Source organism: Brassica napus, chromosome A3 (genome assembly GCF_020379485.1).
Source record: "Brassica napus cultivar Da-Ae chromosome A3, Da-Ae, whole genome shotgun sequence".
In the NCBI taxonomy this organism is placed as follows: domain Eukaryota; kingdom Viridiplantae; phylum Streptophyta; class Magnoliopsida; order Brassicales; family Brassicaceae; genus Brassica; species Brassica napus.
Genome location: NC_063436.1, coordinates 34,898,947 through 35,043,125, shown reverse-complemented (window position 1 = coordinate 35,043,125; position 144,179 = coordinate 34,898,947). Strand labels below are relative to the sequence as shown.

At 40.5% G+C, this 144,179-nt stretch overlaps 6 protein-coding genes and 1 non-coding gene across 12 annotated transcripts; 4 read left to right on the top strand and 3 right to left on the bottom strand.

The window, feature by feature from the left end:
* Positions 1-2,203: 2,203 nt before the first annotated feature.
* On the top strand, positions 2,204-6,538 carry LOC106383639 (zinc finger BED domain-containing protein RICESLEEPER 2). Its single transcript, XM_048776897.1, has 4 exons — positions 2,204-3,923; positions 4,063-5,658; positions 5,732-6,050; positions 6,280-6,538. Exons 2-4 carry the CDS (start codon positions 4,063-4,065, stop codon positions 6,369-6,371), a joined length of 2,007 nt encoding a protein of 668 aa, XP_048632854.1. The 5' UTR covers positions 2,204-3,923; the 3' UTR covers positions 6,372-6,538.
* Positions 6,539-8,391: 1,853 nt separating this feature from the next.
* Positions 8,392-12,179, top strand: LOC125607262. The gene is made up of 2 exons (XM_048777161.1): positions 8,392-10,614; positions 11,971-12,179. Exons 1-2 carry the CDS (start codon positions 8,427-8,429, stop codon positions 12,177-12,179), a joined length of 2,397 nt encoding a protein of 798 aa, XP_048633118.1. The 5' UTR covers positions 8,392-8,426.
* A 5,820-nt stretch (positions 12,180-17,999) lies between these two features.
* On the bottom strand, positions 18,000-19,300 carry LOC106377672 (serine/threonine-protein kinase CBK1-like). The gene is made up of 5 exons (XM_048776896.1): positions 18,863-19,300; positions 18,653-18,766; positions 18,453-18,500; positions 18,226-18,304; positions 18,000-18,095 (listed from the first exon to the last, which is right to left on the bottom strand). Exons 1-5 carry the CDS (start codon positions 19,028-19,030, stop codon positions 18,031-18,033), a joined length of 474 nt encoding a protein of 157 aa, XP_048632853.1. The 5' UTR covers positions 19,031-19,300; the 3' UTR covers positions 18,000-18,030.
* A 4,534-nt stretch (positions 19,301-23,834) lies between these two features.
* LOC125607745 lies at positions 23,835-23,940 on the bottom strand. Its single transcript, XR_007338815.1, has one exon. It is a non-coding gene; the product is annotated as a small nucleolar RNA R71 (small nucleolar RNA).
* Positions 23,941-55,184: 31,244 nt separating this feature from the next.
* On the bottom strand, positions 55,185-82,707 carry LOC106380498 (alpha-humulene/(-)-(E)-beta-caryophyllene synthase). 6 transcript variants are annotated; one of them, XM_048776895.1, is made up of 9 exons: positions 82,396-82,707; positions 81,988-82,267; positions 81,447-81,819; positions 79,299-79,471; positions 75,624-75,669; positions 75,415-75,553; positions 75,024-75,314; positions 74,672-74,883; positions 55,185-58,955 (listed from the first exon to the last, which is right to left on the bottom strand). In XM_048776895.1, the coding sequence occupies exons 1-9, from the start codon at positions 82,480-82,482 to the stop codon at positions 58,925-58,927; spliced, it is 1,632 nt and encodes a 543-aa protein (XP_048632852.1). In that variant the 5' UTR covers positions 82,483-82,707; the 3' UTR covers positions 55,185-58,924. The 6 variants fall into 6 exon arrangements, 5 of the variants coding, with proteins under 5 accessions (XP_048632852.1, XP_048632849.1, XP_048632850.1 ...); XR_007338437.1 differs by lacking the exon at positions 55,185-58,955 and adding an exon at positions 74,294-74,390 and having other exon boundaries at positions 74,423-74,883; XM_048776892.1 differs by lacking the exon at positions 55,185-58,955 and having other exon boundaries at positions 74,373-74,883.
* Positions 75,676-79,304, top strand: LOC106380497. The gene has a single exon (XM_013820261.3). It carries the CDS (start codon positions 75,983-75,985, stop codon positions 79,154-79,156), a length of 3,174 nt encoding a protein of 1,057 aa, XP_013675715.1. The 5' UTR covers positions 75,676-75,982; the 3' UTR covers positions 79,157-79,304.
* Positions 82,708-102,877: 20,170 nt separating the features above from the next.
* Positions 102,878-110,489, top strand: LOC106380496. Its single transcript, XM_048777227.1, has 3 exons — positions 102,878-105,991; positions 106,438-106,716; positions 107,119-110,489. The coding sequence occupies exon 3, from the start codon at positions 109,016-109,018 to the stop codon at positions 110,252-110,254; it is 1,239 nt and encodes a 412-aa protein (XP_048633184.1). The 5' UTR covers positions 102,878-105,991; positions 106,438-106,716; positions 107,119-109,015; the 3' UTR covers positions 110,255-110,489.
* The last annotated feature ends 33,690 nt before the right edge of the window (positions 110,490-144,179 follow it).

Genomic DNA, 144,179 nt, shown 5'->3' with positions numbered 1-144,179 from the left:
TATTTTAAGATTAAGCAAATATAATTATCATTTCCATCAATATAAATCATAGATATGAACCACTGGATGGACAAACCAACATATGCTAAAATGTATGGAAAAAGAAACTCTCTAATACGTTACCAAAATATAAGCAATTCACATTTCCATGAATGCAAAGAAAAATCCACAAAGACTCGTTCTTTTTCTCTCTTAATTAAGAGCATTAATTTGATTGCTACTAATTGTTTTTTTCTCTTCTTGTGGTCAACTAATTCTAGCATGATTATTATTTAAACTAATAATAAATTTCTACTACTGATTCTTCGATTTTTAGTCCACTTTTAAAACTACATGATGAATCAAACATCCAGCTTACATCACCCAGATTACTATTAATTGCTTTTCTCTTCTTGTGGTGAACCAATTCTAGCATAATTATTATATTAAATAATAGTAGATCCGTACTACATGATGAATCAAAAATATATGCAGTTATAGATGTAATTTACTATTTCTATAATTTAAATTATTAGAATATTTTAAAATTAAATAATAGTGAATAATTATTTGTTTTTTCTATCACCACCACCCACCTATCCACGTTACTTCTTCTTTTCTTTTTTTTTTCATCTTACATCTGTGTGTAAATTTTTTTTTTTATTATTATATATCATCATATCCATTCTAATAACAAATCTAACTAAATCAATGCAGACGAAAAAAGAAGAAACTATACTTAATGTACAACCACTAAAGGAAAAATATCAAAATATAGGCTATGAATGTTATCCGTGAGATGACATAAAGAGATAAAAAGATACTAAAGAGGAAAGTCTCAAAGCATAATTTTAAAGCAACAAATAAGGTATGGCAAATCACTTGTTTTTTTCAATTTACTTTTCCATTTCATTTCATTAATTTTTTTTGTCATTGAATTTTGAAAAAGTACGGCAAGGAATCTTTTTATGCATTTCAATTTTTCTATTTCATTTCTTGTTTATTAAATATAAATAATTAAGTTTAAAATATATCTAATCTTATTTTCATTTATAAAACAGAAACTGTTCGTTTAGAAATATTATATATATGTAATATTAAATATATGAGTTAATATATATCAATACTTAAATATTAATTTAAATTCTTTTGGAATTCTTTTTAATTGTGTAGGATATATTATGTTAATTAATTTTATTTTTCTCGTTGCTAATTGGATATTTCAAATTCTTAAAAACTAGGAGATTTTGATGTTGTAAGGGAACTATGTATTTTAATGAAATTGATATACAAAATGAAATAATGTAAAAACATAATAGTATTTATAAATAATATTCCTTATACTAAATAATGCTACATACATAAAAAATATTGAAATATTTAATTTTAAAAGAGAAGTAAGATATACATTTTTAATAGAAAAAAATAATTAGGAGTATAAATTAATGTGTGATTATGATTTTTTTAAATAAAATTAGTATTATAGTATTGTAATAATAATGTGAATTTCATCTAACGTCGAGGGAGTGGAAGTTCTTTCGGACAAAGAGACCGAAATATTTCTAATGAAACAAGAACAAAAGTAAGTTTTTCAAGTTAATTGTTTTATTAATTATATATATGCCAAAATAATAATTGATATATAAATATTATAATTTATAGAATACAAAAAGATTCAAATGGATTTACTAACAAGAGAAAACATTAATTAAGTTGTTTGATTTATGTAATTTCCATGAATGATATGCTCTGAAAGATCCTACATCTTTTGGCATAGAGTATATGGTTGAAAAATTCAACCTTGCATTTAACATGAATGTAATTTACAGGTTCTTAAAGAATAAACTTGATTCGTTCAAAAAAGCATACATGATGTAGAAGTTTCTGATCAAAATCTACTGGTATTTCGGTTGATCTTGACACATCAATGATTTAGGCATCCTTTAAGTGGTGGGCTAACTATGAGGCGATAATAACTAATAAAGATTATAATTATTATTAACTACTATGACACATATTACAAAATTAACATAATTATAAATATATTTTTATAAGGATGTAAAATAACAAAATTGTTCAACCTATAGACACCAAAATTTTGAGATGTAATGGTACGATATTTTGCATTACATGATGTATATTCGTACCCACAACATTCTGCGCAAAAAAGAAGAGAAGAGATAATGAATGACGAGCTGATAATTCAACACATGAATACTCAGATTTCGATGGTGGTGACATACTAGGTACTGAAGTTCCAAAGACCCAAGAAAATGAAGTAATGTACTGCATCAACCTAAACGATGATCCACGTCCTTCGAATGAGTTTTCTCATAATACGATTGGAGTCAATATTGGAAGATATCAACAAAGTTGGAGACATGGGAGTAGTTCACATTCTAGTGGCAGACGAGAGAGTAGTTTGCATAGATCCGGTGGAAGCTCATGAACTAACGTTGGAAGTGGTTCACGAGGAAGTCCTCGAAAATAATCATTTGAGACAACCATACAAGACACTATTACTAGTTTTAGAGAATTTCAAAGACAAAGTGATAGAACCCAGGACCTGGACCAGGACGTGGAGCAGACTCAGCATGGTGACCAAGACGATCAAATCAGTCCAACTGAGGTTCAGCCATTCAGCCGTACCAGATCAACGGACAGAGCCGTGTACCGGATCGACCCGCGTGCACCCGGACGTGACCTAAGGATGGATCCACGACCTGATGACCGAATCAGCCAAACCACAGGCGTTCTTCCCCGACCCATTCGCCATTCTAGAGCAAACAGTCAAGCCAGAACCCATGATCATCGAGAAGAATCAGATTCCGGACTTAGCCTATCTTTCTTGGCCCGTTTGGGACGTACCGCACGCCCGGATCAGGCTGATCACGACCTTTCCAACCACTTTGATGATTTCATGATGATCGATGCTTCCAACTACTCCAAAGGAAGGATACTTAAGCTCTCTGAAGATTTGGGTCGAGCTATCTCTTCATCCGTTCATGGATCATCGACGATCAACCATGCGGGCAGCCTTACGTCCGTCCTGCTCCTTACCGCGGACGACCTGATCACCACAGAATGAACCTGGACATCTAGGGATGTCAAATGGGCTAGCTGTCCATGGATAGCCCATGTCCAAATTAATATGGACTAATATGGATAGTCCATATTTGTCCGGAAAAATGTATGGCCAAATAGATGAGGCCCAAATAAACCCATAGCCCAAATGGGCAAAACCAAATGGACATGGGCGGCCCAAATCTTTAAAATGTTTAGGGTTAATCGATTTGGGGAAAAATCAAAAAAAAATTTTCGTTAATCACGAGAGAGATCTCGATCTTCTTTCACTTCATCTTCTTCACTTCATCGTCTTCACTCTCGTAACCCAAATCTCTCTCTCTCGTAACCCGATTTGTTTCAGGTTTGTTACAATCTCTCTCTCTCTCTCATTTGCTTTTGCGATTCTCGTAACCCAAATCTCTCTCTCTCTCTCATTTGCTTTTGCGATTCTCGTAACCCAAAAATGGGTTTGCGATTCTGGAGTTGATGTTTGCGATTCTAGATTTGATGGGTTAGATATTCTAGATTTGATGGGTTTGCGATTCTAGATTTGATGGGTTTGCGATTCTGGATTCAATGTTTGCGATTCTAGATTTGATGGGTTTGCGAGCTCTTTAAGAGTTGTAGAGTTTGATTCTAGACTTGTAGAGTCTTGCTTTCATCGATAGCTCTTAGTATTCTGAGATGATGGATTGATGGATTGTATTTGTTAGCTGAAAGAGATCACTATTGCATGATGGGTTTGCGATTCTAGATATGGGTTTGTCTTTGAAATAAACGCTAAGCTTTGTTATCATCTTGTTTATGCAGGCTTGTCACTCAGGCTTTGGAACCAAACGCTAAACTCACTGCTCCCACTCTATCCTCTCTAAATCAAGGTAGTCACTCATCACTCTCTCTCTCACTGTTTAGCTTCTCTTTGCTCATTTGTATATAGTGACACGAGTTTAGGTATGAGTTTGTGTAAATGTGTTGTCTCATTGTCTCTAATGGTTTTCTTTAATCTCTTTTGTTCAGATGGATGATGAAACTTTGAACCTATATGATGATGATGATGATGACTATTTGAGTGGTAATGACATGATGGATCCCAGTGAAGATGGTCATGATTCTGTACAAGATGATTCTACAAATGCGGCTGGGAATAGAGTAAGGCGGAGACGTAAGCGGAGGCATTCAAAGTGTTGGAAGCATTTTGAAATTGTAGGAGATAAATTGCCTGATGGGACTACTAAAGTTATCTGCAAGCATTGTGAGTATTCCTATTTCATAGATCTAAGCAATGGGACTAATACTTTACTGCGTCATAGTAGAGTTTGTTCAAAGAATCCTGGAAGCACGCCTAGAAGTAGGAAGTTTGATATGATGGTCTTCCGTGAGATGATTGCTGGTGCTATTGTTGAGCACGATCTTGCATACTCATTTGTTGAGTTTAGAAGAATTCGAGAAGCTTTTGAGTATGCGAATCCTGGTATTGAGTTTTGGTGCAGAAACACTGCTGTGTCTGATGTTCGTAAGATATATGAGAATGAGAAAGCTGCTCTTAGGAAGGTTTTGAGTGAAGTTCCTGGGAGGATCTGTTTTACTACGGATTTGTGGAGGGCAATCACTGTGGAGGGGTATTTATGTCTGACAGCTCATTACGTTGATAATTGGAAGCTAAAGGCGAAGATATTGTCATTCTGCGCTTTTCCCCCACCTCATACTGGTTATAGTATTGCTATGAAGGTGATGGAGTTAGTGAAAGAATGGGGATTAGAGAAGAAAGTGTTTACAGTGACTGTCGACAATGCTTCTTCAAACGACAATATGCAAGGGGTTCTAAAGACACAACTTCGCAGAGCTTTGGTGTGTAATGGCGAGTTTCTACATGTAAGATGCGCAGCACACATTCTGAACCTGATTGTTCAAGACGGGTTGGCGGTGATTAGTGATGCCTTAGAGAAAATCAGGGAAAGCGTGAAGTTTGTAAAGTCTTCAGAGTCAAGGGAGCAAATGTTTCAGACCTGTGTTGAAACTGTTGGGAGCAAGAAAGAAGCTGGTCTTGTTCTGGATGTGGCAACGAGGTGGAATTCAACCTTTAAGATGTTGTCTAGAGCTCTTCCATTGAGAGAAGCGTTGCGTAATCTCTCTGAAGTAGATCCGAGCTACAAGTGCTTTCCATCAGAATTGGAGTGGTCCAGAGGAGCACTCATCTGTAAGTTTTTGGCTCCATTTGCTGAGATGACAAACTTGGTATCTGGCTCATCATATCCGACTGCGAACCTATACTTCATGCAAGTCTGGAAAATAGAGTGTTGGCTGAGAGCGAATGAGACTTCAGATGATGAGACAATTTGTCAAATGGTGGAAACAATGAAGCTGAAGTTTGACAAGTACTGGGAAGACTACAGTGATATACTTTCTATTGCTGCGGTGTTGGATCCAAGGTTGAAGTTCGCTTGCTTGGAGTATTGTTATGACACCTTAGATCCATTAACAAGCAAGGCGAAAGTCGATCATATCCGAAAGAAGATTAAAAAGTTGTATGGAGTATACAAGAAGGATCCTAACAGCACTACTGCGAGCCCTTCAGAAGCTACATTGGTTAACAGTATACCAGCTGGATATGGGGTAAGCTCCACCTACTCTTTCTTCTCTCAGTCATTCTTACCAATTGGTTAATGTTTTTATGTTCATGATGCAGGACTTTTATGCATTCTTTTCTCAGAATGCGGGAACAGGAAAATCAGCTTTAGATGTGTACTTGGCTGAACCGGTTTTAGATATGGCTGCCTTTAAGACTCTTGATGTCTTGAGATATTGGAAAAACAATGCAACACGGTTTAAAGAGCTGTCCCGCATGGCGTGTGATGTTCTTTCAATTCCCATTACAACCGTGTCTTCTGAGTCATCATTCAGTGCCGGAAGTCGTGTTCTTAGCAAGTATAGGAGCCGACTTCTTCCATCAAATGTACAAGCTCTTATTTGTGGAAGAAATTGGCTGCGTGGATTTGAAGTGACAAGTAAGTTTTCTGATTTTATACTTAGCTTGTGTACTTTAGATGTCTAGATGCTTGTGTACTTTTTGATATTCAGCTTAAGACTCTAGATGTCTTTTACTTGGTTGTTGTTTGATTGCATTTTTACTTGCGGATTGACTTTTTAATATTCAGCTTGCATTTTTACTTGCGGATTGACTTTTTGATATTCAGCTTGCATTTTTACTTGCGGATTGACTTGTTCACTTGTTAGGTGATTCTGACGAAGAAGAAGAAGAAGAAGAGAAGGAAGGTGAAGAGAAGGAAGGTGAAGAAGAAAGTGGAAGAAAGAAGAGAAGTAAGTGAAGACATGGAGTTTAAGTTTAAGACTTTATCTTTTGGCTTTTGTAAGATATGGAGTTTAAGTTTAAGACTTTAAGTATCTTTTGTAAGATATGGAGTTTAAGTTTAAAACTTGAAGTATCTTTTGTTAAAACATGAAGTTTAAGTAAGTTCAAAATGTTATTTTGACATTTAGAATCTGTACATCTTTTAAATTGAAAATTAGATTTTTTACATTAAGTGGACATCTGGACTTCATGGACAGTCCAATTGGACATGATCCTATTTGGTAATGGTCCTATTTGGTAATGGAATTATTTGGGCTTCGGCCAAAAATGCCCAAAAAAAATATGTTCATCTGGACATATCCAAATCCGTCCGGACGGCCCATTTGACACCCCTATGGACATCTTTGTGAATCTGGACCAGTCAACACAAGAATCCGCACCTTGACCAGTCTTTAGTCAAAGTCTTCATTTCTAGTTTCTATGTCTTGTTTTCATTCATTTCTATTTTCTATGTTGTCTTTTCCCACAAATGTTTTTATGTTTCTTTGACTCACAAACCTTATAAGTATGTGATGATCCCCTTAATAAAATCTACATCGATTTTCCTTTGCTTATTTTTGAGTCTTCTCTCATTGTTCTTTGCTTAGAACATTCATACTTCTCTTGGTGAGGTCATCTCCAAGCGAACCACTTCGTTGTGTTGGACCGGTGTGTCACATCCGACAACCTTCGAATCTCTGGTAGTATCTTCGGGCTATTCCGCAACCCTTAGTGTCACCCCTCGATCCATCAGTTCTCAATCCTCTCGGATCTGAGTTCATATCAACCTTACCGAAAGAGTGATCCTTATTTTGGTTCTATCAAGTGGTATCAGAGACACTCTCTCGGTAACTATTTTTCAATCCATTTCATCTCATCTTCCATATTCTTCATCTAAATTTCTTATCTATCTATCTTGAACTTGGGCCCCTCATTACCCCCATAAAAAAAAAAGAAAGAACTATAAAAAAAAATAGTATATAAAAAAAAAGAACAAAGTTTGATTTGTTTGTGGTGTGGTGGTGGAAAAGAAAGCCTGCTGGCTGAAGAGAAATCCTGCCTTTGAGGTGGTTAAGGCAGGTTCCCCTCTAAATCTCTTATCTTTCTCTCTTGATCTTTTGTGGTTCACTTGGATTTGCTCATTGGGTGATCTAGTTTGCTCTCTTAGAACTTTGGGAGGAACTCTCTTGTGTGATTACCAACAACAAAAAATTTGAGTGAAACACGTTTGTGGGTAAGGATAAACACCTGAGTGTGTGAGGTTTTTAATCTAACTTTACCTTGTTTAAGTTTTCAGGTAACCATGGATAGTGAAGAAGAAAGAAACCGACCCGGAAATTCATATGTCGGATTATCTAACTTGCAAATGCGTGCTCTCAATGATTCTATGTCTAACTTGTTGAATACAGGTTTGGAGGCGATCCATCAGACGCTTGATGAACTTCAGGGCCGTCCAACTCAGTCACGAACCAGAACCAGACGTGACCATCCAAGGAGGAACAGCCGGTCCGACCTAGAAATCCGAGAAGAGTCTTATGATGATGATCGATCCATCAACCATCCAAGGAGAGTTCCTAGGCATCAAAACCGAGGTGATGTCAATCCTTTTTGTAGAAATGAAAGAACCAATGATGGCTTGAGTGGTTTGAAATTGAAAATTCCAAGTTTTGATGGCAAAAATGATCCGGATGCTTTTCTTGAATGGGAAAGAAAAATTGAACTTATGTTTGATTGTCAAAATTTTTCTGATATTAAAAAGGTTAGACTTGCTGCTGCTGAGTTTACTGGCTATGCTATTAAGTGGTATGATCGAGTTGTGACTAGCAGGAGGAGAGCAGGTGAGGCGCCAGTTGATACATGGGATGAGCTTTCCATGCTGATGCGAAGACGCTTTGTTCCCGACCATTACCACCGAGATCTACACCATAAACTCAGGCGTTTGCTTCAAGGTTCTAAGTCAGTTGAGGAATATCACCAGGAGATGGAGACCTCGATGATCAAATCTGATGTAGAAGAGCCCTTAGACGCCACCATGGCCAGATTTCTTACCGGGCTCAACCGGGACATACAAGACCGCATGGAGCTGGAAGACTATGACAGCATGGAGCAGATGCTACACAAGGCTGTGCTGATCGAGCAACAAGTCAAGAGAAAGGGTCTCACTAAATCGACCTTTGCTTCTAAACCGACCTTTGCTTCCAAGCCAAACTATCAAGACAAGGGTAAGTCTTCTTCCACAACAAATACAGCTTTTAAGACTAATGTCCCTGCTCGTGTTGATAGAGAAAAGAAAGAAGAGGCTACCAAACGAACCAGAGACATCCAATTCTTTAGGTGTCATGGCCTTGGCCACTATGCCAACCGATGTCCAAACCAAAAGGTGATGGTGCTCTTGGAAAATGGAGAAGTCGAATCTGAAGAAGACAAGGAGGATCTCGGACCAGTGTATGATGATGATGATGAGGAAGAAGCACTTGACTTCCCAGTTCATGGTCCCCTTATTGTTACTAGGAGGGTCTTGGACGACGCCACTGATCCCATCTTTGATGAGGAGGTCGATGGAGTGATCGATGAGTTTTGCTCGACCTTTGTGGAGAGTTCTGATCCGATCTATGATGAGGATGTTCTTGATGAGCCGAGCCATGGTTCACTACTGGTTACTAGGCGTGCCTTGAGTGTCCAACCAAAATCCAATGACAAAGAACAAAGGGAGAATCTCTTTCACTCTAGATGTCTAATTTCTTATAAAGTTTGTTCTTTAATCATTGATGGAAGTAGTTGCACTAATGTGGCTAGTGACCCCCTTGTAAAGAAACTTGGGCTTGTTACTCGGCCTCTTTCTCGTCCTTTCAGGTTGGAGTGGCTCAATGAGGCCGGAGAAAAGTATGTGAAGCAGCAAGTCACGGTTCCACTCTCCATTGGCCGATATGAGGATGAGGTTGTGTGCAATGTACTTCCCATGGATGCTTGCCATGTTCTCTTGGGCCGGCCTTGGCAATTTGACAAGAAGGCAGTGCATGATGGTTTCACAAACCGGCACTCATTTGATCATAAGGGAAAGAAGATCACCTTGGTGCCTTTGCCGCCTTCGGAAGTCCATCAAGACCAGGTCCAACTTAAGAAGAACCGAGACCAAGACTCTAAAGCTGATAAACCTGAGACCAGTACCAGAAACTCCAACTTCTTTGTCAAAGAAAGTCAGGTAAGGAAGTCTCTTTGCTCTCAAAACCCATTTCTCTTACTGATTTATAAAGAGTGTCTCTTGGCCTCATCTTCTTCTGACCTTGCACCGGAGATTCCGAGTGAGTTTTTAGGTATCTTGCAGGATTATTCTGATGTGTTTCCAGAAGAAAATCCCAAAGGATTGCCACCGGTGAGAGGCATTGAGCATCAGATCGATCTCGTCCCGGGCGCCTCTCTACCGAACCGACCAGCGTACCGCACCAATCCGGTCGAGACCAAGGAGCTGGAGAAACAGATCAACGACTTGCTTGAGAAGGGATACATCAGAGAGAGTCTCAGTCCCTGTGCCGTGCCTGTTCTACTTGTACCAAAGAAGGATGGCTCCTGGAGGATGTGTGTTGACTGCCGGGCAATAAACAACATCACGGTAAAGTATCGACATCCTATCCCTCGTCTTGATGCTATGCTTGATGAACTACATGGTTCTAAGTACTTTTCTAAGATAGATTTGAGAAGTGGCTATCATCAGATTAGGATGAAAGAAGGTGATGAATGGAAAACGGCCTTTAAAACAAAACTAGGATTGTATGAGTGGCTTGTCATGCCCTTTGGTCTCACTAATGTACCTAGTACTTTCATGCGCCTAATGAATCATGTCTTGAGGTCTTTTATTGGTCATTTTGTTGTGGTTTACTTTGATGACATTCTTATTTACAGCAAAAGCCTTGATGAGCACAAACAGCACTTGAAATCTGTTCTTGAAGTCCTTAGAAATGAACGTTTATTTGCTAACCTTGGAAAGTGTTCTTTTGGCACAGATCATGTGGTCTTTCTAGGTTTTGTTGTAGGTGCAGATGGCTTGAGAGTGGACGAGCAGAAGGTCCAAGCAATCCGGGACTGGCCGATTCCGACCACCATTGGTGAAGTAAGAAGCTTCCATGGCCTTGCCGGCTTCTATAGGCGATTTGTTCAAAACTTCAGTACCTTGGCCGCTCCTCTTACTGAAGTAATCAAGAAGAACGTGGGGTTCAAATGGGGACCAGCTCCGGAAGAAGCATTCGAAATCCTTAAAGGGAAGTTGACTCACGCCCCTTTACTTGTACTTCCAGATTTTTCTAAAGCTTTTGAAATCGAATGTGATGCTTCTGGTGTTGGTATTGGTGCTGTGTTGATGCAGGATGGAAAACCAGTGGCTTATTTCAGCGAGAAGCTTGGAGGAGCCATGCTCAACTACCCCACATACGACCAAGAACTCTATGCCTTGGTGAGGGCCCTTCAAACGTGGCAGCACTATCTTTGGCCTAAGGAGTTCATCATCCACACTGATCATCAGTCTCTAAGACACCTTAAGGTTCAGCAGAAGCTCAACAAGAGGCATGCCCGTTGGATGGAGTTCATTGAGACATTCCCTTATGTGATCAAGTACAAACAAGGTAAGGAGAATGTTGTGGCCGATGCATTGTCTCGAAGGTATACTCTTCTCTCAGCCCTTGAAACTAAATTGCTTGGCTTTGAATTTATCAAGGATCTTTATGCTTCTGATCAGGATTTTAAAGAGATTTTTCGAAAATGCTCAAGGGTTGCTTATGGCAAATACTTTCAAAATTCTGGTTTCTTATTCTTTGATAACCGTTTGTGTGTGCCCCAATGTTCTTTGAGGGAGTTGTTTCTCAGGGAAGCTCATGGAGGTGGGCTTATGGGACACTTTGGTGTCAAGAAGACTTACAAGGCGGTTCATGACCATTTCTACTGGCCAAGGCTGATGAAAGATGTTGAGAGGATCTGTAGCCGATGTGTGGTGTGCAAGAAGTCTAAACCTAAAGCATCACACCACGGTTTGTATTCAGCTCTACCCATTCCCTCTCATCCTTGGGTAGACATTTCTATGGATTTTGTGCTTGGATTGCCTAGGTATAAAGCTGGACGAGATTCTATCTTTGTGGTTGTTGATAGGTTCTCGAAAATGGCTCATTTCATTCCTTGTCACAAAACTGATGATGCTGTGCAAGTTGCAGATTTATTCTTTAAGGAAGTTGTTAGATTGCATGGAATGCCTAAGACCATTGTCTCTGATCGTGATGCTAAGTTCCTTAGCTATTTTTGGAAGACCTTGTGGTCTAAGCTAGGTACTAGATTGATGTTCTCTACAACTTGTCATCCGCAAACTGATGGGGAAACTGAAGTAGTTAACCGAACCTTGTCTGCTTTGCTTAGATCTTTGGTTAAAAAGAATCTTAGGACTTGGGACGAATGTTTGCCTCATGTTGAATTTGCTTATAACCATCCTTTGCATTCAGCTACTAAGTTTTCTCCTTTTGAGGTTGTTTATGGATTTAATCCCTTGTCTCCACTTGATCTTTTACCTTTGCCTTTGAGTGAACGAGTTAGTACAGATGGCAAGAGGAAGGTGGACACGATCAAGAAGCTGCATGAACAGGTCCGTGCCAACATTGAAGCCAAGACCGAGGGCTACAAACGACTTGCAGACAAAAAAAGGAAAGAAGTGATCTTCCAGGAAGGTGATCTTGTTTGGGTCCACATGAGGAAGGAACGATTCCCGGAACAAAGGAAGTCCAAACTCATGCCCATTCCAGATTCTTAGGAAACTCCATGACAATGCTTACCAGCTTGATCTTCAGGGTACGTATGATATCTCTTCAAGTTTTAATGTTTCTGATTTATCTCCTTTTTGCGCAGATGATCCGGATTTGTGGTCAAATCCTTTTGAAGAGGGAGGGAATGATAGAACCCAGGACCTGGACCAGGACGTGGAGCAGACTCAGCATGGTGACCAGGACGATCAGATCAGTCCAACTGAGGTTCAGCCATTCAGCCGTACCAGATCAACGGACAGAGCCGTGTACCGGATCGACCAGCGTGCACCCGGACGTGACCTAAGGATGGATCCACGACCTGATGACCGAATCAACCAAACCACAGGCGTTCTTCCCCGACCCATTCGCCATTCTAGAGCCAACAGTCAAGCCAGAACCCATGATCATCGAGAAGAATCAGATTCCGGACTTAGCCTATCTTTCCTGGCCCGTTTGGGACGTACCGCACGCCCGGATCAGGCTGATCACGACCTTTCCAACCACTTTGATGATTTCATGATGATCGATGCTTCCAACTACTCCAAAGGAAGGATACTTAAGCTCTCTGAAGATTTGGGTCGAGCTATCTCTTCATCCGTTCATGGATCATCGACGATCAACCATGCGGGCAGCCTTACGTTCGTCCTGCTCCTTACCGCGGACGACCTGATCACCACAGAATGAACCTGGACATCTTTGTGAATCTGGACCAGTCAACACAAGAATCCGCACCTTGACCAGTCTTTAGTCAAAGTCTTCATTTCTAGTTTCTATGTCTTGTTTTCATTCATTTCTATTTTCTATGTTGTCTTTTCCCACAAATGTCTTTATGTTTCTTTGACTCACAAACCTTATAAGTATGTCATGATCCCCTTAATAAAATCTACATTGATTTTCCTTTGCTTATTTTTGAGTCTTCTCTCATTGTTCTTTGCTTAGAACATTCATACTTCTCTTGGTGAGGTCATCTCCAAGCGAACCACTTCGTTGTGTTGGACCGGTGTGTCACATCAGGCAACCTTCGAATCTCTGGTAGTATCTTCGGGCTATTCCGCAACCCTTAGTGTCACCCCTCGATCCATCAGTTCTCAATCCTCTCGGATCTGAGTTCATATCAACCTTTCCGAAAGAGTGATCCTTATTTTGGTTCTATCACAAAGCTTACAACAACTTCTTCCTGGTGCTTTTGACGAAGATGATTATGATGAATGGAAAAACGCAGAAACGTTATTCCTTGGTTTTTTTTTTTGGACAACACATTTTTCTTGGTCTACAGTTTCCAAAACATACTAAATTTTATTAGAAATGTCTTAATACATTCAAAGAGTTAATTTTTTGGCGTAACTATTTAATTGATATAGCTGCAAGCTTTAACTAGGATAAGCTAAAATTTCTTGAAGCTATGATTAGTGTTTCACGAAACAACGAAGATATTCCAAAAGAGCTGGGTTTGGGCCAATCATATCAGAATCAACATTTTGGAGGAGTATCATTTGGGAATCCATCTTTTGTTGGCAACAATTATGGCGGTCAAAGTTAACCTGGTTTATGGAGTAATGGTTTTAAACAGTGTGGAACACCACCAAATGCGCACAGTGGAGTACATCGCTAAGTGCAAAACAGTGAGACACACCACCAAATCCACGAGACTGGAGTGTACTATCTGGTTTTAAACAGTGGGAAACACCGCCAAATGCTCAATAGTGGAGCACACCACCAAATACACAACAGTGGGGCACATCACCGATTTCTCAACAGTGGTGCACACCGTCAAATGCACAATAATAGGAGGCACCGCTAACTACACAAAAATGGGGAATACCTTCGAATGCTTAACAATGGGGCACACCACCAAACGCTTAGCAGTGGGGTACACAATCAAATATTCAACAATGGGACATACAACTAAGTGATCAACAATGGGGACATCAAAGACCAAAGCCTGGAAATGACAAATCAGCGGGAACGAATCCAACTAATATTCAGTATGAATTTTCCTTGGGCAATAATCATGAAGTTTCAGATAGCGCAAAAAATAAGCTTCGCCTGATAACCAACAACCACAATCACCCGGGATTGGTTTAACAAATCGTTTTGAATCTGGACAAAATTCACTACAACCTAGACCAGGAGGTCTGTTCAACATAGAGGGAAACACCCAAGAAAATCAAAGTGATGAAGTAGATGAAGATTAGTTTGTTATGAAATTTTTTTATCGTTATTGCTATAAAATGTGTTTTATCTTTTTAGTGTTATTGTAAAACTAAATTAAAATACTATTTATGATTTTATTCTTTTGCTTTTAAAATGACAGGTGTTTCGTATATGTCAACTACAATCACAAGATGTTCATAATCTAAGCTACGAAGAGAGAGTTGAGTTGTGGAATTTGTAAAACGAACAGTTTGAAAAGCTAGTAACTCAACCAAGTTTGAATTATTATGATCAAATTTTTTAAAGAGCACCGCAACGAACTGGAAGAGGTTTGGAAATGAGAAATGTTTGTCCACGACGACATGAATATGATGCAGTTTGTCATCAATTACTAAGAATGTCACTTCCTGTTTCACAACATTGTGTAACATTCTACAAACAAATTACGGGCTACAACTGACATCCAACATAAGCATTGAAGAAAATGTGACTATATTTCTGCTGATATGTGGACACAATGAAGTTCAGAGAGATGTCAGTTTAATCTTTGGACGGAATCAGGAGACTGTGATGAGAAAATTTAGTGAAGTTCTGAGAGCAACTGACCTCCTTGCATGTGATTATATTAGAAATCCAACGACACAAGAACTACAACGAATTCCTGAAAAACTTATAGTTGACAAAGTAAATTATCCATATTTTAGAAGATGTGTTGGAGCGATGGATGAAATGCATCTTTGTATCAAAGTAACGCTTGAGTTAAAAGGAATGTATTGGAATTGACATGATAATGAACCACTGAACATCATGGAGATATGTGACATCAATATGTTATTCACTTATATGTGGAATGCCAGGATCATGTCACGACACAGCTGTTACCATGACAAAAGAAAGTAATTATGAGTTTTATATGCCTCCATTTGACAAGTATTATCTCGTTGATTATGGCTATCCCAATAAACAAGGATTCTAGCCAATGGCTGACCCAGCAGGGAAATTATATGGGGTCATAAGTTGTAAAATTTTTTAAAAAGTAGTAGAAAGGGTCGTTGGGAGGGATCGAACCCGGTATTTGTGGGGTAAATACTGAACTTTTCCACCACTGCGCTACAATTACTTAATAAACGATGACCTACAAACGGAAATGCATAGGATTTTTGTGGTGTCAGTTGACCCCACATCCTCTCAAGTGGGTCTGCTTCTGGTTCTAGCTCCTTATTGGTCATCACGTAATATAATTGTAAGGTACCATATGTCTCAATTTAACTCCGGTCTCCCTCCAAGAAATAAAGAAGAACTCTTTGATTGATGTCATGATTCTTTATGTTCCTGAGAGGACTTTTGGGGTGTGGAAGAAGAAGTGGAAGATTCTCTCTGATTTTCCAAGATACGACATTGATATACAAAAAGAGTGATAATGGCTACGATGAGACTACATAATTTTATCAATATTTCAAATTTTGCAGATGCAGGTTTTGCTGAAATAATGAGTTTTGCTGCAATAATGATAGAGACATGAATAATCAACACAGACTTGGAAAACGATTTAAATGACACATAAACATCATATGCTACAAATGCAGTAGATGTCATAAGTGGTGCGGAATACAAATCAATATAAATATATTTTTCATATGATATTATAAGTGGTGCTGAATACAAATCAATTTAAATATATTTTTCCATAACATATTTGCAATATTATACCTTATTCGAGACATATATTCTACGTCTACTGCATTTGTAGCATATGATGTTTCTGTGTCATCTGAATCGTTCTCCAAGTCTGTGTTGATTATTCATGTCTCTATCATTATTCCAGCAAAACTCATTATTTCAGCAAAACCTGCATCTGCAAAATTTGAAATATTGATAAAATTATGTAGTTTCATCGTAGCCATTATCACTCTTTTTGTATATCAATGAATGATATGCTCTGAAAGATCCTACATCTTTTGGCATTAGAGTATATGGTTGAAAAATTCAACCTTGCATTTAACATGAATGTAATTTACAGGTTCTTAAAGAATAAACTTGATTCGTTCAAAAAAGCATACATGATGTAAAAGTTTCTGATCAAAATCTACTGGTATTTCGGTTGATCTTGACACATCAATGATTTACGCATCCTTTAAGTGGTGGGCTAACTATGAGGCGATAATAACTAATAAAGATTATAATTATTATTAACTACTATGACACATATTACAAAATTAACATAATTATAAATATATTTTTTATAAGGATGTAAAATAACAAAATTGTTCAACCTATAGACACCAAAATTTTGAGATGTAATGGTACGATATTTTGCATTACAAGATGTATATTCGCACCCACAACATTCTGCGCAAAAAAGAAGAGAAGAGATAATGAATGACGAGCTGATAATTCAACACATGAATAATTCAACAGATGACGAGCTGATATCAAGAATTGTAGCATATGATGTTTATAAGTGGTGCGGAATACAAATGCACCACTTATAAACATCATATGTTACAATTCTTGATATTAGCTTTGTCTATGTTATGTCATAAGAAGAATTTTATTTTATTATATTAAAATATATTTAAATTGATTTGTATTCCGCACCACTAATAATATTTTTACCATTCTACTATTATTTCGTTTTTGTTACCGTTCATATTTTACTATGTACCAGGTTTTACTTTTTGTAACCGCTAATATTCTGCAGTTAATAAAACTACACTTTAACCAAACTCAATATATAATATGCTCATCCCGCACTGCTCAATCAATTGTTATCATTCGGAGCCATAAGTATTGAATGTTTAAGGCTGACCACATGTTTTATTGGGCGGTACTGGAAAGATGTTTTTAATCACTTCACTTTTATGTATGTAATTTTAGATCAAAAGAAAATAAAATAAAAATATAATAATGTGTAGTACATAAAAGTACGTTGGACAGACCCACATGAAAAATGTGTGTTTTGTGTTTACTATTCAAGGTAAAATGTTCTTTTAAAATTTGGTTTTTTCTTTTGGTCAACTTTTACAAAAAAAATTGAATGTTAACTATATAAACATTAATAAGGCCGATTGAGTTTCATGTCATATTCACTACTAATTATTTTTCTTTTTTGTAGTCAACTAATTCTAGTATTTGATTACTACTAGCATGGTTATTATATTAATTAATAGTACTACTGATTATTCAATTTTTAGTCCACTTTTGAAACTAAAATCAAACATCCAGCTTACGACACCATGTCCCTGTTTTCTCTAAACCGGATCTTGCATCAAGTTAAAGAACCCATAAAACGAAAACGATTAAAACCGAGTAAATTTGGACAAGTACTGGCAGAAAAGCAAAGCTTCATTTCTATGCTTTCAATTGGATAACTTCTATCAGTCCCCCAGAAAATGGGTCTTCCATCCTTTACAGTTTCTCATATAGAATAAGAAAACAAATATGTTACAAGAAAAAAGGAAATGAAAATAAAAGCAAATAGTAGTTTAATGAACCATATGGTTCGAAAACTACCGTCACCTCCATTTGCCTCTGCCAAAATGATTAAAAGAAAAAAACTTGCAAACAGAGATTAAAAGAATCAACATTTCTTGTTTTTTGTATTTGTCTATGTCTTTTGGTTTAACACACCACCTTCAGTTTCTTCCATATTAATCCGACCTGAAGATAGATACATATGGAGACTATGGTGGTTTGACAATTCCGTTACATACCTAACAATGATATCAACGATGGGGCATCTCCTGATCCATTTGGTTTCATGTCCGTACCTACATTTCAATGTCATGGCTTAAACTTAGATGTATATCAACTATTCGACCTTCTCTCAATAGGAAACTCTCAGCTTAAGACCAAGTTATAAGGAATCACATGCTCAATATAGGAATAAAGAAGAGTCACCTGTATTTTCCATTGATCTTGTGATGTCCGACTTCTTAAATGTAAATCCAATGAAGATATCGTCCTTGGACGTCAACTTCTGCTCAACCAATCAACAAGTTAGCACCAAAAAGCTACTATGTAAACTCATTGACAGTTTTTTCTTCTTCTACGCTATGGTGTTACTATTTAACCATCATCAATTTGTAACATAGATTATACAACATGAATTAAGTGGAGTTCGTCACCTTTCTCCAAGGACCAACTTGTGGTGTTTCAGATACCGATCCTTCAACCTACAAGATTTATATATATAAAAAAAAAACTTAATGAGGACACCAGACGTATCTTTACGTTTGTTTTTGGAGCTTTAAACAAGTTTATGGTTCACCAACTAATCCATGCCAGCAAATGTCATAACAAGCATTTAAGATTCAATCTAACTTACTTCAGGGAACTTCTCAAAATTTTGTGTGTCTAGTTCTCCATCAACAGTTGGTCTGTAAGCTGCCTCCATTTCATACAGTTTGTCCCATTGGGTGCCATTGAACCACGGATGAGTCTTAAACAAGAACAAAATCGAATTTCAATGATCCCAAGGCTGAAAAGCAAGGAAAACAAAATGCATAATTTATATATCGTTTGTCAGAAGTCTCACCTTTATCTCCTCAGCACCTCTGGTTCCCAACCTTGAGTCAACATCACATAGCAAGCGACAAATCAAGTCCCTCGCTTCATCTGATATTTTCGGTTCCTCAGGGAATTTCAAGCAAACCCTCCAATTAATTACCTGAGGAAGTAAGTACAGATCTTTATAAGTAAGCATAAATATGTTTACTAAAGACAATAAAAATGCATGACTAACCTGGTATATATACACCTACCTTGTGGCATGATATACAGGGGTCATCAGAACAGAATGTGGGATACCCAACTAACATTTCATAGAGAATTGCTCCGAGAGACCACCAGTCACATTCCATTCCATATCCTTTCTTTAGTAGTACTTCTGGAGCCATGTAATCAAGAGTTCCAACGGTTGACTAAGCCTATAAAAGTGAAATATTAATGTTGATTTCATAGGTTAGTAAAAATGAGTAAAACTATGTGATTCAATTAGGGAACAAGCATAGATACCAATGCGCGGCGATTGCGCTTCCACTGCATCGACTGCACTTTAGGCATTTGCCAGGGGGCTATATGAACCGCCCCCTGGATATCAGCATTGCATTCAGTGTTATCATGCATGCAATGAAACTAAAAACAGTGTGAGCGATCGTCAATAAGTTGAGCATGAAACTATGTAGCGTCAATAAGTATTGCAGGTTAACCAAGAGAGTTTAAACTGGTATAGCAGTTTAAACTAAAAATATGTTATAATACTTAATGAGTTGCATGCATGATAATGAAAAACTCAACTAATTGATCAACAAATCTTTCGGCCTTTGCGAGCATTGACCTGTTGACTATTAACTATATCTATGATATATAAAAAGTGTCGATCGATATTCCAATGGGCGTATCAATCGATACACCTTTTGCAACGTCGATCGATTATTCAAGTATGATATCGATCGACGCGTTCTAGTCAAGCTTTATGCGCAGGTTGAATGAGTACTTACTAAGCTCACTAGATCAGCTCTCGCCTTGCTCATAGCAAGAAACAAAGTTCAATTAGAATGTTTTCAGGATGAGAATTATCTATGGCTTTTATCAATCAATCCTAGGGCAAGTTCTAGGTAGCTTATCTAGACACATGCATTAATGAAAAATTCTAAAGATGATTATCACAACTCAGCATTCTATAGTTGGGGCTAATCCCTCCTAACCTAATTAAACCCTAAAATCTAACAAGAGAACTACTCATACATGGCTAAGCAATTCATAACAATAGTTAAGTATAAAAACTTCATAGAATAAATAAGATAAATATCAATGGAGTTCCAATCACAAATTATATCTTTGGATCTTCTCTCCTATCTATCAATAAAACAATGAAACACAAAGAAAGCACTCTCTGTCTCTAACATGACGGCAAAGCTTATATAATTAGGGTAAAACACGTCATGGGAAATCTTGTAAAATAGTGAAATCTTGGGCTTTAAGTCGGCTGTGACCAAACGGGCTTTCTGCACGTTTTGCTATCGATCGACACCATGACTTGTGTATCGATCGATTCTATCCCTCCAATATCAACCGATTGTCGATCTCGATGGTCATTTCGGGTGCTTGCTCCAAAATCATCACTTATCTCCAAAACATTCCTGATCTTATAAATATAATAAATAGACTCTATAATAATATATATATTAGTAACAACACCTATAAACTATGGATGAAAATGGGTCAAATCAATAGTCTATCATTTGCCAGTCGACCGGAGACCTCTAGCTTGGGCAAAACCAATTTTATGGGAAATGAGGTGACCACAAACACCGGATGAGCTTGAAAATAAGGTCGGAGTTTGCGGGCTGCCACCATCAGAGCTACAGCCAGCTTCTTCAGGTCGGTTGGGAACCTGGAGGTTCCTCTAGACCCTGAGGTCGTATTTAGGACCCTGAGGTTGTTTAGGGACCCGGAGGTCGGTTGGGAACCCGGAGGTTCCTTCAGACCCTGAGGTTGTTGTTGGGCCCGGGGGTTGTAAAGAACCTGGAGGTTTACCTTTTCCAGGTCCTGAAGAAATTTGTTCAGGACCCGGAGACTGCATGGGGACCCGAAAGTTCTTAATAACCCAGGGGTATTTGATTTGTATTTTAAGGGACCGTATTCTGCCATCCTAGGTGAGGCCACTACCGGTACCTGTTGGAATTTCTCATTCTACCGCTCGGAAGCTGGTCACTATCGAGTTCCCGTGCTGCATGCTGCTTTCTGCAGAAAGCCACTATCAGACTTAAGGGTGCTGGTTATGGATTTGGAAACCCAAGTGCCAGGCTTTTTCTGCTTTCCACGTATGGAGAAGCAGGAATTTATGTATTGCTCGCTGCACGTGGCAGTACTTATGCAATATGCAAACTCCCTGAATTAACCCGGAGGTATCACAGTACTCTTGCTTATGTGGCCCTGATATGGCTCCAGGCCTATACCGGGGTTATAGGTAGTTTTGACAAGCATACTCAGGTTGATCAGACCTAATCCTACCTTAAGTCTCATACCCATTGTTATTGTCGCTCCCTGTACAAACTCTGAGTTTGAATACAGTACATTGCGTTTGCGTAAGAGTTTGGAAAGTTTTTACCTTTCATTTTTACCTGGTGTTAAGGATAGAAGCAGATGTCGGAGCCGGAGCTTCGTAGTCGGAGACGGAGTCGGAACTTCTTCATGCGGGTGTATGGAGACCAGGGTCCTACCCGGAAACAAGAGTAGTATTTTCAAAAATTATTTACTCCCAATAGTTTGCCCCTTATCTTTCGATTTCATGGGTGAAGTCGGAAGATAACATATTGATATACCTTGGATTTGACCCGTTTTTATCCATGGTATATAGGTGTTTTACTATATATATATCTATGTTTTCTACTCTTCTAGGTATGTTTTAAGGTTCAGGTACATTTCGGAGTAAAGCTATGACTTTGGAGCATTTTAGAGCTTAAAGGACATTTCACCCGAGCTGACCACGTAGAGGTCGACGAGAGTAAGAACAATCGATCGATGCGCATCAGTGCTGACGATCGATACCAGGAGATGCCTCGACAAATGAAGATTAATATCGATCGATGTACACAAGTACCATCGATCGATGTCGAGACATCAGACACGCGACATTTTGGATTCAGCAGACTTAAAACCCAAGGCCAAGCCAAATTACGAAAATGCCCTGACGAGTTTTTAACCTAGTTGATTATATACTGCCTAAGTGTTTTGACGGCATGAGAGCTTTTTGGGTAGAGACTTTTTTGTTACAAGTTTTGGAGAGAAGATCACTTTGTATTGGAACTCCTTGTTATCATTTCTTTTCATCTATACTATGAGTTTCTATTTCTTCATTGTTATGAATTGCTTTGCTATGTCTGAGTAGTTCAATTATTAGATCCAGGGTTAAGATAGGTTTGTGGGATTAGCCCCAAACTATAGATCTGCCTTGTTGTGATATTCATGGTAGATTTGTATTCATTGCTTGTTTTAGCCTTGCTAACTAGAACTTGATCATAGGATTGCATATTCAAGCACCCTTGTCATCCCATCCGGACATCTATCTATCATATTAGGACTGCTAGAGAGTTCATATTAGGACTGCTAGAGAGGGCTAACCGCCAATTTAGTATCTTAGTAGGGCATATCATACTCGCGCATAGGCCTGGCTAGAACCCGTCGATCGATGTCCTCAACTGACTATCGATCGACGTTGGCAAAGGTGTATCGGTCGACGTCCCAATAGGACCATCGATCGATACTCTCTCGTTGTCGACATACTAACCGTTGAGAAACGAGATCTAGCCTGTTAACCAGTGAAACATGCGACAGCTGATCACTGAGTTAAGCGATTGAGCTCTAATATATCATGCATGCAACAAATAGGCATCTATAGGTATTATAATCTCCAACACCTGAATAGTGGCCCTGCATCTAATATCATTTCCAACCAAGTTACGTTTACTAGTTACTTCGCTTGTTACTATTGCTATTTCATTTAAACATTTACAACTCTTAGAATTAATAAACACTAGATTTAATTGTTCCCTAGCTCCTTGTGGATTCGATCCCTAAGTACTACATCTGAACCTCTTTTGATGAGAGTAACACTCCTTAGGGTAATTTGAGTGGTATCAGATTTGATCGCCATTAGATTTAGTTTTATTGATTCTTATTCTTTTCTCTACCCCCTTTCTAATAATCTTTTTCTTGTCTTTTCAGGTGCATGCCCAGCGGTACCAGAAGCAACAAGGAGAAAGACTTGCTGTTCTCAGACAATCCTGCTCACTTGGAACGCACCATCCGTAGAGGTCAACGTTCCACATCGCTCGACGCAACAACATTGTCGTCGATCAATACGCACAATCAACCGTCGACCGACACCAGACCTTCATCGTCGATCAATCCCAATCGTTCGACAACGATCGACACTACACCGCGTACGTCGATCGATACCGTGTCGTCAAAAATGGTAAACATTATTATTCTAACACAGGACAAGAACGGAAACCTGTATGACCAGGACGGTCATCTGCGTAATGCAACAGGTCAGAAAATAGACGCTCAGGGGATTGTAATCCCTAATGCTAATGCTACAAGAGCTGCTCAACCTGTAGATTAGGACGCTCGATCGAAACCACTGGCCGACTACAATCGCCCAGATGAGTACTATTCCAACAGATCAGCTATTCGACTTCCGGAGATCCAGAAGAAAAATTTCGAGCTGAAGCCTCAATATTACACTCTCGTGTCGCAGATACCCTACTCTGGGTTACCGCACGAGCATCCTATGGACCATCTGGAACGGTTCGAGGATATAATCGCTGCTATTCGGATGGAAGGAGTCCCCGAAGATTACCTGCTGTGCAAGCTCTTCAGATACACGCTGAATGGAGAAGCGATGCACTGGCTTAGGCAGCCACCCACATTATTTTTAACATCTTGGGCCGACATCAAGAATGCTTTCTTACAAAACTTTTTTGATGAGGCGCGCGCTGAAGAACTTCGGAACAAAATTTCCACATTCTCGCAGGAGGCTGGAGAGTCCTTCAAAGATGCGTGGAATAGATTTAGGTTCTTCCAGCGAGACTGTCCACACCACGGATTTAACTAAGTGTAGTTGTTAAGCACTTTCTTCCGAGGTCTCGCCTTACAGTATCAAATGGCTCTTGATAAGGCGAGTGAAAGAAACTTCACTACTCGGAATCCGTTGGAAGCTGTGAGACTTATCGAAAACCTTTGTAACAGCATCAGCACCAAAAACACTGACTCTAAACGGAAGAAGTCTGTAGCCTCTATCAAGAAGGAACAGATGGACGAAGTAAGAGCTAAGTTAGATGTGGTGCACGAGCTTCTTAGGAAGCAAGTGTGTTCAGCTGAAGGAGAAGTTGCAGATACGGAAGGAGAAGAAAATGTGAACTACATCGGAGGTACCGGATTCCATAAATTTGGAAACCAGGGCGGAAACAGAAACTTCTTTGGAAATGGTCAAAGAAGTAACCAAAGTTCACAATTTCAAAAACCCTTCAACAACAGCAAAAGCTACTAGAACTCCTACTACCAGAATCCACCACCCGAGACTCAGGAAAGTGATATCACTCAAATTACCCTAAAGAGTGTTACTCTCATCAAAAGAGGTCGAGTTATAGTACTTAGGGATCGAATCCACAAGGAGCTAGGGAACCGATTAGATCTAATAGTTATATGATTAAGCTAGGCTAATAGGTTTTAAAGCAGTAAAATAAATATAGTAAGCTAGAAAGCAGTAAACAAGATGAACAGGATAATTGTTCAGCTTGGCAAGGGTTGTTTGATGGAAGGATGGTTGCTAGATCTAGGGTTTCTATTCAGGTGTTGAAGATTATAATATCTATAGATGCCTAATTGTTGCATGCATGATATGTTAGAGCTCAACCGCTTAACTCAGTGATCAGCTGTCGCATGTTTCACTGGTTAACAAGCTAGATCTCGTGTCCCAACAGTTAGTATGCCGACAATGAGAGAGTGTCGATCGATGGTCTATTAAGACGTCGACCGATACACCTTTGCCTACGTCGACCGATAGTCAGTTGAGGACATCGATCGACGGGTTCTAGCCAGGCCTATGCGCGAGTATGAAATGCCCTATTAAAATACTAAATTGGCGGTTTGCCCTCTCTAGCAATCCTAATATGATAGATAGATGTCAGGATGGGATAACAAGGGTGCTTGAGTATGCAATCCTATGATCAAGTTCTAGTTAATTACTCTAAAACAAGCAATGAATACAAATCTATCATGAATATCACAACAAGGCAGATCTATAGTTTGGGGCTAATCCCTCAAACCTATCTGAACCCTAAACCTAACAGGTGGATCTATTCAGACATGAAAACAGAAATCATAGATGAATAGATATAAAACTGAAAATGAAATAGATAAGAAAATCAATGGAGTTCCAGGAGGACTCTGATAAGAGTTCCTCCTTTCTCTCCTAAGAGAAACAATGAAACAGAAAGCGTGTAGAAAGCGTAGCCGTCAACAATGGCTTAGAAATAACATAAATAGGGTTTCTGGACGTCCAAGGGCATTCTGGTAATTTATGGCTTCTAGGGCTTCACGCAGTCATAAAATATACAAGGCCCACGATCTGGGATCTTCATCGATCGATGTGCAGAGTGCTGCATCGATCGACGCGGCTTCCTCTTCTCGGCAGCTTCCTCTCGCGAGGCAGACTGACCACTCTTCAGTAAAATGGGCATAACGTCAGCTACAAGATGCTGATTGACCTGAGACTGGTGGCATTGGAAAGCTAACTCAAATCTCTATTTTGTGTCAAAATATGGGCTCAATCTAACGGTCGGAAAGTCTCCATCCATAGCTAAACATATGACGCATCTGTGCAACTCTGCACCTCCAAAGGCTCCAAAAAACTCCAAAATCACCATATTTCTCCTAAACGTCCTTGAACCTGTAAATACTCTAAATAGACTCCAAAACATAATAATTGTATCCTAAAACACTTTAAAACACTTATAGACCATGATTAAAAATGGGTAAAATATATGGTCTATCAACTCCCCCAGACTTACCCTTTTGCTTGTCCTCAAGCAAAACAAACGGGCAGTCTCTCTGAAAGAGGTTTTGAAAACAGCAGGGACTCACATGATTTAAAACTTAGAATCATCACCTCTACAATATTGCAATCCACATCTAAGAAGTCCTAATCACAGAAGCACATTATACAATATCCTAGCTTAGCAACCAAATTCACCTAACCAACATCTTAGCAAATCATGTCTGACATTCCCCTCTACCAACCTCATTTCTTAACATAAATAAATGTGTATGCTTTACCTTGGGAGTATCGATCACAAGACACATGGACTCTTACCCCAACAGGTATCTGAGTAAACAGATAGTCTTGTTCTGGTTTCTTTTACTATATATTTCCCTTCTCTGAATCCTTTTTATCTCAATTCCAATGAACAAAGATGCTGATGCAGTCCATCTTATTCACCTTCTTTTCGATTTTTTTTTATTTTCTTTTATTTTATTTTCTTTTTTCTTTTTCTTTTCTTGACAAAGTGTAGGCGAATAGTGGGGTCATCGGTAATGTTCCTACCACTCGCTTCTAACAATGTGTGATCATTCTATTAGAGTAGAATAATGAGGTCATCGGTAATGTACCTACCCCTCTAAACCGCAAGAAATCATCTCAATCTTTTATTTTATTTTATTAGGATGCCAAAGGGAGGAGATAAGGAAACCAAAATCACTCAGACTTTTACCTTTCAGACCTGAAGGAGGAATCCGATCCAGTGTATACCAAACCCCAAGACTAGCAGTTAAGTCAAATTAGGTTGGAGGTCAGCTTCGGTTCCTTCAAACAATCTCAGCAAGTGTGAACATAGTTGACAGGTTGATCCACTTTAGTATCTTTAGTACTATCTGCAATCAGTAAGTCTAGAATGGTGCTAAAGAGTGGTTAGATAACAAGCATGAATCTAATAAGTTAATTATCCCCTTCTTGACTCAATAAAAACAGTTTTTGAAAATATTTTAAATAAGACTCATAAAGGTAGATAAAGTTAGTAATCCCCCCAGACTTAAATTACACTGTCCCCAGTGTAACACAGTCGGTGGTAAGGTGAAAATCATAAAGCATAAGTTCAAAATTTAACAAGTAAGAACGATAACCTGCTCAGTATCGATCGATACAATGAAGTGACAATCGATCATCTACAATCAGTATTGATCAACCATCTATCTAGACTCATCTTCTAGTCCTTGAGATTGGCTAAGGTAGACTAGACACGAGCTCAAGCTGATCACACTCCACTTCCGATACACTTGAGATTCAGAACGATCACAAGTATCTGACTGATCCGACCACTCTCCTTGATATCTGAATTCAAACCAAGTGACTGAGCGGCTACAAGGAGTGACTGGACCGATCTAGCAAAACTCCACAACCAACTAGACAGAAAACAGTTCTACTTGATGAACCAGTCTTATCCTTCAACTTTACTCGACCACTGACAACAACAACTGGTGGCCAGATGAACTCAGATGATTCTCTTCTTCAAGCTTAGCTCACAGCTGGACTTTTTATCTTCTTCACATCATCAGACTGAACTAAGGTGATGAAGAAAAATCATCCAAGGAGTTTTCTTAAATTTCTCTGATTTTTCTTTCAATCTTTCTCACTGATTTTCTCTGAATATTTACTCTGCTTTCTTCATGTTATGGACGACCAAGCAGGTGGGGAAAGGGTTAAAATAGGTTCTGACCTTACTTCACCTGAGGGTTTCACTCAGGACAAAGCTAAGTTGTGCAAGGACAGGTGGTGACCAGCTTCATCACTCTAAGCAGCCAAGCAGCTCTCCTTTCCTTCACATTAAGAAAGCTGCAAGCAGCTGGTGACAATCATGTGACTGAATTAATTAGCAAGCACAACAAGCAGCTTGTCACTTGTATGTGCCCATTACTACATAATCAAGCAAGCGGGAAGGTGCATGACATGCGACTTGATAAGTAAACAAGCATGCTGGGTTAGGAGGTTATGGGATTAGACGGGTCAAGATTATTAAGGAAGCTGGTTGATAATTCTGAATAATATTTCGACCAAATATTCCTTGTCCTTTGGCTCTTGGAAAATCTCGTTCAGCTTAATAAAAATTCGACCAAAATATATATAAGACTCGACCAAACTATCAAGGGAAGGTCTTTCGACCACAAGACAGTCCCGTCGAGGCATTAATTTATCGGGTCGATTTTTATTTAAATTCTGATCGATCAATCTTCAAACTGATATTAAAGAATTTTCTCAACCAAAATTATATCTGCTCGTGAGGGTTATTACATTCTTCCCCCCTCAAAAGAATTCGTCCCCGAATTCTGAAAACGTATATGTACACTCTTTACTGAACATTCTTTGAAAGGAGTTCTGGATATTAGCTCTGACCTTATCTTAATCTGCCCATATCAAAACAACTCATGGTCGATCCCTTGATTCCCCCAACCGATCCTTTCTTTTCTGAGCAACAACTTTCAAGATAACCAAATTCTTTACTCTGCACAATTCTTGTCAACTGCGGTCTGCATACTTTTTCTAACAATCTTGTATCTGTAGACTATCACTTCTCAACCTTTTCTATCTGGCTTTCACCCTTAACAACAACATGAAATTTGGAACGTGAGGTGATGTGCCATACGTGAATGTAACATCTCCAGTCTGGTCAATGTTAACTTGATTAAATGTGCAACAATCAAACAAGAACATGCACAATCAATGACGCCAACATGATTCGGACTAGGGGTGCTACTCTCAAATAAACACACTCACCCATTCCAAGAATGATTTCACTTACAATATTCTTTACACTTCTGATCTATCTGAAACCCTCTTCATAATCTTCTAACTACTACTAGAACTCGACAAGAACCACTTGGTGAAATCCCTAGGCTATTGCAGTGAATCCAGGTTCAACAAGAATACTGAACATGTTACTTTTAGATGTCGACCATCCTTTCAATGCCTTAAACACATCTTCATCTTCCCTGATTATCAGACTGTCTTCTACTCTGCTCCTTTTCATCTTCTACTTTTTAAACGATCAAGTTACTAAAGTACATTTCTTCACCTTTTCCCAAAAGTTCTTCAACACGCCAGACTGATTTGAGTGATACTCAAACACTTGGTAGAATACCATTGTAGGCCAACAATAACTGGTCCTCTTCAAAAGACTTATTTCCTTCATATCCTAATTGAGCTCGGTAACTAGATAGCCAATCTCATTCTAGATTGAAACATACCGCTTTAACGGAAGTACTAAAGAATGGGGAAGGCATACCATAACTTTAACTGGCAGTCCGTACTTCCAAATAAGAACTGTAGACTTGTACCCTAGGTATAGGTAAAGGAACCGGGTAACTTTATGGGCAAGGGTAAAATAATCATCCTTACTCTTCACAAGGGAATCACTGAAGCGCATTGATGCAAATAATCAAGAATTTCTCGCACTTGGACGATCCCGACTATGCTGTCCTGGCATGTCACCACCATAACAACTCAGCCTCCTCGATCTTGATCTGATGAAACGTACACCCAAAATCATCCCAGCGACTTAATCCACTGATTGAAAATAATCTTCGATCTTCACTGGTTAGGAATTCAACGGTCTGCAGAATTTGGTGAACTTCTTCAGCAATAACTTCTTTAGTATTCGCGTCATACTCTAACATCTTCTCGAAGCTCTAAGACTCCATGGTCTTTTATCTACTACAGAATTCTTGGCTAAGTTCCCAAAATTTTCCATCTGATCTTTGGTTTATTCTCCAAACCATAATCGATGAATGAAGTTCACTCGACCACATATCTCGATGCTGAAATTGTTGTATATGATTAACTTGACCTGAACCTCCTGGCGGAAACATCCAACTCCATAAACTAAATCTTCAATCGGTCCCATATCTTGTGTAAAAAATTCTACTTCTTGAACTCTTGAGATCTGTCCAACTCGATCTCACCTCTCTTAAGTAATTCTTGTCTCTCGACCAACAACTCATCGCGTTCATCTCCAAATAGCTTGCTACCAAATCCTTCATGTAATTCTCTGAACATTGGCCACGTCAAGGTTTTGCTTTGGGTGTTTCATCCCAGATCTGCCTCAAGCCAAAGTATCCCTCAAACAGTTTAGTCTTTCTTCAGTATCTTATGGTCCCAACTTCTTCTTCTTTGCATCATAAGCTTCATGATATTCCGTTGCAAACAGAATGCTTCTGGTGCTTCCATCATCTTGTAGTACAGTCAAACCATCTCTTCCTCCAACGCTAAGTTTGAAACAAATGCTTAAGAAATCATGCTTGTATGGCTCTGGTGCTTGTACGTCTTAGCATGAGCTGGTTACACTTGACATCGATAACACACGAGTCCGGAGATGTATTCGATGTATCAATTCTATCCCATAAATATCTCTGAAGTATTAGCATCCCCCACTAAAACTCAGAAGAATGGCAGGAAGGCATGAGGTTACTGACTTCTAGCAGAACGGTAGTGAACCCCACCATGAGGGTAGCAAACTCGAGCCTGATGATAGTAACATCGGTAAGTAAGGTCAATCCGTTCAAGCTTGTCTCGGTGCTTCTTCTATGAAAGATCACTGTTAGGTAACTACCCATGACTATCTATTCTAAAATGAAGGAACCAGCCAGCATATCTTAGTTATCCTTGCGACACATTTTGACTCGAAAAATATTTGAAACAAGTCCCATTCTAGCATCGTATAACCATGCTCTGATACCACCCTTGTGACACCCCCGATCGTAGATAACCAGAAATGACACGGTCGATGTTCCTCGATGGTCGATCCGAGGTTTTCAGAATACTTCCGATCACCTTAGACTAACAACCAAAGAACACCAACGCTCCTATCAGATATCACTATAGGCTTTTCAACCCAAAAAAGCAATACCCGATAGTTAGTTCGTCTGGACAAGGACTAATATCATATGGAACCTGTACTTTAAAAACATTCTTTATATATCATTTAAAAAGCATCTTTCAAAATTTGTTATCAATTAACCTCGAGGTTTTTGGTCTACAAATCTTATACATAAGATATATCAAAATGACTTTCCAAGGATAATAAAACTACCGCTGGCTAATGGTGTTCCTTCCCATCCTAGAGTAAGGTCTCTCGTCTACTGGTTGCCTGCATCACAAATGAGTCATGAGTAACTAGTTTACTCAGTGAGCCTAGTCCCGCACCCCAACGTATATTAGTAATATCTTGAGCAATTAACTCCATTTGTATGCAGTGGAAATATATTCCATAACTAATAAGAATGCATATATAAGGCTATCATTCCATCGATGTGAATCTTATCTTAAACATCATCTCCACGACACCCGCCATACACTCATACTTATAATATATATATATAGACTAAACCCGGAAAACCACCAAGGCTAACCGAGCCTAGCGGAGAAATAAATATAACCATCATCTCCATTAGATATTCCAAGATCGAACATCTAATGCTGCATGCAGTTACACGGCCTCCAGGGTGCGACCCCATCATCGTGTCTTCGTGATCTTGTTCCGTATCGCAGGAACAATTCACGGTAATGCGGGAACTTTCGGGAGAGTGAGTATACAATAAGACTTCACATGATTTGTACTTATATATTTAATACTATACATATGTATTAGTACTTGAGAACAAGTACTTAGGTTTAGAATAAACCTCTATGATCATTCATACATATTTATTAACTGTTTACACTAACTAAACACCTCACTAATTCAATATTGATCAAGAGATAAAGCATATCAATCATCTACAATCAGTATTGATCAACCATCTATCTAGACTCATCTTCTAATCCTTGAGATTGGCTAAGGTAGACTAGACACGAGCTCAAGCTAATCACACTCCACTTCCGATACACTTGAGATTCAGAATGATCACAATTATCTGACTGATCCGACCACTCTCCTTGATATCTGAATTCAAACCAAGTGACTGAGCGGCTACAAGGAGTGACTGGACCGATCTAGCAAAACTCCACAACCAACTAGACAGAAAACGGTTCTACTTGATGAACCAGTCTTATCCTTCAACTTTACTCGATCACTGACAACAACAACTGGTGGCCAGATGAACTCATATGATTCTCTTCTTCAAGCTTAGCTCACAGCTGGACTTTTTATCTTCCACACATCATCAGACTGAACTAAGGTGATGAAGAAAAATCATCCTAGGAGTTTTCTGAAATTTCTCTGATTTTTCACAGATTGTTTTTTTCAATCTTTCTTACTGATTTTCTCTGAATATTTACTCTGCTTTCTTCTTGTTATGGACGACCAAGCAGGTGGGGAAAGGGTTAAAATAGGTTCGAACCTTACTTCACCTGAGGGTTTCACTCAGGACAAAGCTAAGTTGTGCAAGGACAGGTGGTGACCAGCTTCATCACTCTAAGCAGCCAAGCAGCTCTCCTTTCCTTCACATTAAGAAAGCTGCAAGCAGCTGGTGACAATCATGTGACTGAATTAATTAGCAAGCACAACAAGCAGCTTGTGACTTGCATGTGCCCATTACTACATAATCAAGCAAGCGGGAAGGTGCATGACATGCGACTTGATAAGTAAACAAGCATGCTGGCTTAGGAGGTTATGGGATTAGACGGGTCAAGATTATTAAGGAAGCTGGTTGATAATTCTGAATAATATTTCGACCAAATATTCCTTGTCCTTTGGCTCTCTATAAATCTCGTTCAGCTTAATAGAAATTCGACCCAAATATATATAAGACTCGACCAAACTATCAAGGGAAGGTCTTTCGACCACAAGACTGTCCCGTCGAGGCGTTAATTTATCGGGTCGATTTTTATTTAAATTCTGATCGATCAATTTTCAAACTGATATTAAAGAATTTTCTCGACCAAAATTATATCTGCTCGTGAGGGTTATTACAGGGATCCTTTCGCGGAACAACTCCAATGGAAGTTGACGAGCACTAAAAGGCGTTCTATCCACCCAGCTATTAGGCTTATCTAGGATTCCATTACCACTTAGATTCTAAAGCCTAAAGAGACAGGTGGTTCTCCGGTTACCTCTTAGTGGTTGCCTGGTACGCCTGCAGTGTTCGTAGGAACTCTTCTTTTGACTCCCCTGCTTATGTAACTTATCAAAGCTGTGAGGCCGGCCGAAAGATGTTGTGCCCTACATGAAGACGTCTTGTCTTTCTCCTATGAGGCGGAGTTATGAGCCTGGACACTTTGGTGGATTCTAGAGCTTGCTATCCACTAATCCTGATGTTGGTGGTGACTGCCCCTGGTTGGGAATATTGAATCCAACAGTTGTAGAGGCATGCTTTGCAGTTGAGACCCGAGACCAACAGTGGCCAAAGAATGTAGAGGCTGGCTTTGAGGTTGAGACTTGGAGCCGACAGATCCGAAGACTGCGGGGATCTGATCTGAGGATAGGACCCAGAACCAAGGACTGCAGAAAGTCTGATCTGAGGATAGGAACCGAACCAGCAGGAACCAGGGACTGCAGAAAGTCTGATCTGAGGATAGGACCCAGAACCAGCAGGAACCAGTAGGAACCAGTTGGTAATCCCAGTGTTGGATCTGGTTACTTCTGTTTGGCGTTGTGTTATCCTCCCTGGAAGAGGTGTTTCCAGCTGTGTGAGGTTTAGATCTGGTGAGAATACGTCGTTTCTTGCCCCTAGATGGCTGGGGTTGAAATATTCTGAAGGAATGGATGTAATGTCTCTTCTGCCTATCACCATCATCACGTAGTATATGACTGCCCCTCCTTCTAGCGCCAAACTGTTAGGGAATTTTTGTGTACAAGTGATTCGTGCTCAGCACTACGGAATGATAGGAAGAAGGATATTGGTCGTCGTGATACATTCTCCTGCTTCGGTCGTGGATAAGCCAGGAGATCCTGCTCTGAGGGTAGTGCCATACGTGTATGTGCTGGTATATGTCGTCAGTGCCTTAGTAGCAGTAAGAAAGGTCGGCTGTTAGGCAGGAACCGCATGTATGTAGTGAAGATCGCAGGGTCTTCTGGGTCTGCAATTGATGGTCCCTACTCCAGGGTCGGTCCTTGGATGCCTCCTGATCTGTAGTTGATGGTTCCGACCACCAGGGGCGGTCCCTGGGCGTCCAGGGGTGGAACCATGGATGGTGTTTGGGTTTATAGCTGCATCCTTCAATGGCGATTGCCTACGTACCCTTCAGTGAGGGATCAAACCGTTCGTAGCTCATGTATGTGGAGGCACGGAGCCTAGATGGGCGCGTAGCCTGATGGAGGCACATAGCCTGATGGAGGCGCGTAGCCTTAATGGAGGCACGTGGCCTAGGGAGCACGTAGCTCTGTAGGTTGTTGGAATCATCCGTTCTAGGGGGCACATAGCCCGAACATATGGTAAACTTGTTGATATGCTGCAGTGAGCATGGAGCGTCGATGTGCTTCAGTGAGCATGGATGGACCTTGCTGATGAGCTGGAGATCGTGGCCTCAACCAGTCAGTAGAGTTGTAGACATGCTGCAGGGAGCATATATCTTCCCCTGGTCGATAGTAACCGTCGGGATCAGCCTCTCCTAGGCTTGTCCGAGAAGAAGGTCTTCTATGTGTAGAATCTTGCCTTGGCGGCTGTAGAATTGGTGAGCTCTGGTTATCGACGTCCTGGCCCCCCTCTCTTTAGGTTTAGAAACCTATATTTATAGAAGAGGTCGTGCCTCCCTTCTTAGGATTTGGAAATATTCATTATATCCTTAGATGATAGAATATTTCCATTTTCTTAAGGGAGGTCGTATGTATCGGAATACTTCCTCTTTCTCTTAGATTTAGGGATAATCCTTCTTGCCCAAGCTGGTTACCTGATAAATGGAAGATTTCCATTTATCTTAAGGCAGGAGAAATCACTTGGCCTGGAAGACGGAGGAAGGTCCCAGACTCGGGGACAGGGACCCAGGACCCAGAGGCATGAACCCGGACATTGGGGGCAGGGACCTGGAAGACGAAAGCTGGAGTAATCTCTTCATGGAATATTTTTTTTCCAACACACACCAACCAGTTGTGTCTAACACTCATAGATTCTGACACCCAGCATGACTCTATTCCAATCAAGAAGTCACAGACGCTCTCCAGACGAATCAATGATCCAGGAATTATTGCAGCTTGCCACTGTGAAGTGAAATACGAGACACATTACTCGGCATCGATTGAAACTCACACCGCAACATCGATCGACAGTTTCCATCAGATATCGATCGACAGACGACATGGAGAATCGGTCGACAGTCGTCCAGACGATTGGGAGAACGACTACTACAATCCCGCTATTGCCGCTTACACCAGACAAAACTTGCCTACAGAGGAGTATGATGAGGACTATGAGGAGGAAAGAGCTACTGACTTTTTTTTTTTTTTTTTTTTTTTTTGAACACAAGAGCTACTGACTACAGAGCAATCATTAACGAAGAAAATAAACTCCTACATCATTCCTCTTGGAAAAGAATGTACCATCGATCGACGAAACAAGCTCACCATCGATCTATACTCAACCTAATCGAAGAAACAGGAAACGAGCATCGACCGACACTGCCTACTACAAATCGGTCGACACTGACGTCAACCGTGCTCAAGAAGGAAACTACTCGATTGGCAGTTAGGCATACAAATACCACCACGAAAGCTTTGCAGTAGAAACATCAATCTATGCCCAGAAGCAGATAAACTACACAACAGTTTCGCAGACGAGGAGCTGCTCAACATGCAAAGACGCAATGCTACATATCAGATTCAAGCAGAAGCTGCTTGGGAAAGAACTTGTTTCAGCCAATCGATCGATACTCGTCATCAACAATCGATAGACACTCGTGGTCCACAATCGATCGACATCAACAATACTACGTCGACCGACAACCACCCAATACCAAAAACCACTGTAAGTGAAAAAGATAAATCAGATAAACAGTATCTAACTCTGGAGGAATTTGGTATTTTCAGGGACCCAGATGGCCACGCAAAAGCAATAAACGGCCGCACACTACATGTATCTCGAGAAAACATCGCAGATATACTTCAGACAGCCAATGGAGCAGACAATTTGTTCATGCATCACCACAACAATCCAGAAAAGAAGGTTACAAAGGAGTTCTATGACACAGCTGGTGGCATAAACAACAGCTTCATACATAAACTCGCCATCCCAGTCGACCATCGATCGATGCTACCGTTCCCGTATCGGTTGATAGATATCACGAGTTTGAGCCTTTAATCTCTATGGTAACCGAAAGTTCTCCTGGGAAGAAAAGGACGAGTATGGAATCTACAGAGATGATCAGGGATGTGCAAGAGGCATGGATGGACACACAATCAGTATATCCAAGGAGAACATCAGAAGACTTCTAGAAAGAGCTTCGAAAGATGAGCCAAACTACATATGTCTTCCTGAGCATGCTAACTTATTCACACAGACCAAGCTGTTACCAGAGATCTACACTAAGGATGAGATCAATAAGATGTTCTATGGATTCTGTGGAGAACAAGAAAACAACAAAGAAGCTTTCCAGATGAAGCTTGATGGTGTCTACCATCCACTGAACGATAGCATCGGTTGGTTAACTACTTGCTTGGAGGAGATAAGGCAAGACATAGCCAGAATTCAGCAAGCAACCGAAGCTTCTTGCCAGACATCGATCGACATACGTCATCATGCATCGATCGATTGTCGCTCACCAACATCGATCGACCCACGCTTACCAACATCGATCGACATCAGTCCACCACACTCACATCCGAAGCAGCCGCAACATAACTTTCACACTAGAGAAGAGATAGATCAATTGGTAGAAGAGATCTACAGAGCTTTGGAAACTACAGAAGAGAGGCTTGATGGGAGAAGTGATGACATATATTTCCCAATGGATCTTAGCATCACTGCTTTGACTTACAAGATTGAAGCTATGCAAAGGGAATTGGTGGAGATACAAAGATACATTGCCCGTCGACTAAAAGCATCAGCATCGATCGACAGTCGCACCAACAACTCAATCTACATTCGTCATCAAACATCGGCCGACGACGCTACAAACCGAGGCCGGCTTGTACCAAAGATGAAATTAGACATGTCTGACAAAAATAACCATGGAGAGGAGACCTCAGCTGACACTTACGCCACACTTAGAAGACATCAGTTCAACATTGAGAGTCTTGAAGAGAGATTGCAGAGAATGGAAAACACAACTGCAACAATGAAGGCAAAATGGCGCAGAGGGGATGAAGCAATGAGAGACTTCACTGGTACATGGTTCAACAAGCGCAAAGAAGAGATGGACTCTTGTTTTCCAGAAAGTTCCAGTTTCCAACACTACTAGCCCAATCACCTCCAAAGTCAAGCTGTATGACTATAACAAAGCGCTAAGTGGGAGCGTAGAAACCCGTTAAAAAAAAAAAGAATGGTCGAATATCTTTGTGGTGGTCGAGTTGCGGGCGATCAGATTGTTCTTGTTTAAACCATGAGTCAAGTATGCCACCAGGCCATGTTTTGACAATGTCATAGATTGATCAGATGGATGTTTTGGAAGCAAGAACGACGGGAAAACCTGAAATTAGATGAAAACTCTAATTTTGGTATTTTGAAGTCTTCAATGAAGCCGAAGGATTGGGAAATATTTTCTCTCAATTGGAGTTTATTAAAAATGTTCAAAGCATCAGAAAGGGTGTAGAAAAATATTTGGGATTGATTGCGGGACGAAAATTCACTAGAAGAGTCAAAATCAGACGAACAGACTGAGAAGCTGGAGGTGGCTCGTTGCATGGGATCAGAACGTGATCTCAACTGTCCAGCAAGCTGAGTGTCTACAGAAGCTCGAGGTGTCGCCGTGCATGGAAGCTGCACATGCAGCTTGACAAGTAGAAGCACGAGGTGGATCGACCAAGCACGAGGTGGATCGACCAAGCACGAGGTGTCTCCGCGCATGCAACCGAAGTATGCGGCCAGCCATGTGTGTGATGCTGTGGCGCCTTGCATGAGTTCCAGTCATGGAGCCTGACATCTGGGAGGAGTGGTGTCGTCGTGCATGTATCCTGGACATGCAGCAAGACATGTGGAGCACGAGGAGTCGCCGCGCATGCGTCCGAAGCCATGCGAAGCGACACACGGACTGACACCAAGCTGAAGCTGATTCGTTGCTGTCTTCTATAAATAGTCACGACCTCCCTTCAGTTTTAACACATCCAGACCTGTCCAAACGAAGTTAAAACCGTGAGAGAAAAGTAGAAAAAGAAAGCAAGTGATTCCGAGCTATTTCGAGAGTTTTAGAGAGTTTTCGAGATCAGTTCACTATTGATTTCGAGTCAGCGCCTAGGGAAGGTTCTGTCCAACTGAAGGTCAATCAAATGAAGATCAGCTCATATGGGAATCAATTCAACGTGGCCAGAGAGAAAGAGAGAGAGAAGAAAAGTGGTTGACTTAGAGTGTGGTCGATTCTCACCGAGAAGGCCAGTTCCGTCCAATCGGTCATTCTATATGATTGTGACGCAGAAGCTCTCTCCAAATGATTTCGTCCAGGCCACTCAGTTCCTTTAATGATCAAGTGGAGATGCTGTCTGGAGTTAGTTCAGTTCTACGGGTTCAGATCAGTCGAAGTTCTGCTCCGCTGGGAAGCCCGAAGAACTGTCCATAAGCTAGATCAGTCTGTCGAGGCCTGTCAGTTTCTTCATGGTGAAGCCAAGGTTGTGTCCAAGACGAGATCAGTCCAGTCCAGTCCAGTCAAGTCGTCCATTGGGTTTTGGCCAAGTCTTATGCAATCAACCAGCTACTTATCGGCAAAGAACACTGTGAGTTATAATCAATTGATTGCTGAGTTGTTTTCATGTAGGGTCCTGTTACTTGGAAGTTGGATCATGGCAGGAGGCCGGGTCTAACTGAGTAACGGTTTGACTAGTTAATAATTGAGGTTATTTTGATTGAGTTGATGGCATGCTTATTATTGCTTGAGAACCGTAGGAGCATGCTAATGGTTAGGTTGATTGGTTAGTTAGCGAATGCGGAATGCTTAGATGATATCGCTAAGTTGTGGATACTTAGGTATTCTGGAATTAGTTTTGTGCTAGATTCTGGAATATGATTGATTGTGTTAATTTGCGATTAATACTAGGAACCTTGTGTTATTTTACCGGGTTTAGTATTAAGTCATATATTGGCCATATAGCATTTGTGTAACCCACAATGCTAGGCATGTTTGAGGTGGATGTGTTGATTTTGTGGTGACTATTACTAGGAACCTTGTGTTATATTACCGGGTTTAGTATTAGTCATATATTGGCTGATAGCATTTGTGTAACCCACAATACTAGGCATATTGGGGTGAGTTAGTGTTCCTTCAGACCTCGTACCCGGTGGGTTCAAGGAAACCCCTTATTCGCTGGATGGGGTCATGGCCTATGGCTGAGTGATTACACGACGGTGTAATGTGGCAGTGACCCGAAGGACTGTGGGCTGTCGCGCGGTGACCCGAAGGACAGTGGGCCGCGGTCGGTTGAAAGTTCCTTCTTCTGGCCTTTATGGTAGGAAGATAGGATATTACCGATAGTGAAGGAGGAACATAACGTCACTAGGGCCCGAGTTTGTTATATATATTATATTGTGTTTTGTGTTGTTAAACCCTGGTTTTAATCGAGTTTGAGTTTGGTGATGAGCTAGTAATTAGTAAAATGCTAGTTATCTGGCTATCGTTTACCGCTGCGTATTTTGGATATTGCTTATTATTATTGAATTGTGATGTTAGGTGAACCTCTCGCTTTAGATTATTTGGGGTGGGATAGCGAGGGATTGTATTTGTTAGTTGGGGATCATAATTCACTGAGTAATATTAGGTTACTCATCCAACTCTGTTGTCCTTTTTGCAGGTCGCTTTAGGTAAGGATGATCGGATAGCTTGGTGCTGGACGTTAGGACCACCGGTGTAGATTTTCATGCCTTTTGTAAACGGTATTCTGGATTTGTGTTTAGTTGACTCGTTTGGCATTAGGCTGGGACCGGTCTCAAATTATATCAATTTATGGATATTTCCTCAATCAATAAAAGTAATTGTGTTATATGCGCATCATGATTACTCACTACTAGGAAACATTAATTTAGAGACTGCATTTGCAACTGTGCTCTGTAGTTGCAAAAATGTGTGACTAATTTCTAATGAATTTGCAACCATTAAGTGACTACGGTTTACGAGTAGTAATTTAGTTGCAATTTTGTAACCAAAACTTGTGGTGGTAATTTAGTTGCTTATTTATGACCTATTTGCAACTCAGTGCAACTAAATGGTGTAATTGCAAAATAGTGTCAAAAAGAACAACGTATTTAGGACCAAAGTATACAGTTACAAATACGTAGTTACAAATTAGTTGCTAATATAAATTAAATTGCGTAGTTGCAAATTAGTATCTATATTTTGGGACACTTGTGTGACTTTAATCAAAAGAGTAGTATTTTAGTGGCTAATATGGTTTTGAAAACACAGGCCGCCACAGTTATATGGAGATTATAACTATTTCACGACTATGAACAGACATTTATAACAAAGTAAAGCAACTTTGCTAAAAATAGTTTAGGTGATATTTATAATTTGTTTTTTCAATAGAAAAGTATCAGTTATCATGTCCGAGTGTAGTAGAAGAGTAGTTGTACTATTTGCTACATATTTTGCAGTATAGTTAGGTTTAGTGTTTAGGGTGTTTTCACTCAAAAATTGTAAATTTAATATTTTCTTGTAGATTTCTATAATTTTAATACGAACTCAACATCACAAACATATATATATATATAGTAACATTTATGATTTTGCCACTATTATGTGATTTTTAAAAAAATTAAAAGAGTAATCTTATTTTGTGACTAATTTACTACTATAAGCATTTGTAGCTAACTTGTGACCAACAATATTTGTATTCATCCCCTCAACACACTATAAGCATCTGTAACTAACTTGTGACTTCAAATATAAAAGGAGTTACAATGAAGTATCAAGTATACAGTCCCAAAAAAAATTCAAGTTTATATAGTCATTTAGATTAAAAGCTCAATTAAATTATTTTACATTAATGATTTTCTAAGTAATACTTATTTAATATACAATCATATATTCTAACATACAATTCTTGAAAATAAAAATCATATTTGGAGCTTAGGGTATCATTAGCTACTAATTTGGGACTGTAAAACATAATCAAGTTGCAAATTAGTCACAAGTAATAGCGAAGTTGTTACTGTTTTGCCACTGTAATCATATTTATTGGAATAATTATCCAAAATATATTATTTTTCTTAAATTATTTTATTATATATTACAAGCAAATACCAGTACACCCAAAATTAATCATATCTTGCACAATTTGGATATATGCACATCTTCACAAAATTTATGTTATCCAATATAATACATTCTTGTGTCATGATTTGGATTTGGATAGAGATTTTTTCAAATAGATTGATCTACATTAATGATTTGGTAAACTATACTTACTTAATATATAATCATTTGTATTTTTCAGATATAGTAGTTTTTAAAAGCAGAGAATAATATTCAAGGTTTAGGGTATTGTTAGTCACTATTTTGCAACTATATGTCCTAAGGTAGTTGCACATTAGTAGCATAATTTGACTGATAAAAAATTAATAATAATTTAAGAGGTTGTTTCTGATTGGTTAATTCACAAAGGGAAGGATTGACCTTTGTTAGTTATCCACCGTTGATATCAGTAAAACTAATGGTCACGATATAATCACGTTTAAAATTTTTCTACTTCTTCTTTTCTTTCTCTTCTCTGTGCTTTCTCATCGTTAGTTTCAAAGATTGAATTTTCTCAGGCTTTCTCTTCGTCTTCCTTTTATCTACTCTCCCCTCATCGCTACTTTTTTTCTTTTTCTTCTTTCATTTCTCTTGGTGTTCTTTCTTTCTCTTCATCTTATTATACAATTTCTAACTGGTTTTTTGTTTTGTTTACAGATCTGAGAAGAAGTAGCAGTGATGAAAAGGGGAGGAGAAATTGTGGTGTGACGCAGAAGACGTGCCGGTGGTGGTTGTGACGTAACAGATCGGATCGGAACGGCCGAGTCCGTGTGTATCAGACCAACACTGGTCGCTCCACAACCAGATCCAGTCGTCGCTTCAGATGGAATCACTCCGAGTCTACGTGGTGCCTCGTCGTTGTGCCGGAGCCGGTGGAGAATGCGGTGGCGGAACCCGTGCAGTGGATGAACTCATAGAGACGATGATGGTGTATTTTTGTATATATATATATGTATTTCTTTTTTTTTTTTTTTTCCGTCAAGGAGATTTCATTGAATTTAACTGGCCCTAACACCATAATCCAGTTACAAAAACCATAACAAACATCCCACCAGTGAAAACTGAGTCGGGTATAATAACCAAAAAACCATAAACAACCGAGCAACCAACACAATATAGCTCATCCTTTTTCCCTGTGCTCTTCAATAGCTCTGAGCCACCTTCAATCTCTCTCAAAAAGCCATCTACCATCTCAGCAACAATCAGAGGGATCGACTTTCATTGACAAAGAGCTCATCCAACCAAGATGGGTGCCCTTTGGCCACATATGAGTTTGTCAAACCATACTTGATGACACTTTGAGCAATGAAAAAAGCCCCTCTATTTGCTTCTCTGGTAACCACCTTAGTCTTCCAGTTCATCACCCCTTCCAATTCCTTCTCCATTAACGAATATTGGTAGGAGAAGGATGGCCACGCTTGAGGCCGTTGTAAGGCACCGAACAACTCACCAAATTCTCCAGCGAAAATGATGTTGGATTGTCTCTGGCTTCTCATACTTTCCAAGGCCCAAAGAACAATCGTCAGCTTCGCATCATCTCTGCTCATAATCCCCGAAAAGGCTCTCCTACTATGGCACATCACAACCCCTCTGTTATTTCTTAGAACCCACGCTCCTCCTGCACAATGGTTATTCTTAGAGAACTCCATTCCAACATTACACATAACCCAATCAGGTTCAGGAGGCGTCCATTTTTTCTTTGAAGAAACAACCACCGGGGTTTGAGCCTTTTCCCATTCCGCCTCTGTTTCTTGAGCTGTGAACCATTCGTTAGCTTCCTGAACAGATTTATGGATCAAATCACTCGCGCTAAGGCATCTGTTTTCAAAATGAACCTCATTCCTTCTCTTCCACATATTCCACATGATCCATGGCCAAGCTCTTTGATCTTCCTCTGTTACCCGTTTAGAGTCCCTGAGACTGAACAGGAAGTTCACATTTGTGAAAATCGAGCCATCATCAAAACCCCCATTACGCTCAGGGATGGACGAGTTAGCCCATACCAGCCTAGCAAAAGGGCATCTAAACAACATATGATTGATCGATTCCATCTCTTCACCACAAGTTTGGCATCTACTATCAACCCTCATACCTCTAGCACTGATCAAATCCGCCGTAGGAAGTGCAGCACTTAGAGCTTTCCATAAGAAAACTCTGATTTTAGGTACTGTTTTAACTTGCCAAGCTTTCTCCTTGAGGACATTAGTCGAGGGCTCTCTGTACGCTTCCGGATTCTTTTCCTTGGCCTTAACTGTTGAAGCCAGCCAATATGCAGACTTCACTGTCATATCTCCACTTTTGTTGAACTTCCAAGTAAAAAATCCTCCCTTTCCACGACAGGTTGGTTCTGTAAAATCAGCTCAATGTCTTTACGCACGAAGACCTCTTCCAAACTTTCTACATTCCACCTCTTAGTTGCAGGGTCAATGAGTGAAAATGCCATCAAGTTAACATCAAAGGTTGGATTTTTAATCCACGGGGCTCTGAGCCCTTCCTCTGGATCATTAACCCATTTATCTAACCACACCCTTGTAGACTTTCCATCACCGACCCTGTGTCTCAGCCCTTTTTGCATCAGATCCCTCCCAAACAATAAACTCCTCCAAGCATAGGATGGTCTATATCCCAACTTGGCCGATAGGAATTCACTCTCCTTGAAGTATCTGCTCTTAAGAAACCTGGAAAGGAGAGATTGGGGTTGACTTAACACTTTCCACGCTTGTTTGGCAAGTAGCGCTTGGTTGAAACATTCCAGATCTCTGAACCCAATGCCTCCCAGATTTTTCGGCATACACATCTTCTCCCAAGATACCCAATGCATCTTGTTCTTATGGACATCAGCTCCCCACCAAAAGTCTGCCATCACACTTATCAAGCTCGCAACCAACTTCTTTGGGAACTGGAAAACAGACATGGCAAAGACCGGAATTCCCCCTGCTGATGATTTCAGTAAAACCTCCTTACCTCCTTGAGACAGATGTTTCAGGTACCAACCCTCAAGTCTTCCTTGTGTTTTATCTTTGATGTATGACAACATCTCTACTTTAGAACCTGAAAAACATTCTGGCAAGCCTAGGTATTTACTGGCGCCTTCCTCCTTGGTGATTCCCAGAATGTCCTTAATTTCTTCACCAACCTCCTCTTCCACACTTACCCCAAAGGTTATCGATGATTTCCTCAAATTAATGTTCTGCCCTGTGGCCTCTCCATAGAACTGTAGGATTCTGTGTAAAGCAGTAGCTTGCTCCTGTGAGGCTTTGCACATAAATAAGCTGTCATCAGCAAATAACAAGTGGTGAATTGCAGGCCCTTCCTCCGAAAACTGCAGACCATTGATCAGGCCATTTCTTTCGACTACATTCATCAGGTGAGTGAGCCCTTCAGTACAGAGAACGAATAAGAAAGGAGAGAGGGGGTCTCCTTGTCTCAACCCTCTTTGGGGAGTTATCAAACCGAAGGGTTGATCATTCATGAGTACAGAGAACGTTACTGAAGACACACACGACATCACCAAATCACTCCATTTCTGATCAAACCCCAGCGCTTGCAAGAGATTCCTCAAATAATCCCATTCAACGCGATCATACGCCTTGGACATATCCGTTTTAACGGCCATGAATTCTCTAGAGACGGTAGGGTGAACTTTCAGCGCATGAACAGCCTCGTGAGCGATGACAATGTTGTCAGAAATATTTCTTCCTGCAACGAAGGCTGATTGATTGAGTGACACCAATGAGTTCAGAAAGGGTTGGATCCTTTTGACGAGAATCTTAGAGACCGCTTTGTAGAGCACCGAGCAGAGGCTTATCGGCCTCAGATCAGTCATTTCCTCCGGATGTGGGATCTTTGGAATGAGACATAAATATGTGAAGTTCCACTCCTTGGGCATGATTCCTGTTTCAAAAACTTCTTGGATTTCCTTAGACACTTGGTCTCCAATGATCCCCCAATACTTTTGGAAAAAAGCTCCTGTCATTCCATCGGGGCCGGGCGCACTGTCAGCCTTAATGGAGAAGATTGCTTCTGTGATCTCTTCTTTTGACACACTTCTGGTCAGGTTTATGTTCATTGTCGCAGAGACCTTTGGAGTGAAGCTCGCAAATGCAGGTTCATATGATTTTGGATTGGAGGAAGTGAAAAGATCCATGAAGTACTCCACCGCAACCTCCGCTTTAGCACTATCTGACCACTGCTCTTGCCCCATCTTGTTTTTCAGTTTTGCTACATGGTTTCTGGACCTAGCTGTTTTTACAGAGCCATGAAAAAACTTAGAGCTTTTGTCCCCGAAGACTAACCATTTATCTCTACTTTTCTGTCGCCAGAAAGTTTCCTCATCTTTGTAGGCAATTAACAACTCCTTTTGCACTGCATCTATCATGAATCGACAAGGAAAGTTCCGTGTTTGAAACCATTCAAGCTTTTGTTGGAGGAGATTGATCTTGTCTTTTGCATTGAACTGCCTTTGCCTCTTCCATTTACTTAAAACAGTTCTGCACTTTCTGATTTTGACAAAGACACTGTCCCCTCCATTCCTGGTTCTTTCCTTCCAAGAATTCTCAATTTCTTTTACAACTTCAGGGTGACGCATGAGTCTTTTATCAAATCGGAAGAGACCTTTAAAGGATTCCTTTGCTGCATTTAATCTAAGCCAAACTGGCCGGTGGTCTGAACCTCTCTTCTCAAGAAAGTTTTGGTTTGATTCAGGGAAGAGAGCCAGCCACTCTTTGTTGCCAAAGCTGCGATCCAAGCAGCACTGGATCCATTTCTTCCACCTTGTTCCACCCCAAGTAAATCTGTCTCCTTTACTGGTGAATTCCTCCATACCACAGCACTGTAACATCTCAGCAAAAGGCTTAAAGGACCCTTCTGATCTTCTAGGGCCTCCAGATTTTTCACCATTATTAAGTATCTCATTGAAGTCTCCAATTAAGCACCAAGGCTCCTTCCTGGCCGTTCCCCATCTGCTAAGCCTTTCCCAAACCACTTCTCTGCCTTCAGATGAAGGTTCACCGTAAATGCAAGAAAGAAAAAACTTAAACTCCCCAAACTGTACAAAGGAGTCTATAACATTCTTATCCGCAAATTTCACATTGATTTTAATATTTTTCTTCCAAAAAAGAGCTAGGCCACCACTTAATCCCACTGGATCAATAGTAAAAACCCCTTCATAACCCAACCACACTTGCAAGTCAACTAAAGCATTCCGACAATTTTTTGTTTCCATCAAAAATAAAATCTCCGGGAAAAAGTCTTGACGCATCTCCCGAAGCCTCTGAATTGTCAAGCCTTGAGGCCGCCCCAAGCCTTGACAATTCCAACTCAAAAGGCTCATTGAGGAGAGGGCGATCCCTCATACGGGATCACCTTAAGGCATTGCGCCTTGCTGGTGGAAACAGCCTCTGTTCCCTGGTTAGTCTTCTTCCTTTTTCTAGACCCAACTTCTTGTTTGCCTTCTCTTCTGTCTTCATCCCCTTTCTTTGAAAGTTCTGAGGGCGCCAACTTGTTTCTTTGTCGCTGGAGTTTTGGTGGTCTCCTCCTGTTAGTGATCCTTTTCTTAACTGTCCCGGTAAAGCATGGTGTTAAAGAACCAGCTCTGAAAACCGTAGGACTGTTAGAAAAAGCACCCATTGTCTCACCCTTAGGATCATCAATAAAGCTTTTACTGGAAAGCAACAGAGGGGACTGGTGAGAAGAGCTTCTATTTGCCCTCATAGAAGCTGCCATAAGCTTGTCTGAGTTGACGTTTACGTCCCATTCACCTCTAACAATCTCCTGGTCGCTGAAATCAAAGATGTGGCCTTTGCCTTTGTTGAGGTTTGTGGTGATGATCGGTGCAGCTTCCAGGCGGAGAACTGTCTTTTGGAGAATCGGGTCACGCTCTGTCTCAGCAACCGACTTCTTCACTTTGTCAATCTTAATTGCCAACGATTCACCTGTATCAGCCATGAGGAATCTCCTCATCTCCTCCAGCACCTCAGTCGTAATTTTTGGTCTCCCCGTGAGCGGGTTAAGACCAACCTGCTCCTCTTCAAGAACTCCAAAAAGCGGGTCACTCTGTATCAAAACCGTGGTCGGTTTAGTCTTCTCCGCTATGATCTTTTCCCTTCTCAACGTAGCTGCTTCCTGTCTTTTCTTAACCTCCAAAGGACAGATGCTCTTTTCATGATTAAGTCGCTTGCAGGTGTAGCAGCGTTTCTGAAGCTGCTCGTAGTCGAAGTGGATGATGTGAGTTCTTCCTTCACCCATATTCAGCACTTTTGCCATCCTCAGCGGTTTGGCTACGTTGAAGCGTACCTGAACTCTGATGAAAGGTTGTGTAATCGGCTTAGTAGGGTCAAAGGCCAAAACCTTTACTTCTCCGATCATTTCGCCAAGGGACATCAGCGCAGCCTGAGTGTAGTAGTTTACTGGGATTTTGCTAATCTGTACCCAAAGAGGAATGTATTGCAAGTAGTCTTCAGGGGGATTCTCTACCCATCTCTCTAGTACAATAGCCCAATCATTAAATGTTTGTACTCCTTTCTCCAGCACATCCAGAAGGTCGTGTTCAGTTCTGAAAATGAACTGAAACTTTTCATCTGACAGAGCCACTCCTCTAACCCTTCCTTCTTTTTGCCATTTTCGTGGCATGGTGAGAATCAACCCTGAAATTTTTTGTTGTTCCGGGTAGAGCGTTCTTCCTATGATGCTAAGTGAGTTTTCTTCCGCTGAACTAAAGCCCGGCAGCTCTGGCATCGTGAACGGAACATCTTCTTCTTCTTCCTCCAGTGATAGAGCCATAAGAGCTCTATCCATAGCAGCAGACATCTTGAATTTTCGTTATAAAGCCCCTCAGTTCTCAGATCTCAATTAATTGTTCAACCACCGGACTTCAAAGCTTGAAGAACAGTTGGGTAGAAACACTTAATTCTTTAATTTCCCAAGCAAAATAAAGTAAAATAGTGAAAAAGTACTGAACTTTCGGAAAGGAAACGTGTGAGATTTGTTTACACTCCACCTAGATCTGCTTTTACACGAGCCCCAATAAGATACAACTTGATCCCACAAGGGGGTACTAGAGAGCAAATTTCGCTCACCTTTCTCTCTCCTTTCTTCTCTCTTGGATGACTTTATATATGTATTTATCTTTGTAATTTAACTTTTTAATTAATATGAAATTAATATTTAAATTTGAATTCGGAACTAATATTTAATAAATTAAGAGTTTATTAACCACTAAATTTGTGATACTAATTCGTAAAGATATCAATAATGTAGTTGTTAAAGAGTCATAAATCTTTATGACTAATTTGTAACTAACTATCAAGATAGTAGCTTTAGCCACTAACTTCTAACTAAATAATATTCTGGAAGAAAAATACTTATAATTACAAAAGTTGTAAACTAGTTGCAAATTAGAAAAGAGACTAAATAGCAACTACAGTTTTATGACGAAAGTATGACTAAAAGGTGTGGTGTTAAATTTTGTGCAACCGTAGCTTTAGTCGCAAGTTAGTTGCTAATATGCCACTAGTTGTATAGTTATACTATAGTCGCTCTTTCACAACTAATTTGCAACTATCCTTTTTTCCGATGAGCTTTTTCTAACTATATATAATAGTTGCAAAATAGTTGCATTTTCTTCATTTGCAACTATCTTATAACTATTCTTGTTGTAGCAATATTGATGTTTTCTTGTAGTGACTCTGATATTTGACTAGTCCGGTCTAACACAACGTTAGGTCGTAGTACGGGTTGAAAAGCCTTAGGCCTCGATCTAACGAAAAACGCTAACTCTTAGCCGGGTTGCAAAGCCTTGTGCCTTGACGCAGCGGGACGAGTTAGTGGATGAACTGGTCGAGGTCGTGAAGTAAATTTTGTGACTCTGACCGGATCGTCCCTAGCCTGTCATGTAGCGCTTCCGGACCATGGTGTTGGGTTGGACGGTCAGTCATGTTCTTGTTTGACTGTTGGCTGGCCGGTTGGCCTTTCATCTACAACCCTTGGTGTGAATCGTCCGTCGGTCATGTTCTTGTTTGAATGTTGGCCGGTGGGTCGACCTATGCTTAGGATGGTTCGGGGGTGTTACATGGAGGCAACCCACTATTAGGTAATATTGATCTATTTTTATTGATATACTATTTATGTTGGTTTTTCATTATTGCAGGTCATAAAAAAAATCCTAGTAGACGATTGCCGTGAGTATCGACCGACGAGACGCTATCGACATTGCCACACCTGCCTTGACCGATATCAACAACCCTACATCGGTCGACATCCATTCCGGTCTGGTATATCGTTCTAACTTGTTAAATTGGGTCCGTATGATTTAGTTTTCACCGTAACTCCGACATAATTTACACTGAGGACAGTGTAGTTTAAGTCTAGGGGGAGGTTTACTGATAGTTATCTATTTATGAGTCTTATTAAAAATGTTTTTCAAAAAGTTTTATTGAGTCAAGAAGGGGATAATGAACTTATAGATTTTGCTTGTTATCTAACTACTCTTTAGCACTATTCTAGATTTACTGATTGTAGATAGTACTAAAGATACTAAAGTGGATCAACCTATCAACTATTCACACTTGTTGAGATTGTTTGAAGGAACCAAAGCTGATCTCCAACACTAAACTTGACACAACTGCTAGTCTTGGGCTTGGTATACATGGGATCAGATTCTTCAAACAAATCTGGAAGGTAAAGCCTTGTGTGGAAAGATTAATCACCCTTTCTCTCTCTATTTTCAAAGATAATTACGAAGATCGGGAAAAATGGAATATCTCCATTTTTATGCTATGACGGCTTAAGGGAAGAAGGGAAAAAGCATAAACCGACCTAGGAGCGAGTATATAAGGAGTCCTAGGCGAGAGGAGACAGGGAGAACTTTTTCACAGCAAACTTAGCAGTTAGTGCAATTAGGCAACTTTCCGTTTTTGTTATTTCGAGCTGCGACTCAATTAGGTTTAGCCGTCTTAGGGTTGCTAGAACTAGGAATCTCGCCGACAGCTCTCGAACCCAGGCTTATACCTTGTTGTAAACGCTCATACGCAAATTCAGAATAAGACTTCTCTTTGCTCTCTTTTTACGATTTTTATACTTTGTCGTTGTTATCTCGTGTTCTGATTGCTTAGCGTATGGTATTAGCAGATATCCGGGACCTCTGGGAAACTAGGGTTCTCCTACTTTCCTTATTTAAACGGAAATCAAAAGTGCGAATTTTGTTTCCCACACTAACTATTTTATTTTTAAGCACCAAAACCAGAAACCAGCTATTGAACAAATACTTGTTCAATATAAAAACTGCAATTTATATTTAAAAACTCTAAAACCAATCTTGCTTAACAAATCATATTAGATTTCCTAGGTTCCCTAGCTCCATGTGAATTCGATCCCTAAGTACTACAACTCGACCTCTTATTTAAGAGAGTATAAATCACTCCTTAGGATAATTTGAGTGGTATCAAATTTGGCACCGTTGCCGGAGAGCTTTGATCGCCTATTTATCTAATTTTTGTTAAGTTTCTGACATAAGACTTTTCTTGGATTTTCAGGTACATGCCCAGTAGTACCAGAAGCAACATAGAAAGTCAACTGCTATTCTCACCAGATCCTGCAAGTTTGGAACTTTCGATCCGCAAGGAAGCGCGCTCCTCATCGACCGACAACACCACTTGTGTGTCGCTCGATTCTTCTCAACCACACTCGACCCAGACACTAGTTTCGTCGACCAATACTCGCTCACACCTGTCGATCGACAACACTCACCTTCCGTCGACCAACATCCTTCATCCGACATCGATCGATACTCCATCCTAGACATCAATCGATACTGAGCCGCGAGGCATGGTTGCACCTTGGATACTTGTACGAGATAACAATGAAGACCTGCATGACCAGGAGGGTCATCTGCGTAATGCAGCAGGTCAGAGGATAGATGCTTAGGGGGCTGCAATCCCTGAACTTGATGTTAATGTTACAGGTACTACTTTACCTATGGACGAGGCTGCACAACCCAGAACATTGGCTGACTAAAATCGTCCACATCGATACTACACTAACAGATCAGCCATTCGTCCTCCCACTATCGAGAGGGATTCTGAGTTGAAAGCGCAGTACTACACGCTTGTGGGACAGTTACCCTACCATGGATTATCCTACGAGCATCCTATGGACCATCTGGAGAGGTTCGAGGATCTGATTTCTGCTGTTAGAGTCGAGGGAGTCTTTGAGGACTACTTGTTATGCAAGCTCTTCAGGTACTCACTTGCTGGAGAAGCTATGCATTGGCTCAAGCAGTTACAACCAGGATCTCTTAAATCCTGAAGCGACATCAAGAATGCATTCTTATGCAATTTCTTTGATGAAGCGCGTGCTGAAGACTTGAGGAGTAAGATTGCTACATTCACTCAGGAGCCTGCAAAATCATTCAGGGGCTCTTGGATCAGATTCAAGTCTTATCAGAGAGATTGTCCACACCATGGATTCAATGAAGTACTTTCTACAGAGACATCGCGGTGCAGTACCAGATGGCTCTTGATGCTTCCAGCAATGGAAACTTCAACACCAGGAATCCAGAGGAGGCAGTCAAGGTTATTGAAAACCTAGCATCCAGCAGCAACACCAAGAACACCATCGAGAGGAAAATGTTAGGGGATTTTTGTATAGGATCTTTTAGAGTACCACGGAACGATGGACGAGCTAATGTTTAGTATAGATTTATAGGTTTTTCGTAAGGATTTATGAGAGATTAGAGGAAAAGAGACTTGAAGAGTTCTTTATTGAATAGACAAGCAAGGATTACAAGTATTTTTGGTATAAACCCTAGCCCTAGCCGTCTAAGTATAATCTCTAAGCCTCAAAGTCTCGATCTCTTGTTCTAGGGTTTGGGTTCTCCTTATATAATCGTCCATAGGTCGGGTGGAGTAGATGGAAGTCTTCCATATTCGAAAATATGGAAGGTTCTCTGATATCACTCAAATTACCCTAAAGAGTGTTACTGTCATCAAAATAAGTCGAGTTATAGTACTTAGGGATCGAATCCACAAGGAGCTAGGGAACCGATTAGATCTAAACAATTTATAATAAACTAGGCTAATAGATTATAAAGCAGTAAAATAGCAATTAAATAAACAAAGCAGTAAACAAGTTGAACAAGTCAATTGTTCAGTTTGGCAAGGGTTGTTCGATGGAAGGATGGTTGCTAGATCTAGGGTTTCTATTCAGGTGTTGGAGATTTTAATTCCTATAGGTACTTATTTGTTGCATGCATGATATGTTAGAGCTCAACCGCTTAACTCAGTGATCAGCTGTCGCATGTTTCACTGGTTAACTCGCTAGATCTCGTGTCTTAACGGTTAGTATGTTGACAACGAAAGAGTGTCGACCGATGGTCCTATAGGGACGTCGACCGATACACCTTTGCCTACGTCGACCGATAGTCAGTTGAGGACATCGATCGACAGGTTCTAACCAGGCCTATGCGCGAGATGATTTACCCTATTAGGATGCTAAATTGGCGGTTAGCCCTCTCTAACAATCCTAATATGATAGATAGATGTCAGGATGGGATAACAAGGATGCTTGTGTATGCAATCATATGATCAATATTCTAGTTAATTACTCTAGAACAAGCAATAAGTATAGATCTATCATGAATATCACAACAAGGCAGATCTATAGTTTGGGGCTAATCCCACAAACCTATCTGAATCCTGGATCTAACTGGTGGATCTACTCAGACATGAAAACAAAAATCATAGATGAATAGATAGAAATACTGAAATGAAATAAATCAATAAAACCAAAGGAGTTCCAGGAGGACTCTGATAGGAGTTCCTCCCTTCTCTCCTCTCATAGAAACAATGGAAATGAAAGCGTAAAGAAGTCTAGAACGCGTAGCCGTCAACAATGGCTTAGAAATAACATAAATAGGGTTTCTGGTCGTCCAAGGGTATTTTGGTAATTTGTGGCTTCTGGGCTTAACGCAGTCATAAAATATACAAGGCCCACGATCTGGGATCTCCATCGATCGACGTGCATAGTGCTGCATCGATCAACGTGGCTTCCTCTTCTCGGCAGCTTCCTCTCGCGAGGCAGACTGACCACTCTTCAGTAAAACGGGCATAACCTCTGCTACAGGATGCTGATTGACCTGAGACCGGTGGTATTGGAAAGTTAACTCAATGATATTTCTTGTGTCAAAATATGGGCTCAATCTAACGGTCGGAAGGTCTCCATCAATAGCTAAACATCTGACGCGTCTGTATAACTCTGCACCTCCAAAGGCTCCAAAAGACTCCAAAATCACCATATTTATCCTAAACGTCCCCGAACCTGTAAATACACTAAATAGACTTCAAAACATAATAATTGTATCTTAAAACACTTTAAAATACTTATAGACCATGATTAAAATTGGGTAAATTATATGGTCTATCAACTCCCCCAGACTTACCCTTTTGCTTGTCCTCAAGCAAAACCAACAGGCAGTCTCTCTGAAAGAGGTTTTGAAAACAGTAGGGACTCACATGATTTAAAACTTAGAATCATCACATCTACAATATTGCAATCCACATCTAAGAAGTCCTAATCACAGAAGCACATTATACAATATCCTAGCTTAGCAACCAAATTCACCTAGCCAACATCTTAGCAAATCATGTCTGACATTCCCCTCTACCAACCTCATTTCTTAACATAAATAAATGTGTATGCTTTACCTTGGGAGTATCGATCACAAGACACATGGACTCTTGCCCCAACAGGTATCTGAGTAAACAGATAGTCTTGTTCTGGTTTCTTTTACTCTATATCTCCCTTCTCTGAATCCTTTTTATCTCAATTCCAATGAACAAAGATGCTGATGTTGTCCATCTTATTCACCTTCTTTTCGATTTTTTTATTATTATTTTTTTTTTCTTTTCTTGACAAAGTGTAGGTGAATAGTGGAGTCATCGGTAATGTACCTACCCCTCCTTCCAACAATGTGTGATCATTCTATTAGAGTAGAATAATGGGGTCATCGGTAATGTACCTACCCCTCTAAACCGCAAGAAATCATCTCAACCTTTTATTTTATTTTATTAGGATGCCAAAGGAAGGAGATAAGGAAACCAAAATCACTCAGACTTTTACCTTTCAGACCTGAAGGAGGAATCCGATCCAGTGTATACCAAGCCCCAAGACAAGTAGTTAAGTCAAATTAGGTTGGAGGTCAGCTTCGGTTCCTTCAAACAATCTCAGCAAGTGTGAACATAGTTGACATGTTGATCCACTTTAGTATCTTTAGTACTATCTGCAATCAGTAAGTCTAGAATGGTGCTAAAGAGTGGTTAGATAACAAGCATGAATCTAATAAGTTCATTATCCCCTTCTTGACTCAATAAAAACAGTTTTGAAAACATTTTATAAAATTCAATAGATAAGCAAATATCAGTAAACATCCCCCCAGACTTAAATTAAACTGTCCCCAGTGTATATCTAGTCGGAGTTATGGTTAGAACAGAAATAATAAGTAGACAATTTAACAAGTAAGAACGATAATCTGCTCGACATCAGTGTCGATCGACACAATGAATAGACAATCGATCGATGTTGATGAAGTGCTGTCGATTGATAGTGACATGGTCTCATCGGTCGATGGCTTGAGAAATCATTCGACACAATGAAGAGACAACTGTTTGTTGGATATGAAGCGCTGTCGATCGATAGTGACATGGTCTCATCGGTCGATGTGCTGAGCAATCGTCTACTACGATCTGTTTTTTTTTTCTTTCTTTTTTTTAACTAGAACACAATATTAGTAGAACCTCCCCTAGACTTAAACAACACTATCACTAGCGCTATCCAGTCTAAGATTGGTGGGAAAATAAATAATAAGGACAATATTTAACAAGAAAAAACGGTATACTTGCTTGAATGTGAGTGTGGAGCAACACAGTTAAGTGGCGATCGATACTCTTGATGCTCTGTCAATCGATGCTACGTAGCCATCATCTATTCTCCTGCAATCTCGTCTTCCTCGGATCTTGTCCTTTTACTAACATAAACAAAACATTTAATACAATTAATAAATAAATAATAAAACCAATAATCAATAAAAAATAATAATAATAATATTTTTTCGATGAACAGTGCTTTGCTACAGTCTCGATGTTGCTGCTACAATGTCTCTGCCACAGTACCGTCGTTACTGTTCATCTTTTTTTTTTTACCTGAAATCTTTAGAAAACAAAGAATCAGTAATAAATGAAAGATAAACCATATTTAAAATTACCTAACAGTGGGTTGCCTCCCACTCAGCGCTTATTTTTAGTCATTAGCTTGACTTCTGGAGATCTGATTAAGTCCGCATAAGAATGAGAACTTGCTCCAAACCAAGTCTCAATGTCTACTCTTTGAAGCTTTATCATTCTTGTGTGAAAGCCTCCTCCATATACCCTTCTCCTTTGTCTATCATCTCAACAATAAGGAGTGCTATAAGTTTTGCATATGGATGTGAGAAGCATTTGCTGCGCACTCTTGATTTTATGATACTATCTGAGAAGTAAAGAGTCAATGGTAATTGAGAACCTCCTTTGGTTCGTTTCCGCTTCTTCCAATTTCTCCCCTTCTTTCCCACAGACTTGTGTAATCCCACTCTGGATTTCCTGGTATCATCTGAGAAGTGAGGAATCAATGATAACTGAGAACCTTCATTAATTCTTTTTCTCTTCTTCCAGTTCTTCCACTTCTTTCCCCCAGACTTGTCTGATCGCGTGGTGGTGCCTCCATCAAAAGGATGTTGACACACTTCTAACTCATTCTGCTCTGATACGCGAAGGGTGTCGATCGATGGTATCTGATCGGTATCGATTGATGATGAAGTGTTAGTGTCGCTCAATTCCGATTTGCTGATGTTGTTCGATGGTGCTTTTGCTAGGCCTTCATCTCTAAATCGCAGCCCTTTCTGAGAAGCTTCTACATGATGTTTCTCATTGAATACCTCAATGTAAGAACTCAGATACACACCTTTATCTGGTGGGATAGGAGATTCAACTTCAAACACTGCACATGGAACCATAATCTTCACAGGATCATGTATCCTCTTCACTCTTTTGCAAATCCCAACATCTTCTTCTTTGCATAGAGGTGGTCTTAGATTTTCGGGGACAGCAAGGTGTGAGGCTCCAGACGTGTGTTCTTTTCTTCCAACCAGTTCTGGTTCAATCATGTATCCTGATAGTTCATCCAAACATGGGTGTCGATCGATGCAATCGGGTAGGTATCGAGCGATACAGTCAGGTGTATGTTGATCAATGTTAGACGGCGACTGTAGATCGATGTCGTAGGGTGGGTGTCGATCGATCTCATCAGGTTTATATCGGTCGATGTCGTCAGCCTTTAAGGAATTTTCCAGACCTTTTCCCGAAGCGGGCTGATCATCAAGCTTCTGCCAAAACCATTCTTCCAACTCCAGAAAGTCTTTCAGAGTGACTTTGTCGACACCTGAGGTAAGATCACAGCTTGATTCATCGATGCTCTCCTGTGTCGAGTTTGCAATGTCCTGAGGACAACTCGATCTTTCAGGGATTTCAAGTGGAATCGATCGATGACAATAGTCTGTGTCGATCATTTCTGAGGTATTGGGGTCGATCGACGATGAGGTGGGGGTGATGATCGATGTTATGGTAAGGGTGTCGATCGATGATGAGCTCATGTCACTAATATCAGCTACTTCTACTGTGCTCAGCTTTCCAGACTCATGTTGCTCATCATCCTCCACCATATATTCCAGCATAGACCTTATCTCAATCTCTAGATTTGCTGCAGCATCATAGAGAAATTTGTTGAGGAAGGCGTATCTGATGTCATTTCAGGTAGTGAGAGATCCTAGTGGCAACTTCCTGAACCAATATGCTGCTTCTCCAGCATGAGAGTATGAGAATAATTTGCATAAATAGTAGTCTTCAGAGACTCCATTGCATATGATGGTCGATGCCATATCTACAAATGTCTCCAGGTGGAAAGTGCGATCTTCATGAGGAAAACCATGGAAAGAATGCTGACCCACAAGAGAGATATATGCAGTGTGCAGCTCAAGGACAGTATTCTGAAGTGCTGAACGACGCAATGCAGACCTTTTAGCATAAGCATCCTCAGGACTGTTATAGTCTCTAATTGCCTTCGGTCGTCCAGTCATAACATACACAGTGGTAGCATCAGAGATTGTAGAAGGTATTGATCGATGAAAAATATCTGTATCGATCGTTTCTGAAGTGCGGATATCGATCGATTCTGAGTTACTACTGTAGATCGATGCTGAAGTCGGATCTTTTGTATCAGCTTCTTCTACTTTGCTCTGCTCTCCTGATACATGATATTCATCATCTTTAAATGTATCATGGTTGACCAGTTTTTCTCTGTTCAGTTCGTCCTTCTACTTACTCTTATCTGCATGGTGAACCTGAATGTCTGGCTGCTTGACATGAATGGTCGGGATTTCAAAATCTTCATCTTGCTCGCTATAGGCAAAATCCATAATCTGACTAATACTAATCTGACTAAGACTAGTGATTATTCCTTTCTCGTGATCTTCAATCATCTTATCCACCATGTAATCAAACCTTCTACTTCGAGTTACTACAGCTTCGCTAAAAAATTTACCTAGGAAGGCGCATTTGATGTCTTCCCAGCAGGTTAGAGATCTTGGTTGCAGCATACTGAACCAGCTAAAAGCATCTCTAGATAAACAATAGGGGAAGATCTTGCAGATAATGTGGCCTGCTGATATTTCATCGTGCTTGTTTGCTGAGGCTAACTCCTCAAGTCTCTTGATAAGATCTTTGGGATCCTCATGAGGAAGACCGTAAAATGGATCATCACTTCCCCAATCCTACCATTGACTTGTCAAATTAAAGGTATTCGTCTCAGCCACAGCAATTACATCAGGGATTACACTACCCTCCGCATTAATCAATTATCCTGTGAGGCTGCAAGGGCGACCTTCTTCGTCTCACCAAATACCTTTCTTGTCGATCTTAAGTATGAGCGCTTCGACCTTCTCTGTCTCTCCGTAAGTGGTGTTCGTCATTGGAGGAACAGTACAGCGATGAATAGTGTTTCGATGAACAGTGTCACGATGAAAAGTGTTCGGATGAACAGTATCGCGATGAACAGTGTTCGGGTGAATAGTGTCGAGCGACAGAAAATGAACAGTGTCGATCGACGGAAGATGAATAGTGTCGACCGACACGGGATGAAAAGTGTCGATCGACGGGATATGAATAGTATCGACCGACACGGGATGAACAGTGTCGATCGAGAGGATATGAATAGTGTCGACCGACACGGGATGAACAGTGTCGATCGACGGGACATGAATAGTGTCGCGATGAATAGTATCGCGATGAACAGTATTTGGGTGAACAGTGTTCGGTTGAACAGTATCGATCGACGGAACATGAATAGTATCGATCGACGGAATTGGAATAGTGTCGATCGATGGTAGGTAAATAGTGTTGCGATAAATAGTATCGCGATGAACAATACTAGGATGAACAGTACATGGGTGAACAGTGTTGTTTGACGATTTGTTGGCTCTGTCGATCACCGCTGTACGTCGTTTGTCGATCGACGTCGGATGAATGGTGTCGATCGATTGATGGTGTATGCTGTCGATCGATGCTGCTTGGAGGGTGTCGATCGATACTTCCCTCTTAGACTTACGGATCGTGCATAGATCAGCATGCTCCTTCCTTGAAGGACCTAGAAATTTTCTCTTCATTGTTTTCTGGTACTAAGAGTTATGTACCTGAAATAGAAGAAAAAAATTTATGAGTTTTTTTTTTCGAACAATAATAAAACTTAAACTAAATCTAACTAAAAAGATCTAATGGCGATCAAAGCTCCCCGGCAACGGCGCCAAATTTGATATCACTCAAATTACTCTAAAGAGTGTTACTCTCATCAAAAGAGGTCGAGTTATAGTACTTAGGGATCGAATCCACAAGGAGCTAGGGAACCGATTAGATCTAAACAATTTATAATAAAGTAGGCTAATAGATTATAAAGCAGTAAAATAGCAATTAAATAAACAAAGCAGTAAACAAGTTGAACAAGTCAATTGTTCAGCTTGGCAAGGGGTGTTCGATGGAAGGATGGTTGCTAGATCTAGGGTTTCTATTCAGGTGTTGGAGATTATAATTCCTATAGGTACCTATTTGTTGCATGCATGATATGTTAGAGCTCAACCGCTTAACTCAGTGATCAGCTGTCGCATGTTTCACTGGTTAACTCGCTAGATCTCGTGTCTCAACGGTTAGTATGTTAACAACGAAAGAGTGTCGACCGATGGTCCTATAGGGACGTCGACCGATACACCTTTGCCTACGTCGACCGATAGTCAGTTGAGGACATCGATCGACGGGTTCTAGCCAGGCCTATGCGCGAGATGATTTGCCCTATTAGGATGCTAAATTGGCGGTTATCCCTCTCTAACAATCCTAATATAATAGATAGATGTCAGGATTGGATAACAAGGATGCTTGTGTATGCAATCATATGATCAATATTCTAGTTAATTACTCTAGAACAAGCAATAAGTATAGATCTATCATGAATATCACAACAAGGCAGATCTATAGTTTGGGGCTAATCCCACAAACCTATCTGAACCCTGGATCTAACAGGTGGATCTATTCAGACATGAAAACAGAAATCATAGATGAATAGATATAAAACTGAAATGAAATAGATAAGAAAACCAATAGAGTTTCAGGAGGACTCTGATAGGAGTTCCTTCCTTCTCTCCTCTCATAGAAACAATGGAAATGAAAGCGTAAAAAAGTCTAGAAAGCGTAGCCGTCAACAATGGCTTAGAAATGACATAAATAGGATTTCTGGTCGTCCAAGGGCATTTTGGTAATTTTTGGCTTCTGGGCTTCACGCAGTCATAAAATATACAACGCCCACGATCTGGGATCTCCATCGATCGACGTGCAGAGTGCTGCATCGATCGACGTGGCTTCTTCTTCTCGGCAGCTTCCTCTCGCAAGGCAGACTGACCACTCTTCAGTAAAACGGGATAACTTCGGCTACAGGATGCTGATTGACCTGAACCCGGTGGCATTGGAAAGCTAACTCAAAGCTCTATCGTGTGTCAAAATATGGGCTCAATCTAACGGTCGGAAGGTCTTCATCCATAGCTAAACATATGACGCGTCTGTGCAACTCTGCACCTCCAAAGGCTCCAAAAGACTCCAAAATCACCATATTTCTCCTAAACGTCCCTGAACCTGTAAATACTCAAAATAGACTCCAAAACATAATAATTGTATCTTAAAACACTTTAAAACACTTATAGACCATGATTAAAAATGGGTAAAATATATGGTCTATCATTCTCCTTATCGGTAATTTTCCTTTTCTTGGAGCTGGAGGTGGTTCCAGGAACGGATACCGGGGTACCCGATACTGGGGATCCTGAGTGTTCCTAAAACGGGGACCCGGAGGTCTGGGTCCTGCCTCGGGTCTAGAGGAAAGTAGTACCTGAGTATTTTTCTCCAACAGTTTGCCCCTTATTTCTCGATTTTGTCATCGATTTCGAGGAATAACTTGTGCACTCAAGTCAACCGGGGTTGCTCATTCTCAACAGGTATCCCTCGGGCAGGACAGCATTCCAGGGGCTCATCTTTTGGGTTCTTCGTAGGCTGGAATTTCTTCTTCGGACCCAAGTGAGAGATGGTTTCTCTGTAGAGGACACAGCCTTGGTAGTCTTTCTTCAGGTTCTTTGAATCTGACATGGAGGACAGAGTCTGGAGTTTTGATGATCTCTTCCGGAGATTCTTGAGATCCGATATCTTGAAGAGGACATCTCCGGCCTTTATTGTTTTTCACAAAATTTCTTTTCTCGCGGCGTACCGCGGGTAAGTTACCTTCTTCGTCTTGTTTTTGCCGCTTGTTCAGAACTGATGTTTTATTATGATGACAGATGTAGTTCGTCCGGTGTCTTTCATCGGGGAGGTAGTGGCGAAGCTCGTGTTAGGAGTTCCTCAACGATTCCGGTGGATGAACTTCCTGATGAGCAAGGAGGCTCTACGCCATAGTCGTGTGTGGGATGAGATTCCATTCTTTGCAATTCTTTCTTCTAGTTTTTCGTGTTGTCTTTCTTCAGGGAACGTTGCAAGGCTTTCGGTTTCGACTATCTATGATGAGTATCAAAAGGCAAAGACCCGAAAGAGATGACCCTTTGATACTCTTTCCCCAAGATTGGTTAGAGCTGCTTCATCGGTCTATGGTACTTCTTTCGTTCCTCCGGCTGGTACCAAAGCTCCACCCACTCGTATCTCTCCTATGGCTGTTCATCAGAGATTGCTCACCGAATTGTTTTTCCTTCGTAACCATGTGCGGGGTATGGCGTTCCATAGGGACCAATTAGTCCTCCGGACGAGAGCTACGGCTAGATGGGGGCTTATGAAGGAGTGGCTGGAGAAGAAAGTGGATCACTGAATCCGGAAGAAGAAAATCGTCGTTACCTATTCTGGGCTGAAGGAGTTGACCCGCTGATGACTGGAGGACCGGTTCAAGTAGCTACCTCGGGATCTGCAGTGGGATCGTGATACTCGGGGGATTCGTCTTTTTGAATGTTTTAGAGACGCCTTTTTTATGCTGGTGTTTTGAGCTTTTTTACTTCTACTGTTTCGAACGTTGATCCTTTGCGGTCCCTTTAAAAGATTGTTGCTTTTGACTCCTTTCGTGCGTTGAGTTGATTCTTTAGCCCCTACTTTGCGTGTTGAATCGTTTCTTGGTGGGAATCACCTAATTCCTGGGGCCGTGTGGCTTTTTGGAGAATTTGGGGTTTCAGTCGTCTTTGGACCTTGAATTTTATGGGTTCCTGGGACCGACCCCTGAAATCCTAGCATGATTATGGACCTTGGGTCCGTAGTTTATGAGTATTTGGACCCTGAGGTCTTTCAAGATTTCGAGAGTTCTTGGGATTTCTCGTGAAAGTTTTGTTATAGGACCTGTGGGCCTGGACCCGGGTTTCGTGTTAACCCGGAATTATGGTTTCGCAGGGACCGTATCTCCCTAGGAGAGACTACTACTGGTACCTATTGGGATTTCGCCTTCTACCGCTCGGAAGCTGGTCACTATCGAGTTCCCGTGCTGCATGCTGCCTCTGCAAAAAGCCATTATTTGATTATTAAAGTTTTGCTGGTGTGGATGAAAATCCAAGTGCCAGACTTTACCACTCTCTGTTGGGGTCAAAAACGGTTACGACAAATTTAACATCCAAAACATCCGAGGAAGAAAGTAAAAATTTCTCCGAAGAGTACTTTTCGAAAAGAGACTATGTCTTACGAAAAAGCTTTACGGAAGAAAGAATCGAGATGTCCGACGAAGGCTCGAAACAGGTCGCTACGTAGCGACCGAGTTCGAGCCAAAGCTCGGTCGCTACGTAGCGACCGAGCGATCGTCCCGCTCGGTCGCTACGTAGCGACCGAGCTCGAGCCAAAGCTCGGTCGCTACGTAGCGACCGAGCGATCGTCCCGCTCGGTCGCTACGTAGCGACCGAGCTCGAGCCAAAGCTCGGTCGCTACGTAGCAACCGAGCACTCGTCTCGCTCGGTCGCTACGTAGCGACCGGGCTCGAGCCAAAGTTCGGTCGCTGTGTAGCGATTGAACCTTTCCGAACATCGATACGACACCAGTCCTTGCATTCTCGTCAAACCTTCGAATGCTATCTCCCGAAGACCGTAGCAAGCTCAGTCCATGTTTCCCGCTATTCTAATTCATCGATAAAACTTCGCGGATTAGAAACCGCGGAAAACTCGTAGTAAACGTGTCGAGTCGAAAGACGGCCCAAAGGGACCTAAAACACGACTCGAGGCCCATCCTACAATTTTTCCTAACCAAAAGCCCGTGAACCACAGCATGGTTCACGCTTGGCCCACGAGGAAGGATAAATGTCAAGTTTCCGCGGATAAATACGGAAGTTTTGAAGATAATTGTGAAGATCGGGAAAAATGGAATATCTCCATTTTTATGCTATGACGGCTTAAGGGCAGAAGAGTAAAAGCGTAAACCGACCTTGGAGCTAGTATATAAGGAGTCCTAGGCGAGGAGCAAGGGGGAGGAACTTTTTCAGAGCAAACTTAGCACTTAGAGCAATTTAGGCAATTTTCCGTTTTTGTTATTTCGAGCTGCGACTCAATTAGGTTTAGCCGTCTTAGGGTTGCTAGAACTAGGAATCTCGCCGACAGCTCTCGAGCCCAGGCTTATACCTTGTTGTAACGCTCATACGCAGATTCGGAATAAAGATCTACTTTGCTCTCTCTCTCTTTTCGATTTCTTACTTTTATCGTTGTTATTCTCGTGTTCTGATTGCTTGACGTGTGGTAATTAACAGATATCCGGGTCCTCTGGGAAATTAGGGTTTTCCTAGTTTCCTTATTTAAACGGAAATCGACAGTGTGAATTTCGGTTCCCACAGTTTGGCGCTAGAAGGAGGGGGACTTACGGATCAATCTAACCCGCAAAAGCCACTCAACGATCAGGAACCATATGCGAGATTCGACGTGCGCGAACGTCATCTCAATCAAGGGGGGGAGAAACGATCGATCGGGCCAAACCTCGAAACGATCTCCTTGTTATCGAGTTGACGATTCGAGATATCGACGTCGCTAGAGTACTAATCGATACCGGAAGCTCGGCCGATATCATCTTCAAAGACACTCTTGAAAAGATGGGGGTCAGTCAATCCGAAATCGCGAAATACCCAAGCCCATTGCTAGGACTTTCGGGGGAAACGACCATGGCCTATGGATCGATTAGACTCGCTGTCAAAGCCGGAACCGTGACTAACATCACGGAGTTTCTAGTCGTTGACCGCCCCGCATCTTATAACGTGACTAAAATGATATGCCTTAGGCTATACAGAGGTTTTAGGTAGTATCGATAGTATACTCAGGTTTGCGAAGACCCATTCATGCCTTATGTCTCATACCCATTTGTTTTCACGTGGAAATACTACGTGTCAGTGAGGTTGAGCTGGGTTTCGAAGGTTTCATGGAACCTGATCCAGCCCTATATGCCCCTTTAAGTATTGTGGCTTTCCTACTACTTTTATAGCCAGAACTATTTTATTATATAAGCTTTGTCCGGAGACTTTTAGTATACATATGAGTAGGAAACCACGGTGCTTAAACAATATGTAATAATAAAACAAAAACTATGATCCGGAGACCCTTTGTTAAAAATGATAAGCTTTGAGATGCAGGGCATTCCAGCAGTTGAGTTGTATTTTACCTTTGCTATCTTGCAGCCTGTAGGCTCCTGCTCCTCGCACCTTTATTACCTTGTAGGGTCCTTCCCATCCGGGGGCGAGTTTCCCTGTAGTATTCTCGGCTACCCAGCGTAGGACCCAATCTCCTTGCTGGAAGGTTCTGGTTCTGACTTTCTTGTTGTAGTTTTTGGCGACGTCTTGCTGATAGGACCAGTTCCTCAGTCGAGCGGCCTCCCTTTTTTCGTCGAGCAGGTCCAGGCTTAATGACATCAAGTCGTTGTTTTCTTCTTGGGTGAAGGCTCCGGAGACGGTGGTCTTCACATGCATCTCTGTCAGGATTATGGCTTCAGTACCATAGACTAGCGAGTATGGAGTTTCTTGTGTCGCCGTCTTGGGGGCAGTTCGGTAAGCCTAGAGTACCCCATGTAGTTCCTCCGCCCATAGCCCTTGAGAGCTGTCCAGGCGTTTCTTCAGCATACTCACCACGGTTTTGTTCGTGGACTCGGCCTGCCCATTTGATTGTGGGTGTCCGGGAGTTGCAAACGTGAGCTTGATGCCCCAATCCTTGCTGAACTCTTTGAAGTTATGACTCGTGAACTGGGGTCCATTATCCGTTACGATCTCATGTGGGACCCTGAAACGCGTGATCACATGGGTCCATATGAACTTGCGGATTTGGAGATCAGTGATGCGGCTGAGTGCCTCGGCTTCTACCTGTGGGAACCAAAATTCACACTGTCGATTTCCATTTAAATTAGGAAACTAGGAGAACCCTGGTTTCCCAGAAGTCTCGAATATCTGCTAATACCACACGCCAAGCAATCAAAACACGAAACGAGAACAGTAATAAAATAAGAAATCGTAAAAAGAGCAAAAGGTGTCTTATTATGAATTCACGTATGAGCGTTACAACAGGGTAGAATCCTCGGCTATGAGAGTTATCGGCGAGATCCCTAGTTCTAACAACTTAAGACTGCAAAACCTAATTGAGTCGCACCTCGAAATAACAAAAACGGAAAGTTGTTTAATTGCTCTAAACTTTATTGATCACTTAGTTCATTGATCTTAGGTTGATTATAGGTAGGAAAAGTTGGTCTAATTGTCTGAAACAAATCTTTGTGAGCAAAGTGGCCATAGCCTGTGAATTTTGATGTTAAGGTGCTTTGTGAACATATCATAACTTGTTCTTTATACGTGTTTATCTTCCTAAGTTCAATGTAAGTTAGTTCATCAGGTTGTTTAGACCCTAGTAATTAGAGCCACGATAGTGAAAGATTATAAAACTGTATTATGAGTTTAAGAATGGTTCTTCACTAATTCCCTGACAAAATACTTTCATTCATTATTTGATTTCCTGCGAATTACTTGATGCCTAGCACTTTTTTATAAGTTACATGGCTCTTTATTTACTGCATTATTTAGTTGTTACACACAAATCTCTGTGTCTTCTAGCTTGATACGGACTGAGACTTGAATTGCGTATCTGGTCCTTGTGGATTCGATCCCGCATTACTACTGCATATATTATTGTGCACTTGCAGTTAGTGTATCTGGTTATAACCTGAGTGTCAATCCCTTGATTGAGTTACTGAATCATTGCTAAAGGTGTTTTCGCGATCTATCTTGTGATCATCTGTGTCATTGTGACTTTTTGGGAGAGATTCCTCGTGCTGTACTAATCCTTCTACGTGAAACATAAAGTAGAAGAAGTTCTGGAAGCCATAAAATTATTGAGTGGATGTCCTCCTTTGTTATGGAAATCGCAGAATTTTTTAGTTTTATTATTCTTGCCATCTTCTTTGTTCCATGTATTGAACCTTAATATGTTTGATCGAGGTTTTGAAGTTTCTTTTTGTGAATAGCCATCAATTTTGAAGGAATAGCCATCAATTTTGTTTCCTTCGCTGACATTAAAGCTCTGATTTCTAGAGTTTCCATCTCTTTTTGATCCCCTAAGTCCTTTTTTTCAGTTGTCGTTATCTTCATGTGCCTTCTCCTTAATTGTTATGTTGGCTCGTTCTTTTAAGCAGATGATTTATTTTCTTCTTCCATTTCCATGTACCTTGAAGCTCGGTAGAGAGAGTCTTCCAGCGTGGCTGGTTTCTTAAGCAAAAGGTACTTCACATAAGCATGACTCATGCCATAAGGTTTCTTAGTGCAGATATGCCCTGCCGTCGCTTACGACAATATTGAAGAGGCGGTTTGGAACCTTTTGATGAAGGAGTGAACTGACTCTTCTTCCACTATTTTATTTTCTTTAAATGATGTAATTATCAATAAACTAAAAAATTATCTATAAAAATTTAAAAATAATTAAAATCTAAAATTTAAAATTTAAAATACAAGCATATAATAAATTATCAATAAATGAAAAATAATACTAAAAACTGCCAATACATTTTGGTTTCTTCTATCATTATTTTCTTTATTTTCTTTAAATGATGTCATAAATTACTATTTAAAAATAAATAAATAATAACAAATCAAATTGTTTATTCAATTTAATTCACTATTAAATATTATCAGATTTATCTTAATTTTATACTGGTTAACCAATGTCAAATGACGGGTTAATGGTGGGTTTTTCCCTTTACCAAGTTTTATCAGGTTTTTAAGTAGCAAGGATTTAGTTAAATCCCAACTGAATAATATACAGGTCCCCAGATTCAGCTATTTAACTGTAGATCCAAGTTAGGTATGAAAACACTCGTCAACACAATTGTAAATGTATTAAGTTAAAAAAATAATACATAATCTACTAGTTACCATATATTTTTCTCTTATATTAAAATTAAACGTCTGATGAACTAAGTCTGTTATAACCGTAGAGATATTTGACAGTAAGCTGATAAGCTAACATAACTAAAACATATTAAAATATAGAGGTGGATAAGGAGAGAAAAAACTCGTAGAAAGTCTTTACTTGCAGTCTTAAAACCCATGTTCGAAAAAAACACAAAGAAGTCGAGATTGACGTCGAAAAACACAACCAATAGGTTTTGAGAGCAGTTGAAAGCCGTCTTATCTCTCGACGTTGCATTGGGTGCGGAGAGGCTGTCGGAGTAGGACTACACACAGAGAAACAGACGGTACATCCTATGAAGGATATCAGTTGACAGAGTCGGGAGATGCTAAGTTTAGGTGACATTGGAATGAGATGCGGAGAGGCTGCCGAAGTAGGACTACACCTAGAGTCGTCGACGGTACAGAGGGAATAGCACATTCGCACATGCGTTGAAGTACCAACTGATGAGAGGAGATTTTCCGTAAAAATTCTTTGGTAAAGAAGAGATGGACAATAAACTCCGGAGAACTCAGCGGGAAAAGAAAATGATGCAAAATCAATCTTTAGGAGTATCACTGTGGCAGTTCTATGTCTGAATGTACAGCGCAACGACGGAAAATATTAATGTAAACCATGGCAGCTAAAAGTAGAATCAAGAACTTCGGTTCTAGAGAGCTCGTTGGGAAAGAATTGAATATCAAGTCCTAGACAACAAGGAGCCTCATGGTGACAGTTCTAAAATCATTTATATGGAAGTGCAGCTGCGATGAAGATGGTGAAATTACAGGGTTTGGAGTTGACAAAGCAAGAAGAGGATCTGAAGAGGGTCAGCACAAATTTAGCTCTTTCAAAATAAAAGCGATCTTAATAAGCCTTGGAGTGTGAACCATTGGCCACTCCCACACTCGTACGAACGAGAGCAGATATGGAGGAGTCGAGACAATGGTTTGTGTCTTGCGGAGGAGGATGGGTTATACAGTCCATGGAGAGCTGCAAGCAAGACACGGTGGAGATATCGTGTTACTCTCAAAGTGCATTGTGTCTAGCAAAGAACAATGTGTATCATGAGAGGACTAAGCACATCAGCAGAATGATGCACTTCATTAGGGATATTATCGCTCAAGGTGATGTAAGTGTGAAGAAGATATATACTTTTAAGAATTCTCCTGATATATTAACCAAGGTGGTTCCGACAAAGAAGTTTGAGGAAGCGGTGAACTTCTGTGGGAATTCCAAACACTGAGGAGCATTCGGCATCGCCTGGCAAAGCACGAGTTTACTTAACCTAAGTAGTGGATCATGTTTGATGTCATCAAGGTGGAGTTTGTTGGGATTCGTCAATGACTTCATCTGAGACACCATCAAGGAATCTGTCAGAATTTGGTGATGGAAATCAAACAAGATCGCATAACTTAAACCAAGACAAGGACGTCATATTAGGAAAGGGAAACATCACTTTTATGGAGTTATGGAAGTTGATAGGATCCTGGAAATATTACTTTCATGGTTTATGGAAGTTTAAAGTATTTTGGAAATATTCCTAATAAGTTTATGGAAAGAAACGAATGCCCTAATCCAACTAGGGTAATGTAATAGACTCATACAATATAAGAGGAGCTCGTGTGTTCTTTTCTCTCTTGTCCAAGTAAGTCCATTGTAAGCTTGTGAGAGAGAGAGATGTTTTATATCTTTGTTCTTAAGATTATAGTGGATTTCCTCTTGCCAGACCCAAGATATGTAGCCATTCTATAGGTGAACTCTGGGTAAACTATTACTTGTGTCCATCTTCTATATCTTCGCGTTCTTCTTCTGTTCTCCATAATTCTACAAACTTATACTTTCTAACTTACGTCGACGAGTCGGTCAGAAAGTGTGTCGTAGTTTGTGTGTTTGATTCTTGTTTAAGGTCAAACAGTTTTGCTATTGTGGTTTCAACACATAGGATCCTGGAAATGTTACTTTCATGGAGTTATGGAAGTTGCAAGTATTTTGGAAATAAGTTTATAGAAAGGGACAGACACCCTAATCAAATAGGTTAATGTAATAGACTATTTCTATATAAGAGGAGCTCTTGTATTCTAATCTTTTGTGTGTGTGTTTTCATACCAAGCAAGCCGTTAGGCTGAGAGAGAGATGTTATATATCTTTGTACTTGACATTATAACGGATTGCCTCTTTGCCAGCTGGTTTCAGATGTAGTCATTCTAGGTGAACTCTCGGTAAACAATTGCTTGTGTCTATCTTCTAGCTATGTTTACTCCGTGTTCTTCTTTTGTTCTCCATAATTCTACAAACTTATACTTTCTCACTTACATCTGCGAGTTCGTCTAAGAGTGTCAGCGAATTTGTGTGTCTTATTCTAGTTCAAGGTCAAATTGTTCTTGCCATTGTGTGGTTGTTATTTACAACATTATAGAAGTCGACCAAAAAATATATATATATAATATATATATTATAGATTATAGGAAAAGTTATCTTATTATTAGATGAGTAACCTCCTTATATACATGTACACTAGGGTAAACTACTTACTACTAATTACATGATTAACCACTAGCTTATGATATTTACATATATCTTCTATACGCCCCCTCAAGATGGAGGGAGTTGGATCACTCCAATCTTGGAACTAGTAATCTGAAAAATGTGATCTCGGGAGTGGTTTGGTCAGTGTATCGGCGAGTTGATCCCTTGTGGATACATGCTGTACTCGTAACTGCCCGGCGTGTATCATGTTCCTCGTAAAGTTATAATCCAAGGCAATGTGCTTCATTCTAGAGTGAAAGACGGGGTTTGCACAGAGGTATGTTGCACCAATATTGTCACAATATATGACTGGAGGAACTGATAGCTGAAGATGAAGTTCCGAGAGAAGTGAACACAGCCAAGTTACCTCAGAGGCGGTGTTGGCGACCGCACGGTATTCCGCTTCAGTGGATGAACGAGCGACGCCTGTTTGCTTTTTGGAGGACCAACAAACCGGATTCTTACCTAGGTAGATAATGTAGCCGTTTGTGGACACAAAGTCATCTGTGTCACCCGCCCAATCCGCATCAGAGAAGGCGTGAAGTGAGAAGGAGGAGTTCTTGTGAATATAGATACCGTGAGAGCTGGTGCCCGCAAGATATCGGAGCACGCGCTTTGCCGTTTGCCAGTGATCAACCGTCGGCTTGTGCATGAACTGTGAAAGATGGTTAACAGCATAGGAGATGTCAGGTCGCGTGAAGGCGAGGTATTGGAAGCTTCCGACGAGAGATCGGTACTGGGAGCCATCTGGAAGTAGAGCGCCACTGCCAAGTGTGAGTTTAGGTGTGGTTTGCATTGGTGTAGAAACCGGCTTCGCATCAGTCATGTTATTCTTGTGTAGCAAGTCAGTGATGTACTTCCGTTGCATTAAGTGGAGACCACGAGATGTGCGAGTCGCCTCAACGCCAAGGAAGTAGTGAAGATCAACCGGGTCTTTTATGGAGAAGCGGTCAGCAAAGGCAGCGAGTACTTGTGAGACGAATGTGGAGTTGTTGCCGGTGACCAGTATATCATCTACATATACCAGAACATAAGTGATGATTGAACCACGTGAGTGCACAAATAGAGACGCATCAGCCATGGAGTTGACGAAGCCAGTGCTGAGGAGATGTTGCTTGAGCGACAAGTACCACGACCGAGGTGCTTGTTTCAAGCCATATATCGGTTTGCGAAGGCGGCAGACATGGTTGGGCCTGTCTTTATCAACGAACCCAGGCGGTTGCATCATGTATACCAGTTCTGTTAGCTCACCTTGGAGAAATGCATTGTTGACGTCTAATTGCTTGATAGGCCATGACTTTGTAACCGCTATATCCAGAACAAGCCGAATTGTGGTGGACTTGATAACCGGGCTGAAAGTCTCAGAGTAGTCAATCCCGTGTTGCTGAGTGTATCCTTTCGCGACGAGACGACCTTTGCGACATCGTTTCCTTCCATCGGGTAGATATTTTGTGGTGAACAACCATCGACATCCAATGACGTTGTGCTCATGTGTGTTCGGCTCAAGATCCCACGTATGGTTTTTGATATGTGCGTCAAACTCAGCATTGGCGGCACCTCTCCACTCATCATCTTTCAAGGCTTGAGCTATTGTTGTGGGAGCAATGTCCAGACTTTTGTGACCTGCAACTGATAGAGTTAGTTTTTGAGTTGGTTTAGAGATTTTATTTTTGGCCCTGGTTTGCATTTTATGGATATTTTGTGGTTGTTGTGTGTGTGTAGGATTTTGTGGTAAAATGGGTTGATGAGACTGGGCAGGTAGGGGTGGAGTCGTGTTTAAAAGTGGATTTGGCTGAGTCGTGGGTTGCGACTCATTTTGTTGTTGAGCAGTGGGCTCTATTGGTACAGGGTTGTGCTGAGCCGAGGATTGCGGCTCATTTTCAGAAGGAGCAGTGGGCTCAGGGGGAGGAGCAGAAGTTGGAGACAAAGAGTTAGGAGGCAATACCTGAGATGGCAATGTCGTTTGCGGAATCGGCGGGTGAAGGCTCGAGCTTGGGTGTCCCTGACAAGGCGAAGCCAGTTCCGTGACTGGAATAAACGTAGAGGTAGTCACAGGAGTCGTTTCTTCTTGGGCAGAGTGTGAAGAAGAGACGAGGGTCGGGAATGGAAACACATTCTCATCAAATTGAACATATCTTGAAGTGTATATACGACCAGTTGTAGCATCAAGGCAGTAGTATGCACTTTGGGTTTGTGAATACCCAAGAAAGACACACCTGACAGAACGAGCCTCAAGTTTGTGTGTGGTGTAGGGCCGTAACCATGGGAAACACAGGCATCCGAACACTCGCAATTTCTCATAGTTTGGTGTGACGCCAAACAGTTTATGATATGGTGATTGCTGATCAAGGACCGGAGTGGGCAACCGGTTGATTAGATATACAGCAGCAGAGAAGGCGTACGTCCAATAGTGTTTGGGTATAGACGCAGTAGAGAGAAGCGTGAGTCCTGTCTCAACAATGTGTCTATGTTTTCTCTCGGAGACACCATTGTGTTGCGGTGTATGAGGCGGTGAGGTGAGATGAGTGATGCCGTGCTGTGCAAGGAAGGCACGTAGGGCAATATACTCACCCCCATTATCAGAAAACAATGTGCCTATCTTCGTTTGAAACTTGTTCTCGACAAGCGCCTTGTATGCAATGAAGACTTCTTTAACTTGAGATTTTTGCTTGAGTGGATAGAGCCACGTGTATCGAGTGAAGTGATCCACAAGGATGATGTAGTATTTGAAATTGTCGACTGAGACAATAGGAGACGACCAGACATCTGTGAAAACATACTCTAGAGGTCGATGTGAAACAATAGAGGTGTTTGTAAAAGGTAAACGATGGCTCTTATTAATCAAACATTCAGAACAAGACAAAGGTTTCTGTTTTGGAGAAGAAAAAGGTAAAGAAAACTGAGAAATAATAGTGTTTAAAACTGAAAAAGAAGGGTGGCCGAGCCGAGAATGCCACGGAAGAAGAGATGTTTTTGGAGTTGATGCAGTAACCATGGCCTTTGCCTGAGACATCGAGACTGGCCATTCATACAGCTTATTCTTAATCTTGCCTTGGAGCAATGGGACACCCGTGCTGAGATCCTTCACCTGAAAAGAGGCAGGGAAAAATTCAACCAAAACTCTATTAGTGTTGCACAGACGATATACTGATATCAAGTTCTTGTCAATATTTGGAACACATAAAATTTTCTGTAAAGAAAAGTCACGAGTTTGAGTTGGAAGTAAGGAGGAACCCGTATGAGTAATCGGCAAGGCAGAACCGTCTGCGATTAGAACATCATCACCACCGCGGTATGGCTGGTGCATGGAGAGATTGTTGAGGTCCGACGTGATGTGGTGCGTCGCCCCCGAGTCAAGCAGCCAGTTTGTAGCAGTATACGGTGCATTCATAGCCAGATTGGCCTGCGGCTGCCATGGGAGAAAAATGTTGGCTTGTTGTTGATTCATGAGCAGCTGAGCTGGTTGGTATTGAGGGCATCGTCTTGCACTGTGACCCTGTGTGTTACACAGCTGGCACTTCCCAAGATAGGGCTTGAATGTGCGTGTTTCAGGTCTGTAGGTAGAAGCCGCATATTGCCGATTAGGATCATTGCTGAAGGAGTTGGTGTTGTTGTTGTTTCTCCGGTTGTTGTAGTTGCGGTTGTTGTTGTTGTTGGTCTGATTGCGATGTTGAACTGCATTCGCCGAGGTGGGAACAATCACAGAGGAGGTGTCTTTGCCATTGAGAAGCTTGGCTTCGTAGTTGAGAAGTCTCTCATGTATCTCTGGAACACTCGGGGCAGTGTCTTTGCCTTCGATCTGATCAACCACGTTTTTGTATTCTTCAGGAAGCCCTCCAAGTATGATCTCAACTTGATCCTCATGATCGTATGGCTTTCCAAGGATGGCAAGTTGATCAAGCTTGGTTACAACACCTTGGATATACTCATCGACTGTCTTGTTACCTTTGGTGAAGAAGCACAGCTGATCTCGGAGCTGTTTTATATGTCCCCTACTCGGTTTTGCGTATGTTTCAGCAAGCCTCTCCCAGATCTGAGCAGCAGTGGTGGATCGAGAGACTATCGGTTGGATTGAGGGTGAGATGGCGCCAAGGAGAGCGCTATAGATCAGTCTGTCCTATCTTGTCCAGTGCACAAACTCAGGATTTTCAGTAGCAACGTCGTCAGTAGTAATCGTTGCAGCAGGAGCGACGACTGTGGAGTCAAGGTGTTTGGCGAGAGCATACCCATCCAGTAAGGCATGAACTTGAAGACTCCACATAAGGTAGTTGGTGCTGGTGAGTTTAGTAACATTAGACATGTTAAGGTTGAGAAGCGTGGTTGTGTTTCTGTTGAGAGAGATGATCTCATTGGTGTTTGACGATGAACTCATGATGGCGGCTTTTGGTTTAGGTTTGAAAAATTTAGGTTTGTAGGAGCGTAAGCTCAGATACCATATAGATTATAGGAAAAGTTATCTTATTATTAGATGAGTAACCTCCTTATATACATGTACACTAGGGTAAACTACTTACTACTAATTACATGATTAACCACTAGCTTATGATATTTACATATATCTTCTATATATATATATATATCCCAATAGAAATCGAGTCATGGAAATAATAGTTAAAATACAAATGGGTTGAAAAAAATTGAAATAAAAACAATTTACTGATAAGTGTTTAAGAAAAAAAAACAATTTACTGATAAAAATCAGTACAACACAGACCGACAGGGATTAAAAAATACAAATAATATGTTGGATCGACATAGCTCAACTACCATAATATGCGAAATTTACCTTGCCATCATTGCGTTATGGAATTCCATGGATTGTAATAATCTCCACCAGTCCACCACAATAAAATTCTTAAATGGGGATATTTTCAATGAGCAAAGAGACAATGTGCTCTTTTAAGAATTCGGGGTGGGTGTAAGCATCTTCGTACCTGTAGACGACATCGATGATACGCGAAAGGTTAAGAATTCGCATCAAGAAAGGGAAAAGAAACGAGTGAGGCCTCATTAGCTCTTGATTCAACTCCTTCCAAGCATTTGATACAATATTGAATAATCCATGTACGGCTAATTCCTTGGAAACACAAAACTGCTTCATGTAACAATCGATGCCCGTCGCTACGTGTTCCCTTTTGTGTTCAAACTGCAATCATGATATGCCAATATGTCAAAAGTATTCAATACCTTGGCAAAAAAATATTCAATTTGAGACATACGTGTAAATACATTTTTTTTAAAACTTGGATATACTTTTTTTTTGGATAGAAAAAAACTTGGATATACTTTATATATGGTTAGGACTCTAAACTCCAAGTTTGTGCTCACATCATAGCTAGTAATGTCATCTGTGAATCGACAGATAATCTCTGCTGCTGTCCTAATTTTAGGATGCGAACTTAACCATTCAAAAGCATCAAGTTTCGCCACTTCTCCCATTCCGACGAATGTCACGCCCATTATGGCATAGTAAGCGGAAGACAAGATCGCATTCTCTTTATACTCGTCAAATTTAGCAGTGTAATCCTTTTTCAACCAGTTTACTTCTTGCATGTATCCATTGGATGTTGATTTCAACTGATTAAGAAAAAATCATCAGTTAGGTCTGATAATGAGGATTTTAAAATAAATAAAAAATAATTAAAGTATTCGTAAAATTGAATCTTAAGGTCTTAACTGATTTTTTAAGATGGAAGCCACAACCGGACCTTCCTTGCTTCTCAAGCTCATCCTCGAGTTTATCATAGAAATCGATTATGGTCCGGTAAAGGTGTTTCATGCTGTCAGGTATCCCGTTAGGTGCTTCGGGAAGCCACCTGCATTAGCAAGTCATGTAATAAGCCAGCCATCGATAAATACAAAAAAAAAAACATGGAAAACGAGTACTTTTCCAATGCATATGTGAAAAGCTCAAGTTCCTCTTTTGTGCCATGTTGGATTAAGCTTGAAGGAAAAAGGAAACTTGAGAAATAAGTTAACTTCTAATCCTACCGAGTTATGTTTTAAAGGATTAGGAAAATATCCAATTATGTTATACCTAATGAGTTTAGGTAATTTGAGTTATATATAAGGAGATGCAAGTGTGTTGCATAACTTACGAGTTTTGTGATTGTGTGAGAACTTAAGGTTTTTGAGTGAGTTTTCCTTAAGAGATTAATAAGAGAGTTATTCTTATTATTGAGTTTTATACGATTCGAAATTCTATATTTGGTATCAGAGCCAGGTTTCGATCCTTTGAAGAGCGCATGAATCAGGTGATGAGATGCATCGATAGAATCATCGCGATGATGGATCGAGGATCCCTCGAGAGTGAGAAAGCGAAAGAAGAAGTGACCAAAAAATCAGAGGTGATTGTGAGTTATGAACCGATCTTGAATATGATCCAGCCGGTGATAACGAAGGAAGGAAAGAACGAGATCCCACTGATTAAATCAGATATGAAAACACAGGTGATGGCCTGTGACGGAGAAGGTGCACGTCTTGCATCCATGGAGAAGCTGTCTCAGAAGCAGAGAAAGAATGCAAAGAAGAAGACGAGATGGAGGTTCAGGAACTGGGTTTTTGATATACCCGGAGACAAGGCACAGCAGCAGTTGGACGTTAAACATGGAAAAGACATGGAGGTTTACGTGAATGTGGTGCAAAATCATGAATGGTGTATACAAGAGTTTTACACGTCACATATGTTAAATACAAGGTTTGGGTTGATATTCACAAAGAAGAAGAAGGGTAAAACGAAGTTGGAATATACGTGGGTGGAAATCAACCCTGAGCACTGTTCATCATCGAAGTACTATTCACGGGTACTGTTCACGACGGATATTATTCATCGAACCAGAGCAATAAGAACAACAAAGTTGAAGAAGGAAGAAAAACAAGTTGAAGCAAGAGGTAGTGGACGATCCGATAGCTATAAGAACGGTTCATACAACCAAAGATTGCTTAAGCTTCAAGAAATCAACTTGAAGAAACAGACGGAAGAGTGGTTGATAGCTCATGATGAAGTGAGTAAGCTTCAAGAGGAAACAATAAAACGCTTAGGAGAAGCCAACAAAACTATGGGAGACTTCAAGAGAGTGAAGAAGAAGAAGAAGAAAGTGAAGAATAAGAAGAAGAAGAAGAGAACAAATCTAAGGAGATCGATTGTTCCTTGGCAAACCATGGGTGATGTTGTTGCTATTGTTGTGGAAGATGATGAGAAGAATGCTGGGGAAGGGAGAAACCGTCAAGTTTTTGAAGATATCGACAATGTTTTTCGAAGAAATCACCCAAAGAATGACACGGCTAAGATCAATCTTCCTCGTACATGCTCTCAGCATGCCCCACTCGTCAAGCTTGTGGTGAAGAGAGTCGTGGTACCAAAGCCAAAGAAAAGAGCTGAGAAACCTAAGGATGTAGATGTTATGGAGATAATCTCACACAGTGATGAAGAACATGTCTTAGTTGCTGTCCATGAGATCGAGAAGAAATCCCCGGCCGCTAAAAATAAAACAGCTGTCTCTTACACGTATGTTCTTACCGCGAGAAGCAAGACTGTTTGCTGTTTTGAGAAGAAACAGAAAGAAGAGATTTTTGATGTCGACTCTACTGATGCTAAGGATGACCTTGCATCTGTTGAATATGTGGAAGATATCTACAGTTTGTATAAATCTGTTGAGAGTGAATGGCGTTCAAAAGATTACATGAGGTCAAAGCCTGAGATTAACGAGAAGATGAGAATTATTCTGGTTAAATGGTTGGTAGATGTATGTGTCAGATTCGAGCTTAACCCTGAACCTTTTTACCTAACCATGAACATCATGGATCAGTTCTTGTCTTCTAAGCCAGTACCTAGAACAGAACTGCAGCTAATTGGAATCAGTGGTCTTCTCATGTCATCCAAATACGAAGAGATCTGGCCATCACATGTGGAGGATCTAGTTGACATTGCGGACCACACTGAAGCAAAAAGTGAGAGCATGACGAACGAGACGTTGGATGACTACTTGGGTCAGGAGTGCCCTGAGTTTCTGGAAGAGATTCTTGAATTATGTGACAATCAAAAGATACTGTTTGATAACAAAAACAAAGATAAGCGCGAGAAGGCTGAGAAGTTTCAGAAGCTTATGTCACTAGTTGACTCCGTTATGTTTAAGAACTATGGAAAACCGTTTACAGATAAGTTTTTCCATGAGCTACAGGAAGTGGCAATCAAACTACATGATCAGAAAAGAGAGGTTGAGCGTCTGAAGGGTTATTCAAAAAGTGAGGTATTGGATAAGTTCAAGATACTTGCTGAACAAGAAACGAGAACTGTGACCAAAACGTTACGAACCGATAGAGATGGAAAGCTGGTGTCTTATGAGTTCCAAGACTACAGCAATAAACACGGTATTAAGAGATACTTGATTGCACTTTACGTTCATAAACGTAATGGAGTGGTGGAAAGGCATAATAGGACGCTAGCAAAGATGACTAAGAGTATCTTAAAGCACATAAGTACACTTAACTATCTATGGAGAGAGTCTGCGAGATGTGCTACATATTTAATTAATAAGATAGCAAGCAGATCGTTAGTTGAAAGATCTTCATACGAAGAACTGAAAGGGAAGAAACCAAACGTTGAGGTGCTTAGAATTTTTGGTTACATTGGTTATGCAAGGACAGATTATGCTGGAAAAGAAAGTCTTTGGATTTCCGTAACGTTTATTATTGGCTTAAGAGAGTTTGGAAGTGATGGTTCTCAGAACCCTCGAGTTATGAGGGCAAACATGATAAATCAAGAGGAATTAGACAAAAAGGAAGAAGAGAATAATGACGATGAGGTTGACTATGGTGATGAAGAACAAGAATGGTCACAGCCTCAGTTTAGGAGATCAACGAGAATGAGTGTGAGGCCAGCGTATCTGAGTGATTTTGTTCTTATGACAAAAACAGAGTGTGTACATTTTTTGGTGATAATAAACAAGGAGCAATGGATAGAAACGTGTAAGGAAGTGTCATTGTATCAAAAGGAGGAAAAAGATAATCTGATTATCATGGCTGTGTACGTGGATGAACTGTTTGTCACGGATAAGGAACTACCAATTGTTGGAGCTAATAGTAGTTATAATGTTGCCACAGGTGATGGCAAAAGTATGGCAGGACATAGTTTTTTATTTGGTGGATGTCTAGTTACGTGGTGTTTGAGCAAACAAGAGATTGTGGCGATTTCATCATGTGCACTTGGAAGATTTAAGTTCAAAGAGATGAGAGGTGTTGAAGATTTATCGAAACTGGAGTTCAAGCTTAAGGGGGAGAATGTTGGATTAAGCTTGAAGGAAAAAGGAAACTTGAGAAATAAGTTAACTTCTAATCCTACCGAGTTATGTTTTAAAGGATTAGGAAAATATCCAATTATGTTATACCTAATGAGTTTAGGTAATTTGAGTTATATATAAGGAGATGCAAGTGTGTTGCATAACTTACGAGTTTTGTGATTGTGTGAGAACTTAAGGTTTTTGAGTGAGTTTTCCTTAAGAGATTAATAAGAGAGTTATTCTTATTATTGAGTTTTATACGATTCGAAATTCTATATGCCATACGCATCATACGTATCATCAAGCGCTGTGAGTAAGATGACTACATTAGCTAGTAAAACTCGTCCTTGAGAATACTCAGGCTCAAAGTATGTTCCAACTGCCCACAAGCATGCCTCGGCAACTCTATGTTTTGCGTATATTATTTTAGATTCAAACTCAATTTCTTTGTGCCACCTGAAATTTGATGAAGAAGGTCAAGTTCATGCCAGACTAATACATATAGTGTGAGGAGCAGATCAATAAAATAATTTAACATGCTAAATCTAATTTAATATATTAAATTAAACTAATTTATTCTTTTTAAAATACATTAGTCATCATTTAAAAAAAGAAATAAATAAAAAATAAATATTTTTTTAAAAATTAGTTATCCATTTTTAGTATTATCATAATATTATATATTCACATAGTAATTGCATTATAAAAACTTATTCATTTTAGTTTTTATTTTCATCCAAAGTATTAAAAAGTAAACTTAATAAAATATTTGTGAAAGTCAAAACTAATAAGTTATTATTTTATTTTAAAATAATATTAAAGAACGGAAATAAAACACTATAAAAAACGAAAAAATTTAGGTAGTAAGAACAAGATAAAATATTTATGAAAAAGTAATAAAAGTCTATAGAAAATTTGAAAGACTAAAAACACATGAGTTCAAACTTGGATTCTGTGGGGGCACACTTGAGCCTTAGAGACCTAAAATAGCTACACACTATCTCTAGGCATGCGGTTTCAGTTTATTCAGTTATTTCAGTTCAGGTATTTTAGGTTTCGGTATATTTAATTCCACCGCAATCCCACCAAAATTAAACCGAAAAATTGGTCCAGTTCAGTTTCGTTCCGCTTTTGGTTAATTTTGGTTTTATTTTGAAAATCAAAAACCAAACCAAAAACCATATTATTTTTTAAAACTCTACCGAAATAAATCATACTCGAACCATTAACCAAACTAAAAACTAAATTTTTGGTTTGGTTTGGTTTGGTTCGATTAATTCGGTTCAGACAAAATCCGCATGTCTACTTCTCTCTTTTTACATTTGGCTAGTGCCACACCCACTCCACACGTGGATACGCCCCTGTTAGGGGTGGGCACTTTACTCAATATACGAAGCCGCATCCGAATCCGATCGGAATAATCCAGACCGAAATCCAACCGAAGTAGCTTATATTTGTAGTTTACATCTCTCATTTTATATAAAATATTTATATTAATACTACACATACTTTAAGTTCATATGATATACATACAATTACAGAGAAAATGATTTGCTACTCACTTAAAATGCATGTCAAACTTTTTATTTCAAGAATTAAGAAAAAGTTACATCCAAATTTTAAAACAATAACCAAATTAATATCTTTTTAGTTTAAAATGTTATGACCAAATCTATTAATCATTAATCTTTTAAAAATAAAAAAATTAGTTAAGTGAAAGTTATATTTTTAAATACAAGAAATTTGAGAAATGAAGATTTTAATATTTTTTTCAAAATCTAAATATCCGAACCTGATCCGAAATAACTGAATCCGAACTAAAATACCCGAACCCGACCTGAAGTTCAAAAATACCTGAACGGGTTCTACACCTCTATACCGAAATACCCGAAAATCTAAAATACCCAACCCGAATCCGAACGGGTACCCGACGCCCACCCCTAGCCCCTGTATAATATGTGTTGCAGAGCCGGTGTTGGTGACATTTCAATGAGACATCCCAATAGCCCCTTTTTAGAACTTCACTTCTAAACAAATATCAGCAATAAAGGCGTGGCACAATTGTTTTATAGATTTTGTTATCAGAATTCTCATAAAAATACTTTACCCAGATAATTTTACATATAAATTATATTATATTAAAATAGACAATATAATATTATGTGAATTAAATATTACTATTTACCTATGAGATATAACTATAGGGTAAAATATATAAAATTATCAAATATTATTATGATATAGTTATGTTGATATAATTATATGATAATATATATATATATATATATATTTTAAATTGTTTCTGTTTTATAATTATTTTACACACTATATTTTATCCTTTAAAATTAATATATTTTTATTTTTATTTTGAGTTAGATCCCAATATCTCAGGTACGGTTATATGCATGTGCTGAGCAGTCGAGATAATTACCTTGTTACACAAGCAAGCTCATGGCGGTACAGCATCTGCAACAAATTAAAGTCGATCTTTGCAAACTCAAGTAATGTTGAGTCACACTTCTCTTCAGCCTCGTAGTATGAGATAAATTTCCTCGTTTCTATCCTGGAGATGCCTTTGTGAAATGGATGTTTTAGGGCGTTCTTGATGCGTATAGCGAGATGAGGGCTAGACCGAGAAGAAATTTCTTCTAAATGAGCATTTGAGAAAGCGAGAGCTTCATCAAGAATATCTTCTCCAGGAGTGCTCCATTGTGCAGCTTCATATAAGGTTAACATGCCCCTTGCATCAGCCACTAAGTGTGCTTTGAACTTCCCATCCTCGTCCTTGAACTTGTTAAACACATCTTGAGACGTAAATATACAAAATTGCGTTAAGTCAAATGCAAACAAATGTTTTTTTTCGTAACTAAAATAAATTGCGTTAGATCAAAACTATTTTCTTAGTAAACTTTATTCATATAATAATTTCCTCGTTTCATTAGAAACGTTTTAAAAGAAAAAAAAATAATTACCAGCAGAAAGTTTAAACCCGAATTGCCTAAAAACTTGAAAAACTATTCCAACCGTGTACAAATCACATCTCTCTTGTCTTATCTTCTGGTTAAAATCAAGACAATCAAACGACTTCTCCAGTTTGTCTGTGATATCTTTCTCAAAATGATAGGAGACACCAAGGCGACATAGCGTGTCAATGAACTTGATGTTCTCTATTGGGTTCGCTCTTGAAGCCATAAACGACTCCTTCACAGTCTCCTTTAGAGTAATATGCTTCTCTTTAAGTTTATCACTTCCCTATATGGAAGTGAATTATTATGAGTTGACATATCAGTGAATCAAATAATAATAGGATATACTATAAGGGAATCCTATATTATAAACTATGTACGACAAAAAAAATTATATCAAAATGATTTACGTACAAGATCCGAATTTGAGAACGAAGTGAAGATATCTTCCCAGATGTTCACTGGAAAATCAGCTAGTGGACGCTGAACTTCATTCTCCATGCTAAAAGCTGCCGCTAGCAATTGTCCTCAACTTAATCACTTGTGGTTCCACAAAGCTTTACCATGTCCTCTCTAGACATATATATATAGAAAATTAAAACGAAAATACAGAGTTTTTTTCGTTAATAAATATACTACATAATTTGTTCATATTTGATTGGGTAATTGTTTTTAGGATAAATACAACAAAGATTTAGGTGAGGTAGGAAGGCATGTGATTATTTGTCCATAACATATATATCTATTTGACAACTCAGTTTTATACATGTTTCTCTAATATTAATATGTATTATCGATAACAATAAAATCTCATAACTCTATGAATCAATTAATATTTATATTATTATTTTATTTTTGTTAGATTTCTTGTAATCTTAGGAATAGAGTTGTTTAAAAAATTAACACATTTTTAGTTTTCAAAAACATTATAATTAATATTATAATATAAGTTAATTAATTATATGTTTTTTTTCTTTTTAAAATTAGAATCAACAAATGAGATATAATTGTTTTCTGGGATTTTAAAACTTTTACAATCTTGATTATATTATAATATTTTAAATTTCTCACTTTTTTATTATATTTTTCTTTTAATATTAAAATTGTGTCAAAATTTTGAACGGCTTTTAGAAATACTTTGAACATATAGTTTATGTTTAGTATCTAAATAATAAACCCATATGAAAATAATAGCAACGATATTTCAAACAAGAATTTAAAAGATAATATTAAGAACTTTTTCTCGTATATCTATTTTAACGGTTTTATTTATTCAAACTAAAGATATTTTTCTTATAAATAAAGATATTTTTGAGTGTTTTTTCTATCTTGTATGTAACCTAGCCGGCTGTTTATCGGTCGCCGGAAATTGTATTGCCTCCGATTTGCTCTGTTCAGGGATGATATTAATATAATATATATATATATATATATATATATATATTGAGATACAATGATAAACGCGTGTTCTTAAAAAATAACTACCAAAATGATTGTACTCTATGCGTAATATATACATATATTGAACTATTGGGGCCATTATCATGATAATGACCAGTCACATTTAAACAAACAAAAGAGTATAAACAAAATAAAGTTTAACAAACAAGAGATTTCAGATATCCAACTTTTCGGACCAGATCAGATTGTTATCAGATTGTTATAGAATCAATCAAGGATCCTAATTATTTGCCTATCCTTACCACTAGGCCACTAGTTCTTATCATGATAATATACTCAATGGTTCAGTATTTTTATGTATTAAACTTTATCAGTTATAGTTCGCCTTAGCTTAACTTCTCTCATGGGCACATTATTCTAGGCGCGGACAACGGTTTAACTTTCTTCGAAGCCAGTGGCGAAATGACTTGGCGTCGTCGTTGTCTATTCTCACTTCCGCTCTCCATCCAGTCTACCGCCACTGCCATGCTTTACTTCATGTCGTAATTCCTTTCCGTCATTTTTTATGCCACCTTTCAACTTGATCTCCTCGTAACTATTATTATCTCGTGCGTTATTGCTCCTCTCGCCGTCTCCGTTCTTTCCGCTTTTATCATCGACACAGCTCTAGCTCCCCTCGTTGTCAATGTCGTCTCTCCATCTCCTCTTATTGTCACCGTCTACCTGTCTCTCCTCGTCGCCACCGTCCCTACGGCTCCACTTCTCGCTGCTGCTACTCTCATAATGGGCGGATCTACTAAGCTTGTGTTTTTACTCACCTCCACCACTCCACATCATCTCAGACCACGACGGCCCTTGTCGGGCCGGTTCTGTTCTCATCATGCTTTGGATTTCCTCCACCTCCTCTCCGACCCTGTGACCTCTGCTGCACCTCAGCTTCTCAAACTTCTCCTCTCTGAACCAGTGTGTCTATTGAATCCAAGCTCATCTACTAAGTTCCTTAAGTACATTCCTTCTTTGACCGCTTCAACCAGCGCCATATATTCCGCTTCAGTCGTTGACAAAGCCACTAACTTTGTAGATTTGGCTTGATCTCCAGTTGATTGTATTCCCACCAGCCATGAAAAAATAACCTAAGATCGACCTTCTCTTGTCCAGATCCGAAGCAAAATCAGAATCACAGAAACCTTCAACCCTAAACACCTCATTCTTTCTGAAGCACAATTTCACATCTTGTGTTCCCTTCAGGTATCTCAATACCCACTTAACCGCAGTCCAATGAACCATCCATTGCTTACTCATAAACATGCTAACCAGTCCCCAACGCATACGCCAGATCACACCTCGTGCCTATCATAGCATACATTATGCTTCCGATATAACTAGCATATGAAATATCATCCATACTTGTCTCTGCTTTGTCATCAACAACAACATCCAATTTGAAATGTGCGCCAACAGGTGTTGACACACTCTTTGACTCATCCATGTTGAATATCCTGAGAATCTTCCTGATACAACCAGATTGACATAGTGTCAGAATCCCCCTTTCACGATCTCTCTCAATATCCATTCCCAAAATTCGCCTTGCTGGACCCAAATCCTTCATCTCAAATCTGGTGCTGAGTACTACTTTCCTGATCTCTGCCGCATCCCTTAACGCAACCAACATATCATCCACATATAACAACATATAGATGCATGTATCCTTGGTTACCTCTTTGATGTAAACACAGTGATCATATTCACTCTTCAGAAATCTATGACTAACGACAAACTGATCAAAACACTTGTTCCATTGTCTTGGTGCCTGATTTAGTCCATAAAGAGCCTTCTGAAGTAGACAAGTGTGATCCTTCTTTCCTTTAACCTGAAACCCCTCTGGTTGCTCCATGTAAATCTCTTCTTCAAGTGTACCATGAAGAAATGCAGTCTTTACATCAAGTTGCTCAAGCTCCAAATCCAGATTACTGTAATTGACAACATGAACCTTATGGTTACATTTTTCACGACGGATGAAGACCATCTTGATAATCAATACCCTCTCTTTGACAGTATCCCTTAGAAACTAACCGATCCTTGAATCTAGGCTTCTCAACACCAGATATACCAGACTTCAGTTTAAATACCCACTTGCAGCCTATCACCTTGCGCTCACAAGGCCTTCTCACAAGCTTCCAGGTTTGGTTCTTATCTAGTGAAGTCATCTCTTCACCACATGCTTCATCCCACTGCCTTCTCGCTTGGTTGTTCATTGCTCCATGATAGTCTTGAGGTTCCTCAACACATACGTCATCAGCTCCATATAGCGCAAACGCTGATATATCCTCCGAGTCTGAGTACCATGCATGTGGCACTATTCTTCTCCGAACTCTATCCCTTGCTAGTTGGTATCCTTCAAGACTTTCACCTACTTTATCTATGTCAACAGCTGCACCTGAATTCTCAACTTATGGTCCTGACGTAGATCCTGCTGGATCTTCCTGCACAATCTGATTTCTTAGCTCCTCTGTGTAATTTGCATTGACCTCGCAGACATTCAAATTCTTGTAGACCTTATCTTTTGTAAATACCACATTCCTTCTTATAATACATTTCTTCTCTTCAAGAAGCCAAACTTTGTATCCTTTCACACCTGATGGATAACTGACGAAGATTCCCATTTCAGCTCTTGGCTTGAGCTTTCCTTGATCTGCATGGAAGTAAACCACACATCCAGGTCTTCTCAGGTGCATATAACCGGAGTTATTTCCCAACCAAATTACCTCCAAAATGTTTCCATCTATGGCAGAAGATGGACTCCTGTTTGTCACATTCGCTTACGTAGACACAGCTTCAGCCTAGAGTTGTTCATCTAGAACCGACTAAACTAGAAATCATCTCACCTTTTCCATCAGAGTCTTGTTCATATGTTCAGCTACAACGTTCTGATGTGGTGTATATGCAGAGGTCATGTGTCTCTTGATTCCATGGTGCTTGTAGATGTTGTCAAACTCTGCATTACAAAATTCAAGTCCATTGTCTGTTCTAAAACAACACACCTTCTTCTTGACTTGATTCTCCACCAACTTCTTCCATTCACATAATTTGCTAAATGCTTCTCCTTTAGCAGCTAAGAAATATACCCACCTTCCTTGTGTAATCATTGATAATAGACATGAAGTATTGCTTTCCTAACAGACTTGGCGTCACATTTAGAGATCCCCATAAATCAGCATGTACATACCTGAGAGCTTCACTTGTATCATGTCTCTCGATGTGGAAGCTTAATATCTTGTGCTTCCCCTATCACACAGCTCTCACAGAAATCCAAAACTCCAATCTTCCTCTTATCGATCACCCATTTATGGCCTGAATCTGAAGATTCTTCATACTCTTTGCCCATGCCACAAGACTGTCTCATCCTTAGATGGTTTCTTTATTACATTACTGTTTACTTCACCTGACACAGCTTCACCATCTAACAGGTACAATGACCCACACAAAAGTTCCCTGAAGAGCTAGTTTTCCATGCTCGTAAAACCTAGTCTTCCCATGTCCACCTCTGTGCTTAAAGCCTAAAATATCCAAGGTTCCAGTAGTTATCAAGTTCCTTCTTAATTCTAGAATATACCTGACATTTGTTGTTGGGGTCAAAATCGGTCAAGACAAAATCAACGTCTAAAAACTTCTGAGAAATAGCTTTCCAAAAATACTTATGGAAAAACTTGTGTAACATAAACGAAATAGTTCAGAAAGTCTACGAAGCAATCAACGGAGAGAATGAGAACGAAAGAAAAGAGCCACCTTTCCCGTTAGCCAACTAGCCTGCTAGCACATTTGCCCGCTAGCCGACTAGGCCGCTCGCCATATGGCGAGTTACACCACTAGCCCGCTAGCCAACTCGCCATATGGCTAGTTGGCGCACTACCGGCTAGCACACTCGCCATTAGGCGAATTGGACCGTTAGCCGGCTAGACTACTCGCCATCAGACGAGTTAGACCACTAGTCGGCTAGAAAACTCTCCATCAGGCGAGTTGGATCGCTAGCCGGCTAGCCAACTTGCCATAAGGCGAGTGGGACCGATAGCTGGCTAGCCCACTCGCCATATGGCTAGTTTGACCGATAGCCGGCTAGCCAACTCGCCATCAGCCGAGTTGGGCCGCTAGGCAGCTAGCAAACTCGCCATCAGGCGAGTTGGACCGATAGCTGGCTAGCCAACTCGCCACATGGCTAGTTGAACCGCTAGCCTGCTATTGGGGTCAAAAATGGTTACGACGAAATCAATGTCAGAAAAGTTTTTGAGAAACCTTTATGGAAATAAAATAAAAATACATAAAACTAAAACTTTGTATTTTTAAAGTATTACAAGACAAGCTCCTCGGAAAGGATCATTCAATCTCTCAAAGAAACAATTCTTTTAGGATCTTAGAACTCTCTGCACTTAGAAACTCTAGGCATTTTTTCGACATGTTATGTTTCTATGATTGGCACTTGATTACTAGTCGAACTTACCCAGGAAGTTCAATCTCTAGTTCCACTCTCTCAATTGGACTAACATTCGGCATGATCCTTGAAAGGGGTACGTAGGCAGCCTTTCATAAGGTTCAGTCCGAAATCAATCAAAACCTTTTTTCATATATTTTTTGCTTTTTGTTATCAAGCTGCGACTCAACTAGGTTTAAGGTTTTTGGTGGCTAGAACTAGGGAACTCGATGACAACTCTTGCGGTCGACGCTTTTATAATCTTTTGTAATCATCACAACACTCTTACACAGATTCAGAATAAAGCTACTTTCCCCGTAAATTCGTTTTGTTATCTTTTCATATTCTCCGCATTTATTTGGTCACTTGTCATTAGTTCTCGCAGAGAATCTGGGACCTCAGGGAAAGTTGGATTTCTTGGCTTTCCTCATATTATGGAAATGGACTGTGTGAATTTCGGTTCCCACAGTTTTGCGCTAGAAGGAGGGGTGGGGGGAGTCGGATTACTCTAACTCACGGCCACAAAACGCTTGATCAAAATGATATTTGGGAATATGAAAGACAAACTCGCAACTCGCAATAATACTGGTAAAACAACTTCAGCAGTGACTGCTCCTATGGCCAACCCTTACGCAAATGCCATAATTCTTGAGAAAATCGAAAACCTAGTCACGACTCTTCACCATAGGAAGAATAACAAAACGAGCTTGCGATTTCTCTGTATAATTAAAAAGGGCAACAATAAATTTTATCAAAACCTATAAGATTCGTCTCATTACCGAGCTAAGGAAATTCCAACGCGTAAGGGTTTACCAAAAGACGTTTTCTGAAAACTTTTCGGAAAAAATAAAACTTGCTCTCCCCAAAACCGCGGAAAATTCCTAGATTACTCGCGGAAAAAGATACCATAGAAAATCAGGTACACAACTCACCGGTGAACTTCTTCCAAATAACTTTCGGAAAATTTTTAGATTACTCATGGAAATAGGAAGCACATCCAATCGGTTACACAATCCCCCACCGCTGTACTTCTTCCGTATAACTTTCAGAGAAACGAAGTTGATTACTATAAAATCACTCAAAACCTAAAATGGCTGACAAAGACAAACAAAGCAAAACGAGAGATCATATCCCTCACCGCTAAAACATTATCTGAAACCTAAGATTTTGTAAAAAATCAAGTGTCGCTTCAATAGTAACATATTCCGCGAATTGTCGATGTTTGCCACCTAATTCTTAATTCGAAAAAAACCACTCAAAACTTCCACGGAACAATCCCACAAAAATGAGAAAAATTTCTAATTAATTTGGTCGTGATGCATCAGTGTATTCGGTGTAAGGTATTCCTGGAGTAGGTAATGCGAGAATAGGTTGCTGTCGTCAAAGCTTCCTTTAATTGTGTAAAAGCCTTTTCCTCTTTCTTATCCCATCCAAATGATATATCTTTCCCAGTCAGCCTCGTCAAGGGTTTGGCCATGATGGAAAAATTTCTCACAAAATTTTGATAACACCCAGCCAATCCTAGAAAGCTTCGAACCTAGGTAGCGCTGGTAGGGCTTGTCTAATCCTTAACTACTTCAACCTTTTCAGGATCTACTGCAACACCCTTCTCTGACACTCGATGACCAAGGAATCCAATCTCCATTTTCCAGAAACTACATTTACTAAACTTGGCGAATAACATACAAAACTGCATGTTCCTCTTTACTTTTGGAATAAATAAGTATCATCAATGAAGATGATTACAAATTTATATAAGTAATAACAAAATAAATCATTCATCAAGCGCATGAAAGCAACTGACACATTTGTAAGACCAAAAGGCATTACCACAAATTCATAGTGGCCATACCGGGTCCTAAAAGTCGTTCTCATGATATCGGACTCTGATATAGGGATTTGATGGTATCCTGATGCCAAATATATCTTTAAGAACCAGCTTGCCTCATGAAGCTGATCCAACAATTCATCGATCCTTGGCAAGTGATACTTGTCCTTTACTGTAACATTGTTAATCCCAATATAATCGATGCATCACCGCATGGTGTCGTCTTTCTTCTTCACAAATAAGACTAGTGTTTCCCATGGTGAAGAACTCGGTTTAATAAATCCTTTATCTCAGCTGGAGCCATTTGATAAGGTGCCTTCGCTATTGGGGCTGCTCCCGGCTCTAATGTAATGGTGAAAGGATCACTTCGTGGTGGGGGAAATCCTTCCATTGGCTGCAATACATCCTGGTATTGTTTTACTACTGGTATCTCTTCCAACTACGTCCCTTCTTTCAGGTCTCCACCAAGGGTAGTCAGAGTTACCAAATATAACTCGCCCTTGATCAAATCCTTCTTAACTCATAACGCAAATACAAGTGATACTCCAGAACTTGGACATATCCCATAGTATATCGTTGATGGTTGTCCTCTTTCTTCAAGTGTAATTCTTCCTCGACCAAAATCCAACTGCGTGTAGTATCTCGACAGCCAGTCACTTCATGTTGTCCTGAAGGAACAACTAGCAGGTATGCCGGATATACCATTGATCCCACATGGATTGGAATCCCAAGTACACAACTATCGGCATGAAGGTTATGGTTCCTAGGGGTTCTAATCGAAACACCTACCTTTACTCTAGTAAAGGTTCCCTTAAAACTCGACCCACTTGCAGCCTAAACAGACTTAGCCATCAGACATCCGACAGAAGGATAATAACGCTATAAAATAAACATGAAATTTTGGTCAACACTTCCTCAACTTAGAAATTGTTGTTGGAGAGATGCTCGATTCCTACCAGACAAGTCGTATAAGCCGAGAACCTATCGCAGACTATAAATCGGTACAAATCAGGTTGAAGTCGCATACGGGATACGTAAACCGAAGTAGTCATCACACACCCTAAAACTGATGGTAAACCTAGGTCTTACCCTAAACCCAGCACACTGGTCTCTAGCATCTCAGGGCATGGTATCTAACGATACGAGATCCTATAAGTTGTCTTTTCCTATATCTCAACGTTCACGAATCTTCGCAAAATTAGATTTTTCGAATTCGCCTAAAACGAACAACGAATACGACGATCTAGCAAATAGTTAGAATATGAGATGACAACTCATAATCTTCCCTCTACATTCACACGAATACAAACATGCTCTTAAAACACGAAACTCAATTCATTAAAAAGAAGCTGCAAAGAGGTAGGGATTCAAAGCGGCCACATTCGAGCAAAGCAAACAGCCAACAAGGCTACTCTCGAGGCCGATAAAGGTCCAATACACAATGCCCGGCAGAAACATGCCGGATAATCTCTAGATGATACACAACTAGACCGTAAAGTTCTCACAGGAAAACAGGTCATAAGAACCTTAACTCTAGGACGAACTACGAAAGGCTTGATCCCTTCGACAAGGGTACGTAGGCAGCCTTCATAAGGCGCAGCCCCAATCATCTCACATTCCATTCTCATGAGTAAGCCAACCACTGATTCCAACAGAACTTCTTAGCCGTTGATTCCACCTAATACGCCTATCACTACCTCGCAAGAGATTAAACGTAAAATCTTACGAGCTGGGGGGCTAACTGTTGGGGTCAAAATCGGTCATGGCAAAATAGACGTCTAAGAACTTCTGAGAAATAGCTTTCAGAAAATACCTACAGAAAAACTTAGAACAAACTAAATAGTTCTGAAAGTCTACGAAGCAATCAATAGAGAGAATCAGAATGGAAGAAAAGAGCCATCTAGCCAACTTGCGCATTCGCCCGCTAGCCGGCTAGGCTGCTCATCATCTGGCGAGTTGGACCACTAGTCTGCTAGCCAACTCGCCATATGGCTAGCTGGACCACTAGCCGGCAAGCAAACTCGCCATCGGGCGAATTGGACGGTTAGTCAGCTAGCCAACTCGCCATCAGACGAGTAGGACTGCTAGTCGGCTAGCCAACTTGCCATCAAGCGAGTTAGACCGATAGCTGGCTATGGCTAGTTGGACCGCTAGCCCGCTGTTGGGGTCAAAAAAATGATTATGACAAAATTAATGTCGGAAACTTCCCGAGAAACCTTTCTAAAAAGAAAATAAAAATACAGAACACTAAAACTTTGTAGTTTAAGTGTATTACAAGAGAAACTTCTCGGAAAGGATCAATCAATCTCTCGAAGAAACGATTCTTTTAGGATCTTAGAACTCTCCGCACTTAGAAACACTAGGCATTTTTCTCGACGTGTTATGTTTCTATGATTGGCACTCGATTACTAGACAACCTCGCCCACCCAGTTCGATTTATTGTTCCATTCTTTCAACTGAACTACGTTTGGCTTGATCTTCGAAAGGGGTACGTAGGCAGCCTTTCATAAGGTTCAGTCCGAAATCAATCAAAACCTTTTTCATATATTTTTCTTTTGTTGTTATCGAGCTGTGACTCAACTAGGTTTAAGGTTTTTGGTGGCTAGAACTAGGGAACTCGCTGACAGCTCTTGCGGCCGAAGCTTTTATAATCTTTTGTAATAATCGCAACGCTCTTACACAGATTCGAAATAAAGATATACTTTCCCCGTAAATTCGTTTTGTTATCTTTTCATATTTTCCGCATTTATTTGGTAACTTGTCGTTGGTTCTCGCAGAGAATCCAGGACCTCGGGGAAGTTAGGGTTTTCTGGCATTCTTCCGATTATGGTAATCGATGGTGTGAATTTTTGTTCCCACATTCGTGAGTGTCTTCACAGAACCACCATAAGATTTGATGTTTATTGTACCAATCCCTTGCACTCCAACCGTGCAATCATTACCAAGAAGAACTTGCCCGGAAGTTAGCTCTTAGAACGTGTGAAACCAATCCCTCCAACACATCAGGTGGTAGGAATATCCATAATCAATTACCAACTTATCATGATGCCACCTATCTGAAACCGACAGTGCATCATCCTCTGAATCAGTATCTATCACAACGGCTGCTTCCGCTTCGTCTTCTCCTGTGTCATATTTCTTCTTGTATGCATAACACTCCGTCTTGGTATCCCTTCTTCTTGCAAAACCAGCAAGATATTCTAGACCCTGAGCTTGATCTAGAATTTCCCTTATCATTCCTCACTGGATCTTTCTTGTCAGTCCTTCCTCTAGCATAATATCCTTCACCATTATCATGTGAAGCCGTAGAGGTCTTGAGATCTTAATCTTTAGACCTTTCTGCACTTGTCACCCCTTCCAATGAGAATGTATCTTTGGCGTATCTTTAAACCGTGAAGGAAGCGGATTCAGAATCACAACCGCTTGTATCTCCTCTGACAGAGTTATTACATTCACGCTTGACAGGTAAGAGACAATCTTCAAGAAGTCATCGATATTTTCATCCATATTACGAGTATCAACCATCTTGAATGTATAAAATTTGTGTTGCAAGTGAATTCTATTCGGTAAAGTCTTTGAAAGATATATCCTAATACGTCCCTAGATTGCTTCTCTGGATAGTATGGGATAGATCCTTGCTAGAACGAATCACAGACTCAAGCTCTACAAGGTTGTGGATCGAATGGTGACACAAGAGGCAGCGGAAAGGCTTCTTGATACTCCTAAGTGACTAGATCGGATATGACACACCGAGATAGACACTCTTGGGCTGTTGGATATTACACACCAACAAGAACACTCAACAACTCGCGAACAAGCAGTAGAGAGAACAAAGGAAAGGTTTATGAGAAAAGATAATTTATTTCTGATAAGGGTTTCAAAGTACACTTATATAAGAGAAGTTGGAACAGACTCCAAGCTTCTCGAAAACTATCAAGAGAGTAAAGGCACACGGCTCTCTTGGAAATAGAAACATATGACAAGTTTGAAAACAAAAGCATGAAATGAAAGACATAATATGACATAAGGTTGATCCGGGATAAGGTTGGATCGAGATCATCAACTAAGAGATTTGAGAAGCAAATCTATGGCCTCGTTAACAACCTATCTTTGGAAAACCCATTGGGACAAAACCAAAGATAGGAAAAAAGAGCACGCATAGATTGCTTAGTTGATGATCAGCTTGATGGTGAAGTAGCTTGAATGGTGATAAGTGTGTCTTGGTTGATCAAGCTTCTACCAAGACATTCCTCTTGCTTCCATGACATCTTAACCAATCTTCCAATAGCTTGCGTGAGCTTCCTTGATCTTGATCGAGTTAGAGGTCCTTTAGATAAGACTAGAACATCTTCATCAGCCGGCTTATCTAGATCCTCATCATCTTCATTAGCTAGTTGGTCCATGTTCACATCATCCCCTCCCTCTTGAAAAGGATTTGTCCTCAAATCTGGCTCATCTGCAACAAAAGGAATCAAGTCAGTAATATTAAAGCTATCACTTATATCGTACTTACCTTGCAGATCAAGTTTGTAGGCATTGTCATTGATCCTCTTGGTGACTTCAAAAGGGCCATCAATTCTCGGCATTAACTTAGACTTCCTCTCTTTTGGAAACCTCTCTTTCCTCAAGTGAACCCATACTTGATCTCTAACTTCAAAGATCATCTCACGCCTTCCCTTGTTAGCTTGTTTGGCGTATTGCTTAGTTTTATCTTCAAGATTGCGCTTAGCTTGCTCATGAATCTGCTGAACCATCTCAGCTTTCTTTTTCCCATCCATACTAACTCTTTCACACTCAGGCAAAGGTATTAGATCCAAAGGTGAGATGGGATTGAACCCATAAACAATTTCAAAAGGAGAAAACTTAGAAGCAGAATGCACAGCATGATTGTATGCAAATTCACAATGAGGCAAGTAATCTTCCCATGATTTCAAGTTCTTTTTGATGAATGTACGCAGGAGAGTCCCTAGGGTTCTATTAACTACTTCAGTTTGCCCATCAGTTTGTGGATGACAAGTAGTAGAAAACAATAGCTTAGTTCCTAGTTTAGACCACAATGTTTTCCAAAAGTAGCTAAGGAATTTAGTGTCTCTGTCTGAAACTATAGTCCTAGGCATTCCATGCAAACGTACAACTTCTTTAAAGAAAAAATTAGCTACATGTAATGCATCATCAGTTTTATGGCAAGCTATGAAATGTGCCATTTTAGAGAATCTATCAACAACCACAAAGATAGAATCCTTTCCAGTCCTAGTTCTAGGCAAACCCATAACAAAATCCATAGATATATCATTCCAAGGATGAGTAGGAATAGGCAAAGGAGTATACAAACCGTGGGGTTGAACCTTAGACTTTGCAAGCTTGCAAGTTGTGCACCTTCCACAGATTCTCTCCACATCTCTTTTCATATGCGGCCAGTAGAAGTGAACCTGCAGAACTTTAAGGGTTTTTGCTATACCAAAGTGACCCATCAAGCTTCCTCCATGGGATTCCCTGACAAATAGGTCTCTCAAAGAGCAATTAGGCACACATAAACGATTGTCATAGAATAAGAATCCATCATGCCTAAAATAATGACCAGAAGCATACTTAGCACATGAATTATAAGCTTCTTGAAAGTCAGGATCAGATCCATACATTTCTTTAATCTGCTCAAAGCCTAGCAACTTAGCATCAAGAGCATTCAAGAGGACATACCTTCTGGATAGTGCATCAGCAACTATATTTTCCTTACCTTGTTTGTATTTGATCACATAAGGGAAGGTTTCAATGAATTCTACCCATCTGGCATGTCTCTTGCTGAGCTTACTTTTTCCTTTGAGATACTTGAGAGATTCATGGTCGGTGTGAATGACAAACTCCTTTGGCCAGAGATAATGCTGCCAAGTCTGTAGAGCTCTCACCAAGGCGTAGAGTTCTTTGTCATAAGTGGCATAGTTGAGAGTAGCTCCACTGATTTTCTCACTGAAATAAGCAATAGGTCTTTTATCCTGCATCAACACAGCACCAATTCCAATTCCTGAGGCATCCCATTCTATTTCAAATGTTTTAGAAAAATCAGAAAGTATGAGAAGAGGAGATTGAGTAAGCTTCTCTTTAAGGAGTTGGAATGCGGCTTCTTGAACTTCTCCCCACTTGAATCCTACATCCTTCTTGATTATCTCAGTCAGGGGAGCTGCTAGAGTGCTGAAATCCTTCACAAAGCGCCTATAGAAACCTGCCAGCCCATGAAAACTCCTTACTTCTCCCACTGTAGTTGGACTCGGCCACTCTTGTATTGCTTTGATCTTTTCCTGATCCACCTTTACTCCATCTGCACTTACAACAAAACCTAGAAAGACCAAGTTATCTGTGCAAAAAGTGCACTTCTTCAGATTGGCATAAAGCTTTTCTTTTCTCAAAACATCCAAAACAGCCCTAAGATGTTCTATATGATCTTCTAAGCATTTGCTGTAAACTAATATATCATCAAAGTACACAACAACAAAGATGCCTATGAAAGACCTAAGAATATGATTCATCAGTCTCATGAATGTACTAGGCGCATTGGTTAATCCAAATGGCATAACTAACCATTCATACAAGCCATGTTTAGTTTTAAAAGCAGTTTTCCACTCATCTCCTTCTTTCATCCTAATCTGATGATATCCACTTTTCAAATCTATCTTAGAAAATATGCAAGAACCATGTAACTCGTCAAGCATATCATCTAATCTAGGAATAGGGTGGCGATATTTCACTGTTATGTTGTTGATTACTCTACAATCAACACACATGCGCCAGCTCCCATCTTTCTTTGGCACAAGGAGCACTGGAACTGCACAAGGACTCAAGCTCTCCCGGATATGACCCTTCTCCATAAGCTCCTCTACTTGTCTTTGCAATTCTTTAGTCTCAACTGGGTTGGTCTTGTATGCTGGACGGTTGGGCAGTGTAGAACCAGGTACAAAATCAATTTGATGCTCAATCCCACGCACTGGAGGCAATCCAATAGGGCTATCTTCTGGAAACACATCTGTATATTCCTGTAAAAGAGAGACTAGTTCACTCGGATGATCCGGTGTGTGATCAGTAACTGTTAGTAGAGTCTCTTTAAACATAAGCAAGATAATAGAATTTTGAGAGTAAAGAATTCTTTTGATATCTCCCTATTTGGCATAGAGGCTGTGATGTTTGTTATGATCAGGTTTGAGATCAATCTCTTTCTCTTTCTTTTTCTGAAGCTGGAGTTGATCTTCATGAACCTCTTTAGGAGATAAAGGCACCAGCACAGTCTTCTTTCCATTGAATTCAAATGAGTGCTTGTTGGTGAAGCCATCATGATTCACACGTCTATCATACTGCCAGGGTCTTCCAAGGAGTATATTACTGGCTTCCATTGGCAACACATCACACAAGACTTCATCTTCATATCTACCCATGGCTATAGGAACCAGCACTTGAGTAGAAACTCTCATCTCGCCCTCTTCGTTAAGCCACTGCAATCTATAGGGTCTTGGGTGTTTCTGAATTTTCAAACCCAATTTCTTCACCATTGTCTCACTAGCTACATTGACACAACTTCCTCCAACAATAATGAGACTGCACACCTTTCCCTGAACCATACACCTTGTGTAAAATAGATTCTCTCGCTGCTCAAGCTCTCCATTCTTAGCTTGCAAGTTCAAGAGCCTTCTTGTCACCAACAACCTTCCTTTCACGGGTTCTACTTCACTTTCTTCTTCAGACTCCTCATGATCAGACCCAAACTTCTCTTCCTCTGATTCATACTCTCCATTCTCAAGAAGAATCATAACCTTTTTGTTAGTGCACTCATTAGCATAATGCCCACACCCTTGACATTTGAAACACTTAACATCTCTAGTTCTTGAACTAGTAATTTCAGCTTTGCCTTTGTCTTTGCTGTATGTGCTGCTCGGCTTAGTCTCTTCTTTATGCTGAGGCTTGCTATCCTTCAGATAGGATGTTTTCTCCTCCTTAGAGTGGTGGAACTTAGAAGATCCATAGATGCGTGAGTTACCCTTCCTCTTGAGCTGCTGCTCCACTAGAATAGCTTTGTGCAACATCTCTTCTATTTCCACATAGTGTTGCATCTCCACATTGTCTTGTATCTCACGGTTAAGTCCTCCAAGAAACCTTGCCATAGTAGCTTCTCTATCCTCCAAGATACTAGCTCTTAACATCAGCAACTCCATGTCTTGATAGTATTCTTCAACAGTTCGTGTTCCTTGGGTAAGTCTTCGCAGTTTTTGATGTAGATCGCAGTGATAATGACTTGGAACAAACCGTTTGCGCATGAGTGACTTCATCTCGTGCCATGAATCAACCGGATTCTCTTGGTTAAGCCGTCTAGTAGTTACAAGCTGATCCCACCAACTCAATGCATAATCATAAAATTCAGTTGCTGCAATCTTAATCCTTTGGGCATTGGAGTAGTGTTGGCAATTGAAGACAAGCTCGATCTTCTTTTCCCATTCCAAATAGGCATCTGGATCAACCTTGCCATGGAAGGATTGAATCTTAAGCTTAAGTCCAGAAAGCTTGTCTTTGCGTGACCACCTTCCATCATGTTCACGCCTCGATCTTCCTCTGCTCAGTTCAGAAGAAGAACTACTGCGCTCAGTTTGGTTGTGCTCAGTTCTATGGCGCGAGTAGTAGTTGTCGGTCTCTTGTGAACCCGCATGCTCTTGCCGTATTGGAGTAGGCCGGTTCCTTCTAGATTCATTGCTATGTCCCTGGCCAGTAGCTTGCCTCAACTCTTGTCTCATCTCCTCACGGAATTCCTTCATGCTAGCCTTGAGCATATCAGCCATTGTAGAGATCATAGTCTGATTCATTTGCTCGGTCATTTGCTCCCTCAGCATCTTGTTCTTCCTTACTAGCTCGGCTTCTTCTTCTGATTCTTTTCCCATTGGTACCTAGAATCAACAACAACACTCAGCCAGTAAATAATTCCAATAAACTGATCGTAATCAGTTAATGATCAAGAGATTTTAAACCAAAGATAAACAGGCGGTAAAGAAAACTTGATTAACAAGCAAAAGAGGATTCAAATCGACAACGTGAAAGACAAGTAAATCACAATAGAAACGAGATCAGGGTAGGTTCTTTGATCAGATTTCGACGACACACAAGTAGATCTAATTGTTATTGGTGATTTAAAACAGATCACACGATCAATTAGATTCAAATAAAAGATCAAAACGAGAATATGAATCGATAACAATCGGATCTAAAAGCGCGAAACCTAGATCTATCAATTCAAAACTTTTAACAATTAGATCGACACAAAACGATTAGATCACACAATCAAACAACCACGGATTACAGATCAACCACTGGATATTGCAAATCAAAGAACAGATCAGTTGAAACAAAACGGATCGATCAAAAACTGATCAAGAAGATGAACAGATTAAATCGAAACAAGAGAGAAACGAGAACTTCCCTAACCAGAGATGCTCTGATAGCACATAATACGTCCCTAGATTGCTTCTCTGGATAGTATGGGATAGATCCTTTCTAGAACGAATCACAGACTCAAGCTCTACAAGGTTGTGGATCGAATGGTGACACAAGAGGCTGCGGAAGGGCTTCTTGATACTCCTAAGTGACTAGATCGGATATGATACACCGAGATAGACACTCTTGGGCTGTTGGATATTACACACCAACAAGAACACTCAACAACTCGCGAACCAGCAGTAGAGAGAACAAAGGAAAGGTTTATGAGAAAAGATAATTTATTTCTGATAAGGGTTTCAAAGTACACTTATATAAGAGAAGTTGGAACAGACTCCAAGCTTCTCGAAAACTATCAAGAGAGTAAAGGCACACGGCTCTCTTGGAAATAGAAACATATGACAAGTTTGAAAACAAAAGCATGAAATGAAAGACATAATATGACATATGGTTGATCCGGGATAAGGTTGGATCGAGATCATCAACTAAGAGATTTGAGAAGCAAATCTATGGCCTCGTTAAAAACCTATCTTTGGAAAACCCATTGGGACAAAACCAAAGATAGGGAAAAAGAGCACGCATAGATTGCTTGCTTAGTTAATGATCAGCTTGATGGTGAAGTAGCTTGAATGGTGATAAGTGTGTCTTGGTTGATCAAGCTTCTACCAAGACATTCCTCTTGCTTCTATGACATCTTAACCAATCCTCCAATAGCTTGCGTGAGCTTCCTTGATCTTGATCGAGTTAGAGGTCCTTTAGATAAGACTAGAACATCTTCATCAGCCGGCTTATCTAGATCCTCATCATCTTCATTAGCTAGTTGGTCTATGATCACATCATATCCTCTCCAGTTAGAATATGTAGAAGCAGCTAACGTACACAACTCGATCTTCCTTAACATGTGATCTCCAACATTGAGAATGATTAGGTTCATCGTTTTCTTTGATCTTTCATGCCTTTCGGCTTCCTCTTTTACCACCTGCTCCATGTAAACATCTTCGTCTTCATCCTTCCGAATCGCTGATACAGAAGGTGACGTAGACTCTTCTAGAATCCTCTTCTTCCACAATCAGAAGTCTCCCTTCCCATCAAACCGCCCAACCTCAATTCTTGCTTTCGCCATTGACAACCACCAACTTTGCTCCGACACCACTTTGTTAGCAAAATTGTTTGACCTTAAAACATAATCAAACACACAAATTCCGACACATTTTCAGACAGACTCGCCGACGTAAGTTACAAACTATAAATTTGTATAATTATGAAGAACATAAGAAGAACGTGAAAATATAGAGGATAGACACAAATAATTGTTTATCTAGAGTTCACCTAGAATGGTTACGTCTCTGGGTCCTGGCAAGAGGCAATCCACCTATAATCTTAAGAACAAAGATATAGAACCTCTCTCTCTCTCTCTCTCTCTCTCTCTCTCTCTCTCTCTCTCTCTCTCTCTCTCTCTCTCTCTCTCTCTCTTTCATAAGCTTACAATAGGCTTACTTAGACAAGAGAGAAGAGAACAGACAAGCTCCTCTTCCATAAACCATATTCAATTAACATAGTTGGATTAGGGCATTCGCCCCTTTCCATAAACTTAATAGGAATATTTACAAAATACTTCCAACTTCTATAAACCATGAAAGCAATGTTTCCAGGATCCTATCAACTTCCATAACTCCATAAAAGTGATATTTCTATTTTCTAATTTGACGTCCTTGTCTTGGTTTAAGTTATGCGATCTTGGTTGATTTCCATCACCAAATCCCGACAAAGTCTCTGATGGATTCCTTGATGTAGTCTCTGATGCAGTCTTTGACGAATCCCAACAAACTCCTACTTGATGACATCAAAAACGATCCATTACTTAGGTTAAGCAAACCCATGCTTTTGTCGAATGACACCGATGCTCTTGGTCATCCCAAGGAAATTTACAGCTTCCTCAAACTTCCTAACATGAACCACCTTGGTTAAAATATCAGCAGGAACTTGAAACCCAAAATTGAAACCCAAGTTGAATTGAAATAAAAACCCAAATATAAAACCCAAATCCAAATCCTAACGGTGCTTTGATATGTAACTCTTTCCTTATGAAAAAATTAGGTAGATCCATCGCTTACTTGGCATTATTTGTTTTCTTTCCGGGAACATTCAACACAGTTTTAATATGATTATCAAATAAAATTTTCTCAACCTGTATGAAGTCCAAGTTGTGGGGAAGACGAAGGTTCATATAATACAGAAAGGTTCCCCTAATTGTGATATTTGCCTTAATCATATATACTACGAGAAAGGTTCTTGTGTCCATTTCCTCCACAATCGGCTGTTCTGTGCACTCCTTCAATGTTGTTTATTATTTGAGTGAGGATTTCCTCACTACTGTCAACCGTAGTAAAGGAGAATCAGTTATTTTATTCCTTATCTAAACGCTTGTACATGTTGCCTGTAGAGATAACCCATAGGCAGAACTGTTCAATGATTGTCAAAGAAACTATGTATTCTTCCATGTTGTAACCAAAATGACTTCATATCATATAAACTATATGGACAAGTTAAAAGACTTTGAGTCATCCAACCTGACATCATGTCATAACCTGGAAAGTCATTAATTGTCCAAAATAATGTGGCAGGGATTGTGAATTTTTGATTCTTCGGAATATCATATGATTTTACCCTATCACTCCATAAACTTTGCAATTATTCAATCAACGGCTGAGGATTATTTTCAATGATCTTCTTTGGATGTCTTGGACTGGAAACTAGTACTCATAAAATTAAATATTTTGTTTTATACATATACCGGGAGGTGAGTTATATGGCGTTAAAATTACGGGTCAGACCTAGTGTTTCACCATTTATACCAACTGGATTAAATCCATATGTTGATAATCTTAGATAAATTCAACTTTTTGCAGCAAAATTAGGATATACCTCGTAAAAATGCTTCTATGTTGCTTAGTCAGAAAGGTGATGTATTTATCCTTCATGAGAGACATATTTTGTATGCCATCACAAATGTGATGCAGTTTCCTAGTTGATGCTACAACCTCTCCATAATAGGTATATAAAACATTCTTTGTTGTAGAAGACTTTTTTTCCCTTCCTATGCTTCTTGTGATGTCTATTTTTTCCACAAAACCGACACACTAACAGCTGATGACTTTCCTTAAAATAACATGTGATTATCCTAACAAATATCAATCTTGATAACATGGAGACAAAGCGCCTTCATCAACTTCTTTGTCTCATAATATGACGCATAAGCTTTATTTGGTTGTGGCAAAACATCTTTAAAAGTTTATGATATCTCATCCAGACATGACTACCTCAAATTATGATCGGTTCTTACTTTCATTAAATGTGAAGGCGAGTATAATTGAGTAATTCCTTCAATACATCCATCATAGAGTAGTTGATTGGCGGCTTCAAAAGTTTGAAACCTTCGATCTTTATATTCCTCATCATTAGGTACTTTCATTGCATTCTCCAATTTATGGATTGACCCAATGTCTCCTCCCATATTGACATTTATGTTTTGCTGATATGACTCTTCTTTAGCATACTGTGTTTCTTCTCTTATAAATTGACCAGCCGTTAATGATTCTCAGGCCCGGCTCAACCTGGACCCTTGGATAAATTTAATTTATATGCAATATAATTGATTATATATAATATTTTGGGCCCGCATTGCAAAAATACAACAAAAATTTGGGCCTTTTTTATCATTAAATTTATTTGTTTTAAAAGTGGGTCTTGGACGTGTGCCCCACTTGCCTACCCCTAGAGCCGGCACTGATGATTCTCCAACATCATAGTAATTTTCTCCACAGCTTGACAATATAATAATTATCCTTGAAGCCGAATCAGTTGATGAGTCTCAAAGATGTTCTTGCATCACATTTCTTTTGGTTTTGACATCTTCCACAAGGACATAACATGGGTTTCCTCTGATTGAAGAATTTTTATTAGAAGCAAATATGATAAATACTTCAACACCTTCCATAAACTCTCTTTAAACATAATTATGGATAGGATCAAAATGTATCGATCCATCCACTCTCTTGCTTAAAATTTATTAGACACTGAATTCTCAAATTCATTTCTCTCAAGTTTACGTTTCAAGCTTCTTACAATACGAGAGTGAAGGCTTGTTTGATTTTATAGATAATAGTTGCCAGGTTTTTCCTATGATTCTTGCCACGATTTTTGTCAAGTTTGCCTTGAAAATTGCTACGAATTTGGAAAATTGTGTGAGGTAACTATTAAAAAAAAATTACTAACTAACTAAAATCACACCCTCTCTCTTTTTTTCTTTTCCTATCTCTCTAGCATCTTAGCTATTTCACAATTAAATCCATACGAATTTTGTGACGAGTGTTTACATGAATTTGTTTTTAATATATCACACCTTTCCCTGCCCTTCTTCTGTCGGATGGGATGGCACTATGGATACTTACCACAAATTTTGCCATGAAATGTATTTATGGTTTTTTTTTTATTTTTTACTGTCGTCAGTACCCAAAATGATTGGTGGGACGTTTTTTCGTGGACTAGCCAAGAAATTGCCATGTTTAAACTTAACATTATTTATTGCAAAAATTTTTAGCCACGATTAAACTATAGAAAACTGTTGGTAAAGTTCCCACAAATTGCTATGTTATATTTCAGTGCAATTTTGCCACGGTAATTTTTGTGGCAACATCGTTACTATTGTTTTCACAGTTTAATTCGTAGAAAATTCATGGCTTTTTACAAAAAAAAATCACATAGATTTCCATGTTTCTCGTTTTGTGGTTTTTTTTTGAAACACAAACATTCATTACCATTAATAGAGTTAGGTGACATTCAAAGCATACAATACTTGTTCATCAGCTAGGCATAGCTTAGCCAACAGATCGGCATCTTTGTTTTTCTCTCTAGATATCCATCTAAAAGACACAAATTCAAAAGCAAGAACTAGATCGTTGATATCAGCGACAATGCCATAGAACTCCATATGCTAGACCTTCTTCTGCAGCGCCTGCACCAATTGCATCGAGTCAGATTCACACCTTACCCTTTCAATCTTCAGATCCCTACACTTTTGGAGAGCAGCTCTCAGAGCCAGGCCCTCTGCAATCAAGGGAGTTCTGACAAACTCTGCAGAGGTGGAGAAGTTCCTTATCCGGCCTTTCATACTTTTCTCATTTTGTGGTTATTCTGGCAACTTCATGCCTTTTTATTTTAGCACGAAATTTTTGTGGATATAAAAGATATTAATCTCAGTTAGAAAAGATATTATTTTCTTCTGAAAGAAAATATGAACAAAAAATAAGGGTATAAATGATTGAAAATCAACTACAACAGCAGTTCTTGCGATCTATCCATGGAAATATAAGCACTTGAGAACTTTTAAAAACTATAGAAGGAAGAAGAAACTAGATCTCAATTTAGATCGAAAATAATATTTATAAAAAAAGATGTTTTTTCTCTAAAAAATACGAGATAATAAGAATTGTTGTTACTAAATACGCAGTGTATTAAATTATATTCCAATTTTGCCTATGTCAACACTGAAATATTTCGAAATCTATAGAATTTACTAAAATAATTAAAGCATATTATTAAATTATCAAAATAATAAATTAAATATTACATAAAATAAATTAAATAGAATTATCAAACAGAAAAAATAAGTTTATTTTTGCAAAATTTTAGATATTGAAAATTACTTCAACATTGGATAAATATAATATAGTGTTGGTAATATTTTAATATTTAAACTATTCTAATTTATTATATGAATAATTTGTACATTTAAAATTATATTTAAAAAGGATTCAAATCGGATTTGGATTTTTTAATATTTTAAATCAACTGAACAAATGAGACCAATGTCTGAACTTTTTGAATCGGATTAACTGATAACGGATCGGATCATAGATCAAAAATATTTTGTCCATCCTTACAACTAGGGGCACTAGGTCTATCATGATAACGAATTCACCAAAAAAACTAATATCTTCTCCAAAGATAATTCCAGAGAAAAGGAACGACCACAAATTGGGTATATGGTGGATAAGTATCACATGATTAAATTGTGAGAATCGATACCAAGTCCTAGTTGTTCAATAATTGTATGTCTTGTGGATACATCACAAAATCATTTTGGCAGTTTTCAGGAACATGTGATTACGTTTCTTTTTCTCCTAGCTCAGCATGTGAGTAAGTTGTGAGGAAGTCAGGGATTCCTTTCTTCATTTTTATAATAACATTATATAAATATTTTTGACTCCAAAAACTATTATATTTTGCAAACAAAATGTTATCTACAAATTCAGACCGGACTAGAGAACATCGAACACAAACGAAAACAAACAAATCCAACACGACCCAAAACTAGAAAGCTCAAATCCAGACTCGTGATATTCAGATGGTGAGACTAAAGGAAGAAAGAGAAATAGAATGGAGAAGTTTGGTCAGAATGGCCATGCAGAGCCGTGCTTGAATAGACGCACATAAAGCATGTGGATCAGGGGGACATTATTTTCTTATAGGACATAACCCACCTTTTTTATTCTCTTACAACCTAACATCTTTTGCATGATCCCAATGAAAAAAGTTAAGTGCCTTAATGAATGGATGATCTACACTATTGGATCAAAACAAAATGAGCCACACGATTTGTCTTTCTTCTCTTTCCTCCTTACGCGGGACCCACCCTTCTTCTTCCTCTCTTCAATTAACGTAACAACCACCATTCTTTCTCACTTCAATTCTTCACCAAACAATATCTCTTTTGAGAGATTGGATGAAGAGCAGAAAAAAACAGCATAAACATCCACAACAAATCGTGTATCTTCCTCCATAGATGAATTTGGGTAATTTTTTTTTCTCTCTCTCTCTCTCTCTCAAATTAGATTCGGTACGTTGAATCATGTTTGAACCAAAGACATTACAGTAGTAAGAGTGATTTGAAATTGAATATAATGTAAATCTAATTATAATCATGAAATTGTGGAAGGAAAATTGTTTATATAATATGGTATAACTGGTACAACTAATGTTACTGTGATTGTTCATACGAACCGTACGACTAGTTAAACACGTACAACTATTTGAAACTTGTACAATATGTATACTGGTACAACTAGTGTTACTGTGATGGTTCACACGAAACGTACAACTAGTTAAACTGGTACAACTATTAGTCACGTATACAATATGATACTGGTACAACTAGTACAAATGTCATCACTGCTACGTGTATAACTAGAATAACCGGTACAACTACTAAGTGGTGATGTTGTTTATTATACTTTTCCAGGTAACTATGGATAACAACAGACGTGTGGTGATATATTTTGATCAAGGGGGTAGTTATTCAGATGTGGGAGATGAAATTCGATGGAAGCAGAAAGACCGACATATTTCTACTTTAGTGTTTACGATGAGAAGTGACAAGGAGGTGACTTACTCTCAGTTGGTTGATAGAGTATGCAGGAAAATGAAGATTGATGTAGCTTCGTCCAAGATTCAGCTGAGCTGTCGGCGAGATTCCTAGTTCTAGCAACCCTAAGAAGACCTCTCTCTCAAATTAGATTCGGTACGTTGAATCATGTTTGAACCAAAGACATTGCAGTAGTAAGAGTGATTTGAAATTGAATAAAATGTAAATCTAATTATAATCATGAAATTGTGGAAGGAAAATTGTTTATATAATATGGTATAACTGGTACAACTAATGTTACTGTGATTGTTCATACGAACCGTACGACTAGTTAAACACGTACAACTATTTGTAACTTGTACAATATGTATACTGGTACAACTAGTGTTACTGTGATGGTTCACACGAAACGTACAACTAGCTAAACTGGTACAACTATTAGTCACGTATACAATATGATACTGGTACAACTAGTACAAATGTCATCACTGCTACGTGTATAACTAGAATAACCGGTACAACTACTAAGTGGTGATGTTGTTTATTATACTTTTCCAGGTAACTATGGATAACAACAGACGTGTGGTGATATATTTTGATCAAGGGGGTAGTTATTCAGATGTGGGAGATGAAATTCGATGGAAGCAGAAAGACCGACATATTTCTACTTTAGTATTTACGATGAGAAGTGACAAGGAGGTGACTTACTCTCAGTTGGTTGATAGAGTATGCAGGAAAATGAAGATTGATGTAGCTTCGTCCAAGATTCAGCTGAGTTACTTTCCGTTTGGAATGGATGATAAGAGGCCATGTTACATCTTCGATGATGAAGATGTTTTAGGATATTTATTGGAAGTCGAAAAAAATCAGAGCTGTACTGTCTTGCACGTGGAACTCATAGAATATGTCTCACAAAACCAAAGTAACGAGATGTGTGGGAACCGAAATTCGCACTGTCGATTTCCGTTTAAATAAGGAAACTAGGAAAACCCTAATTTCCCAGAGGACCCGGATATCTGCTAATTACCACACGTCAAGCAATCAGAACACGAGAATAACAACGATAAAGAATAAGAAATCGAAAAAGAGAGCAAAGAAGATCTTATTCCGAATTTGCGTATGAGCGTTTACAACAAGGTATAAGCCTGGGCTCGAGAGCTGTCGGCAAGATTCCTAGTTCTAGCAACCCTAAGACGGCTAAACCTAATTGAGTCGCAGCTCGAAATAACAAAAACGGAAAAATGCCTAAATTGCTCTAAGTGCTAAGTTTGCTCTGAAAAGAGTTCTCTCCCATGCTCCTCGCCTAGGACTTCTTATATACTAGCTCCAAGGTCGGTTTACGCTTTTACTCTTCTGCCCTTAAGCCGTCATAGCATAAAAATCGAGATACTCCATTTTTCCCGATCTTCACAATTATCTTCAAAACTTCCGTATTTATCCGCGGAAACTTGACATTTATCCTTCCTTGTGGACCAAGCGCAAACCGTGCTGCGGTTTACGGGCATTTGGTTAAGAAATCATAGGATGGGCCTCGAGTCGTGTTTTAGGTCCCTTTGGGACGTCTTCCGACTCGACACGTTTACTACGATTTTTTTTGATAAAGAACAAACTTTCCGCGGTTTCTAATCCGTGAAGTTTGATCGATGAGTTAGAATAGCGGAAAACACGGACTGAGCTTGCTACGGTCTTCGGGAGATAACATTTGAAGGTTTGACGAGAATGCACGGATTGGTGTTGTATCGATGTTCGGAGGAGTTCGATCGCTACACAACGACCGAACTTTGGCTCGAGCCCGGTCGCTACGTAGCGACCGAGCGGGACGAGCGCTTGGTCGCTACGTAGCGACCGAGCGGGACGAGCGCTCGGTCGCTACGTAGCGATCGAGCGGGACGAGTGCTCTGTCGCTACGTAGCGACCGAGCTTTGGCTCGAGCTTGGTCGCTACGTAGTGACCGAGCGGGACGAGCGCTCGGTCGCTACGTAGCGACCAAGCTTGGCTGAGCTTGGTCGCTACGTAGCGACCGAGCTTGGCTCGGGCTCGGTCGCTACGTAGCGACCGAGCGAGACAGATTTCGAGCTTTCGTCGGACGTCTCGATTCTTTCTTCCGTAAAGCTTTTTCGTAAAAAAGAATCTATTTCGAAAAGTACTCATCGGAGAAATTCTTATTTTCTTCCTCGAACGTTTTGAATGTTAAATTTGTCGCAACCATTTTTGACCCCAACAGTTAGCTCCCCAGCCCGTTAGAGTTGTGACTCTAGCGGGCGGATAGACGACTTTGACAAGGTTAAGCGTATTGGACAAAATTCACATTTTTAACTCCGCGGACAAAAGTTATCGAGACAGTATTCCGAACCCATACTTCTATAAGTGGTGAACTCTTGTCATTCATTTTCTCCACACCTTCCCTTCTTCATTCCTTCAAAAACCTCTCTAGTTTCATAACTTTCCATTCAACATGTCTTCCTCCCAAGGTGATAAGAGAGATTCCGACGTCGAGATGGGCGAGGCCACTTCTCCGGCTCCGGTTCTATTTTCTCCGGCTGAAGCGCCGGCTTGTGTTGCCGGTCATCTTTCTTTCCAAGAGAAACTAGTTCGTCGCCAAGCCGAAAAAGAACTAGCTCATGCTGGCTCCGAGTTTCCGTCTTCTTCCGCGCAGGTCGTTGCCCCGTGTCATGGGACCGAGGTCATGGCTCCTCTTCCACAAGCCCTACCTGCGGGATCTTCCACGACTCCGATCCTCGTCGAGGACAAGGAGAAGGCCGCTGACTCTATGCCTCCTCCTCCAGCCAGGAAAGAAATCGTTCTGGCATTGCGTGCTCCTAGCGCTGTCCTGGCTACTCAGCCTAAGAGTCGGAAGAGGAAACTTGCCAAGAGTGGTGATGGGGAGACTTCGCAGCGAGGTGGATCGAGCCTAGCATCGGGACTTCGCGGAAAGGTTTATCTCTTGTTTGAATTCTCGATCTTCTTTTGTGCATTCTTTCTCGGACTTAGTCTTAAGAATTTTCACCGTTTGCAGTTCATATCGTTGATCGATGGGATGATCAGCAAGTGTGGTTCTGAGAACAGTCGCCTTTCCGGGGAGTTGGTGGAGCTTCAGGGCAGATGGTCTGAAACTGAGACCATGCTGACGGCTGTCAAGGACTCTCACTCTGCGAAAGTGTCGAAGCTCGAGGATGCGATAGGAGAGCTCGAGAGGGACCTTGGGAAGACGGCGAGTTCCTTGCTTAAGGAAAAGAAGGCGAGGAAGGCCAAATCCTCGGAGGTGCGTCGACTCCAGCGTCAGATCGAGGGTGACGCGGGACTAGCGAGCCGCGGGATCCAAGAGGCTATGGATGCCCTTCGCGCGGAGTTTCAAGCTCCCTTGCCGAAGATTTCTGCTTCCCTGGGTTCCCTCGAGTGTATCCGGAGCAGGGACCTAGCTTTGGCGACGATTGAGGGCAGGGTGGCCGTGGTTCGGTCGTTCAAAAGTGAGACTCCCCCGACCTTGGAGGCCGAAGAGGCCCGACTGTCCGGCTGCAAGGGAGATATGGCGGCCGAGGATGGAGATTTCGGTCTCATCCTGGCCGACCTGAAATCCGCGTGCTTCCTTCCGACGTGTTCAGAAGACCCAGAGGGGAAAGACCCGATGGTCGGAGAAAACGGAGGTAACGCGGCTCCAGGCTCGGACGAGGCAGCGGGTGAAGAGGGGGTGTGAGTTCTGAGGATGACTTGGGTTAGATCTCTTGCGAGAGATTTTTTTTACGTTTTTATGTTTCGGCCTTGAATGGCCTTGTTTGTATTTCGGGACTGGCCGTGTGTGGCTTTGAATTCCTGCCGCTCCGCGGCTTTCTTTTTATGGTACGACAATCGAATGGCGCTTTTTATGAGTTTGTGAATAGTGGGGAGGAAGGTGATGAGTTGTCGCCTCATATCCTTCTTCGATTGTGAAATGTGTCATTCGAGATCTGTTTCGAGAGTTCTTCCGCGAGATGTGAACTCTGCGGGGGTGCTGAAGGTGTCGAACATAAACATAGAGGCATGGTTTAAGAATCTCTTATCTTTCGATATCATGCCTTTGAGACGTTAGAGACCAGTGCGCTGGGTTTAGGGCAAGACCTAGGTTTACTTTCGGTTTAAGGATTGTGCGGTGACTAACCGGCTATCGTTTTTCTGTCGTGATTTCTTCCTGATTCGTATCGTTGTAAAGTCCGCGATAGGTTCTCGGCTTATACGACTTGTTTGATACGAATCGAGCATCTCTCCGGAGACCGGAAGTGCTAGACCAAAATTTCGGATTTCTTTTATAGTGCTATTATCCTTGTGTCGGATGTAAGAGAGTCATCTCTGTGAGATGGCTATGTCTGTTTAGGACGTTTGTGAGTTCGATGTGATCAGCATCGGACTTGGTGGTGCGTGCCGTTGTTTTGAATATTTTTGCGCAAAATAAGTGTTAATGTGTGCATATATATGTTTTTTTTGTGACGGAGGTTTCGTTTGTTCGGAAGAAATAAAATTTGAGGCATTTTTTGCGACGTCTCGCGATGCTAAAGGTTGCTTCTCCTAAGCGGTCGACTAATTTCCGAAGACCTCGTTCTGGTTTTACGGGTGAGGATGTTTTGATAAGTCGAAAACACCAAGAGCGTGGTAAGAGGATTTTTCGATTTTTGGGAGTATACGAGTATACGTACCCACTCCCCCCCCCTTTTTATTGAGCGGGGACAGCTGAATTTGCCTTTCGACAAACTGCCTACGTACTCCTTGCGGAGATCAAGCCGTCTCGTAGTTCAGTGATTGCGAGTTGGTTTGCTTAGTGATAGTATTTTTTGAGATGCATCGCGTTCCAGGTTCTAGGAATTTTTATGCCTTGCATGTTGGCTATTTCGTAAGAATTCGATTTTATAGGGACCTTCCCAGTTTGCTCCGAGTTTTCCCGCGTTTCGTTCAGCGGTGTTTTGGAAGACTTTGCGAAGGACCAGATCTCCCTGATTGAACCTACGATTTCGTACGTTGGAATTATAGTATTTTGCAGCGGCGTGCTGGTAGTTTTGAATTCGGATGAGCGCTCGATCTCGGCGCTCGTTAATGAGGTCGAGATCATCCAAGAGCATAGCATCGTTGAGTTCCTCTCGTTCGGGTAATAACCTTCTTCGAACACCGGGGAACTCTACTTCTGCGGGAATCATGCATTCCGTGCCGTATACCAGAGCGAAGGGAGTTTCTCCCGTTGCTCGCCTTGGGGTGGTACGGTGAGACCAGAGGACTCCCTCGAGTTCGTCGGCCCATCTGCCTTTTTGGCCTCTAAGCGTTTCTTCAGTCCGTCGAGAATGGTCTTGTTGATTGTTTCAGCCTGTCCGTTGCACTCCGGATATCTGGGAGTTGACTTGTTGAGTCGTATCTTCCATTTTTCGCAGAATGCCTCGAATCGGGTGGAGATGAACTGAGACCCGTTATCAGTTACGATCTCGTAAGGAACTCCATGCCCACAGATGATGTTTTTCCATACGAAATTCTCGACTTGGACGTCTTTTATACTTGCGTACGAGTCCGCCTCTACCCATTTTGAGAAAAAATCGGTAAGGACTAGAAGGAAACACTTTTGCTTTGAATTATGCAGAGGTCCGACAGTATCCATGGCCCAGCGCATAAAGGGGTAGGGCGATGTGATGGAGGAAAGAACTTCGGCCGATTGTCGGATGGTTGGTGCATGCCTTTGGCATTTTTCGCATTTTCGTGCGAATTTCTCGCAATCTCCGATCATTGTTGGCCAATAGTATCCATGGCGTTTGATTTTCACGGCTAGTGATCTTCCGCCGGAATGGTTGCCGCAGGAGCCGGAATGTATTTCCTCCATTACTTTTCTCGCCTTTTCTCCTTCCAGGCACGTCATGAGTGGTCCGGAGAATCTCCATTTGTAGATTTCGCCGTCCACTGTTACGTAGCGTGGGGCCTGTGTTCGGACCTTGCGAGCTGCCCATTTTTCGGTGGGCAGTTGCCCGTCGACAATGTAGTCTCGAATCGTCTGAAGCCATGGGGTATCACAGCCGTAATCAGATTGCTCCGATGGTGGTGGTATCGTAATTTCTTCTTCCTCATTGTCTTGACCCTCTATGAGATTGACGACGATTGGTGGTCCGATGCTCGGATTTTCGATGAACTCGACCGGAATTACCCTTTTGAGTCCTGGATTGGAACTTGATGCTAGGGCCGCGAGGGCGTCCGCCTGGACATTCTCGGAACAGGGGATCCACGTAAGGGCAAAACAGTCGAAGTCTTGAGCTAGACCTTGGACCAGTTTGAGGTACGCGTCCATCCTTTCGTCTCTGGCTTCATACTCTCCGCTGAATTGACTGGCCACTAACTGGGAGTCGCAGTAAGCGTGGAGATTACGTATTTTTAAGCCGTGAGCCAAAAGTAGCCCTGCGATTAATGCTTCGTATTCGGCCTCGTTGTTCGAGGCATGGAATTCCAGCCTGAATGATTGTTTCAAGATCTCGCTCGTCGGAGATGTGTGACGGATTCCGATACCCGATCTTTGCTTGGATGAGGATCCGTCGACGTGGAGGAGCCAGTGGAATTTGGTTCCTCATTGGTTATTGTTCCCGTTGGAAGTTCGACCAAGAAGTCTGCGAGCATTTGTGATTTTGCGCTCGTCCTCGGTCGGAATTCGATGTCATACTCGCTCAACTCGACCGCCCACTTAGCCAGTCGGCCTGATTGACTTGGGCTATGCAAAATTGTCCGTAAGGGAAAAGTCGCGAGGATGACGATTGTGTGGGATTGGAAATATGGTCTTAGTTTTCGGGCCGATGTTACGACCGCGCATGCCAATTTTTCCATCAATGGATACCTAGATTCGGCATCCAGCAAGGTTTTGCTTATGTAGAAAATAGGTTTCTGCTCCCCGCGTTCTTCCCTGATCAGGACTCCGCTTACGGCCGTTGCCGACACAGCGATGTACAAGAATAAAGGCTCCCCTTCCACGGGTTTTGCGAGGACTGGAGGAGTAGCTAAATAGCGCTTCAGCTGTTGGAAGGCGTTTTCGCACTCTTCCGACCATTCGAATTTTTTATTCCCTCGCAGGACGTCGTAGAAGGGCAGGCACTTATCTGTTGATCGTGAAATAAATCGGTTAAGCGCTGCGATTCTGCCGGTCAGTCTTTGGATTTCCCGCTTATTCTTTGGTGAAGCCATCTCGATTAGTGCGTTGATCTATTTTGGATTTGCTTCGATGCCGCGGTATGTGACCAAGTAGCCGAGGAATTCCCCTGATGCCACGGCGAATCTACATTTTGTCGGGTTGAGCTTAATGTTATGGGGATTTAATTGTGCAAAGCATTCTTCGAGATGTGACACGTGATCTCTTGCTTTGAGGGATTTGACGAGCATGTCGTCGATATAAACCTCCATCGTTTTTCCGAGTTGTTTGGAGAACATTCGGTTCACGAGTCGTTGGTAAGTTGCACCGCCGTTTTTGAGGCCGAAGGGCATTTTCTTATAGCAATAAGTTTCGCGATCGGTAATGAACGCAGTCTTCTCACGATTGTCAGGGTTCATCCTAATTTGATTATAATCTGAGAAGGCATCCATGAAGGATAAGAGTTCGTTGCCCGCTGTTGCTTCTACCAATCGATCGATATGTGGTAGAGGGAAGCTATCCTTTGGACATGCCTTGTTTAGGTCGGTAAAATCCACGCAAACTCGCCACTTCCCGTTCTTCTTTTTGACTACTAAGGGGTTGGCGAGCCAGTCCGGGTATCTTACTTCTGTTATCGACCCAACTTTAAGCAATTTTTCGACCTCATCGTTTACTGTGGCAGCACGTTCGGGTCCTAGCTTCCGTCTTTTCTGTTTGACGGGTTTGAATGTTGGGTCGATATTCAGCTCGTGACATGTTATGTTAATGTCGATTCCCGGCATATCTTCCGCAGCCCATGGGAAAGTATTGAGGTTCTTTTTAAGACAGGTTACGAGTTCTGTCCTTAATGGCTCGCGGAGATTGGCTCCAATCTCGACGCAGCGTTCTGGGAAGGCTTCGTCGAGACAGATCGTTACCACGGGTTCGCATGTTGGCTCGCGTTTTTCATATAGAGCTGCGATGCTGCGAGATTGCCAGAAGAATTCCGCTGAATCCTGACTTCGCGTATCTTTGCTGGTGGTCTTTTTCTCCACTTTTCTAGGAGTGATTTCGAGGATCTGTCTCTTTCGTTTTAGTTCCGCGGCGAAACAAACCTGTGAAACTCTCGGATTTCCCCAAATTACCTCGACTCCGTTAGGGGTCGGGAACTTGAGGCAAAGATGGTAGGTTGATGGGATTGCACGCATGGTGTTCAGCCATGGCGTTCCCATGATAACGTTGTAAGATGCGGGACGGTCAACGACTAGAAACTCTGTGACGTTCGTCACGGTTCCGGCTTTGACAGCGAGACTAATCGATCCATAGGCCATGGTTGTTTCCCCCGAAAGTCCTAGCAGTGGGCTTGGGCATTTCGTGACTTCGGATTGATTGATCCCCATCTTTTCAAGAGTGTCTTTGAAGATGATATCGGCCGAGCTTCCTGTATCGATTAGCACTCTAGCGACGTATATATCTCGAATCGTCAACTCGATAACAAGGAGATCGTTTCGAGGTTTGGCTCGATCGATCGTTGCTCCCCCCTTGAAAGAGATGACGTTCGCACACGTCGAATCTTGCATACCGTTCCTGATCGTTGAGTGGCTTTTGCGGGTTAGACTGATCCGAATGTCCCCCTCCTTCTAGCGCCAAACTGTGGAAACCGAAATTCGCACTGTCGATTTCCGTTTAAATAAGGAAACTAGGAAAACCCTAATTTCCCAGAGGACCCGGATATCTGCTAATTACCACACGTCAAACAATCAGAACACGAGAATAACAACGATAAAGAATAAGAAATCGAAAAAGAGAGTAAAGAAGATCTTATTCCGAATTTGCGTATGAGCGTTTACAACAAGGTATAAGCCTGGGCTCGAGAGCTGTCGGCGAGATTCCTAGTTCTAGCAACCCTAAGACGGCTAAACCTAATTGAGTCGCAGCTCGAAATAACAAAAATGGAAAAATGCCTAAATTGCTCTAAGTGCTAAGTTTGCTCTGAAAAGAGTTCTCTCCCATGCTCCTCGCATACGACTTCTTATATACTAGCTCCAAGGTCGGTTTACGATTTTACTCTTCTGCCCTTAAGCCGTCATAGCATAAAAATGGAGATACTCCATTTTTCCCGATCTTCACAATTATCTTCAAAACTTCTGTTTTTATCCGCGGAAACTTGACATTTATCCTTCCTTGGGGACCAAGCGTAAACCGTGCTGCGGTTTACGGGCTTTTGGTTAAGAAATCGTAGGATGGGCCTCGAGTCGTGTTTTAGGTCCCTTTGGGCCGTCTTCCGACTCGGCACGTTTACTACGATTTCTTTTGATAAAGAACGAACTTTCCGCGGTTTCTAATCCGCGAAGTTTGATCGATGAGTTAGAATAGCGGAAAACACGGACTGAGCTTGCTACGGTCTTCGGGAGATAACATTTGAGGGTTTGACGAGAATGCATGGATTGGTGTTGTATCGATGTTCGGAGGAGTTCGATCGCTACACAGCGACCGAACTTTGGCTCGAGCCCGGTCGCTACGTAGCGACCGAGCGGGACGAGCGCTCAGTCGCTGTGGGAACCGAAATTCGCACCGTTGATTTCCGTTTAAATGAGGAAACTAGGAAAACCCTAATTTCCCAGAGGTCCCGGATCTCTGCGAGAGCCAACGCCAAGTGACCAAATATATGTGGAAATCATGAAAAGATAACAAACGAGTTTAGAGAAAACAATAGATCTTATTTCGAGTCCGCGTAAGAGCGTTGCGATCATTACAAGAGATCATGAAAGCTTTGGCCCCAAAGGCTGTCAGTGAGTTACTTAGTTCTAGGGGCCTAATAGCTCAAACCTAGTTGAGTTGCAGCTCGATAACAAAGGACGAAATAGATACAGAAAAGGTTTTTGATTGATTTCGGACGAACGTAGTTCAATAGATAGAGATGGACAAGAGATCGAACTGCCTGGGCGAGTTCGTCTAGTAATTGAGTGCCTGTCATAGAAACCGAACTTGTCGAGAATAAAGCCTAAAGTTTCTAAGTGCAGAGAATTCCGAGTCTAAAAAATTTTCCCCATGCCTCTCGCCTAGGACTCCTTATATACTAGCTCCAAGGTCGGTTTACGCTTTTACTCTTCTGCCCTTAAGACGTCATAGCATAAAATGGAGATATTCCATTTTTTCCGATCTTCGTATTTATCCTCAAAATTTTGTATTTATCCGTGGAAACTTGACATTTATCCTTCTTTGCGCGCCAAGCGTAAACCGTCATACGGTTTATGGGCTTTTGGTTAAGAAATCGTAAGTTGGGCCTCGAGTCGTGTCTTAGGTCCCTTTGGGCCGTCTTCCGACTCGAAACGTTTATTACGACTTCTTTCGATAAAAAACAAACTTTCCGCAGTTTTTACCGCAAAGTTTGATTGATGTCTTAGAATGGTCGGAAGACATGAATTGAGTTTGCTACGGTCTTCGGGAGATAGCATCGTAGGATAGACGAGAATGCATGTATTGGTGTCGTATCGACGTTTCGGAAGTGTTTGGTCGCTACGTAACGACCGAACAGAACGCACGCTCGGTCGCTACATAGCGACCGAGCGAGACGGACGCTCGGTCGCTACTTAGCGACCGAGCTTGGCTGAGCTCGGTCGCTACGTAGCGACCGAGCGGGACGGATGCTCGGTCGCTATGTAGCGACCGAGCATGGCTCGAGCTCGGTCGCTATGTAGCGACCGAGCTTGGATCGAGCTCGGTCGCTATGTAGCGACCGAGCGGGACGGACGCTCGGTCGCTACGTAGCGACCGAGCTGTGTGCATGCTTGGTTGCCGTGTATTGATCGAACTTGGCTTGTCCGTGGTCTGATTGCCGTACTCGAGCTTGTCCACGGCCGAATTGGATACATGTCTGTTTCCTTCGGACAATCGGTATTTAGTGGTTCGATTGAGATTTGAACAAGATTTTACCGCAAGGCTCTTTGTAAAGATATCTTTACGAAGATTACTTTTTCGTAAAAACTTTCATGCTGATTTTTACGGACTTTCAGGCATTGATTCCGTCGTGACCGATTTTGACCCCAACAGTTAGCCCCCCAGCTCGTTAGAACCATGAGCTTTTAGCGTGAGGTTCTAGCGAGTGGCTTGGCAAGTTAGGCAAGTTAGGTGAGTTAGGCGGAATTAATGGTTGAAAAGGTCTGTGGTAAGTGATCTTCTCGCTCTCCTAAAAGTAGAAAACGCGATAAGATTGGGGCTGCGCCTTATGACGGCTGCCTACGTACCCTTGTTGAAGGGATCAAGCCTTTCGTAGTTCGTCTTGGAGTTAAGGTTCTTATGACTAGTTTTCCAGTGGGACCTTTATGGTCTAGTTTTTATGTAGCGATTATAAGGCGTATTGCTGCCGATGGCATTTTGTATGGGTGTAGAGGAAAGACTACCAGTTGTCATATCGTAATCTAACTCTATGTGAACTGCTATATCCGTAATCTGTTTCGAGAGTTTTCCGCAGTGTGTAAACTTGCAGGATTTCTGAAGATTCTCGAATATTCGCAAAGAGACAAATTTTGGGATCTCGTATGAGGGTGTTTGATACTATGCCTAGAGATGTTAGAGACCAGTGCGCTGGGTTTAGGGCAAGACCTAGGTTTACTCCTGGTTTTAGAGGGTGCGATGACTAATTCGACTTACGTATCCCGTTTCAGTTTCATCCTGATTCCATACCGATTTAAAGTCCGCGATAGGTTCTCGGCTTATACGACTTGTATGGTTGGAATCGAGCATCTCTCCGGAGATCGGAAGTGCTGGACCAAAATTTCGGATTTCTTTTATAGCGCTATTATCCTTGTGTCGGATGTACAAGAGTCATCTCTACGAGATGGCTAAGTCTGTTTAGGACGTTGAGAGTTTGTTGTGATCAGCAACAAACTTAATGGTAAAAAAATACCGTTTCGAGTCTTCGCGAAGGATATGTTTTGAGAATATGTTAGTGCGTATGACCGTCTGGTCTTCCAAGAAAATGTTTTTATCGAGGAAAGAAATTTCGTCGAAGAACGAATCTTCAGGCGTCTGCGACGTCTCGCGATGCTGAAGATTTGTTATTCTTTCGTATGCTGCGTTTCGGGCTTGAAATGTTCGCGGGCTTGAAGATGTTTTGCGATGTTGCAAGGGTTTAGTCTTAGCCCTGCGTTTGAGAAACGTTCTTGTTTGACTACGGATGTTCGTAGCAAAAATTGTTGTTCCTGTTTGGATGCTAATAATTTGATTTTCGATCGAGGAATTAGGATTGAGGTGTAGCGTAAATTTATCCATGGGAAGAAGCGTTTTCCTTCATAATATTTTTTGAAGTGTTGGCCTTCCGAGATCTATTTCGTGCATTTTTGAGGATGTTTTGTATAGCTCTAGAAGCTTTCTTACGAATTTTTCCTTAGATGCCGCGTATTATGGGTAAAACATAGCAGGCTTAAAGTGAATTGTGGAATGTATCAAACTTGGTCGATTGTCGAAAAGTTTAGATTTTCCGTTAACCGTTTGGTTGTTAGGACTTAGTTTCGCTACGAAGAATTTATCATATGATTTCTGACTATGAGCTATACGATACTTTATCATATCATATAACCGACTTTACGAAGGTCGTAAATCAGTGATATGTATACATATGTCAAAGTAGCATTGTTTCTGCGGGTTTTACGAGAAGCGTTCCCGCTGTAATTTTGCTATTAGGTGAAAGTTGCTTGGAGTTACTCATGGAGTGTTACCGAAGTTTATTTCAATACGGATTAGTCGGAGAACGTTTTTTGTAGGTTTTTCGAGAGGATTCTCATGACACATTCGTTTCTTGAACGAATTGGTCAACCAGAGGTGAATCTAGCTAACCATCGGGAGAAAAGTGCGCCTTTTAATGTGCACGATGCTACATCTATTCTCGAGTTTTCTTCGTCGCAAATGTTTTCGATGCTTTTCCGTGACTTACTTGGTACAACGGAAACTGAAAGAAATGCTTTGGTGACTGAAGATTTCTCGTAGAAATTTTCTTTAAACGAAACTGGCTTTCTGAAGCCGGAAAAGGCTTTCAATACTTTGGCTAATCGTCGAGTTTCAGTTTGATATTGGTACAAGTTTTCTGTACGCATGATTGCGACAAAAAATGATGTATAGTTTTTGAGATTATGTTCATGATCGTCTGGATATGTTGCTAGCGTTTAGACGAATATTAAGATTGTCGTTTGCCTATTCTTGACGATTTGCGGAAGATTTTGAAGTTTGGGAATATACGAGTATAGTATACGTACCTACTCCCCCTTTTTTTTTTACGAAAGAAAACGGTTGAACCGATACTTTGAAGGATTGTGTACGTTTCCTCTTCTGATGTTTGGAATGATCGATAATTCGAGACGATTTATAGATGACACTTGGACTGTGATTTGGTTGTTTCCACGTTGACGATTTGGGATATGTCGGTTCTGAGAAAATTGCCAGAAACGAATCGGTTTTAAGACGACGTTCATGTCTCTAACTTTTTCTCTCTTTAGGAAGCGAGCTTGATATGCGCGGCGATCGTTTCTCGACTTTCGGAGAGTTTAGATCGGTTTGCAAGATCTTAGTCCTCTCGAAGATACAGTTTTGTCTCTTCTCAGTTTTGCTTGCTCATTTCCCTTTCCTCTTCTCGTGTATGTTCGTCATTTCTGATATTGGTGTTTATCCTTTGAAACTTGACATTTATCTTCCGAACTTGACTGTTATCTTCTCCTTAGATAAGACGTCGATTTTCGTAAAAAGGTTCAACATAATCGTATAGTTAAGGCGGCTAAGATGTTAAGTTAACCGCTGCCGTTTTATACGATTAACCTGAATCATTGCGAAAAAATAAGTCTTTGCGGTTTTTTTTTTTTTTTTTATCGTAAAGTTTCAATGGTAACTCCGATAGAAACAAGAGACGTTTCGATCGAGATTCGAAAGTGAACGCAAAGATGGAGGTAGGGCGAGCAGGAACAAGCCAAGGAGTTTAAGATGAGTTTTACTTGTTTTTGTCGTAAAATCTCAACGAAAACTCCGATTGAGACGAAACGAAAAGCGTTTTGATGAGGATTCAAAGGAGAACGCAAAGGAGGACCCCTTTGAGGCCTGACAGGTCGCTATAGCGAGTGAGGATGTCATCTCGGTCGCTATAGCGAGTGGAAGGGAGCCAAGACGAGTCCAACTTGTTTTCGTCGTAAATTCTCGACGGAAACTCCGATTGAGACGAAACGAAAAGCGTTTCGATGAGGATTCAAAGGAGAACGTAAAGCAGGACCCCTTTGAGGCCTGACGGGTCGCTATAGCGAGTGAGGATGTCATCTCGGTCGCTATAGCGAGTGAAAGGGAGCCGAGACGAGTCCCACTTGTTTTCGTCGTAAAATCTCAACGGAAACTCCGATTGAGACGAAACGAAAAGCGTTTCGATGAGGATTCAAAAGAGAACGCAAAGGAGGACCCCTTTGAGGCCAGACGGGTCGCTATAGCGAGTGAGGATGTCATCTCGGTCGCTATAGCGACTGAAAGGCAGCCGAGACGAGTCCAACTTGTTTTCGTCGTAAATTCTCGATGGAAACTCTGATTGAGACGAAACGAAAAGCGTTTCGATGAGGATTCAAAGAAGAACGTAAAGGAGGACCCCTTTGAGGCCTGACGGGTCGCTATAGCGAGTGAGGATGTCATCTCGGTCGCTATAGCGAGTGAAAGGGAGCCGAGACGAGTCCCACTTGTTTTCGTCGTCAAATCTCAACAGAAACTCCGATTGAGACGAAACGAAAAGCGTTTCGATGAGGATTCAAAGGAGAACGCAAAGGAGGACCCCTTTGAGGCCTGACGGGTGGCTATAGAGAGTGAGGATGTCATCTCGGTCGCTATAGCGAATGAAAGGCAGCCGAGACGAGTCCCACTTGTTTTCATCGTAAAATCTCAACGGAAACTCCGATTGAGACGAAACGAAAAGCGTTTCGAAGAGGATTCAAAAGAGAACCCAAAGGAGGACCTTTCTGAGGCTTTACAGGTCGCAACATAGTGACTGACGGTCTGACAGGTCACTACGTAGCGAGTGGAAGCAAGCCAAGAAGAGTCATACTTGTTTTCGTCGTAAAATCTCAACGGAAACTCCGATTGAGACGAAACGAAAAGCGTTTCGATGAGGATTCAAAGGAGAACCCAAAGGAGGAACTTTCTGAGGCTTTACAGGTTGCTACGTAGCGACTGACGGTTTGACAGGTCGCTACGTAGCGAGTGGAAACAAGCCAAGAAGAGTCCTACTTGTTTTCGTCGTAAAATCTCAACGGGAACTCCGATTGAGACGAAACGAAAAGCTTTTCGATGAGGATTCAAAGGAGAACCCAAAGGAGGACCTTTCTGAGGCTTTACAGGTCACTACGTAGCGACTGACGGTCTGACAGGTCGCTACGTAGCGAGTGGAAGCAAGTCAAGAAGAGTCCTACTTGTTTTCGTCGTAAAATCTCAACGGAAACTCCGATTGAGACGAAACAAAAAGCGTTTCGATGAGGATTCAAAAGAGAACCCAAAGGAGGACCTATCTGAGGCTTTACAGCTCGCTACGTAGCGACTGACGGTCTGACAGGTCGCTACATAGCGAGTGGAAGCAAGCCAAGAAGAGTCCTACTTGTTTTTGTCGTAAAATCTCAACGGAAACTCTGATTGAGACGAAACGAAATGAGTTTCGATGAGGATTTAAAAGAGAACCCAAGGGAGGACCTTTCTGAGGCTATACAGGTCGCTACGTAGCGACTGACGGTCTGACAGCTCGCTACGTAGCGAGTGGAAGCAAGCCAAGAAGAGTCCTACTTGTTTTCGTCGTAAAATCTCAATGGAAACTCCGATTGAGACGAAACGAAAAGCGTTTCGATGAGGATTCAAAAGAGAACCCAAAGGAGGACCTTTCTGAGGCTTTACAGGTCGCTACGTAGCGAGTGGAGAGTTGGTTTGAGCTCGGTCGCTACGTAGCGACCGAGCGGTGTGTGTGCTCGGTCGCTACGTAGCGACCGAGCCGTGTGCGTGCTCGGTCGCTAACGACCGAGCTGTGCGTGCTCGGTCGCTACGTAGCGACCGAGCAGTGTGTGCGTGCTCGGTCGCTACGTAGCGACTGAGCAGTGTGTGTGCTCGGTCGCTACGTAGCGACCGAGCAGTGTGTGTGCTCGGTCGCTACGTAGCGACCGAGCAGTGTGTGTGCTCGGTCACTACGTAGTGACCGAGCAGTGTGTGCATGCTCGGTCGCTACGTAGCGAACGAGCTGTGCGTGCTCGGTCGCTACGTAGCGACCGAGCAGTGTGTGTGTGCTCGGTCGCTACGTAGCGACCGAGCAGTGTGTGTGCTCGGTCGCTACGTAGCGACCGAGCAGTGTGTGTGCTCGGTCGCTACGTAGCGACCGAGCCGTGTGCGTGCTCGGTCGCTATGTAGCGACCGAGCAGCGTGTGCTTGCTCGGTCGCTACGTAGCGACCGAGCTGTGTAATCGTTTTGTTGTGTTTCCGTTTTCCGTGATTAGCCTAGGGGTTTTTCAGCGGTTTTTGGGAGAACAAGTTTTATCCTTCCGAAATGTTTTCGGAAAACGTGTTTTGGTAAAACCCTTACGCATCGAGATTTCTTTTGTTCGGTAATGAGCCAAACTTACGGGGTTTGATAAGATTTATTGTTTCCCTTTATGTTTAGAAAGAGAAATCGCGAGCTTGTTTTAGTGCTCTTCCTGTGGCGGAAGGTCGCGACTAAGTTTTCGATTTTGCTGAACAATACGGCGTTTGCGTAAGCGTTAACCATAGGAGCAGTCAGTGCTGCAAGTTTGTCTTTCATATATCCAGACATCGTTTCGATCAAGCGTTTTACGGCCATGAGTAAGAGTAATCCGTAACCCCCCCTCCTTCTAGCGCCAAACTGTGGGAACCGAAATTCGCACCATCGATTTCCGATTAAATAAGGAAACTATGAAAACCCTAATTTCCCAGAGGTCCCGGATCTCTGCGAGAGCCAACGACAAGTTACCCAATATATGTGGAAATCATGAAAAGATAACAAACGAGTTTAGAGAAAACAGTATATCTTATTTCGAGTCCGCGTAAGAGCATTGCGATCATTACAAGAGATCATGAAAGCTTTGGCCGCAAAGGCTGTCAGCGAGTTACTTAGTTCTAGCGGCCTAATAGCTCAAACTTAGTTGAGTCGCAGCTCGATAACAAAGGACGAAATAGATACAGAAAAGGTTTTTGATTGATTTCGGAACCTTGTTAAAGGCTGCCTACGTACCCCTTTCGAGGATCAAGCCGAACGTAGTTCAATTGATAGAGATGGACAAGAGATCGAACTGCCTGGGCGAGTTCGTCTAGTAATTGAGTGCCTGTCATAGAAACCGAACTTGTCGAGAATAAAGCCTAAAGCTTCTAAGTGCAGAGAATTCCGAGTCTAAAAAATTTTCTCCATGCCTCTTGCTTAGGACTCCTTATATACTAGCTCCAAGGTCGGTTTACGCTTTTACTCTTCTGTCCTTAAGCCGTCATAGCATAAAATGGAGATATTCCATTTTTTCCGATCTTCGTATTTATCCTCAAAATTTCGTATTTATCCGTGGAAACTTGACATTTATCCTTCCTTGCGCGCCAAGCGTAAACCGTCATACGGTTTATGGGCTTTTGGTTAAGAAATCGTAAGTTGGGCCTCGAGTCGTGTCTTAGGTCCCTTTGGGCCGTCTTCCGACTCGAAACATTTATTACGACTTCTTTCGATAAAGAATGAACTTTCCGCGGTTTTTCCCGCAAAGTTTGATTGATGTCTTAGAATGGTCGGAAGACATGAATTGAGTTCGCTACGGTCTTCGGGAGATAGCATCGTAGGATAGACGAGAATGCATGAATTGGTGTCGTATCGACGTTTCGGAAGAGTTCGGTCGCTACGTAACGACCGAACAGAACGCACGCTCGGTCGCTACGTAGCGACCAAGCTTGGCTGAGCTCGGTCGCTACGTAGCGACCGAGCGAGACGGACGCTCGGTCGCTACGTAGCGACCGAGCTTGGCTGAGCTCAGTCGCTATGTAGCGACCGAGCGGGACGGATGCTCGGTCGCTACGTAGCAACCGAGCGGGACGGACGCTCGGTCGCTACGTAGCAACCGAGCTTGGCTCGAGCTCGGTCGCTACGTAGCGACCGAGCTTGGCTCGAGCTCGGTCGCTACGTAGCGACCGAGCTGTGTGCATGCTTGGTCGCCGTGTATTGATCGAGCTTGGCTTGTCCGTGGTCCGATTGCCGTACTCGATCTTGTCCGCGGCCGAATTGGATACATGTCTGTTTCTTTCGGACAATCGGTATTTAGTGGTTCGATTGAGATTTGAAGAAGATTTTACCGCAAGGCTCTTTGTAAAGATATCTTTACGAAGATTACTTTTTCGTAAAAACGTTCATGCTGATTTTTACGGACTTTCAGGCATTGATTCCGTCGTGACAGATTTTGACCCCAACAGTCGCTATGGCTCTAGCTCGGTCGCTACGTAGCGACCGAGCAGGACGAGTGCTCGGTCGCTATGTAGCGACCGAGCTTTTGCTCGAGCTCGGTCGCTATGTAGCGACCGAGCGGGACGAGCGCTCGGTCGCTACGTAGCGACCGAGCGAGACGAATGCTCGGTCGCTACGTAGCGACCGAGCGAGACGAATGCTCGGTCGCTACGTAGCGACCGAGCGAGACAGATACTCGGTCGCTACATAGCGACCGAGCGGGATGGATGTTCGGTCGCTGTGTAACGACCTATTTCAAGCTTTGGTCGCTACGTAGCGACCGAGCGAGACGAATGCTCGGTCGCTACGTAGCGACCGAGCGAGACAGATACTCGGTCGCTACGTAGCGACCGAGCGGGATGGATGTTCGGTCGCTGTGTAACGACCTATTTCGAGCTTTCGTCGGACGTCTCGATTCTTTCTTCCGTAAAGCTTTTTCGTAAAAAAGAATCTATTTCGAAAAGTACTCATCGGAGAAATTCTTATTTTCTTCCTCAGACGTTTTGAATGTTAAATTTGTCGCAACCGTTTTTGACCCCAACAAGATGTTTTCTAGGAATGAGGAAATTATTAGTGATGCAAGAGCTAATGATGATATGGTTGGTCTTAAGGAGTTGACGACTATTTCTCATATTCAAGAGGATGAGAATGAGAAAGGCGATAAAGTGGGTACTGAAAGAGATGATATGGAGAAGTTGGCGGTTGTTACACCAGCTGAAACACCAGTTGTACATTTCGAGTGGGATGACGGTATTGACATGGCTTTGCACCAAGAATTTGAAACTAAGCATTAAGTGAGAGATTTAGTGGACAAAGCTGTGCATAAGAATTGTTTTGAGGTTGATATAGTAAAGTCGATGCCTCGACTTTACGTATTAAAGTGTCGTGGGGTTGGTTGCAAATGGTATTTACGAGCTGCAAAGCTGAAAAACTCGGATTTTTTCACTATAAGGACGTATCGGAAGATGCATACTTGCGTTAGGATAGAGGAAAGTGCAACCAAGAAGGGGAAAAGAGGCACACCAAGCTTGGTCGCATCTGTGCTGCAAGCTGATTATCCAGGAAAATACAAGACTCCAGCACAAAAGGATCTCATAGATTTGGTTGAGAACAAATTGGGTGTTAGGGTTTCATATGCTACGGCTTGGAGAGGAAAATACAAAGCTATCAACGATCTGCGTGGGAACCCAACAAAGAGCTTTGCTAGACTGCCATCTTACTTGTACATGTTGGAAAGGTTGAATCTTCGTACTGTCACCGGCTTAGTAGTGGATGAGAAGAACCAGTTTAAGTATGTGTTCTTCGCGGTCGGAGGTTGCATTGAAGGGTTTAATTCCATGCGGAAAGTGATAATAATGGATGGAACTCATCTGAAGGGTGTGTATAAAGGAGTGCTTCTTATTGCCACTGCTCAAGATCCAGATCATCATCATTATCCCCTCGCTTTTGCTGTAGTAGATGGTGAAAAAAATGCAAGTCGGAGTTGGTTTTTGACTACATTGAAAACCTTGATACCAGATGATCCACAACTTATATTCTGCACTGATAGAAACCAAAGCATCATCAAGACAGTACACGAGGTCTACCCATTGGCGATCCATGGATATTCCATATATCACTTGGCTAATAATGTGTAAGGAGCATGCAGCCATGTTAGGAAAGATGTGGTTGCACAAGAGTTCAAAAAAATTGCTGGTATTTACATAGAAAAAGAGTTTAGAAGAAAATATATTGATTTCAGAAGAAGGTATCCTCAGGTCGCTGAGAATCTGGATGAGAGTGTGCATGAGAGCAAATGAGCAAGATGACAATTTCCAGGAGCAAGGTACAACATAGATACAACCAACACTGCTGAATCTATGAATGGTGTTTTCAAGGAACAAAAGAATTTTGCACTGCTGCCAATGATTGATGAGATCGTGGGAAAGATTATAGAATGGTTTAACAGATACCGAAAAATTTCTATAGGGGTTCCACAGAGGCAGCTACTTGTCCCACGTGTGCATGTTGAATTGCATGAGAACTGTCCGATTGCAAGAACACTTCACGTGGAGGTGCTAAACACATTTGAACGTCAGTACAATGTTACTGGTACGGATGGGAAAGGTTATTTGGTTGATTTGATCAACAAAACATGTCACTGTCAGCATTTTGAAATTGACCGGTATGCTTGTGTGCATGTGCTTGCTGCGATCATGAAGTATTGCAGAACTACAACAGATGATACGCTAGAGCAGTTGGCTGAAAATTATTGTTCTAAGTATTATTGGATGGAGCAGTGGACATTGGCATATTGTAGGACAATATATCCAGTGCCTCATCATTCATCATGGCAAGTTCCTGAGGAAATACAATCTCAGGCTGGGTTCCCGCCGTATGTGGAAAAAAAAGGAAGGTTACAAACTACGAGATTCCCATCTGCGGGAGAATATCGGAGGAAGAGAAAGAAAAATTATGCACCATTCTCGGAGTGGCTTTGAAGGACCCTAAGATCGGCTCACTCGAATGGATCAGATTTGGATATGAACTCCAGATGGAGAACTGGATGGATTGAAGGGTCGCACGAAGGTTGCGGAATGGCCTTCGATATTCCTGACTTCAGATGGTGCTTGTATGACTCACAAGACCACCAAGTGAAGGATTTCTCGTTGTTGCTTGATATGACTCACAAGACCAACGATTTGAGGAAGTGTTTACTTGGATATGACATACCAAGAAACAAGACAAGTTCTTAAACGAAGAACAAAGAGTTTAACTCAAACTTTAGACAAAATCGATTTCTTGATTTATTAAAATGAAAGAGTTTCATACTTATAGAGTTTTGTAGATCTAGGAATTAAATAGAAAAGTAGATCTAGTCATTAAACGAAAATAAAGACAAGATTAATTAATATGACTGATCGGCTTCCATCAAGATGCATCTTGACCGGCTAAGTCCAAGGCCGTAAGGACAGTCACATAAGCGGGACGATCAGCAAGGGCCGCGAGACGTTCTGCTAAGGCCGCGGGGCGTTCTGATCGGACAAGTTGCATTCCAACAAAACCCAAGTCTTCTGATAGCTTAAGGACCCTTGCCTTAGAGAAATGTCCAAAGAAAAAGTCCATGATTGGATCGAACAAGGTAGAGAGATCTTCAGCACGGTCGTCGGTACATGCGGTACGAGCCAATCGAGCCAAAAGAGAGAAGTCTCGATTATTTTGTGAAACCTCATGATCCAAGTCAAGTCTGGCATGATCCAAGTCAAGTCTGCCATGATCCTTGTCTAGTCTGGCACGATCCAAGTCAAGTCTGGCATGATCCAAGTCAAGTCTGGTACGGTGAAAAACATGAACCTCGGTTGAAATGTTCAGAACATCCTGAACTCCATGCTGAGATGGTTCCATGTACTGATCCGTAGACTGCGGCACATCATTACATCCCTCTTCAAAAGGATTTGTCCTCAAATCCATTGTACCTGTATCAAAAGGGAATAAATCAGATACAAAGGATTTAAAATTCATGGAAAATTCAATGAAGGAAGATTTTGGACAAAAACTTCCTTGGAGGTTTGGACTCGTTTCCTTCAAGTATGCCCGGTTACATATTCCACGAACACAAGTCTTTAGGCATTCACATGTGCTTGCTCTCCTTGGAAACTGATCATGCTTATCCTGTTCATTCAAAACAACTAGAGAAACCACATCAAATCTGCGAAAAAAATAATCAAAGGGTTTCTCTATCCTTAAGACATCAAAATTAGGATCCAAGCCCTTAGGATAATCATTAAGCACGTGGGCAAGTATCAAGCAAGTAAAATGATTGCCAAAAATTGGTTTATCAATCTCAAAATCAGGCCAAGCTGTGAAACTGTTAGGAAAACAATGAGGCAATGCCAATTTCGAAAAATTCTCATCATGAATGAAATCAAATTGATTATTTGGCCTAAAAATTTTTGGTTCATGCCTTTTCCTAAACCAAATTTCTTTGAAAGCACAGCTCAATGAAAACAATTGATGAAAAGGTTTAAGTAAAGCGTTTTTCAACCAAGTAAAAATTTGTTTTTACTTAGAAATTCTCGGATTCAAAACGTTTTCATGATGAGTAGAGACAATCAACCCATGATCCTTACAGTGCTTTTGGTTTGGAAAGGAGTTTGACTGATGAAACACATTTGGTTCTTTGAGGATCGGTTTTGGCTCAGGCCGCTTCTTTCTTGGACTTGAATCTCCTTTAGAAGTCTGGTACTCGCGGATAGACGGACTGGAGAACCTCCGATTTGGAAAATTCATAACTCCTTCCGTGAAGATGTTGAAGTGATTCCAAGCCTCAGTGAATCCTTGGTGAGTTGTCTTTCCAGGGAAATTGGATTGATGACAAAAGACCTTCCGAATGTTGAGATATCCTTTTTGGACTGAACCCAGTCAATGGCATCTCCAAGGTAGCCGGTTTGGACAACAAAGCTTCTCCAAATCTCAGGCTGTTGGGCACGGTCGATGGTTTCATTTCTCAGAGGCTGAACCTGTCTTTCCTGGATACTCAAAACAAACAAGTGCTCTTGAAGATCAGGAGTCAAAGAGACAGGAGTTGAGCCGGGATCAAAACATAGATGGCTCTCCATAATGATGGAGGTAATGCTTGTTGCTTCTTCCTCAAATACTGGGCCAGGTTCGTCCTCCTCATCAATGATAGGACCTAGATTCTCATCCAAGGAGTTCCTAGTGTCAAGACGTGGTCCTTGATGTGGATAATCCAATGGCTCTTCCTCAAAAACCTGTTGAGACAAAACAAGACTACTTGGATGCTCCGGTTGCAAAACAGCTATATCTACAATAGTCTGTTCATTATCAATCATAAGCTCAGATTCGGAAGAAGGAAAATCACATTTTTTTTCTCACAAATCATCAAGCTTTCAATTGGTTCTTCATCATATTCATCATAGATAGGTAAAGAATCTGAAAAATCTTTCAACTCCTCAACATTGGTTTCAGATTTACCTTTGGATTTCTTGCTGATGAATAAGGATGGCTCAGCTACAGGTGTACGTATGGATGTGCTCTTCTTTTGGTCCTTGCTGATGTCCTTGAGGGCTTTCATCATTTCCTTCTCAAAGTTATCACCAAACTCTAGGACATCAAATTGAAACAATCGCCTCTTGGGATCAGCCACATCTCTGGTCGTTTTGTTTTGTTCTTTGCACCTTCGGTTTGGCTTTTCCTGCACACTAACAAACTCATCAAAATTATTCAAAGAATATTTGAATGGAAATTGAGAGACAGTTTGTCGTGGGGGTTTCTCCTTGCTACTTTTCCTTTGAAGACCAAACATCATAACCTGAAAATCTCAACACAAAAGTTAGGAAATAAAACCTCACACTCTCAAGTGTTTAATCTCACCCACTCAAGTGTTTCTCTCAAAAAAATAAAAATTTTGGTGATTACACACAAGTTTCTACTCAATGTTCTAAGAAGAACAAATCAAAGAATTCCAATGGACAAAATCCAAGCACGCACAAAAGGAATTTCTTAAGAGAGAAAGATAAGAGATTTTTGATTTTTGGGAATCCGTTTTAACCACCACAAAAGTTGGATTTCTTCTCAGCCAGCAGGCTTTCTCTTCCACCACCAATCCCCGAATGAAAAACTTTTCGAATTCTTTTTTTTTATAGATCTTTTTTTTTATAGATAGATGATGGTAATGCGGGGCCCGGATTCAAGATAGAAAGAAGAAGAAGTGTTTATGATTTAGAAATGGAAGATGAGAAAGATGAATGATTTAGAAGATACCAAACGAGCGGCTCTGATACCACTTGAAGGACCCTAAGATCGGCTCACTCGAATGGATCAGATTTCGATATGAACTTCAGATGGAGAACTGGATGGATTGAAGGGTCGCACGAAGGTTGCAGAATGGCCTTCGATATTCCCGACTTCAGATGGTGCTTGATAGGACTCACAAGACCACCAAGTGAAGGATTTCTCGTCGTTGCTTGATATGACTCACAAGACCAACGATTTGAGGAAGTGTTTACTTGGATATGACTTACCAAGAAACAAGACAAGTTCTTAAACGAAGAACAAAGAGTTTAACTCAAACTTTAGACAAAATCGATTTCTGATTTATTAAAATGAAAGAGTTTTATACTTATAGAGTTTTGTAGATCTAGGAATTAAATAGAAAAGTTTATCTAGATCTAGTCATTAAACGAAAATAAAGACAAGATTAATTAATGTGATTGATCGGCTTCCATCAAGATGCATCTTGACCGGCTAGTCCAGGGCGGTAAGGACAGTCACATAAGCGGGACGATCAGCAAGGGCCGCGAGACGTTCTGCTAAGGCCGCGGGGCGTTCTGATCGGACAAGTTGCGTTCCAACAAAACCCATGTCTTCTGATAACTTAAGGACCCTTGCCTTAGAGAAATGTCCAAAGAAAAAGTCCATGATTGGATCGAACAAGGTAGAGAGATCTTCAGCACGGTCGTCGGTACATGCGGTACGAGCCAATCGAGCCAAAAGAGAGAAGTCTCGATCATTTTGTGAAACCCCATGATCCAAGTCAAGTCTTGCATGATACAAGTCAAGTTTGGCATGATCCTTGTCAAGTCTGGCACGATACAAGTCAAGTCTGGCATGATCTAAGTCAAGTCTGGTACGGTAAAAAACATGAACCTCGGTTGAAATGTTCAGAACATCCTGAACTCCATGCTGAGATGGTTCCATGTACTGATCCGTGGACTGCGGCACATCAGGCTTGGTGACAGCAGTGACAAAGATGACAATGACAACGATCACATCGATTACAAAGAAAGCATCAATGAGGGAAGTGACTGCGAGGAAAGTGGCAGCAAAGGAAGTGGTGACGAGGGAGGTGACAACGAAGGAAATGATATATGACTCTAAATTATGTGTTATCGAACTTGATTATATGTTGTGAGTCTTACTTATGTGTTATGGGACTTATTTATATATTGTGGAACTTATTTATGTGTTGTGGAACTTATGTAATGTGTTGTTTCTGTGAGGTACGACATGTACAACTGGTAAAACTTCATATAACATAACAATAACGTTTATGTGTTGTCGTACTGGTACAACTAGATCAATTACATTATATACACGAGGAAGGAAATACTGGTACAACTGGTATAACTTCTTAAAATATGACATTTTAAAACTCCATTTGGCTTTCAATAATTAAATAACAATAGAATATATAAGTTGTCCATTCTAATTTTTTGAAGTTTTACCAAAAAAAAATTCAATTATTACACAATCACATAAGTTTGCATGATCTACCTTATACTTTAAAGGTTTGTTTACTAGTTTGTTCACTATATTTTTGGAAAACGTACACAAAAATATATTTTAGCAAAATTAATGATTAATTTGTATGTGGTTCAATGCATTTAAGAATTAAAAGGCTGTACAACTGAGGTATATATATTTTTAATGTGGTACAACTACACAATTCAAATTCTCTACCAAAATACAACTATGAACAAACTTGTACAACTCAATACCTGGTACAACTATGTATTAGATTGTACAGCTAAAATACTGGTACAACTACTTGTTAATAACCTTATTATGTTTAAGCTGATTATCACGTTTTAAATGTGTAATACATTTTAAGAACAACAGTTGTACCTTTTGTTACTTAGTTGTACCAGTTGTAACAGTTGTATCCGTCAGACTATTTTTTCCATAGCTTACTTGGTAGTATTAGTTATAATTTATACCATCTAAAATATCATTTAAAATAACAATATATAAAGGTTAATCATTTGTCTTAAAAACATACCCTAATAAATAAGATCATAATTTATACCATTTTCTTGGCCTCCACTAGTGTCAAAACGATCATATGATCAAACAAGTCCTCCATGTTCCCAAATCTGTCCCTCGGATTGCGGTCATCATCCATACTCTTTATTCTTGCTTCCAACTGACCAATTATGTCATCTCTCACCTTCATGCTTGCTTCCAACTGAGAAACTCTTGTTTCCAAACTCTCACATCCTGCCTATGTTTCCTCACACACCCTCGGACCCTCAAGTTCTTCACAAATCCTCTCAGGCTCGTGTTCTATCTTTCGAGTTTTGACATCCATCTTGTACAGATCCTCCCAAAGAATTTTTACTTGGTCATGGATAATAATCTTGTTCCAACCATCAACAATTGGGTCATCCCTATCCCCATCATCTCCCAGATATAAATCATCCCATAACCCATCATCAAAGATCTCAACTGATAGATCTGACTCGCTTCCAGTTGGTTTCAAAATATTATAAATTTCCTGAAAAATCAACCAAAATATCACACATTAAGGTAAAAATATGAAGACTTGAAAAAATGACACAGAAACACACTTCAAGTGTATCACCTTTGTTTCTCCGACCTTCTCATATATCTCGCTCAACACATATCCTGACGACCAATTCGCTAGGAATCTCGACTTGCAGATTCTTGGACAGCTATCATCAAATTCTTCAACATCTTCTCTAAAATTTTCCTTCAGCACTTGGATACTTTCAAATGCCAATATCTGCACACCATTTTAAACTAACATATTAGTAACAAATTATACATGTTATATGCCATTCAGTTAACAATTATTACCTCCAGTGGGTTGATAAACCCAAGAAATGTCCCAGAAGCCTTTATAGTTGGGATCTTTCCTCGAAAATGCTTCACCATATGCTTTATCTCCTTCAAGGAGTCATCAAAGGTGAAACGCCCCCATGGAAACGTGTGGCACACCCGAAGATCATTAACCATTCGGAGAAAAAAATGGTCTATAGGGGTTTCATACCTTGATCTTTGAAAAATGACTGTGGCCAAGAAATAAAGCACAGCCATCCTCAACCATTCATGACTACCATCATATTTCATCTTCTTTAGCTTCTTTAGAACATCAGCCGCTGTCACTTTTAGTTCAGGAGGATCGTCACCCTACTTTTTTGGTGGTTGCTGAAAGTACTTCTTAGCAAACTTCAAACTCCCAATGCTCTCATAGTTTTCTGGATATGTCTGGCAGTATAGTCCTGATATGAGACCATGTTCTCTGATGGAGTAACGAATGGAAACCCCATTTACCACAAACCAAGCCTGTCTCTTCTTGTCGACTTTTATGGTGCGAATCAGTAACATCCACAATCCCATCACCTTTCTCCTTGAGGAGCACTCCATATGGAAAATATGCTTGAACTGTGGGTGCACGTAAAACCACTTCTTCTCGGTTGCATGAAAATCGTCAGTCAACTTGATGAACTTCGTTTGATGACACCTAGAGGAGGGCTTACAGGGTTTCCCATATTCGACTGGTTGGAAGTAAAACCTGTGTGGTTTGATTGCTCCTCCAGCTATCTCCTTTACCTACAAAAAAAAAAAAACATTAATACAACTGAAAACTAAGGAGTTGTGCTGGTAATACAAGATATATTGGTTACACAAGTGTTAGTTGTACGAGTAACACAAGTTGTACATATACGAGTTATACTAGTAATACACTAGTTCTGCTATAGTCGTAGTTGTACGAGTATTACAAGTTGTATACTTAAATTTGTTTAAGTGGTACGAGTTATACAAGTAATACAAAAAACAGTAGTACAAGTTATAATACTTAGATTTGTTTTACTTGTAGCTACATATGTTCTAGTTGTACGAGTTATACAAGTAATACGTAGGACAGTTGTACGAGTTATAATAGTTACATATGTTCTACAAGTTATACAAATAATAGTTGTACAAGTATTACTTATTAGATAGGTTCTAGTTGTACGAGTAATACTAGTTATACAAATAACAGTTGCACAAGTTTCACTAGTTAGATAATTACAAGATGTACGAGTGATACTTGTTTTACATATTACAGTTGTATTAGTAAAACGAGTAAAATTGTCATGTTCAAGTTAAATTTTTAAAAAGTTGACCAGTTATACAATTTTACATTTCATTTCATATTGTATTAGTAAAACAATTTAAACTTCTTCATTTGTACAAGTCACACTTATCTTTAAGTACTACTAGGTTTGCTAGTACATCTATATACAATATATCTACGTTCTAACATATTACAAAAACTGACTTCAAAATGAGTTCTTACCATTATTTGCTCTTCTGTAGCATTAGGTTCTGGTGATCTGGGAGGCTCACCATGCGATCCCACTTCCTCATTGTCTCCTTGTTCCGAATAAGGTGTCCCGCCCTTTGTGGAAGACCGGGAAATATATGCATCCGGAGGATCTTGTTGGTGTGGCGGATTTTGTCTCTTCGTTGGTGGAGGATCTTCTGATGTGGCTGGTGGTCCTAAGGGTGTCTCCTCATTGTCGGGTTGAGTAGCAGAAGCGGAGGCAGCAGCCGGATTAGGTTGAAGATTTTTAGGGTTACGGTTTGAAGTAAGACGCGGCCGCTTCGTGGGTTGAGACGACGACCCGCCGTCGTCTGCTTCGTGTTCCTCTGCTGAAGACGATCTACCCTGCTTTTTCTTTCCCGTGGGCAAAGTCATCTCCTTCTTAGCCGGTTCAACCTCCTTCTTCTTTGTCGGTGAGGATTTATTTTTCTTCTTTGGTGGGGATTCTTTCTTTTTCTTGGTGAATCTTAGTTTAGATGTCATTTTCGCTGGTGGAATTAATGAGTGAAGATCAAAATGTTCAGAAATTGTGAAATGAAGAAAGTGGGGAAATTGTGTTACGATTTAGGGATTTAGGAGAATAGGATCCGAGTTTTAGATGGGTCGAGTTTATGGGTGGGGATAGTAAGGGCATGAATTGTAAATAAATAAAAATCATTTGGGCTTTTAGGTATTTCCCCTTGTTTTGTATTTAAATTTTAATGTAAACTAAAAACAAATTAAAACAGGGTCACGAGAGAATATTTGAAATCCATGTGTCTCATGACAGAATTTGATCCGGATCAGAGCCAAATAAGAGTTATATATTTAGAGTAGGGGTGGGCAAAATAACCGAATCAGACCAAACCGAATAGAAACCGATTCGAACCAAACCAAAGTTCATTTAAAATCATTCGGTTGAAGATTTTCCCAACCCGAACGGTTTGGACCGAACTGATAAACCGAAGTATTTTATAATTATTTAAATTAAAAATATTAGAAATATCAAGATATTAAAATCCTAAGATTAAGGCCACATAATTTCCATTTTTTTTTTCAATAGCGTATATTTTTAAACCCTAAAGGCTAAAGCTAAAACCTAAACTAAGTCTAATTAAAAACAAATTTCTCCACAGCGTCTCTTTTTTGCGTTTCCTACTCTCCTTCCTGCATATTTTTTCTTTTGGTGGTGTCAATTCTAATAACTTCAGGTGAGATTTTTAATATCAAGTTCTAAGAATTTGTTACATATATTTATACAACTGAAAAGTGAAAACATCAATTATTCTTTTAGCTTACTAACGAATATTCATATGTTTGTAGATGGATAAAGCAAAAAATGACCAACAAGAAAATAAAAGAGTTTGATTCTCCAACACAGTCTCCAGTCTAAAAGAAAAATGCCTACAAAATCGCTTGCATGGAATGTTTTTACTAGGCTTGAAGATGATGACTCGAGGAAAAACATATTCATGCAATCCTGCTACAAGTGGAACTACTAACTTGAATGCACACAAAATAAACTAAGAGAAATCCGATTAAACCGAACCGAAACGCAAACCGAATCAAATACAAACCAAACCAAATATAAACCGAACCGAAAATAAACCAAACCGATTATAACCGAACCGAAACCGATCTAAACCAAACTAACTATGGTTTACTTCAGCTGTAAATATTCTAGAACCGAACTAACCAAACCGAAGCGAACTCGAACCGAACCGATCAAATAACCGAAGTGCCCACCCCTAATTTAGAGGGCCAATATTATCATCAACTTTACATAGCTCGACTGGTATATACTTCAGGTTTCATATTAGAGATTAAGAGTTTGATTCATAAGACAGAAATTTTAACTACTTTCTCTGACTTTTAAAGATAAAGAGACCAAAATTTTTTTTTCTTGTGGACCGAATTTTTCAAGCCCGGCCCTGCGCACATGGGAGCATAGACAATTCCATGGGCATGGATCAACCAAAGTGACACGCTCCACCATAAAGTTCCAACTGACACCTACTAAAGGGAAACAAACCATCTCATGCCTTGCAAAGCCGAATCTCTCAAACCCATCTTGAGTGAGGTAGAGAGCCTTCCACTGCCGAGACACCAAAGCAGGGTAACTAAATCAAACATCAACACTCCACACCGGAGACAAGATCTGACAAACAAAACCACTCCGGAAGATTATTCACCAACCAAACGTACCTCCACCGCTGATGAGAAAAGAAATCCCCAAAACTGATACCAGTCAAATTATCCTAAGGAGTGATTTATACTCTCTCAAATAAGAGGTCGAGTTGTTGTACTTAGGGATCAAATTCACAGGGAGCTAGGGAATCTAGAGATTCTAATATGATTTGTTAAGCAAGATGTTTTAAGAGTTTTGGGGTTTTGGTGCTTAAAAAGGAAATAGCTAGACTTAGGGTTTTTATTCAGGAAAGTTTGAATTATAATCCTATAGATGCCTAATGAGTTGCATGCATGATAATGTAAAGCTAAAATATTTGATCAACAAGTCTTTCGGCCTTTGCGAGCATTGACTTGTTGACTATTAACTAGATCTATGATCTCAACTCTCGTTATATTGATCTATAGAAAGTGTCGATCGATATTCCAATGGGCGTATCGATCGATACACCTTTTGCACCGTCGAGCGATTATTCAAGTATGATATCGATCGACGCGCTCTAGTTAAGCTTTATGCGCAGGTTGAGTGAATGCTTACTAAGTGTACTAGATCAGCTCTCGCCTTGCTCATAGCAAGAAACAAAGTTCAATTAGAATGTTTTCAGGATGAGAATTAGCTATGGCTTTTATCAATCAATCCTAGGGAAGTTCTAGGTAGCTAATCTAGACACATGCATTAATGAACAATTCTAAAGATGATTATCACAACTTAGCATTCTTTAGTTGGAGCTAATCCCTCCTAACTTATTTAAACCCTAAAATCTAACAAGAGAACTACTCAGACATGGCTAAGCAATTCATAACAATAGTTAAGTATAAAAACTTCATAGAATAAATAAGATGAATATCAATGGAGTTCCAATCACAAATTATAACTTTGGATCTTCTCTCCTATCTATCAATAAAACAATGAAACACAAAGAAAGCATTGTCTGCTTCTAACATGGCGGCAAATCTTATATAATTAGGGTAAAACACTTTAGGGGCAATCTTGTAAAATAGTGAAAACTTGGGCTTCAAATCGGCTGTGGCCAAACGGGCTTTATTCGCGTTTCGCTATCGATCGACACCATGACTTGTGTATCGATCGATTATATCCCTCCAATATCGATCGATTGTCGATCTCGATGGTCATCTCGGGTGCTTGCTCCAAATATCTCCAAAATGCTCCAAAATCATCACTTATCTCCAAAATATTCCTGATCTTACAAATATAATAAATAGACTCTACAATAATGTAAATATTAGTAAAAACACCTATAAACTATTGATGAAAATGGGTCAAATCCATAGTCTATCAAAAACAAATCTTGAAATTTGAGAGCTCCCTTCGTCGTCAACCAAAGAGACGGCCTCCGCATCTTCCCCGACAAATGCACCTTATCTTGACTCCATAAGAAACCAGTTTCGAGGAGGGCCAACACCGGGCCCCGGAAACTGAAACCATAGCATCCACCGACAAACACTAGAGCAAAAAGATATAGGAGAATCAAGAGAGGAAGTGTAAATCTAGTAATAGGATGACTTTGAATGTTCTTGTTATTGATGAATGATGAAGAATACATGATACTTATACTTGGGGAATCATTGAAAACCCTAAGAAGAATTGGAAAACATCCTAAAGACATATGGATATATCCGAAACAATAACATAATTATCCATTTTAGATATAAGGAAATATACTATTTCCTAATACTCCCCTTCAAGTTGGTGAGTAAAGATTCTGAACTCCCAACTTGGACAATAGATGATCAAACTGTGGTCGACCAAGTGCTTTGGTAAGGATATCCGCGAGATGATCTTTTGTGCTGACATGACGAAGAGAAATAAGGCGAGCTTTAGCAGTGTCTCTGACAAAATGACAATCCCTTTCTATGTGTTTTGTTCTTTCGTGAAAGGCCGAATTAAAAGCAATGTGAATAGCAGCTTGACTATCACAATAGAAGGGAACTGGGGTAGTAACCGGAACACCAAGATCAGCAACAAGTTGAAGTAGCCATCATATTTCTTTTGCTGTTCCAGCCAGCGATCTATACTTTGCTTCTGCAGATGAAAGAGAAACCATATCTTGCTTCTTAGTTTGCTCCAAGCAGCACCACAAATTAACTGAGCGAGCGACGTGAGTCGGGACATGACTACCAATCTGCATTGCAGTAGACAGATAGCTCAAGATTTGCATCGGCCTTTAACAAAATTCCTTGACCAGGAGATCCTTTAAGAAACCGAACGACCCTTAATGCTCCTTCCCAATGATCTTCCGTAGGAGCTTGCATGAATCGTGAGAGAATATGGATGGAGTAGCACAGTTCAGGTCGAGAGATAGATAGATACACAAGTCTGCCGACCTAACGTCGGTACTTTTTGGGATCTGAAAGTAATGGAACGTCATCAGAGGCAAGCTTGTGATTTTGTTCCATAGGTGTCGAGACTGGTTTCGAACCCAACAGTCCTGTTTCAGCAATAATATCGAGAACATATTTGCGCTGAGAGATATATATTCCTTCTGCTGAGCGAGCCACTTCAATACCTAGAAGTACTTCAGCTTTCCAAGATCTTTCATATGGAAGCACTTCCCTAAATATGCTTTAAACTTAGCCAGTATATCAGAATTATTGCTTGCAATGACTAAATCATCGACATACACCAGCACTCTAATCTCTGTCCCATCGTGTGAGTAAGTGAACAGAGAGTAATCAGAGTAAGATTGCACGAAGCCGAACTTTAGAAGTGCTTGAGAAAGCTTTGCAAACCAACACCTTGGTGCTTGGCGAAGTCCATACAATAACTTACGCAGACGGCACACATTCTTCGGATCAGAGTTACTGAAACCCGGTGGAAATCTCATATAGACTTCTTCTTCCAGATCATCATGGAGGAAAGCGTTATGAACATCCATCTGATGTATTTCCCAATTATTTGCTGCAGCCAAACGAAGGAGACCCCGAACCGTGGTCATTTTGACAACTGGTGTAAAAGTCTCATTGAAGTCTTTTCCTTCAACTTGTCAATTTCCGCATACGACCAGACGAGCTTTATGCCGCTCAACAGTACCATCGGCATTATATTTGATCTTAAACACACACAAACATGCGATGGCAACCTTGCCGGGTGGAAGATCGATGACATCCCAAGTACCTTGTTCTTCTAGAGCATCTACTTCACCACGTACGGCTTGACGCCATACTTTATGCTTAACAGCCTCATAGTAACTTTTAGGTTCAATTCCTGCGAGATACACTCGATGCGACGGTGAGAAACGCACATCAGTAACATACTCAATTAATGGGTAAAGTATCTTACCTGATACAGTATCGGAGGACAATGAAGAAGCACAGTGCTGAACGAGTGGGGTATCTTTAAGACAGACTGTTTGATAACCGATGTAATCTTTATATTTAGCTGCTGGTGCTTGTGTTCTATGTCCTCTACCAGGAAATTCTGTCACTGGAGATGGAACTGTAGGTTGTGCAGGCGAACCAACTGGTTGAACAGGTGTTGGAATAACTAGGACTGGTTGAAAAATGTCCACATCACAATTTCAAGTAATTAAAAAAATTATAAGTCTTAATATGCATGCACTAACTCAAAAATGTTTTGTGTAGAGATATCACTCTTCTTTTGGGATATCTCTGCAAAAATACTAAAGACCAAAGATGTTGCCATTTTAAAAGAAAACATTGCGGTGAAGCTTTGTAATTTGGAAAAGATTTTTCCACCTTCGTTTTTTGATGTTATGGAGCATCTCGTTGTGCAGTGCAATATAGATGGTCCAGTGCAATATAGATGGTCCAGTGCAATATAGATGGATGTATCCTTTCGAGCGATACATATACCATGTGAAGAAAAAAAATAAAAATAAGGAACATAATGCAGGTTCCATTATTTCCTAAGGTCTTACTTTGGAGATTTCTAGAGCTTCTGCACATCACTTTGGAAATCCAGAAGTGCCCGCTACCGTTTTGCAACCTGGAGATATTCGCTTTACATATCATGATCCAGATGTGCTAAATATGTTTTACCATGAAGGTCGAGTTAGTGGAAAAATAAATCAGAGGCATCTAACCGATGATGACTATACTGTGTTACAAACGTTTTTGATGGTCAATTGTCCTGCATTTTAGCCCTACGAAAGGTATTTTAACTAGTTTTTATGTGTTACATTTTTAACAATGTCAATTATAAGTATTTTATAACAACTATAGAACATGATGTTTGAGGAGCTAATGATGGACAACAACCCAGATATATGTGGTAATGATCTACAAATAGTGAAAGACAACCACCTTGCGGAATGGGTGAAAAACTATGTAAGGTTTTATATAATTTGATTATCAATGTGAATTTGTCATTGACATAATTTTAATTAACAAGTTAACAAAGCGAGTAAAGTATATCAGTTTCCAATGTGGATGTTGGATTTCGTACAAGGCCCGGAACGAAATTATAAAGCTTGGCCGATTTATTTCTCACGAGGATACTACTTCCACACACATGGCCATGGCCAAGATAAAAGAACCCAACATTACGGTGTCCAAATCATGGGTACGATGGACACTGACTATTACGGCTTGATCGGGGATATAATGATGGTTGAGTATTCTGGTTCTATTGGGCTTAAAAGCCATGGTTTTTAAGTGTAAGTGGTTTGATACAATTGTAAGTTTGGAGATTCGAAAACATAAATCGGGAATCGTCAATGTGTCTCTCCGCTGGCAGTATGAGAAGTATGACCCATTATCTTATCTGGTAATTGTGATCAAGTTTGTTTCATTCCTTATACGCGGGTTCGAGGCACATCATCAAACGATTGGTGGGCATGTATGAATGTTGTGCCTAGAGGGGTTCGAGAAATTTCTGAAGTTGCTCTTACTGCGTTATAAGATGATACACACAGCCAAGTTTTTGCACGAAGTGAAATGTTACGCTTTGAAACTTATGTTGTGGAAGATGATTCAGATTATGATTCGGATCTGATTCAAGTTCTTAGTGTTTTTATGATATATGCATGTATAATATAAGTTCTTAATGTTTTGTAAGATATATGAATGTAGAATATAAGTTCTTAGTGTTTGTACGATATATGAATGTATAATATAAGTTCTTAATGTTTTGTAAGATATACGAATGTATAATATAAGTTCTTAGTGTTTGTAAGATATATGAATGTGTAATATAAGGTTTTATGTAGTAAATTGTAATATATAAAATGTGTGATATGAATTTATAATATATGAGTATATAAAAAAATATGAAAAACCTATCTAAACCATATCTATAAACCCTCATTAACCCTTAAAATCTTCTAAATTTCTAAAAAGTTATGATTACCTTCAATATTTTTGGGCCAAAACTAATTCCCTCTAAATTTTTAGCCCAAAACCCATTTTCCACACTTAGTATTTTCCCAAAATTTCTACAAACCTACTCTCTCCCCCTCGTGTCTTTGTTTACTCTCTAATTCCTCGTCTCATCTCTCTCTCGTCTCGCCTCAAACACGAGAAAGCCAACCACTCTCGATCTCTCTTCTAGCTCTCTCAATCTCTCGTCTAGCTCTCTCTGCGATGTCTCATTCCTCCTCAAATGGAACCAATGACCGTTGTTGTCCTCACCCTCCAAGCTTGAATCTTCAAGGTATGGTGCAGGACCACGCACCTTTGCTAATATTGCGTGTACAATGGTCAGCTTTCCATCTCTTTGTACTTCCATTTTCCCTCTATTTAACTGCTCATTGTCTAACTTTTTGTTCTTCCCTTTGTTGTAGGTAGTTGATGAAGGTATTGAGGAACCAGTTTCATATCCCGACCTTGTGAGAAAGACTCTCACCCGTAAAGATGGGACCTTCATTGACGAACAAGCAGCGGCACTGGTTCTAGAGGTTGAGAAAGCGGTTGAAGAGATGCTACAAGAGGGATCTCCAAGTTGGAGATAGCCAAACTGACTCAACGGCTGCCACAATAACTTCAAAGCGCCTTCTCCTAAACCAAGAATACATCAAGGTAATAATCTCTCCTGCTCATTATCTTTTTTTCTTCTTACTGTTTTTTTTTATCAATGTTTATCAACTCTTGTATTGAATTTATAACTAGATCAAACTGTATTTTTATGAATGAGTGTTCTCTGTTGTAATTCTGTTTTGTGTGTGTCCTTTTCAGCGTGGACAGACACGCATGGTCACCATTTATGGACTTAGCAATCTTCAATACAAGAATAAACATCCTTCTGGGTCGGTCCCTGCTGCACTCAAGCAAAACATAGACATGGAAATGCGGGTTTCTGGCTTGGAGACTCTCACTCAGGAAATCAAGTCTGATGTTCATGCTTTGAAGACTTACTTCAATGAAGGGACATCTAAAACTCAGTCAACTCTCAACATGAGTCTGCAACTTCAACAGCCTCAAGCTTCTAGTGTGAGCCTCAAAACGCCAATTCGTCAACATACTCAAAAATAGAGACATGGAAGCTCTGCGAGACAAGCCAACGGAAAAGACAGAAAAGAGAGAGGAAGGAGTCAGCAAGACTTATAGGTGGGCAAAGGCAGTGATGCCACGCCAAATGTTCGCATCGGATCTGACATCGGATCTAACAAAACTAACATCCAGAACTTTCTCCAAATCAGCGCTTTCTGAGATGAAATGATAAAACACCACCTTGTCCACACTCCGGCCACGCTCTAGAGTATTTGAGTGTACAACCTAACAGAGGACCAGTGATTTAAAGCAAGAAGGAGGAGAGCAAACGTTTAAATCACATGATTAAAAGTTAGAAA

Excerpts from the sequence above, each read along its gene's own strand:
- LOC106383639 (XM_048776897.1), top strand. The coding sequence starts at position 4,063 with ATGGATGATGAAACTTTGAACCTATATGATGATGATGATGATGACTAT. Across the intron at positions 5,659-5,731 it reads GTATACCAGCTGGATATGGG|GACTTTTATGCATTCTTTTC; the intron begins GTAAGCTCCACC and ends TTCATGATGCAG. Across the intron at positions 6,051-6,279 it reads GCGTGGATTTGAAGTGACAA|GTGATTCTGACGAAGAAGAA; the intron begins GTAAGTTTTCTG and ends TTCACTTGTTAG.
- LOC125607262 (XM_048777161.1), top strand. The coding sequence starts at position 8,427 with ATGGCCAGATTTCTTACCGGGCTCAACCGGGACATACAAGACCGCATG. Across the intron at positions 10,615-11,970 it reads GAACGTGGGGTTCAAATGGG|ATGGCAAGAGGAAGGTGGAC; the intron begins GACCAGCTCCGG and ends GAGTTAGTACAG.
- LOC106377672 (XM_048776896.1), bottom strand. The coding sequence starts at position 19,030 with ATGCTTACTTATAAAGATCTGTACTTACTTCCTCAGGTAATTAATTGG. Across the intron at positions 18,767-18,862 it reads GAGGTGCTGAGGAGATAAAG|ACTCATCCGTGGTTCAATGG; the intron begins GTGAGACTTCTG and ends TTCTTGTTTAAG. Across the intron at positions 18,096-18,225 it reads AAGATCAATGGAAAATACAG|GTACGGACATGAAACCAAAT; the intron begins GTGACTCTTCTT and ends ATTGAAATGTAG.
- LOC106380497 (XM_013820261.3), top strand. The coding sequence starts at position 75,983 with ATGAATCAGGTGATGAGATGCATCGATAGAATCATCGCGATGATGGAT.
- LOC106380498 (XM_048776892.1), bottom strand. The coding sequence starts at position 82,482 with ATGGAGAATGAAGTTCAGCGTCCACTAGCTGATTTTCCAGTGAACATC. Across the intron at positions 75,554-75,623 it reads TTCACATATGCATTGGAAAA|GTGGCTTCCCGAAGCACCTA; the intron begins GTACTCGTTTTC and ends TTGCTAATGCAG. Across the intron at positions 74,884-75,023 it reads GAGTCCTAACCATATATAAA|TTTGAACACAAAAGGGAACA; the intron begins GTATATCCAAGT and ends TCATGATTGCAG.
- LOC106380496 (XM_048777227.1), top strand. The coding sequence starts at position 109,016 with ATGTCTTCCTCCCAAGGTGATAAGAGAGATTCCGACGTCGAGATGGGC.